The sequence below is a fragment of the Glandiceps talaboti genome, chromosome 2 (genome assembly GCF_964340395.1).
Source record: "Glandiceps talaboti chromosome 2, keGlaTala1.1, whole genome shotgun sequence".
NCBI classification, from domain to species: Eukaryota; Metazoa; Hemichordata; class Enteropneusta; family Spengelidae; genus Glandiceps; species Glandiceps talaboti.
The window spans coordinates 2,960,210-3,065,000 of NC_135550.1; the positions used below are offsets into that span (position 1 = coordinate 2,960,210).

General features: G+C 35.7%; 7 protein-coding genes across 7 annotated transcripts; 3 read left to right on the forward strand and 4 right to left on the reverse strand.

Annotated features, from left to right (window-relative positions):
* Positions 1-1,842: 1,842 nt before the first annotated feature.
* On the reverse strand, positions 1,843-34,011 carry LOC144453358 (transcriptional adapter 2-beta-like). The gene is made up of 17 exons (XM_078144631.1): positions 33,992-34,011; positions 33,800-33,897; positions 33,601-33,660; positions 33,123-33,152; positions 30,531-30,625; positions 29,562-29,653; positions 27,018-27,074; positions 22,668-22,771; positions 16,569-16,641; positions 15,167-15,292; positions 14,380-14,487; positions 7,917-7,988; positions 6,898-6,985; positions 5,462-5,493; positions 3,869-3,942; positions 3,159-3,221; positions 1,843-2,647 (listed from the first exon to the last, which is right to left on the reverse strand). Exons 1-17 carry the CDS (start codon positions 33,996-33,998, stop codon positions 2,525-2,527), a joined length of 1,302 nt encoding a protein of 433 aa, XP_078000757.1. The 5' UTR covers positions 33,999-34,011; the 3' UTR covers positions 1,843-2,524.
* Positions 34,012-40,103: 6,092 nt separating this feature from the next.
* LOC144453534 (uncharacterized) lies at positions 40,104-40,865 on the forward strand. Its single transcript, XM_078144848.1, has 2 exons — positions 40,104-40,515; positions 40,858-40,865. Exons 1-2 carry the CDS (start codon positions 40,104-40,106, stop codon positions 40,863-40,865), a joined length of 420 nt encoding a protein of 139 aa, XP_078000974.1.
* On the reverse strand, positions 40,197-46,091 carry LOC144453508 (uncharacterized). Its single transcript, XM_078144821.1, has 3 exons — positions 45,776-46,091; positions 44,456-45,218; positions 40,197-41,126 (listed from the first exon to the last, which is right to left on the reverse strand). The coding sequence occupies exons 2-3, from the start codon at positions 45,096-45,098 to the stop codon at positions 41,023-41,025; spliced, it is 747 nt and encodes a 248-aa protein (XP_078000947.1). The 5' UTR covers positions 45,099-45,218; positions 45,776-46,091; the 3' UTR covers positions 40,197-41,022.
* Positions 46,092-53,259: 7,168 nt separating this feature from the next.
* On the forward strand, positions 53,260-61,640 carry LOC144453624 (integral membrane protein GPR180-like). Its single transcript, XM_078144946.1, has 4 exons — positions 53,260-53,821; positions 54,812-55,361; positions 59,085-59,340; positions 60,987-61,640. The coding sequence occupies exons 1-4, from the start codon at positions 53,283-53,285 to the stop codon at positions 61,136-61,138; spliced, it is 1,497 nt and encodes a 498-aa protein (XP_078001072.1). The 5' UTR covers positions 53,260-53,282; the 3' UTR covers positions 61,139-61,640.
* A 3,416-nt stretch (positions 61,641-65,056) lies between these two features.
* On the reverse strand, positions 65,057-66,166 carry LOC144453537 (uncharacterized). Its single transcript, XM_078144851.1, has 2 exons — positions 65,581-66,166; positions 65,057-65,115 (listed from the first exon to the last, which is right to left on the reverse strand). Exons 1-2 carry the CDS (start codon positions 66,164-66,166, stop codon positions 65,057-65,059), a joined length of 645 nt encoding a protein of 214 aa, XP_078000977.1.
* Positions 66,167-69,072: 2,906 nt separating this feature from the next.
* LOC144453611 (uncharacterized) lies at positions 69,073-70,242 on the reverse strand. The gene is made up of 2 exons (XM_078144933.1): positions 70,081-70,242; positions 69,073-69,660 (listed from the first exon to the last, which is right to left on the reverse strand). The coding sequence occupies exons 1-2, from the start codon at positions 70,198-70,200 to the stop codon at positions 69,547-69,549; spliced, it is 234 nt and encodes a 77-aa protein (XP_078001059.1). The 5' UTR covers positions 70,201-70,242; the 3' UTR covers positions 69,073-69,546.
* A 372-nt stretch (positions 70,243-70,614) lies between these two features.
* On the forward strand, positions 70,615-73,359 carry LOC144453654 (D-aminoacyl-tRNA deacylase 2-like). The gene is made up of 3 exons (XM_078144982.1): positions 70,615-70,760; positions 72,305-72,374; positions 72,800-73,359. The coding sequence occupies exons 1-3, from the start codon at positions 70,650-70,652 to the stop codon at positions 73,123-73,125; spliced, it is 507 nt and encodes a 168-aa protein (XP_078001108.1). The 5' UTR covers positions 70,615-70,649; the 3' UTR covers positions 73,126-73,359.
* Positions 73,360-104,791: the final 31,432 nt, after the last annotated feature.

The window sequence follows — 104,791 nt, forward strand, 5'->3', positions numbered from 1 at the left end:
GGTTGAAATCAGTTGGTGCATGTCAGAGATATGAAGGTAAAAACACAAACAACAAATATGGCTGCCATTCAGCCATATTTGATTCAGTCGTATAACACAATGTTGTGCATATGTCTCACATAGAATGTTACCTTTACGCCAAGTTTGGTTTAAATCAGTTTGTGTATGCACATAAGCACAGATGGACAGACGGACGGCACCCAATATATATGTCCACTCTGGGCAGTGCACGTTAGGGACTAAAAAATTTTAATTTTTAAGTTAATCTTCAGAGTTGAATATTTTGATATATGCAAACATAACTGGTTTGTCAGATTCTGGTAGTAGTATTTCAGTCATATCAATTCCTTCTTCATAGATACATAAAATAAAGAATTGATACAAGAATTTTGCAAATAATCTATCCAATAATGAATGCTCTTGTCAATGTCAAACAATTCCATTCATTTGATTTATCAAAAAAAAAATCAATTTCATCGGATTCACACTTTTTCAGGAAGCAATTACATTTGTACATGCAATGCTGGATACTCTTCTATAAATAATTACAATGTGCAAGCTGTGACAATATCCTTGTTTTAACTTAGTACGAATTACAGCTACTTTTGAAGCACCATAACACACACACACACACACACACACACACACACACACACACACACACACACACACACACATACATACACACACACATACATACATACATACATACATACATACATACATACACACACATACACACACACACACACACACACATACACACACATACATACATACATACATACATACATACATACATACATACTTGTACTCCGGTGTGGGTGTTAAATGTTGACTGACAGTTACAAATGAGGCTATTGACCAATCAGGGAAAAGCATGAAGAGCGGTGTATCAGCTGAGTAGTAAATTTATCTAATATCTTTGTCGGGAGTGTATTTTCTGTGTATGAGATCCCATCCTGGGAAGAGTGATTAGATGCAGACAATCATAACAAAAACATGGCCCCTGACTGTGTGTGACCAGGAAGAACGATTAGACACAGACAATCATAACAACAACATGGCCCCCTGACTGCTACTGAACTGATCCGACTTGGTTCACTCACTGAATGTTATTTTTAGTAATAATAAATGTAAACATGACTTCAGAGGGTATTTAGAAGGTGAACAAAATAACAGTTTCTTGTCTGTGATAAAATTCCACGTACGTCGCAACTTGCAAGGGATACACAGTATCAATGGCAGGGAGAAAGCGACGGTTTGCTGTTATGACATCTAAGGACATAGATCAGTGGTACGAAATACACTGTCCATTGTGATGTAATTGCTATTTTTGGCAAAACGTATATTATATGTTATGATATACGTGTGTGACATTAAATGTTGACATCGGCGTGTATCAATTTCGTCAGCTTTAGGTGTCAGTCTTCTATATCGGAAATCAAAACCAAGACGATGAGTGTATGAAGTTCTTCCTGGAAATATATCACCACGAATGAAGTTCCCAGGGTACAAGATAAATGCCATCCGGGCAATACACGCCTCCTACGTCAGCATGTATTTACCCGGATGGCATTTATTACATACATACACACATACATACATACATACATACATACATACATACATACATACATACATACATACATACATACATACATACACATGCATACATACATACATACATACATACATACATACATACATACACACACACATACACACACATACATACATACATACATACATACATACATACATACATACATACATACATACATACATACATACATACATACATACACGCTCACTCTTGTAGGAAATAAATAATAGCAATGCATTCACATATACAAGGTACGTGTAGCAGATAACTGCCACTCTATGATACAAACAAATAAATGAAAACCCAGGTTATTGATCGGATTCATATCTATAGAAGATACACGTGTACACTTCAGTACCATGTGACAAAGTTTCTACTGTCACTTGCTATGGAATAATTCCACGTTAGAACTGACAATGTTATCTAAAACATGAAAAGTGTTCTGCAAGAAATTCAAAAATCTCAAGTACTGACTGCAGAGATTTCAAATCAATATAACAATGTTCTGGCAGTGTTTTAGTTAGTATCTGTACTCTTTTTTAAATAAAATTTATATATCATTTATTACTGTTCCCACTTGCAATCCAAATGAACCATAAAAATACATGTCTTTGTTATTGACATGATTTGACACACCTTCTTTGTCAATGTTTATAACAACTGGTATGATTAGATGTCTTGCACTAAGTACACCACTTTGGATCAATTGTCTCATCTCTCTTGCTTCTCTTCTTCCTTATATTACAGTATTCATTTTCCAAAATCCACTTTTAACTTTACATCATACACTCAAAATTGTTTTCTGTTCACCTTGTTGCAGCTCCAGGGACTTGAAGAGGGAGGGGTCATTCAATTGGCCACAAACCTGCCTTCTTTGAGTCAAGATAACTTCATGATTGTTCTCTGTAGAGAAGTTTTCTAGCTGGTTGAAATCCAACCACTGTTAGACAAGAAAGTGATAATCCTTTTCCTGTTTGCTTTATCCAGGTTACTTGGATATCTTGTTTTGGTTGGAATACCCTGTCTTCTGAGTAAGTGGTCCTGGAATAACAACATTTGGGGTAAACATCACAATGTGATTTATGCAACTCTCATATGATGCCTGTCTCTCTGACTCTGTTTGAGTGCATGCACATGTACATGTTTGTAAGTGTTTATGGCTGTCTGTTGATATGAATATGTAATGAACACCATACTGCAATTCATGCAGCTCTCACAGGGTGTGTCTCTCTGTCACATGTACATGTTTTGTATGTGTTTATGGTTGTTGGCCTCTGGACTATGTCCCAAGTACAATGTCAAGTACAATGTATTCATCTTGTCAAACTCATGGACTGTTTTGATGTCAGAGAGTACTCAAGTCCACAGCTGCGCAGTACAATGAAAAACAGGTACAGACCTTATATCATATGTTATTGTCCATCAGTCCCTTGGTTTTATGTATGTATGTGTAAAGAGAGGGAAATGAGAAATGAACATGTGACAGATAGAACACATAACTACTACCAAGTGAGCAGTTTTGATAAAGTGAGAGACAACAAACACAATATACCTTGATCACGATTGCCTTTATAGTAACATAGCGAGCTGGTTTCATACCCATAGATTTGCATAGCTGAAACACAAAGATAAATCAAACTTGTTACTGTATACTACACACCAGATAAGATAAATCTACCTTTGGTTCATATCTTGACATTACCTCTACATAATTATGTTCAATTCTGTGCAATCCTTCCTTCAAATATAAGTAAAAAATAATCACCACTAACTAGGTTTCTCTGTGTAGATGTATTCTTATTAGTATATAAATATCAATATGTGGAACAATATGTTACTTTTACACTTGTTTCAGCATAATGATGTATCTCAAGTTTTTTCATACTTGAATTTTCTAAGCTGGAGGAAAGAATTGCAACAGCACCCTCTAGTGTCAAATGTGTGTATTTGTAAACTTCTATTGTTTGTTGGAACACTGCAATGGGAGATCTAGGTAAAAATGGGCAATATATTGCCTTATTACATGCACAATAATAAAGAATGATTCTAAAACAATAAAACCTCAAAGTTTTGGTATAAATAATCGAAAGACAGCAATAACATTATCAACCATGCAAAATAAAGAAAGATTGGCCAATGTATGTAGAGTTCATTTGTTAGACATCTCATGACATCACATACACAGAGACTGTTTAACATTCTCTACAGAAAACATCAATATTCTACATATGTTGCATACAGATTAATTATTCCCATACTTACTTTTTTCTCTTTTTCTGATAAATAGTTAAAACCCTGTGTATATTTCATTTCTTGAAAGTCATTCACGTCACTGACTGTAAAACAAAGAGAAATTTTACAATCAATTGTCTAACTATATTCAGATTATATTGTAATAAGTTAGATTAATCAGGGTTCAATCTTACTCATGCAGTCATGTGTCCGACTTTAATTACTTGATGGTAAACTGTTGGCACTTGCCTAGTCTTTTAGTATGACCTTTAGAACCTGCAATCAGAAGCTGAAGCTGACAATACCTCTTGGACAACTCCTTGACAGTGCCTTTGTCATATGATCTGTGGTCGCTTATAAAGTTAGCAGAACTGCCCAATGGTCTAACAGATAAACTAACACTTGCCAACACAAGATAGATATTGATATGTGACACTAAGACATTACCAATCAGTCATATAATCTCCCGGTATTCCGAATGAGTGCTACGTCATCGAGGACGAATGATTCCCCTCATGTCGGCCATATCGGCTCGGAGGGATACAGAAATAGGGGAATCATGAGTCTGAGATGACGTAGAATGAGAAATACCGGGAGATTATTTATTTATTATATACATAGACCCACTATTTTTTTCTATTATGATGACAATTTTAAACTAAAATATTCCGAAACTTATGCTGAACGGGCATCAATTTTACGAAGTGATGAGGCTACAGCACTCAGCTGTTCATTGAGTTTTCAGAATGTAGACGCAGCCAGTGTGACAGCTGCCATCGCTACTACTACTAACGTATATATGTTGAGATCAGTAAAATTACACCACAGACTTTCAGGTAGGGAACATTTTGCCAACAACGGGACGTTTGTCAAGAGCAGTGATTAATTCTTTGACAAAATATAGACACTTTCTGAATTCATCGGAAAAAATCAGACATATCGAGAGACTGACTAACGAATGAATGCCTACACCGGTTTATGCATAGAACTCGGCTCAGAGTCATACACTAAAAAAATCAACACTGGCAAGTTATAATGTCGAAAACATTGTGAAATTTTCAAAAACCCATGGTCAAAAGTCGTTCAAAAGTTCTATCAATAGTTGACTTTAACGGACAACGATTTCACTGCATTGTGCAACAATCACAACTGGAAGTTTTTACGATGTCGATGTTAGTATGTCTACGTACGTTAGACGATAGGTGTGTCCAAAAGAGGTGTATTTGTTGATTGTTTACACTGATGATGATTATTGATGTTCAGCAATCCATGAATAGCAAGGATTTTCAAACAACAACATCGTAACTTTACAGGTTGATGATGTTTACAAATAATTCAAAGTAGTTCCGACCATATTAGTATACTGTGACGTCAAAATATAGTAATATGAAATGTATGGCTTTCATATTACTATACTTTGAGGTCACACCCTGGGAATATGAGGGATAATAAATATATAGTATTATATATCAAAGAAATTTACACCATCATGCAAATAACAAAATATGTTGTTTATCAGCATACTCTTAGAGTCAAATTCCTTAAATGGAAACACTGTCTACTTCTTTTTTTTCCCAAACATAAATAATTTATTTTTGTTATTACTTGACAAAAGCAACTCACCTTTTTCTTCTTTAACCTTTTCTTCCTTAACCCTAAAACAAAACAATCATACTCTGAGAAAAAAACCCAGCAAAATATGCTAAAGAAAATAGTACAGCTTTAGTTTTGCTTCAGAACACACAAATTAACTATCCTGTTGGAATATTGCAATGCCAAATCTTGGCTATTAACAGCCAAATGACAAAGCAGGTATTGATGAAGGACAGTCTTTCACAAGGTGACAAAATATAAGCTACAAGTGACAAAGCAGGTATTGATGAAGGACAGCCTTTCACAAGGTGACAAAATATAAGCTACAAATGACAAAGCAGGTATTGATGAAGGACAGTCTTTCACAAGGTGACAAAATATAAGCTACAAGTGACAAAGCAGGTATTGATGAAGGACAGCCTTTCACAAGGTGACAAAATATAAGCTACAAATGACAAAGTAGGTATTGATGAAGGACAGTCTTTCACAAGGTGACAAAATATAAGCTACAAGTGACAAAGCAGGTATTGATGAAGGACAGCCTTTCACAAGGTGACAAAATATAAGCTACAAATGACAAAGCAGGTATTGATGAAGGACAGTCTTTCACAAGGTGACAAAATATAAGCTACAAGTGACAAAGCAGGTATTGATGAAGGACAGTCTTTCACAAGGTGACAAAATATAAGCTACAAATGACAAAGCAGGTATTGATGAAGGACAGTCTTTCACAAGGTGACAAAATATAAGCTACAAGTGACAAAGTAGGTATTGATGAAGGACAGTCTTTCACAAGGTGACAAAATATAAGCTACAAGTGACAAAGTAGGTATTGATGAAGGACAGTCTTTCACAAGGTGACAAAATATAAGCTACAAATGACAAAGCAGGTATTGATGAAGGACAGTCTTTCACAAGGTGACAAAATATAAGCTACAAATGACAAAGCAGGTATTGATGAAGGACAGCCTTTCACAAGGTGACAAAATATAAGCTACAAATGACAAAGCAGGTATTAATGAAGGACAGTCTTTCACAAGGTGACAAAATATAAGCTACAAGTGACAAAGTAGGTATTGATGAAGGACAGTCTTTCACAAGGTGACAAAATATAAGCTACAAGTGACAAAGTAGGTATTGATGAAGGACAGTCTTTCACAAGGTGACAAAATATAAGCTACAAATGACAAAGCAGGTATTGATGAAGGACAGTCTTTCACAAGGTGACAAAATATAAGCTACAAATGACAAAGCAGGTATTGATGAAGGACAGCCTTTCACAAGGTGACAAAATATAAGCTACAAATGACAAAGCAGGTATTAATGAAGGACAGTCTTTCACAAGGTGACAAAATATAAGCTACAAATGACAAAGCAGGTATTGATGAAGGACAGCCTTTCACAAGGTGACAAAATATAAGCTACAAATGACAAAGCAGGTATTGATGAAGGAAGATATGACTGACCCTCTTTTACTGCCCGTCAATGCCATCTTCTTTTTGTTTTCTTTCCTCTTCTCTCTTTTATGTCTGGCAGACTCAAACTCTGGACATTCTAAGAGAATAATAGGTATAGTTTCAGTCATCTCCCTAGACTCTAGGTCAAGCATGTCACAAAATATGCGTAATTAATTTGGAACACTCACTTCTCCCATTAAAAGATAGCATTTATGTGCACGTCACATTTGATTTACAATTAAAGTTACTCTGAAAGTACAGCCAGAAATGTCTACACAGTACATCCTAATAAGTACATTTTCCTTTTTCTTTTGTAAATTCTTAGTTTAATTTAAGTTTGTGTATATCTACCACAGGCATCACGTCAGGGATGTCCTAAATCTCATGAAACGTGAGACTTACTAAAACTCTTGATAGTTTGTGATGTCACTAATGGATGGAAAATACATGTCAAACAGTTGCTCAAAATTTCAGGATGTCAAACTAATAACTAAAAGTGTTTTCAGAGTAAAATTGAACATAAAACTAATGATCGGACATAACATCACCACTTTATCCAAAGGTATGTTAGTCTGCTAATCCCTTTTGACGGTTCTTGGGGTACAAAAGACATTGAACACATACATTTATCCTGCACTTGCTGCTACAAGTTGTCAGCTCGTAGGTATGAAATAGGTTTAATTATTTTCAGTCATACCTTGTGTTATGACTAAAACAAACTAATGTCATTAAACAAAAGATAAAAGAAAATTTTTGAGTATACATTTTTGTGTAGTCTGCCATCGATAAAAAATTGTCATGTCAATCAATGATGTTGGGTGAGATCAGAAGCATCTCAGGAATGTGTCAAGTATCATGAGACATCAGTCAAGCATCAAGGTCCTATGCTGCTTCAAAGGCCTTGGGAGATCACTGAATAAATTAACTTGAGATGTAGACATTACAGACATATACACTGGAAAATAGACACACACACACACACATACACACACACGCACGCATGCACACGTGCGCAGTATTATACATACCTTCTAACTTTGTTATTCCATGCCGTCTATACCTCATCAATTCTTTAATTCTTACTCTCAGTTGTTTTTCTCCTGCAAAGATATCACATACTTTTAATTACAACAATTAAACAGAACTAGGTGGCTAGAAGTACTAGTACGATAAAACTACAGTTAAAGGTAACTTTTAACAGTCGTGGAAATAACAGCCACAATCTGACTTTTTTTTTAAATCAAAAAGGCTAATTACATTGCACACTGTTTATTTGTCTCTAATGATAAAGATTCAGACTGCATGAGTGGTGACACATAGACTTGGAAGGTTTTCTATACTAATACTGGTATAACTATCATCAGAAATGGAAGGTTTTCTATACTAATACTGGTATAACATGAGAAATGGAAGGTTTTCTATACTAATACTGGTATAACTATCATCAGAAATGGAAGGTTTTCTATACTAATACTGGTATAACATGAGAAATGGAAGGTTTTCTATACTAATACTTGTATAACTATCATGAGAAATGGAAGGTTTCCTATACTAATATTGGTATAACTATCATGAGAAATGGAAGGTTTCCTATACTAATATTGGTATAACTATCATGAGAAATGGAAGGTTTCCTATACTAATATTGGTATAACTATCATGAGAAATGGAAGGTTTTCTATACTAATACTGGTATAACTATCATGAGAAATGGAAGGTTTTCTATAGGAAATATATAGGAAACCTTCCATTTCTCATGATAGTTATACCAATATTAGTATAGGAAACCTTCCATTTCTCATGATAGTTATACCAGTATTAGTATAGAAAACCTTCCATTTCTCATGATAGTTATACCAGTATTAGTATAGAAAACCTTCCATTTCTCATGATAGTTATACAAGTATTAGTATAGGAAACCTTCCATTTCTCATGATAGTTATACCAATATTAGTATAGGAAACCTTCCATTTCTCATGATAGTTATACAAGTATTAGTATAGAAAACCTTCCATTTCTCATGATAGTTATACAAGTATTAGTATAGAAAACCTTCCATTTCTCATGATAGTTATACAAGTATTAGTATAGAAAACCTTCCATTTCTCATGATAGTTATACCAATATTAGTATAGGAAACCTTCCATTTCTCATGATAGTTATACAAGTATTAGTATAGAAAACCTTCCATTTCTCATGATAGTTATACCAGTATTAGTATAGAAAGCCTTCCATTTCTCATGATAGTTATACCAATATTAGTATAGGAAACCTTCCATTTCTCATGATAGTTATACCAATTTTAGTATAGGAAACCTTCCATTTCTCATGATAGTTATACCAATATTAGTATTGGAAGAAATTTCTCATGATAGTTATACAAGTATTAGTATAGAAAACCTTCCATTTCTCATGATAGTTATACAAGTATTAGTATAGAAAACCTTCCATTTCTCATGATAGTTATACCAATATTAGTATAGGAAACCTTCCATTTCTCATGATAGTTATACCAGTATTAGTATAGAAAACCTTCCATTTCTCATGATAGTTATACCAGTATTACTAGTATAGAAAACCTTCCATTTCTCATGATAGTTATACAAGTATTAGTATAGAAAACCTTCCATTTCTCATGATAGTTATACCAGTATTAGTATAGAAAACCTTCCATTTCTCATGATAGTTATACAAGTATTAGTATAGAAAACCTTCCATTTCTCATGATAGTTATACAAGTATTAGTATAGGAAACCTTCCATTTCTCATGATAGTTATACCAGTATTAGTATAGAAAACCTTCCATTTCTCATGATAGTTATACAAGTATTAGTATAGGAAACCTTCCATTTCTCATGATAGTTATACCAATATTAGTATAGGAAACCTTCCATTTCTCATGATAGTTATACAAGTATTAGTATAGAAAACCTTCCATTTCTCATGATAGTTATACCAATATTAGTATAGGAAACCTTCCATTTCTCATGATAGTTATACAAGTATTAGTATAGAAAACCTTCCATTTCTCATGATAGTTATACCAGTATTAGTATAGAAAGCCTTCCATTTCTCATGATAGTTATACCAATATTAGTATAGGAAACCTTCCATTTCTCATGATAGTTATACCAATATTAGTATAGAAAGCCTTCCATTTCTCATGATAGTTATACCAATTTTAGTATAGGAAACCTTCCATTTCTCATGATAGTTATACCAATATTAGTATTGGAAGAAATTTCTCATGATAGTTATACAAGTATTAGTATAGAAAACCTTCCATTTCTCATGATAGTTATACAAGTATTAGTATAGAAAACCTTCCATTTCTCATGATAGTTATACCAATATTAGTATAGGAAACCTTCCATTTCTCATGATAGTTATACCAGTATTAGTATAGAAAACCTTCCATTTCCCATGATAGTTATACCAGTATTAGTATAGAAAACCTTCCATTTCTCATGATAGTTATACCAGTATTAGTATAGAAAACCTTCCATTTCTCATGATAGTTATACCAGTATTAGTATAGAAAACCTTCCATTTCTCATGATAGTTATACCAGTATTACTAGTATAGAAAACCTTCCATTTCTCATGATAGTTATACAAGTATTAGTATAGAAAACCTTCCATTTCTCATGATAGTTATACCAGTATTAGTATAGAAAACCTTCCATTTCTCATGATAGTTATACAAGTATTAGTATAGAAAACCTTCCATTTCTCATGATAGTTATACAAGTATTAGTATAGGAAACCTTCCATTTCTCATGATAGTTATACCAGTATACTAGTATAGAAAACCTTCCATTTCTCATGATAGTTATACAAGTATTAGTATAGAAAACCTTCCATTTCTCATGATAGTTATACCAATATTAGTATAGGAAACCTTCCATTTCTCATGATAGTTATACAAGTATTAGTATAGAAAACCTTCCATTTCTCATGATAGTTATACAAGTATTAGTATAGGAAACCTTCCATTTCTCATGATAAGTTATACAAGTATTAGTATAGAAAACCTTCCATTTCTCATGATAGTTATACCAGTATTAGTATAGAAAACCTTCCATTTCTCATGATAGTTATACAAGTATTAGTATAGAAAACCTTCCATTTCTCATGATAGTTATACAAGTATTAGTATAGAAAACCTTCCATTTCTCATGATAGTTATACAAGTATTAGTATAGAAAACCTTCCATTTCTCATGATAGTTATACAAGTATTAGTATAGGAAACCTTCCATTTCTCATGATAATTATACAAGTATTAGTATAGAAAACCTTCCATTTCTCATGATAGTTATACCAGTATTAGTATAGAAAACCTTCCATTTCTCATGATAGTTATACAAGTATTAGTATAGAAAACCTTCCATTTCTCATGATAGTTATACAAGTATTAGTATAGGAAACCTTCCATTTCTCATGATAGTTATACCAGTATTAGTATAGGAAACCTTCCATTTCTCATGATAGTTATACAAGTATTAGTATAGAAAACCTTCCATTTCTCATGATAGTTATACAAGTATTAGTATAGGAAACCTTCCATTTCTCATGATAGTTATACCAGTATTAGTATAGGAAACCTTCCATTTCTCATGATAGTTATACAAGTATTAGTATAGAAAACCTTCCATTTCTCATGATAGTTATACCAGTATTAGTATAGGAAACCTTCCATTTCTCATGATAGTTATACAAGTATTAGTATAGGAAACCTTCCATTTCTCATGATAGTTATACAAGTATTAGTATAGAAAACCTTCCATTTCTCATGATAGTTATACCAGTATTAGTATAGAAAACCTTCCATTTCTCGTGATAGTTATACAAGTATTAGTATAGAAAACCTTCCATTTCTCATGATAGTTATACCAATATTAGTATAGGAAACCTTCCATTTCTCATGATAGTTATACAAGTATTAGTATAGAAAACCTTCCATTTCTCATGATAGTTATACCAGTATTAGTATAGAAAGCCTTCCATTTCTCATGATAGTTATACCAATATTAGTATAGGAAACCTTCCATTTCTCATGATAGTTATACCAATTTTAGTATAGGAAACCTTCCATTTCTCATGATAGTTATACCAATATTAGTATAGGAAACCTTCCATTTCTCATGATAGTTATACAAGTATTAGTATAGAAAACCTTCCATTTCTCATGATAGTTATACCAGTATTAGTATAGAAAACCTTCCATTTCTCATGATAGTTATACCAATATTAGTATAGGAAACCTTCCATTTCTCATGATAGTTATACAAGTATTAGTATAGAAAACCTTCCATTTCTCATGATAGTTATACCAGTATTAGTATAGAAAACCTTCCATTTCTCATGATAGTTATACCAATATTAGTATAGGAAACCTTCCATTTCTCATGATAGTTTCTATACTAATACTGGTATAACTATCATGAGAAATGGAAGGTTTTCTATACTAATACTGGTATAACTATCATGAGAAATGGAAGGTTTTCTATACTAATACTGGTATAACTATCATGAGAAATGGAAGGTTTTCTATACTAATACTTGTATAACTATCATGAGAAATGGAAGGTTTCCTATACTAATACTTGTATAACTATCATGAGAAATGGAAGGTTTCCTATACTAATACTGGTATAACTATCATGAGAAATGGAAGGTTTTCTATACTAATACTGGTATAACTATCATGAGAAATGGAAGGTTTTCTATACTAATACTGGTATAACTATCATGAGAAATGGAAGGTTTTCTATACTAATACTTGTATAACTATCATGAGAAATGGAAGGTTTCCTATACTAATACTTGTATAACTATCATGAGAAATGGAAGGTTTCCTATACTAATACTGGTATAACTATCATGAGAAATGGAAGGTTTTCTATACTAATACTTGTATAACTATCATGAGAAATGGAAGGTTTCCTATACTAATACTTGTATAACTATCATGAGAAATGGAAGGTTTTCTATACTAATACTTGTATAACTATCATGAGAAATGGAAGGTTTCCTATACTAATATTGGTATAACTATCATGAGAAATGGAAGGTTTCCTATACTAATACTTGTATAACTATCATGAGAAATGGAAGGTTTTCTATACTAATACTTGTATAACTATCATGAGAAATGGAAGGTTTTCTATACTAATACTGGTATAACTATCATGAGAAATGGAAGGTTTTCTATACTAATACTTGTATAACTATCATGAGAAATGGAAGGTTTTCTATACTAGTAATACTGGTATAACTATCATGAGAAATGGAAGGTTTTCTATACTAATACTGGTATAACTATCATGAGAAATGGAAGGTTTTCTATACTAATACTGGTATAACTATCATGAGAAATGGAAGGTTTTCTATACTAATACTGGTATAACTATCATGAGAAATGGAAGGTTTTCTATACTAATACTGGTATAACTATCATGAGAAATTTGTGTTTAAGGTACATGTACATGTCAAATTAGTGTCCTTCACATAGTAATTCCCCTGAGTTTGTTTTAAAACTATGGTAATCTACAGACATATTTCTCATTTCTCATAATATCCATTGCTGTGTTGCATGCATGCTTGACATTTTCAATTTCACCAATGGCAAGGTCAATGTGCATCAGATGCAACTGAGACATTTTGTTAAATACACCAACTTATATATTAGTCATCATATTGTACAATATTGAATCACCTGTGGGTTAACATATTTGTGTAGTTTGATATATGTAGTTTGATGTATTGCTGATGATCACATTCTGACTACATCTTCATGTACACATTGCTATAGCCATCCCCATTAAATTTCATCCCAATATGCTCACTACTTTTGAATTACAGATTTTTGACCAAGACACATTTAGTCCTAATTTGCATATCACTGATGCAATCACCATGTCATGAACAATTCTTAAAGTGTACATGCAAAGGGTGATACTTTTTTTTGTGACAATATGGAGTAATATGGACATGAGAAATTGTGTTAAAAATGAGCCACTCTAGGCTCAGCCACAGAGCACCTCAGAAAGTACTTCTCATTTGCATATGCATAGGACAGCTTTTGGAACATTGTGACGTCACTTGAGGAACACAATCGTCCTCGCCAGTTTATTTTCACATGCAAAGCCATTAGGGCTGAAACGAACATCTCTAAAGCAATCATTTTGATTTGAACAATTTCCCATCTACACGTCCTAGGTAATGTCCCCACCAAATACCAAGGCAATCAGTCTGGTGGTTTTTGACTTTAAGTCATTTACACACACACATACACACACACACACACACACACACACACACACACACACACACACACACACACACACACACACACACACACACACACACCCCACCCCACCCACACACACACACACACACACATTTCACCATGCCTACAGCACTACTGAAACTTAGTTCAGTTGTGCTAATAACCTAGATCAACCAAAACAAGGATATTGCATACTTACGCTGTAAATTTTCAAACAACTGATCTTGTTCACTGGACAATAAAAACTGGGCAAATGGGCCTACTTTTTCTTTAAATTCTTTTTCTTCTTTTAGATATTTCCGTTTAGCTGTAAACAAAGACAAAAATCACTCGCACAATGTACGTTATATTTCTGACAAACTGGAAATTGGTAGCTATGAAAATACTTGATCTCTACATTTTATGAAATAGTGATAACTGACATGTTTTTTGCTTTATAATTTGAATTTAAAGGGCCACTGCAATTCTATTTCTTTCTTTACACTAATATCTTCATACTGCCCCCTAATGAAAGGAATGTACGATTAAATGTTGATTTACTGCATGCGTCACATAGAAATGGGAGGGGGAAAATCTGTACCTCCCAGCCTGCTTCCTTCGACTTTTTTCGTGTTTCCGGAATATGCTGAGCACTCACGTATTAGCAAAGCCAAAGGTGTTGTTTACATTTGTAATATTACGTCATCCTTGAGGCCAACCTGGTCTTGGTGTACTTTCACATTACATTTTTATTAATAACTCAATTAATTCTATCCAAACTTTCATGTTTTACTGAGGCATATTTTTATTCTGATACCCTCTGGTAAATATGTACAGTAACATTTTTTTCTAAGATTGTGCCTCTTTGATTTGCAGTGATTTTATTGCTTTTAGAGATTACTTATAACTTTTGTACCTCTTTCTTGATGTCATTTAACATACAAGAGTTGCTTTGCCAACTACTGGATTACTAATCAGTCAGTCACTGTTACTGACCACACACTTACTTTGTACTTTCTTACTGCCTGTTGATGTTGCTGCCTGAATTAAGCCATACTCTCTGGCTATCTTTTTCCGCCTCTCCCTTTCCATTAATTTTCTACTAAACATATCTACATGGGACAGTTTAAGAGCTGTAAAGAAACCAAATCAATTTTACCATGTACATTTGTATAACCCTGACATTGCAATGTTGCTGTCACAGTAAGATATCTCACAAAACTAACAAGGCTGCAAAAAAGCATGGTAGCTGAAGGCCTGTCTATTTTACAATAGATACATCACATACAGTTTTACAATAGGTACATCACATACAGTTTTACAATAGGTACATCACATACAGTTTTACAATAGGTACATCACATACAGTTTTACAATAGGTACATCACATACAGTTTTACAATAGGTACATCACATACAGTTTTACAATAGGTACATCACATACAGTTTTACAATAGGTACATCACATACAGTTTTACAATAGGTACATCACACACAGTTTTACAATAGGTACATCACATACAGTTTTACAATAGGTACATCACATACAGTTTTACAATAGGTACATCACATACAGTTTTACAATTGGTACATCACATACAGTTTTATAATAGGTACATCACATACAGTTTTACAATAGGTACATCACACAGTTTTACAACCGGTATCTTCAACTCCCTATCACACACAGTTTTACAAGCGATATCTTTCATCTCCCAGTCACACACAGTTTTACAAGCGGTATCTTCATCCCCCAGACACTCACTCACACATACACACACACATACACCCACATACACCCACACCCACACACACACACACACACACACACCCACACACACACACACACACACACACACACACACACACACACACACACTTTAACACATCAACTGCCTATTCAGTAACTTTTGCCATTATTCACTGTTTAATAGTCTTTCTTGTACATGTATAATAATGTGTGATATCTCTCCTTTTTGTTTGTGACAAATAAACATTTTTTGAGATGGCAGAGGACTTTGATTGTGGTGAAGAATCCTGACTTGTTCAAAAATAACCTTTGGGGTCTCTACTATAATTCCTTCTCATTATGACACATGGTTTACCATACAGTCCTGGTGGGACACGACATTTCATCCATGCAAGTATTTAATTTAAAGCCAAGTTAACTTTTCTAAAAGAGGAACATTGGAAGGAGAGACCACAACACATTCAAGTACCAGGGTACTTTATACATTTCAACCTATTGTTAACACATGTGAGTACTACAATTATTAGAATATTAAAAACTATTTAAATTGTCATGTGAGTACTTCTATTATCAAAGTATGAAACATTGTCTAAATTGCCATGTGACTCTGCAAATATACCAAATAATGATGGGGAAAATATTAAATAAAAGAGACTGACCTGTATCTAAGTCTTCATCGTTTAAATCTACAGTTAAATTACTCACTAAAGTTTCAGCATCATTGTCATACTCCTGCAAATAAAATGAAGCATTTTATAATCATTGTATAATCATGAATGGGTATTTTTAGGCTTGGCAGAACTCCATCTGATTAAAATTCCATCTAGTGTTCAAGCTGCAATTTCTTTTTGGCTGTTACCTTTACTGTAGTTTGTTCTTTTGTGAGTGCTCACTACATACATCTGACACAATACCATAGGTTTTCTTGAACCCAATCTCATACTTATGAGTAGCCAATCAGAATCCGTCTTACAATATACAACTCAAAATTCAAAATTCAAAGAGAACCACCAAACAATAACGATAACATCATTGTTGTCTGCACTCTGTGCTCAAACTCTTTTCAAACAGAGCATTCTGAAGTTCTGTACCTGTATGTTTCGATGTGTTACGCCTTCTCATTAATTAAGTGAATTTGCTCAGCACCCGCATGTGGCTCAGGACAACCTATGGTATTGTGTCAGAGTGTTTAATGAGCACCCACAAAAGAACAAATAACACTAAACGTAATTGCCAAAAATAAATCACACTGTGTTACACTACATTGGATTTACTGTAATCAGATTGGGAACTTGAATTCAAGGTGATAAGGGTGCCCATACTTAATTGTGTTTCTCATCATAACACAACTGATGTTGGGTTGGGCTGTCAGTTAAAATTTGTCTCAAAAGTCTTTAATGCCCTAATGCACAGTAGAAGTAATACACAGAAGTAATGCCCTAATACACAGTAGAAGTAATACACAGAAGTAATGCCCTAATGCACAGTAGAAGTAATACACAGAAGTAATGCCCTAATACACAGTAGAAGTAATACCCTAATACACAGTAGAAGTAATCCCCTAATACACAGTAGAAGTAATCCCCTAATACACAGTAGAAGTAATCCCCTAATACACAGTAGAAGTAATCCCCTAATACACAGTAGAAGTAATCCCCTACTACACAGTAGAAGTAATCCCCTAATACACAGTAGAAGTAATCCCCTAATACACAGTAGAAGTAATCCCCTAATACACAGTAGAAGTAATATCCTAATACACAGTAGAAGTAATCCCCTAATACACAGTAGAAGTAATCCCCTAATACACAGTAGAAGTAATCCCCTAATACACAGTAGAAGTAATCCCCTAATACACAGTAGAAGTAATCCCCTAATACACAGTAGAAGTAATGCCCTAATACACAGTAGAAGTAATACCCTAATACACAGTAGAAGTAATACCCTAATACACAGTAGAAGTAATCCCCTAATACACAGTAGAAGTAATCCCCTAATACACAGTAGAAGTAATCCCCTAATACACAGTAGAAGTAATACCCTAATACACAGTAGAAGTAATCCCCTAATACACAGTAGAAGTAATACCCTAATACACAGTAGAAGTAATACCCTAATACACAGTAGAAGTAATACCCTAATACACAGTAGAAGTAATACCCTAATACACAGTAGAAGTAATACCCTAATACACAGTAGAAGTAATACCCTAATACACAGTAGAAGTAATACCCTAATACACAGTAGAAGTAATGCCATAATACACAGTAGAAGTAATACCATAATACACAGTAGAAGTAATACCCTAATACACAGTAGAAGTAATACCCTAATACACAGTAGAAGTAATCCCCTAATACACAGTAGAAGTAATCCCCTAATACACAGTAGAAGTAATCCCCTAATACACAGTAGAAGTAATACCCTAATACACAGTAGAAGTAATCCCCTAATACACAGTAGAAGTAATCCCCTAATACACAGTAGAAGTAATACCCTAATACACAGTAGAAGTAATCCCCTAATACACAATAGAAGTAATGCCCTAATACACAGTAGAAGTAATACCCTAATACACAGTAGAAGTAATACCCTAATACACAGTAGAAGTAATCCCCTAATACCCTAATACACAGTAGAAGTAATCCCCTAATACACAGTAGAAGTAATACCCTAATACACAGTAGAAGTAATCCCCTAATACACAGTAGAAGTAATCCCCTAATACACAGTAGAAGTAATCCCCTAATACACAGTAGAAGTAATCCCCTAATACACAGTAGAAGTAATCCCCTAATACACAGTAGAAGTAATGCCCTAATACACAGTAGAAGTAATACCCTAATACACAGTAGAAGTAATACACAGTAGAAGTAATACACAGTAGAAGTAATACACAGTAGAAGTAATACACAGTAGAAGTAATACACAGTAGAAGTAATACACAGTAGAAGTAATCCCCTAATACACAGTAGAAGTAATCCCCTAATACACAGTAGAAGTAATACCCTAATACACAATAGAAGTAATACCCTAATACACAATAGAAGTAATACCCTAATACACAGTAGAAGTAATACCCTAGTACACAGTAGAAGTAATACCCTAATACACAGTAGAAGTAATACCCTAATACACAGTAGAAGTAATACCCTAATACACAGTAGAAGTAATCCCCTAATACACAGTAGAAGTAATACCCTAATACACAATAGAAGTAATACCCTAATACACAGAAGTAATACCCTAATACACAGTAGAAGTAATACCCTAATACACAGTAGAAGTAATACAATAATACACAGTAGAAGTAATACCCTAATACACAGTAGAAGTAATACCCTAATACACAGTAGAAGTAATACCCTAATACACAGTAGAAGTAATCCCCTAATACACAGTAGAAGTAATCCCCTAATACACAGTAGAAGTAATACAATAATACACAGTAGAAGTAATACCCTAATACACAGTAGAAGTAATACCATAATACACAGTAGAAGTAATACCCTAATACACAGTAGAAGTAATACAATAATACACAGTAGAAGTAATACAATAATACACAGTAGAAGTAATCCCCTAATACACAGTAGAAGTAATCCCCTAATACACAGTAGAAGTAATGCCCTAATACACAGTAGAAGTAATACCCTAATACACAGAAGTAATACCCTAATACACAGTAGAAGTAATCCCCTAATACACAGTAGAAGTAATGCCCTAATACACAGTAGAAGTAATACCCTAATACACAGTAGAAGTAATACCCTAATACACAGTAGAAGTAATCCCCTAATACACAGTAGAAGTAATCCCCTAATACACAGTAGAAGTAATCCCCTAATACACAGTAGAAGTAATCCCCTAATACACAGTAGAAGTAATCCCCTAATACACAGTAGAAGTAATCCCCTAATACACAGTAGAAGTAATCCCCTAATACACAGTAGAAGTAATACCCTAATACACAGTAGAAGTAATCCCCTAATACACAGTAGAAGTAATCCCCTAATACACAGTAGAAGTAATCCCCTAATACACAGTAGAAGTAATCCCCTAATACACAGTAGAAGTAATACCCTAATACACAGTAGAAGTAATACCCTAATACACAGTAGAAGTAATACCCTAATACACAGTAGAAGTAATACCCTAATACACAGTAGAAGTAATACCCTAATACACAGTAGAAGTAATACCCTAATACACAGTAGAAGTAATCCCCTAATACACAGTAGAAGTAATGCCCTAATACACAGTAGAAGTAATCCCCTAATACACAGTAGAAGTAATCCCCTAATACACAGTAGAAGTAATCCCCTAATACACAGTAGAAGTAATCCCCTAATACACAGTAGAAGTAATCCCCTAATACACAGTAGAAGTAATACCCTAATACACAGAAGTAATACCCTAATACACAGTAGAAGTAATCCCCTAATACACAGTAGAAGTAATCCCCTAATACACAGTAGAAGTAATACCCTAATACACAGTAGAAGTAATACCCTAATACACAGTAGAAGTAATACCCTAATACACAGTAGAAGTAATCCCCTAATACACAGTAGAAGTAATCCCCTAATACACAGTAGAAGTAATACCCTAATACACAGTAGAAGTAATCCCCTAATACACAGTAGAAGTAATACACAGTAGAAGTAATACACAGTAGAAGTAATCCCCTAATACACAGTAGAAGTAATACACAGTAGAAGTAATACACAGTAGAAGTAATCCCCTAATACACAGTAGAAGTAATACACAGTAGAAGTAATACACAGTAGAAGTAATCCCCTAATACACAGTAGAAGTAATCCCCTAATACACAGTAGCAGTAATCCCCTAATACACAGTAGAAGTAATCCCCTAATACACAGTAGAAGTAATACACAGTAGAAGTAATACACAGTAGAAGTAATCCCCTAATACACAGTAGAAGTAATACACAGTAGAAGTAATACACAGTAGAAGTAATCCCCTAATACACAGTAGAAGTAATACACAGTAGAAGTAATACACAGTAGAAGTAATCCCCTAATACACAGTAGAAGTAATACCCTAATACACAGTAGAAGTAATCCCCTAATACACAGTAGAAGTAATCCCCTAATACACAGTAGAAGTAATCCCCTAATACACAGTAGAAGTAATACCCTAATACACAGTAGAAGTAATACCCTAATACACAGTAGAAGTAATCCCCTAATACACAGTAGAAGTAATACCCTAATACACAGTAGAAGTAATCCCCTAATACACAGTAGAAGTAATCCCCTAATACACAGTAGAAGTAATCCCCTAATACACAGTAGAAGTAATGCCTTAATACACAGTAGAAGTAATCCCCTAATACACAGTAGAAGTAATCCCCTAATACACAGTAGAAGTAATACAATAATACACAGTAGAAGTAATCCCCTAATACACAGTAGAAGTAATCCCCTAATACACAGTAGAAGTAATCCCCTAATACACAGTAGAAGTAATGCCCTAATACACAGTAGAAGTAATACCCTAATACACAGAAGTAATACCCTAATACACAGTAGAAGTAATCCCCTAATACACAGTAGAAGTAATACAATAATACACAGTAGAAGTAATACCCTAATACACAGTAGAAGTAATACCCTAATACACAGTAGAAGTAATCCCCTAATACACAGTAGAAGTAATACCCTAATACACAGTAGAAGTAATCCCCTAATACACAGTAGAAGTAATCCCCTAATACACAGTAGAAGTAATACCCTAATACACAGTAGAAGTAATCCCCTAATACACAATAGAAGTAATGCCCTAATACACAGTAGAAGTAATACCCTAATACACAGTAGAAGTAATACCCTAATACACAGTAGAAGTAATCCCCTAATACACAGTAGAAGTAATACCCTAATACACAGTAGAAGTAATCCCCTAATACACAGTAGAAGTAATCCCCTAATACACAGTAGAAGTAATCCCCTAATACACAGTAGAAGTAATCCCCTAATACACAGTAGAAGTAATCCCCTAATACACAGTAGAAGTAATGCCCTAATACACAGTAGAAGTAATACCCTAATACACAGTAGAAGTAATACACAGTAGAAGTAATACACAGTAGAAGTAATACACAGTAGAAGTAATACACAGTAGAAGTAATACACAGTAGAAGTAATACACAGTAGAAGTAATCCCCTAATACACAGTAGAAGTAATCCCCTAATACACAGTAGAAGTAATACACAGTAGAAGTATATACTACTGAACAATTGCTTTTATATGATATATAGGTTATGATGATATGTTGGACGAGTGCTAAAAATCAATGTGAGGCAACATATGCCGAGTCCTTATTTGTAACTAAATACATTGCAAAAGATTAATAAATGTGTAAAAGCTTTGTTATTGTACATACAATAACAAACATTTTACACATGTTTAGTGCACCGATACACATCAGTACAAGTACAGATTACAGTGTTTTCTCTCATATCAGGAAACCACAGTAACATAAAAGATGAAATTAGATAAAACTGGTATAGTTTCATATGCATTAACTATACCACGATTTTGTACCATGTACCATGATTGTGTAAAACTGACATAGTTCTTCATGTGCCATGATTTTGATTGGGAACACCAATTAGATGAGTGGGGAACTTATGTAGATTTTATCACTTGCCCTTTATAGCAAACACACTGGTGTAGAAGTCCCATGTAGCCCCATGAGATGCATTTGATGGGACTATAAAAAGTACACTTACCCTTTCAAAATCATCCCTATACGGCATATAACCAAGTTCTTGTTGTTCAGGTAAAGTCATTTCCACTGGTGTAAATGGAGTTGTTAGTGAAGGTGACAAAGGACCTAGAGAGAATATGAGTAAAGTGATACATTTTATTATGATTTGGATATTAACTTATATATCTAGTCTAGCCGTTTTTTATTTATTTTGCCATAATATGGGGATATCATATTTTAGCATTTATACCCACAGACACTGCCAATTAGTCAGAAAGTGTGAGTAAATATCGGTAAATGTTGGTTAATAAGACATGTAGAGTGTAGTTTTTGTTTACTGATGTCTGTTACAACCACTAGCAATGTATTTTTTCACAATGCTGTTGAGTTTTGTTCACCTAGTGACTACGCTCGCCATAGGCTACGTGCTATCCATGTCTCTTTATGACGTCATAAAATCCCGTGGTCTAGGTGGGACCGGAAATACCCGAAAACTCTCGAAGTAAATCCGAAGGGAAGTGACTGAAAAAGGGTCATTTTAAGGTGTTTGCAGACGCTTTTGAAAAGTTTTAAAACCAAAATGCATTTCACAAACATGTCGTCTAGCAAATTAGCGATAGTGAATGTGAGCATTTTGAATCACCTTTAAAAAGCGTTGTCTTTAATAGCTATGTCTTCGGAAGATGATACAATATTATGGAGTTTTACACATACGCATCAACATGGGGTATGTCACACTTCAATATAGTTCATATATGGTCAAAAAATCAAGGTAGTTTCTAAGAGCACCATAAGTGTAAACTTGAGTAACTACTGGTTATAAACTTATCATGTAGTATTCATATTACACACCAAATTTCTATGCAACGATATGTTTACAATTACTCAATGACTTCAATACCATGGGTTGGAAAGAAACAAATCTTGTGTGTGTTGTGCACATCATTATACCATGTGTTTTTCCTGAGTGGGATTTGTCTGACAACAATCTTTATGTATCTAAACTGTATCCCCTATAATGGAATGTCAGTGACACACAATACATACATTTACACTGCAATATACATTCTACATATCTTCAGACCTCACGTTATACAATTTTACTGTCCGATTTGAACTGTCTTATATTTTTGACAATTCTCTGAAATTCTATAACACAATATCACTTTCATGTATTTTTTGGAAACACCATTTGGGTTGATTCATTGCATTGCTTTGACTGGCTTTGACTGGGAAGCCACACCTGTCCTAGCTGGATGCTATAAAAATACCGCCAATGACGTTGTAGCACAACTGTATTAAAAATGTTTATCCATATGCTAGGCCATGCTAACAATAGGTGTTCATTTGCTGAATGACTATCCAGTTGACTATTCAACCATGTTGCTATCTTTGCGATATACGCGATCATTTGACTGTTGCTATGGGCGTGGTCATCTTGTTAGATATATTTGCAAGCATTTTTGTTTGTTTTTGTTCACTTGTGTATGAATTCCTGATATTATCTTTGCAATGTTTGTGATCATTTGGTTGTTGTTATGGGCATGGTCTTGTTGCTAGGCATATTTGCATACATTTTAAAATGTTTATTCATTTGTCTTTTGATTCTCATTATCTTTGCAATATATGTGATCATTGGCTGTTGCTAAGGGCGTGGTCTTGTTGCCAGGCACATTTGCATACATTTTTTTGAATGTTTATTCATTTATCGTTCAATTCCTGTTGTTATTGTTGCAAAACATGTGATTATTTGGCTGTTGCTATGGGCATGGTCTTATTGCTAGGCAACTCTACATACATTTTTGGAATGTTTACTCACTTGCCTACCACATGATGTTGTTATTTGACCAAAATATACTGCCATTTGGTTGTTGCTAAGGGCATGATCATGGTTGCTATGGCCCATTTTGTCAAAATGTTTTGAAGAAAATCTGCAGAATAACACTTTCAGAAACATCTCACCAAGTTTCAGACTCATCGACCAAGTACTTTTTGAGATATAAGTTTTTGACCAAAAATGAACATTTTTACTGCTTAATATTCTTTCATCCATACATCCCTAGATGCATCCAAATTAAATTTCAGCCAGGCTGCCCAATCTGCTTAGTGGTTTTGGAATTATAGATTTTTGACCAAAAAGACACATTTTTATCCCTAATTTGCATATCACTGATGGGACCATCATGTCATGAACAATTCTTAGTAAAACACCCTGAAGAATGTTTCACCCAAATTTCAGCCCAATCTACCCAGTAGTTTTTGAGTTTAAGTTTTTTGACCAAAAATCACATTTTTTTTACCCAAATCACAAACCGGTGGTAAGATCATTCGTATTTGAACAATTTCCCAACTAGACACCCAAGGTAATGGACCCACCAAATATTATGGCAATTGGTTTAGCTGTTTTTGACTTTAACCATTAAGTTGTTTACACACACACACACACACACACACACACACACACACACACACACACACACACACACACACACACACACACACACACACACACACACACACACACACACACACACACACACACACACACACACACACACACACACACACACACACACACACACACACACACACACACCACATCATGCCTATAGCACTACTGAACCTTATCTTTTCAGTTGTGCTGAACATATTCACAGTACATATAGATATTGGTGTTTCAGTAAGAAACTTGCTGTATTTTGATGAAAATACCACCATGCTTATCATATTTAGTGAACGTTAATCTTTATGGTCCAGATATGGGTGTTGCAGACTGAGATGTACAGCGGAAGGGGCCCAACTTTAGGAAGGCTCGTAAGATGTACTACCAAAATCCATATCTGGGCTACAGAAAGGTTTTATCATATACCATGTAGTGGCAAGGAAACATCATTTGACTCACATACATTGGCAGTGAAATATTACTTTACTCACAAAAAATGTAAAAATATTGACAACACTAAATCACTGAGCGAACAGCTATCGATGAGCTTGCCATATCTGGGCAAAGTCATTCGCGCAAACCAGAGTTATTATTTCTCCCACTACATTTCGAAACAAAACTCTAGCATCTTACCTCACGTATACGTAATACATATTCATAAGCAATGAAAGTCCGTCTCTCAAAGAATGCATTTCAGATAACAGTGGCCTCATGTTATAGCGAATTATTGCAACTGCCGCAAAGTTCACAGCAAAGCAGAAAAACTACAGGGTATTCACACATACAACTTTCCCAAAAAGAAGTCCTACAAACTATAATTGGGGAGTACAACAGAAATGATGGACATTCACACGGCGATTTTTTAACGTTGTAGTAAAAAAATCTGTGGTTAGCGACAATGATCAACTGAGTTCAACACAGCTAGCTAGCATGAACAGCCAACATTGTACAGATGCATGCACTGAGTCAATGTGAACGAGCGATTCAAAAGACCCGAGTAAAAGTTACTAGTCTCATTTAAATCTAGGATAACCAATATTTGACGGCGTTAAAGAGTATAAAGTAAAAACGGGGAAAGATTTGTCGGACATTTACATTACGGGCAGATAAACGGGTACTGTACAGAGTATTTATACTAGTCCGGGTGATGAATGCTGTCATCTAGACGTTCTTAACTCACTCGCCCGAACAAACTGTGCTAAAAGGCCGTACTTAAAGTTAGCATTCAGCACAGGTTTAGTTCCTTGTAAAATCAAGAGTTTGGTAAACAACACTTCAATAACTACAAGTTGTGAATGGAGTTAAAATTATCTCAAGTGAACTCGCTTGAATCAGCCAATCTTGGCTTGTTGTAAACATGGCCCTATTGAGATAATCCATGTTGTAACCTACTTCGGTACTTGCTACAAACTCACGATTGTATCAGACTCCTGGTCTGACGGTACAACAAATCCATGCTCTCACAAACCCTGCTTGACACGTTGAGGCAGGATTTATACATCATTATTTTATGTTCATACATGTATCAATCCAATCTTGTTTGTAGGATGGCAAAAATACAATTTCAGCAACAAGAACCAAACTTGGCCAAGTCAGTTTTCTGTTGACCTACTAGGCTTTTGCCAAGGCATTAGCAGTATATCACATGGTATGCAAGGGGCAATCTGATTGGTTGTAGTGTTTACATACAAAACAAATAAATTAGCTATGCCATAAATACGGATATAGTATATGAATGCATCCAAGTCCAGTGGGAGGCTCGTTAAGAATGTTGCTGTAAAACAGGCCATGGTTTGTGACAATGGGCAAAGTGGGTATATGATATACTGGGTATATGATATTAATATTTATCAAATATGATAACATGGCTGATATTTGATGAGTGTAAATGTAACAAAACAGAAACAGACAACTTGATTGATAGCTTACCATCAGCTGGTGTTGTATGGTCAATCACCTTAGTACAAAAGTTTGGTGGAAGAGACCCTGAAACAGAGAAAAGTCTAATAAGCATATGTTTCTACTTCACTCAATACTATAAAACTACTGTAACAGTAACAAGAAATATGGTCACAAATGCTAATATTCAAGCACTGCAATGCAAGCCTGAACCCAATCTGATTAAAATCTGATGTGGTGAAAGTGGCTAGATGTCTTTACCTCTATTTCCACTGTTTTGTGTCTTTTTGTTTTGTTTCGGGTGATTGCCGCCTTCCCAAATCTGACCCTGTGTAATAGAAAGTCTCTTTGAATCTCATGCTTTTGAGTGGCCAATCAGGATGAGTGTTACATTGGCAGCTGCACCCATTGGAGAAAATGAAGAAAAACCCCAAATGTACACATGGAGGATTGCGTTGATGGTGGCAGTGCCATCTCTCAAATGATTTTTAAAGAAGTATGCTGATTGGTTCATGCATAGACCCTCCACCCACAGGATACGCAACTGCGGTAAACATCAAAGGATCTCTAAATTTTTATTGTACGATGTTTGTTTGCATACATTAAGCTAAATAAGCATTTCCTGTCCGTTTCCGAGTTGTTTACACTCACTGTGACTCAGTGAGAGTTGCTAGCTATCTGACATGTTTTTAACTAAATTTTCCAACCATTTCGAAGTTTACAACTGGTTGAAGACCCCAACAAGATATATAGTATTTTAGGTAACTGCATACATAGTCTTGTCGTGTATTTTGTTGTTCTATGGCATGAAAAGAAGAATTGATTGCGTAAGCTGTCCATTATTTGCGATTGTTGCAGTACGCTTTGAGTACAGTGTTTCAATCGGTTGTTGGGTTTTTTTTTAAACACATGGCTATAAAGTATCTGTATCTGTATCTGTATGAATGCCGTTATCCGCTTGTTTAACTATCGAGTCCTTCCTTGTGTATACATAGCTGACAAAAATAAAAAATCGTCGTCAAAGACACCAGAAAATTCATGATCCTCACTGGAAGACGCCATGCCATGCCATGATGTGTTGTGGTTATCAACATAAATTAGCATAACCACGTATAATCTCTTCTCGTCTTTTGCGAGATTTTACATGCGATTTATGTAGCGTTGTGAGGTTTTTACATCCCGGACAGGAAGTCTGCATTACCGTTATACGTAATCGGATTAATCATAAATAATGTATGCAAACGCACATCGCTTGTTAATGCCGCAGTTGCATATCCTGTGGGTGGAGGGTCTATGGTTCATGAAACGTGTCAAGATCCTTGAGATTTACATAAACAAGATTTCTATTCCACAGGGTCAGATGTGGGAAGGTGGCGATCACTGCACCAGGAACAAAACAAACAACACAAAATGATGGAAATAGAGGTAAATAAAAACATCTAGCGGCTTTCACCTCATCAGATTTTAATCAGATTGAACCTAGCCTGTCTAACAACACTTTTGGATCTAGTGAGAGAGATTATACAGGAAAAGTTATATTTGTATTAGAGTCTCAGTTTGGTAAATGATATCCAAGGGTATCACATATATTTATAACTGTACACCCCAACAATATCTAGTCTACAGACAACTTATAGACACACAATTGTCAAACACTGTACACCCCAACAATATCTAGTCTACAGACAACTTATAGACACACAATTGTCAAACACTGTACACCCCAACAATATCTAGTCTACAGACAACTTATAGACACACAATTGTCAAACACTGTACATCCCAACAATATCTAGTCTACAGACAACTTATAGACACACAATTGTCAAACACTGTACACCCCAACAATATCTAGTCTACAGACAACTTATAGACACACATTTGTCAAACACTGTACACCCCAACAATATCTAGTCTACAGACAACTTATAGACACACATTTGTCAAACACTGTACACCCCAACAATATCTAGTCTACAGACAACTTATAGACACACATTTGTCAAACACTGTACACCCCAACAATATCTAGTCTACAGACAACTTATAGACACACATTTGTCAAACACTGTACACCCCAACAATATCTAGTCTACAGACAACTTATAAACACACAATTGTCAAACACTGTACATCCCAACAATAACTCGTCTACAGACAACTTATAGACACACAATTGTCAAACACTGTACATCCCAACAATATCTAGTCTACAGACAACTTATAGACACACATTTGTCAAACACTGTACACCCCAACAATATCTAGTCTACAGACAACTTATAGACACACAATTGTCAAACACTGTACATCCCAACAATAACTCGTCTACAGACAACTTATAGACACACATTTGTCAAACACTGTACACCCCAACAATATCTAGTCTACAGACAACTTATAGACACACAATTGTCAAACACTGTACATCCCAACAATATCTAGTCTACAGACAACTTATAGACACACAATTGTCAAACACTGTACACCCCAACAATATCTAGTCTATAGACAACTTATAGACACACAATTGTCAAACACTTTACATCCCAACAATAACTGCAGTCTACCTACCTCTTCCTATATTGCCTATAAGATACATGAGTTCATAATGTTCCATGACTTCTGCCGGTGTCTTTGTCTGAACATTGTCTGATATGTCTTCCCTGCAATGCAATCAATAGATATCAGTCACTAGCAGTGAAGAAATCAAATCCACCACCTGACTAAAGGACGACTCTTTCAACAAAATTACACTCTAATTCTAGACACATAATTCAATTTAATAAGTACAGACCAAAATCAACACAATCTACTTTGAATAGCATACTAAACATATTGATTTATGTCACTATTTTTTTTTTTATTAGTTTGGTTTTTGAGGATTTTTTTTATGTATTTTCTTGAAAATTCCTGGTGTACTTCTTTATATGGGCCTTGAGCCTGATCCAAATAATAAATAATAAATAAAATAAATAACTTTTCTATAAAAAAAAGAAAAGGAAACTTCCTGTTGTAACCACAGTACAATGAGGACTATGTTCTAAGAACAATTTTCCCCCACATAACAAGTATTATCTATAATAAAATAAAGACCACAAACATAACAAGTATTATCTATAATAAAATAAAGACCACAAACATAACAAGTATTATCTATAATAAAATAAAGACCACAAACATAACAAGTATTATCTATAATAAAATAAAGACCACAAACATAACAAGTATTATCTATAATAAAATAAAGACCACAAACATAACAAGTATTATCTATAATAAAATAAAGACCACAAACATAACAAGTATTATCTATAATAAAATAAAGACCACAAACATAACAAGTATTATCTATAATAAAATAAAGACCACAAACATAACAAGTATTATCTATAATAAAATAAAGACCACAAACATAACAAGTATTATCTATAATAAAATAAAGACCACAAACATAACAAGTATTATCTATAATAAAATAAAGACCACAAATATAGTTGCAGTAACCAGTTTATTATCAAGATATTAATGTGGAAAACTCACCAACTACCAAAGCCATATTGCTCTATACCGTCTAACATCAAAAGTTCTTCATTTGCCGTCCAGTCACCACAAAAAATTGAAAAGTTACCATTGTCCTAAGAAAGTCAAAACAGACATAACATTGAAAGTATGATAACAAAAGGAGAGGCAACAAGTTACATCTTGTTTTAGGAGCCAACTCATGTGTAGCTAATAACATCCCACACACTCATTGTTTGTAAACAAAGGGTGATATTGGTATCAAGCAAAACCAGTCAAAACCGCTAGCACATGTTTTAGACAGCATCCTACTTCTGGTGAGTCAGTTAAACTATGCAACACTTCCTCTCAGCCAACATTAACAATAAAAACAATTAGAATGATTTGGTATACACAAGAATAAAAAGTCATATCAACCAGTCAATGAAAGACTTTAAATTCCTGCTTGATATCGATAAAAAGAGTGAAATGTGAATTAGTGTATGAAATGACTTTTATCTATACCCTTAACGTCTCTACCAGCATAAGTGAAAAATCAAAAAATTAAATTTTCTATTATGGAAATCAAAAATTTAATTTTCTAATGAAAAACATTACAAGATGTTTATATTCAGTGTTTTTATTAAGGGTAGAAAATTGACAAATGGCCTTGATTACCATCAAGGATGAGATCCACCTCAAATTTTGATAAGCATGAACTCTTTATCCAGGCATTGTACTACATCCACCCATTTCCCCTTCACATCAGCCTGTACGGAACTACCCTTAGGCAAAACACTGATATGACTACATAGCAATTTTTTATATTGTTTAGTGTAAATTAGCAAGGAGTTTTATCAGACTTTGAAAAACTGGCAGTCTTTCTTAGGCAAAAGAAAATATAAATTAAGCACAAACACACATATAAATACATAATGGCAAAATAAGTCCAATTTTAGTCCCAATTCTTCAGCTCAATTGTTCTTCCAGGAATATTTTCATGGAGGTGGGAATAAGTTGGGTAGCCAAAAATAGCATTTTCATAAACTGACTTATTTATGGTTGGAACCTACTATTTGGACAAATCCCACACTGTGTGTGGTGGGGAGGGGGGTGTTTACCCCCCTAAGCTAAATAAAGCTGATACACTAGTGTTGTTGTTCTCTTTCATAAATAGTCTTTGTTAGTAAAATCACTCAATAACACTTCCAGGCTTGTTATCAGAGATGCAAATTAATCATAAGGTATGGTGATATCAAACCAACTATGCTACAACCTCAATAACTGTCTCCTTGGAATCAGTGAATAAACAGCTGAGCAGACATAACCCATGGGTCAGACAATTTTCCACACAGAATCATATTTTAATTTGACCACATCTGGTTCAACAGAACTTGAAGCTATATATAAATTTGTTTTGAGGCCCAACATATATTCCAAATGAAATTTCAGTACTGGAATATAGGAGTGTCACCAAGAATTTGTTTATATTAACGATATTTTGAGCTCATACAAAAATAGCCATCATATCTGCATTAACTATATACTATTACTACATGTAACTACCAACATAGGGTAAATAAATTTATACCTTTTGCCTTTTAAGTTATAGCTTGGATCTCAATATTTCTAAATATTTCTCAATCCCACTAATAATACATAGCACCTTACAGCACAGTGGTTTGTTTCTTAGTTTGTTTCCAGCTCAAGTACTATCAATGTTTCTAGTAACGTGCAACACTGCCCTCAATGAAATATGAGAGCCAATCAAACATAATTCATGAATTCAGCTGCCACATTTACCAATGTCATAGCTTATCTAAAATACAATCACCATGGCAACAACATGGAAATAATCCCACTTAAAAGGAAGTCATTTGATAATTTGTTGGTTGCCTTTACAATGCAAATACATGTAATTTGAAAGCTCAAATATGTGTAATTGAAGGTGCATTCCCTAAACAAGACATATTTGCCCTCTAGCCAAAGTCGAGAGATGTTAGTAAATTTGTATCTATTGTGAGCTATGTGCTTGCAGCTTAGTCAGCATGAAAAATTGTTGTACCACAGTAATAACCATCACAGCCTCATCACTCATTAGTAATTTAAATATATAACTGTCTGTTTTTCCACTATGATTTAATTTATCATGGACTCTGTAATCGAAATTCAAGTCTTAATTTCATAGACAGAGGTCAAATATGTTGTAGGCTTTCAAGTTGTAATTAGATCCCACTGCTAGTATTTCAACTGTATCTCTACAATGTGCCAATTAGTACATAGTAGCAGAAAATACAAACATAGCAGTATATATATATATGTACATGTATGTGATACAATGTACATTCTTTTTATAGCTGTTTGAAATTTTATAACATTGGTATTTTTAGTAACTCAATTAGTAACTCAAATTTCTGACCTCTACATCATAAATGTGTACAAACTTGTCATTTTTTTTTCGTGTTATTCACATATTTTCATTACTAACTAGGTTGCCAGACTTCTCAACAATGTATTTGAGCAATGAAGCCCTACCACTAGATATGAACACCTCCCACCACAACAATGCTTTGCAGCTGATTAACATGCACAACATAAGCAATATAACCAGATGGTTCAATAAGTAGAACGTACCATTTTTGTTTTGGGGAAGGAGACAACGTCCTGCAAGTAAAATAATGCTTGTCTATAATGCTTTTTCTTTTTCAGAAAAAAAGTCCATGCATTTTGAGGATGTAGTAACAGTAATTATTATTCAAAAGGTCACATGTACAGCAATTCCTATTGTGTGTTTTTTTATCATTGTTGACATAGAATATTACATTATATAGTTATGTTTGCATTTAATAAAACACATTTCTTGTAAAACCTTGAAACTGCATAGAAAACATTAATAACACGACAACATATTACAAACTTAGGGATACCATGTGTAACATTCAAACGCTCTTACAAATCGCAATCCTCGACGAATAATAATAAATATGTGTATATTTTAACACCACGTTACATTTTTATGAATTCCATCCCTATTTCAAAATGGTAGCAACTCAACACCACACGGCCTTATCGCCGGCTGCAAATTCGTGGAGTATTTTACAATTTCACTTACTATTAATTGATATCGGTGGCCTTTTCTGTGCTTTCCTATTTCAGCACCACCAGAAAAACACTGGAAAATAAAATGAAAATTTTCGAATGATTTCACAGTAAATTTTAGAGATAAATTTCGTTGCAAACATTGGAATAAAAAGTGTTGAATTTGAGTTTGCATACATAATGAGGTGACGTAGAATGGAGGTCATACTTGCCTGTAAACAAAGGTCGAAGTCGTTGCATTCAGCGCATTTCACCCGTATTCCGCGAATATCTTCTTGGCAATAATTACAATAATATTTAATGTTATTGTCTAAAATAAAGAATATTGTGAAGAGGTCAGATCGTAAAAGACATGATACTTTAAACACAAAATTACCGAGAAATTTCAGAAAGTCTCCACTCACCCGCCATTTTGGTGGCCTTCCCTGTGTGCAACGAAGGCCTATGACGTCACAAGAACCATAATGCACCGCTGTAAAAGCATTTCTCGCCTATCTACATATGAAAGTGCAGACACTCTAGATTCATCTCATGCATAGATACCACGTCCCTGCGCAAAGCTAGTCATAATTATCTTTATCATGACCCTAGATACGGCGTAGTTCGTTTTCATTGGCTGTCAAATGTCAAAACCAGCCTTCGAATGATTCATTTTCCAGTCAATATTGAAAGCCACGTCTCATCTCAAGCCACAATCTAAGCTGCGTCGCTGTTTTCTCCATAAAACACACTTCCTTTGATTTTCTTATTATTTCATACAGACTGAATAAGTGATTTACAGTTTCATTCGTTTAATTTTGTCTATTTTTTTTACAATAATAATGAAATATGCCTTTTAGAGTGGAATAGACAGTGTAATGATTTCGTGCGCAAAACGTAACCATAACACGCAAAAAAGTGACTGTAGAATAATTATAAAACAAAACAGATGTGCAATTATATTAAATTGATTTTGAAGTTACATTCATTTATTAATTAATCAAAATCGCTTTAAATCAAACATGTCTAGACTGTGAGATAGGTCATGTTGTTCAGCTCTATCAGACTTGATGTCTAGATTTAAGACGAATTTCCGACCACAGAGGACTACAATAAAGTAGAAATAACGAATAAGCTTGAGTTTATAATGGGATTTCAACGGCCTACTAGACAATACGTAAAATATAAACCTTTGGTGTCGTTTATACACCAGTAATGCTGTAGTAGACTAAATTTGGATTTTCACTGTTCATGAACTTGACAAAAAGTATGCACAGTACTCCTCGTTATGATATATTTTGAATTCCGATTCAGTTTGTCAGCAATTTGCAAAATGTCCGACTCTCAAAGCGGCTAACTACGCGACCAATATATTAGGCCTACAACCTAGGCTGCGTTTTTTCCCATACTTAACCACAACTAAAATGTTGTTATTCAATTGCTACGCTCATCTCCCAGACATTTTCTTCTATTTCATCACATGTAGTTATTGGCCTAACCTGTTATTAAACTGCAACTATCTTTCTAGTGACTAGCGGCAACGACGTACATGTCAAGTCTGTCTGACATTTTGAATGGATTTATCAGCGAAATATCCGTACATGTTGAGTATGATAATTAAATAGCTATAGGCGGGAACATGAAGAGGAAGCAGTGTAGTGAATATAGTTACGTGTCGCCATCATTCTCCAATAACACATCACAAGCCGCTATTTCAAAAATTTGTATAAACAAATATAAATCATTCATTTTGCTTAATATTCGTTCTTTTCATTTATTTGGTAAACTGTTATGTACGTACAAAAAATCACCAAGGATAACACAAGAAAGCGATGCCAGACACATTGTTTGTAATGTGGTCCTAAGATATGACTTGCAGAACTTTAACAAAATTGCAGAAAAGTGACATTATATTGAACATGCATAAAGGCGCAATCATTGTCTGTAGTCGCCAGATAAACTTAGTCAAAATGACTTCCCAGTTTCGAGTTGCTAATTACTAATGCAAACGTGTCATCATCACCCCCCCCCCCCAACCACCACTCCCCATCCACATCAGAACAATAAGAACAGCATGAGGTAGTCAAAGTAAAACGATTCGAGACAGGCACCTTGATCAAATCCAGTACTATTATCATGTAGTATGGATATCTATCTTTAATTTCAAGAGACAAAAAGCGGGTCAATGACCTGTGACAATAATATCGCTTTCGGTCTGAAACTCTGGAGATGAAATACAGTACATGTACGATGTTGTGTTGCCATAAGGGAGCCATCAGTAATTAGAATGGGGGATAAATAAGGGGTCACTTTTTCCAATCGGTTATCGAGGGAGGGCCATATTTTAGAAAATGGGATTAGAGTATAGTTACATTTTTTTTAAATGACTAACTGTATTGTCTAACTTAGCATTATTTTTTTATTTGGGTATCTATGCATAGTTGTATGCAAGCTCCATGCCATATAGCCAGTAGGTGCACACTTAGTGAGCCCTCAAAAATCAATATTATTTTGATTTTTGGCACTGTACTTTGCATTGTTACTAGCTATGTATATGTGGTGCTCAAAACATGTTTCATTTTTACTATAGTACACTAGTCTTGTAACCATGGTAATGATCAGTCCAATGTTGCCTTAAATTATGGCTTAGGGTTAGGGTTAGGTATCATAATGTCAGACCATATCATCAAATCAGTGCTGACAACCATATGGCATATAGTGAACAGTGTCTTCACATAAATGTAATGCGGTGGTAGTTGGGAAATAACCAATGGCTTTAACACTTTCAACGTGGTGGCAGCAGTGGGATTAATTCCTTTAAACCACTGATTTTGGGACTAGCGTCCTTTTCCATGTCTGACAACATTTAATCCATATTTTTTGAAACCGGGGAAGGGTCATATTTTAGAGAAAGGAAATTGAGGGAGGGTCACTTTTTAGCACGACAGAATCAGAGGAGGGTCAAATTTTACGCAACAGCCCGGGCCTGATTTCCCCCGGCCCTCCCCTTGTAATTACCGAAGGCTTGCAATTGACTATCAAAAATAAGGTTCAGAATCCACTTGATATGGTACATAAAATATTCTGTAGAAAGGAATTTATTATAATTGTAGAATTATACAACTACAAAATTTTGCGCAAAAAAACCTAATCGGTGACAATAAAATTACAGGTCAGAACATACAAGTTCCTAGCTGAAAAGTTTTCGAACTTTTTATGTGACAAAGTAGCTAAGTTCAGAAAGCGTTTAGATTCTATGTCTAGGGTACCACCTTTTATTGATTGTGGCAATTTGTGCACATTCTTTTACAGAATCCCACGTTACTAAGTCGATGTTATCGATGAATTCAAAATCCTGCAACCTTGATCCACTTCCAACTTCACTGTTGAAAATGCCGTGTCTTCCATATACACATCATCTCGTACTACTGACAATGTGACATAGTCAACGAGTCTTTCAGATCTGGTATTTTTCCACAGTGTCTCAAACATGCAATAGTTAAACCTTTGCTGAAAAAGACTGGATTAGATCCAGATTCATTGAAAAATGATGTCATTCATGAGTAAAGTCATTGAGAAGATTGTATTTCAACAATTGGATAACCATTGTCGAGCTCTCAGTTCTATTGCAAATTTCAATCAGCCTATCGGAAATCCCATAGCACAGAAACAGCTTTGTAAAGTGCAGAATGACGTCATGCTTTCGATAGATAAACATTCAGAAGCAATTTTCGCTCTTTTGGATTTGAGTGCTGCGTTTGATACCATGTTTATCATACCATTCTATTGGAAAGGCTGGAGACTGGTTTTGGCATCAAAGGACTAGCACTGAAATGATTTGCTTCGTACTTGAAAGGAAGGACTCAAGAGTGTTATGATAGATGGAGTTTCATCAGAACCACGTGAACTTTTATATGGAGTTCCACAAGGCAGAGTTTTGGGCCAATACTGTTCACATTGTATTGCGCTCCCCTTGAGGACATCATGGAAAAACACTCGCTCAGTTTCAGAGAAGTATATCTAACCTGTAAAAGAGCCGAATACTCTAAATTACAAATCGAGGCCTGTGTAGATGAGATTCGTGAATGGATGGTCTCAAATAAACTAGTCCTGAATGACAGTAAAACAGAACTGATTCATTTGCATTCAAATTTCAGACCTCACAAACCTTTATTGGAACTCCGCGTTGGGTTGGATCAAATTGTACCATCTACCGTTGTGAGGAATCTTGGGTTTTATTTTGACAGTGTTGTTTTTATCACAAGGTAAAGTTTCACAAGTCTGCAAGTCAGCTTCGTTTGTTTTAAATCGCATTGGTCGCATCCGTAATGTTTTAGATCGCACAACTACTGAAAGACTGGTTCACACTTTCTTAACATCACGTCTTGACTATTGAGTCTGTATAGCAATCTCCATTACTATCTGCTTACAGCGCCGGTATACAGAACTCCGCCGCCCGTTTGGTCACTCGCACTCGCACTCGGAAACACGAACACATAAATGCCTGTCGTCCGAGATTTACACTGGCTCCCTGTCGTCCACCGAACTGAGTTTAAGGTTCTTATGTTCACATATAAATGTATTCATGGTCAAGCCCCAACTTATTTGTCGGATTTTCTCAAAGTCGTCAGGCCAGAAAGATTAACACGTTCTGCAGTCGCGACGAAACTTTCTGAACCGCGCTATGTCCAGGAGCATTATGGCAAACGCGCTTTTTCAGTCTCTGCTCCCAGGCTGCGGAACTCTCTGGATTCGTCTATTCGCAATGCACCTTCTAATAATATAATAATAACGACTTTTATTTAAAAAAGAAAAAGGGTGACCTTGTTAGGTCCAACCTAATCTTCCCAGGGGCCCTGAAGCAAATGTACACAATACGACAACAAAAACAAAACAATAAACACACATAAAAAATATTCTGTGTCTTCTTTCAAAGCACAAATTAAAACACACCTCTTTCGAAAAGCATATTTCTCCAGCATGGCTCAATGAAAGTATTTTATTCATGGTTGACACAATGTGTCAGTTTTATTAAATCGTTTTATAGTTTATTTTTAAGGGCATTGAGATTTTTATACAATTATGTAATGCGCTATATAAGAAATAAATATTAGTAGTAGTATTATTATTACATATTTGTAACTGTCAAATCTAACGTTGCCTCACTTCGTTGTTACCAACCACTTCTTACAGGGAATCACACTCGCTTGGCAAACTTAGAGGTATCAATGCACATTGACCAACAGGATGCTTGTAGATAGATTTATTTCACAGCTTAACGGCAAGTACAAGGCAGATAAGATCAAGATCTTTATGGAGGTATGATTCTGAAGGACTTCCTACCTCCATGGAGAGAACCAGTTCTCACCATATATTCATCCCTTACATTCTACCTTCCAAATTGCCCTCTCGGCTCTCCATTCTAGTACTATTAAAATGTAACATATATAGCACAGAAACTGGGCGTTTCTACATAATTATACAAAATATATTACAATTCTTATCCTAAGATTGCTGATTGGATTAAAATCTATCTCTCTGACGTGGACTTATTAATATTAATGAATTCTTTTATCAAGTTGCTTCAATACCCTTCTTTTGTCTTTAGCCCTGTATCAGCTCTTGAAATTGCAAAAAATTAATTATGCTACCAAGCGCCCTCTTTTCCACTGTACTACATCAAGCTGTCTGAGGACATATGGTTGACCTTCGCCTTTCCTATTGTATTGTAACAAGCTGTCTCAAGACATATTCTTTTATACTAGTGTCACAGCTGTTTGAGGTCAACCGGACATTTCTATATTTCTCAACTCAGTTACTATCAAATTATTATGTATGTAACACAATATATGGACTAGACTGCTAATATATTTACAGAAAGACCAGTACTCGATTTTTTTTTTACTTATACTATATATATATATATATATATATATATATATATATATATATATATATATATATATATATATATATATATAATAAGTTAACGGAGATGATAGACATCCACATTCAACTGTACAAATGTTTTCCAAATGGATGTGAATAGCTTCTACTAACTGCAATAAATCATCAATAACTACGAAATAGTAACAAGTGTTCACGCTCTTGACGTTTAGTCACAATGTGTGTATATGCGTGTGTGCGCACACGTACGTACGTGTGTGTGTATGTGTGTGTATATATATATATGTGTGTGTGTGTGTGTGTGTGTGTGTGTGCGCGCATGTGAGACTTTGAAAAAAAACATCAGAGTTAAACTGTTGAGTGATTATTGGAAAAATCGAAGTACTATTATAGTAATCCTATCTGAGATCACTCAACCACTCTTGTGGTGTGAGTCCTATATTGAAAGACGTAATTTCTATAAATTGGGCTTCAAATACAAATTAAAGTACTATATTTTAGATTTGATTTTGATTATCGATTACGCAGTCTGTAAGCTGTAATACCGAACATAATCCGTACATAGGAAGCAACAACAGGTGACAACTTTACATGTATATGGGCCATAACAACACAAGCTTCCAGTACACCATGGACAGTGGAAACACACAGACTGCACTTGAGACAACTTTATTAGAAAAGGACCTTGGTGTCTTCGTTGATACAGAACTGAAATTTTCTCCTCATGTACAGAAACAAGCAAATAAGGCAAATCAGATACTCGGTTTAATTAGAAGATCATTCACATATCTAGACAAAGAATCACTGAAAAGACTCTTCATTGCCCTTGTGCGTCCGCATTTAGAGTACGCCAATGTTGTGTGGTCACCACGTTTTGTTAAAGACTGCAATTTAATTGAAAATGTGTTACGGAGAGCAACAAAATTAATTGGAGGAATGAGAGACCTGAGCTACAGTGAACGTTTGACACGCTTAGATATTCCCAGTATGTCGTACAGAATGATGCGGGGCGATATGATAGAAGTATGGAAGTATCTTCATGGTAAATACTCTGCGAACCAGCATTTTTTCCAATGCGAAACACATAGTGCCACGAGAGGCCACCCACTGAAAGTTCGGAAGTCTTTGTGTCAGAAGTCAACTCGCGCCAACTTTTTTCCAAACCGGATCATCAATGCATGGAATAAACTGCCAACAAAAATTGTTACAGCGAATACTATCAACTCTTTCAAAAACACTCTAGACAGTCACTGGGCTGAATACAAATACATCATTAACATAAACTTGGATAGTGTTTGATTTATATACATGTTACTATTCGTGGAACTTTGGACTATGGACTGTTGAACATTTGATTTTTTTTTTACCTTTGATCGGCTCATAGGCTTTTAGCCTTTAAAGCTGTACATAATATGATATGATATGATATGTAGAGGTATGCACTTTCATGCATGAGGGTAAGTAAAGTTTATAATTGTGTTAATTGTTGAACACTGTTTCTATATGTTCATGGTACATCTTTGGCTGTACCACGTGATAACCAAATCGTCTAATATTCGTCCGTCCTCAGACTAGTTTCATCATCACCATCATAGCTAACGTATCCACCCTCGTCTTCCGTACTATCTCCTGAGTTTCGCTCTGAACCAATTTCTGTCACATAAAGAGATTGAAAGATTACGTAATACCCGATATCCTGCTTCAAATGCCGAAACTGAATTTTTCATGCCTCTAATCAAATCATGTGCGTGAGAATATTCACGACAGCTGTTTCACACTGAAGTTTATAACATTTTTACTCATGAATATTCAGTGTTCAACCATTGAATAATGTATTTATACTGTTTCCCATGATGCAATAGCCCTTAGCAAATATACCCTATAAATGCACAAGATCACTGAACTTGATGTTTCTCCGAGGCTGAAATCGAAAATAATTGTAGGTGATATAAAATCAAGAAATGACTCCGGAACTCATGTTTTATGAAAATGTATCTATTTCCTAGAGTGGCATTCCCCTTTAAGCAATCGTTTTATCATAGCCTATACTCTAACAAAGTATAGGCCCACTTGCTATCACTTTTCAAGTTTTAATCTCCTTTACATCGTTCATTTACAACCCATAACACAAAGTAAAGCGTTTTCTGTATGTACCACAATCATTTATATAGCATCCATATCAAGTGTAAAAGTGTACTGTTTCATTTGCTAATTGACCTCATTGTCATGCATTTCTCTAACTAGGTGGAGGCTTGGCGACATGTATAAACAGCGTCATGTCTGAACCCAAACACGGGAATTAACTTGATGACAATGCTGACCTTAACCTAAAGATTTGATAGTGGTGGAGATCCGAACCCGTTTCTCAACGTGGCCAATTGGTACTGGCTAGCCCCTTGCCTGCTAAGCGAGTTTACCCAATGTAAAGCTAGCGGGTTCCTCGTATAAATACTTATTTACCCAGAGAAGAACTTCTTCACGATTCTACTGATGTGGGAGTCAAGCGAGTGCCGACAGAGAAATTATTTAAGATGTCAAGGGAAAAGAACTTTCCCAGTCTAGGAATAAGACCGACGACGATACCACGTCCAATAGAGGATTTGTAACCATGAAAGTCTTCAAAATACCAAGTTTGAAACCATGACAAGCAAACAACATGCCGAGCTGTAGACGACTGACGATGAAGTTGCAATTCCGAAATTCAACAGATAGCGAATCAAGAACCATGAGAAGAGAAGAGAAGTATCAAATCAAACAACAGAGCTTGAACTATTTTATACGAAACTGAACTATTACGTGAACTCTGAACTATTAAACTATAGAGTGTTTAATTTGTCGCATTATACTATTTTGTCCATCCAATTACTTTAACTCTTTGAAAAAGATTTTGAGTAAAGTTTCAGTGTTGCAGCCAGAGGGGGTTTTCGGGTCATTTGACACATTTTTTAGACCTGACCCACAATTTTGGAAGTGACGGGTCATAGATGACCCACACTAAAATTGTATGCAAATATGTTTAGCAACATGACCACGCCTATAGCAACTGCATAATCATTCAACAAATATCTACCATGGATCAGCATGTGCATGGGTAAATATTTTTAAATACTGTACAGATATGCTACAACGCCATTGACGCTTTTTTAGATAAATATTAATGTCCCAAAAAAATTTATGATGACCCAGAAAAATGAAAGTCTCGGGACATTATGTCCCACTCTTCCAAAGACTGGCTGCAACACTGAAGTTTTCGACAAAACATTCCTATATGAATTTAGCTTTTCATGTTCGACAACTTTATGCGGAGGTCTCGTGGTCACTTAAAAAAATTAGGTGGGATACTGTTGCAGTTCGACAGAGAAAGCCGATTTCACTGGTTTATTGTTATGCCTGACGAGAATTCCTATCGACTAATATTCTACTTCTAGCCATCAAGCGCTTTCTTCCGGAGGGTTGGGAACGGGGTTGGGAGATATTTTAATTTCATGATGTGCCTGATCACATCGATATTGTGGGTTGGGAGGCATTGGTTTAGTGGTAATCGTTTTCTGGCCTCGAATTTCACCAATATTGTAAATTGAAGTTGCTCCTCTGTAATGTGTCCTATGATGTGAAATTTTCTTGACTACGCATACAACCACATATTATTGTCGACGATGATACGTACATTTCTGACAGAAATGATCACAATCATGTTTTGCATATGCCAGAATTGTATCTATGTTTTACTTTTAATTCTCAAAAAGAGAGGAGAGTGCCGTATTTTCATTTTTATTTTCTTTAATACGGCTTGGGACAACCACAGGCCTGTGGGTTATACTTCCATGCACAGACATGGGACAAGCCTTGGAGGAAAAAAAACAATGTCATTAATTTGTAATTACCGTGTTTGGGTTCAGACATGACCCTGTGTGTACATGTCGCCAAATACCTAGTTAGAGAAATGAATATGGCTCACATGGGTGTCAAGACAATAGGTACACTAATACTAGTACTGTATGTCTGGAGATGTCATTTTAAAGTTTAGTGTCCTTTGTTTCATCTCCATGACGATTACAACTATGCATGACCTATTTTCGTATGCGTGACTAATTGTAATTTAATTATTGTAACCATAGCGTCGTAGAGATTGAGCACTTGGCTTTTGACCGTCGAGCTCTGGTCGAGCTGTGAGCATCTGAGTCGACTTCTAGCTCTGGCCTTGGAGGGAGGCCGTTTTAGGCCGAACTCATCAGGGCTTTGATAAATAAAGTCTATAGTTCCAGTTTATACCACATATATCGTCTCGTATGCAGTTTATCATTCCACTACAAGTCTTGTGGATGATTTGAAAGATTTGATCATCACAAGACATACGATATTAGTGTACATATTGTCTTGACAACCATGTGAGCCATATTCATTTCTCTAACTAAGTGTTTGGTGACATGTATAAGCAGGGTCACGTCTGAACCCAAACACAGTAATTACAAATTCATGACAACATTATAAATTCCACAAGCTAGGCTTCTAAATACACCAATTGAAACAGTATACTTTTACACTTGATATGAATGCTATAAACGAGTGTGGCATATAGAGAAAGTGCTTTACTTTAGTATTACTAGTTGTAATATTAGAAATAGTAATTGTACTGTTTTAGCCGTCGTATCGTTGTTACTGAAGACATCTCAAACAAGATATTTGGGGGTTTTGCCGACGTTTTTACCACTTAGTGCCAGTGCATAACATCAGTATAGGGCTGTTGATTTTTGTAAGAGAAAGGGGATCAGCAAACATTAATTTAGAGGTTTCTACGACAACAATGGCACACTTATTACCAGTACATAATGCATGTACTCATCGACAACCTGCTCGTCCGATATAGTGTAAAATTTCTTTAAATATCTTCTCTTTCCTTTGTTTAATGAGTTACTTTTGTTGTGAAAATTGTATGCAATCCTCATAATAAAGTCCCATATGTTCAATTTCCACACCCTTACCGATATGCTGCCGGTATATCTTTCTTTTATTGACAATTTTGGCGGCGTCTCTGATCTCTTTAAGTGATACGTCATTCATCAGAACTCGTTCAGGATTATGGGCTCCATATGTAGGGTTTAGAATCATATTTAACTTGTCTTTATTTCGTTGTCGCAGAGGTACTACAGTTGGGCCATCAACATAAGATATTGCGGACGATTCGCTTCCCTTTCTTTTACCGTTCGATGTCCGTATGTACACTAAGTCTTCGTTATCTCCCTCCTCTCCGTCCGGAAGTCCTAATTCTCTTCTTGGGGCCCGATCAACACCAACCGTGTCTTTCCCACCCCACATAACGTAATGTTTCACATATCGTTCGTATTGTTCCTCACTATATCTGTTCCGTATCTTCTCAATTTGTTTCTTCTGCCTTTCAATCGACTCTTTGTGTAATTTTTCTTTTTTCTTCATTTCTTTCCCCTGTTCTTTCGATTTCTTTATTTGGAGCTCTTCTAGTTTAGTTAGCACCTTTTCATGCCTTGTTTTTCTATCCCTGCTGTTCATGTAAATAGACTGTAGCGAGTTCACCTGTTTGATCTCTTTATCGTTCATGATAATCTGTCGACGTTTAACCTTGCCTCCTCTCGTTGCACTTCGATCCATGTTGAATATGCAAGAAACTGTTTCAATTGATATCACCGATAAAAACCGTTAGACCACTCTGTTATACTGTGTAATTGTATATTCTCTCTTCTGCCATGGACACGACTTGTTCATAATGACCTTTAATAGATAAGAACATATTGAATGCGGGTCAGTTGCCAAGCGGAGATTCTGCAACTCTTTCATTCTTGTATAGCATACCAAAACACACTATAAGAAAGAACGACTATTAAATGGCGAGAGACTTGTTCGGCTAGTGTACCGAAGAACACATGACATTTGCCGTATTGTGGAATCTACGTGATCCGATCGTTTTGAACATTATCAGAGGTCATGTCAGGACAGTTTCCATGTATGTTAACTTATAGCCATCTAGAATGCTATCAATTTAACAAAGTCTATTAAGGCACTATCGAGTGTATATATGACCGTACAATAAAACTGAATTGAGCTGAACTTTTGGCACGACCTGTTGCAGAACAACTCATGCAAATACTCCAATTCACATGAGTGAATACTCAATTTATCACAATATGGTAGTAAGTTGAGACAAAAACTCCAAACATATCGAATCCTCGTGGATTGGAAGTTACATCCGGTGGTAAGTTACCACTGGTAACCATGACCCACTTGTACAGACTTTAGAAACTATCTCACAAAACAAACAAAGCACTTACCAAAAGGTGAGTCGTGGTACTTTGGAGAAGTTTGTTGAATTTGTAAAGTAGTTAGATTATTCTTGAAACCTAGGATTCCTCCGTATCCAAGAATTCCCCAATAAGTGTCTGCTTTCAAAATGAACCAATTCTATAAAGACTTGGTCCTATAATTATTGCTGGGAAGTGAACAGACAATAAACATTGACATCGTCGGGTTACCTTGATTACTTAGATGACCCCTCAGTCATGCGTATTGTCAGACGAGAATGTATGAATGGAAATAACGGCTCTTTATACCATTCATCAGTGTACCACAATCGTCACTCTTTTTGTGTTAACAGTAAACGGGTGTGTGTTTTTATCACCTTGGTAACGGTATATTATGGTTCCTACTTACAGGTAGTTGGACCAGTTTGTTTGTGTGGTATGTGTGATCGTTGAAGTACGTGCAGACCACTGATAATAATAAGACTAAGTAGCCACGTGACCAGTACCAAACCTTTTAACTCTACTTGAGGCGAACCCGAGTGACGTTTTCGTGTTTAAGCACACAGAACACAATAAATCATATATCTTACAATAAAGAGAATTTTATTTTCTTTATTCTCCGATTAATAAAGACTGGTTGATAAGGCTAATTCCCTGACAACGACTAAACATAGACTAATAGGTGAAGCCATAACTACCGGCCATTACTGCACGATCTGGTCGGTTCGGAGTAGTCATGTCTACAGAGAAATCTCTTAACAAGTTACACATGGAACAGTGTCCCCGTTTTTGTCGTATTACTCAAAGCCTCAGACCACTGTAGAGTCAAACCGTATAAGTATTCTGATAATAAAACCATATACATCAAACGGACAGTATATCAAGGTGAAGAGAAATGCAAAACCCTTTCCTCCCCTAATAAAATAGTCCCTCCTCCTTTAACGACGTATTCCTTTCATAAAATGTCCTGATTGTATTTTTCAAGGGCTACGGCCCTATTACACTCGACAACAGTGAACGAACATGTAAAATAACCATAGGCACTGAGTATCCAATGTCTATGGTATAACACACTGGTGGAGTATCCAACGTCTATGGTATAATACACTAGTGGAGTATCCAACGTCTATGCTATAATACACTGGTGGAGTATCCAACGTCTATGCTATAACACACTAGTGGAGTATCCAACGTCTATGCTATAATACACTAGTGGAGTATCAAACGTCTATGCTATAATACACTAGTGGAGTATCCAACGTCTATGCTATAACACACTGGTGGAGTATCAAGTGTCTATGCTATAATACACTAGTGGAGTATCAAACGTCTATGGTATAATACACTAGTGGAGTATCAAACGTCTATGCTATAATACACTAGTGGAGTATCCAACGTCTATGCTATAACACACTAGTGGAGAATCAAGTGTCTATGGCATAATACACTAGTGGAGTATCCAACGTCTATGCTATAATACACTAGTGGAGTATCCAACGTCTATGCTATAATACACTAGTGGAGTATCCAACGTCTATGCTATAATACACTAGTGGAGTATAGTGTCTATGCTATAATACACTAGTGGAGTTTCCAATGTCTATGGTACAATACACTAATTCTTGGTATAATACTGGGACTCAGACTGATACGAGTTTTGTAAAATGTATGTGGACAATAGTTGTTTGGCAGATGTAGAGCTAGAGAAAAAGTTCGTTGTAAACGAGGCCCTATGTAAACCTAGTCTAGAATGATGATAGATCGTCTGCGTTGTTTCTCGATTTTTCCGATATAAAACACTTTCATGAATTTGATAGTCAATTTTAGAACAAACTTTATAAAGTATTTGTATAAGATAGAGAGAGATATATTATGTTCATCTCAGCTTTGGATCTGTGCGTTGTTGTCCTCGTCATTGTGATCATTTAGCATTGTCTCTGTATCTTGTTCTACGGGTTGCCCGGTTTTTGTGTTTCCATTCAGAGTCAACGTGTCTGTAAGATATAATCGCAAGGGTCGCATTCACGAACAAAGTCAAACTGATTTAAAAACATCGTTGCTTACAAAGCAAATCTAAATACATCACCATCTTACTAGTGTTAACTGACGAAGAACAACATTTATCGTCATGGTTACAGACAGAGGAGAACGATGAGAAAGGCAAACACATATGAGTGAGCAAGTCAGAGTTGGCATTCTACAACTACATCCTGTATATAAAGACATTTGGCTTCGTAATTTTGTTGCGTCTCAGTCCTTCATAAAGTTCACTATAAGATCAATAAAACCAATTACATGTACATTAAATATTTCTTTCTAATCGAAGAATTGTTTTAGGAATCGATATATTAAATAGAAAATGTCACGATACTCTCAATATTCGAAGATTTCCAGTAGCCAAGTTAAACGTACCTAGATTGTCGGAGATCAGTCTCTTGGCTGAGTTGACAACTACGGTTTTACGCCGATATTTTCCTTTTTCTTTTCCCGTAACTGTAACAGAAATGAGGGAATATTATAAAGTTGCAACGAATAAGCACACACACATGTGTACATACACGTACACACACACACACATCCACACACACACACACACACACACACACACACACACACACACTTTTGTATGAATACCAATCCTCCTTGACAGACGTGGACTTGAAAACAAAAACTTGCGTTACCTTTTTTCTTGTTCTTTTCCGATGCTTTTAACACCTGTTTGATTGTCCTAGTTCCCGGCATCATCACCTTTGTAACTAATGTAGTTCCAACTTTTGGATACAGAATATAATTGTATAGCTGTTCATTCTTCTCTCGGCAACCAACGTGTTTTTCAGAAGTCCGTTTTGACGAGAGTTCTTTATTGAGTTCATGGTGTTTGTGATCTTTCTTTGTCACGTTTTCTGGTAAACCGTACTTTCCTGAGTCTAATTTACCAGACTCAATCCCCTTCCACGTAACGTATTGTCTTTTGAATCGCTCTTGTTGTTCTTTGTTAAATCTGCCTCTAATTCTCACCAATTCTTCCCGTTGCTTAGTAACAGCTTCTTGGTAAGCGATATTGTTTGCAATTGCCTTGGCGTCTTCCTTTTCAAGTTCTTTGATTCGGAGAGTTTCCAACTTCTTCAAGAAGTGTTCATGCCTCTGTTTGGAGTACGATTTGTTGCAATAAACACCATTCAGAAATCGAACCCTGGGGATGTCTACCTGGTTTAATAGGTTGACCTTTGACCTTTTTATGTGACCAGTCGCAGTGCATGACGTCAAGGCTCTTGAACTGGGATTTGAGTGAATGCCAAGTTTACTCGGCTCTGACTTTCTACCACTTTCATTATGACAATTCATGTCCTCTCCTGCTTCAAATGTTCTGTTTTCCCTTTTGAAAATAAAAAATACCGTCAATGGCGATGTAGCACAACTGTAGTTGGCTGTTGCTATGGGCGTGGTCCTGTTGCTAGGCATATTTACAAGCAACATATATTCACTTACATACCCATCCATGTTTTTATCTTTGTAATATGCACATCATTTCACTTTTGCTAAGGGCGTGGTCATAGTTGCTGTTTTGAACAATAACTGCAGAATAATACTTCCAGAAACATCCCCATCGAGTTTAAACCCCATTCACCATGCAGTTTCAAAATATAAGTTTTTGACCAAAATTGAGAAATTTAGACCAAATTTGCATATCACTGATGAACCATCATGTTGTGAACAATTCTTAATCTGAACACCACTAAGAATGTTCCCATCAAATTTCAAATCAATCTACTCTTTTGGAGTTATCGATTTTTTACCACAGGGCACATTTTTAGCCATAATTTGCATATCACTGATGGGATCATAATGTCATGAACAATTCGTAATCTAAGTACCCCTAAGAATGTTCCCACCAAATTTCAGACCGATCTGCCCAGTAGTTTATCAGTTTAAGTGTTTTGACCAAAAATCAATCACAGACCGGTGGTAAGATCATTTTGATTTGAACAATTTCCCAACTTGACACCCAAAGTAATACACCCACCAAATATCATGAGTCATGGCAATCAGTCCAGTGGTTTTTGATTTTAACTTATCCACACACACACACACACACACACACACACACACACACACACACACACACACACACACACACACACACACACACACACACACACACACACACACACACACGGATGGACGGACGGACAGACAGACAGACAGACAGACAGACAGACAGACAGACAGACAGACAGACAGACAGACAGACAGACGTGTGCCCTGAGCGTGGCCCTGACAATACTCACTACGTGACATTTCATTACATGCTCCGAGAATAAAGGAAAACAGTCGGAATCTATTCCACCGGACAGCGACGCAATCTTATGCATGGCTGGTTTGAAACCTGCACTAGCTGCAACAGGCATATTTTTTGTCATCAGATAACCAAAGAATATAAATTGGTGAATTACTTATAAAATACACTGTAAGTTTATTTAGATCTTGAGCGAAAGCTCGCTTTTGAATCATGTTTAAAGTGTACTAACTGTAACAGGAATATCATTTTTCGATGAGAACCCACAATATACTCACTGAAATTACTAAAATAACATGTTGATCAGGGATCAATGTTATCCGCAAGCTGTAATCCGTAAACGTTTATGGAGATTGCATATGAATAATCCCGAATGTGCAATAACATCGAGTAACCTAATGGAATAATGCAGAATCTTAGACGAGAGATGACCTACAAGCGTCAAGGTAAATAATGCTGTGATGTACAATCTCTCGGTAGAATAAAGCAAAGGTACACACTTACTTGACTTGAAAGGGGCTACTGGTTCTGACAATAGAGGTCGCCCTTGCGCTAGCCCAGCAACTAGCCCAGTTTTTGGTCGTTGCTCGGCGTTCTAAATCTTGCTTCACGGAAGGCATTCCATATATTTCTATGAGGAACATTTACACGGAAAACGCTATTACCATGACTCCTATTGGATGCATCAGTAATTCAATTTTAAAAGTAGCAAAGTTCATCTTTATGGCATGCTCTAATTACAACATTTTGCCTTGCCATAAAGTTTCAATTGAACGATAGGCAAGCCACCATATTATATCGATATCTGTGTGTGTGAGTCTTCGAAGACACAATAGTTTTTTGGGGGTGGGGTGGGAAGAAAGAACTTTGAAAAATCTGCTTTTCTCACACTCAAATGTTTAAAGTTGGACCAGAACACTAAACTGCACCTGTCTAGTATAGTTCACGTTGTACTCCTTATCAAGTTGTTTGCGCCGCGCTCAGACAAAAGATCTCTTACATGCATGTAAATACAATGAGGTACGACTTTTACAGCAATGTAGCAACATGTTATTTTCTTTCCCGCGATAGTTGTTTGTTACACGAAGTAGAGACATAAATTATGTTTACTACCGAGTTGAAAGACAATGTACTGGCAGTGGTTTTCTTTTATGTACTTACCACCTGGTTTTAACGAAGGTAACATTGCTTGTCAGGTGTGGTGTATACGGATATGGTCTTCTTATTTACCTGGAGTAGAACAAATCCATTAGTCCACTTCAAATCTCTATCGTTCTAGTACTATATAAAGTAATACATAGGCTACAATGACATTTTCTAGTTGAGTAGTCTTAACCAGACATTTGATTTCTACTTAGCAACATAAATCAACTGTTAGCATGGTTAGTGTCAATTGTCTAGTAGACTTTACTAAGTGTTTTTCATCACTTAATACTACCGATGTCTATAGTTGTGTTGGGCATTACTTTCGAAACGACAGGATCTGACCATAGACGTTGAGGAGAGAATGTCTATGATCTAACGACAAGATGTGACCATAGACGTTGAGGAGAGAATGTCTATGATCTAACGACAAGATGTGACCATAGACGTTGAGGAGAGAACGTCTATGATCAATAACAAAGTCAACAGCGTTGTTTGTTTTATCGGATTTCTCCCTCAAAAAACTATACCGAAACCCTTTATGCTAACTGTATATCGAATAATCGTCTCTAAGTAGAATGTCAACACAATTGTTTACAGCTTTCTGGCTATCGTTGATGCTGAACAACTCTATACAAATACATACCTTACTGTTGTAGTGGGAGATACAAGCAGATACGATGCCAAAGGCCAACTTCACTTAATTTAACAAAACCAACTTTGAGCGGCGATAAAAAAGTGATCCGATCATCAATTGTTATAACGTTCAAATTATCGTTGATATAGATCGCAGTTACAACATGTACCTTGTGAGAAGAAACACTCTAGGCATTTTATGGACTCAGTCCAAGTTAGTAATTCTCTGTTGGTAAGTTTTACGTAATGTTGTTTTTACTTTGAATGGTAATGCTCTCCGTCTACAAAAGTTTTTGTTGTTGTTTGGAGCATGCGCAAAGACTCTGGGTCATTTTATGGACACGGTTTTAGTTTTTATACTATTTATAGTAGACTCGCAATATATTATGGCATTATATAGTACGGAGAAATTATACAGTGTCGAGGTGTGTACTGCTCGTCTACCGTAGATTCAGAACTCAACTATGATAGTAGATGTCTATTTCGCTTTTGAGAAATGACAATCTATATTAAAATTAATATGATCATACAGACAACGGGTCTGAAAAGTATCGCAGCTATCAGGATCTCGGCAGCTTGGTAAATTTTGTAGGTTTAGATACCGATAACAGTACCCGACCGTGACAAATTCAATATCGGCATTCTCATCTCAGTCTACCCGGTCTTTGTTGTTATTCTAAAACAACTGGAACGGTCAAATCAAATAACGTGAAGATATTGACAACAATATGGCCTATATGAAAGTAATGAAGACGTACATCATTGGTTACTGCAGTGGTTTTTCGCCCTAATTTTTCGTAAATCTCAACAGACAAAAGAGAACTGAAAAAGAAAAAATTACAAATAATGTAAAAATAGATTTAAAAACTATTGGGGAAAATGAATCAAAGCTACGATGTTCCAACTCTGACTCCAGGATAAAAAAAATCACAAATTGGTATTTTCACGTTTCCTTGTATTGGTACTGTCATTATACATGTATTTTTACTCCAAGATGTTTCTGAGTGCGTCACGGTTGAACGCATTACCTGTAATCATAGAATATTACACACGTAAAAATGAATACGAACTAGTAGTTCACACTTTAATCATAGATATTGGAGTTTCCTCTCCATTGTTTATGCTTTAAATAAACCAAGGAGGTTTAAGAGCATACAATAATGGACAAGTATGACTAGACTGCTGTCGACAGTCGCTCGCGCCTTTTTTTCCCTACGTTTTATCTAAACTCCGATCCGGCGCAACACTTAGTCTAATCGCAAACTGATATCGAGGGCCGAAGCCCGAGCCTTCGGCCCTCGATCAGTTTGCGATTAGACTAGTGTTGCGCCGGATCGGAGTTTAGATAAAACGTAGGGAAAAAAGGCGCGAGCGACTGTCGACAGTCTAATGACTTGCTCGAGAGAAGATCATTCAATCGCAAAGTAGATTGGGAAATATCTGTCACATGATGAAAACAAAATGGCAGTGGTCACAATGGCAACACTACTTCCGGGTTCCCTAAAAGGGAAATACGGTCTATGCGTCGTAATAATTTACTTTCACATCGCAGTATTACTATTACTCGGCCCTAGTGTAATGGGAATGCATGTGACAGGCAAATGGGAAACGAAACAATTCAATACATTCCTAGCGCAGTTCGGATTTCAGGCAGTCGAACAACACAATGTTGAAAGGTCGTCTGGATACATATATGGAAATATTACAACAACAGAGGGGACCAACTGTCCACGGATGAAACTTGTAGCTTTAGACGAAGGACTATGGACTAACTACAGTAAATATTCAACAGATAGGCCAAGTGGTAGCACATGTACTGCTATGTTTAAAAACATTACAAACGTAGCCTATGATAGGAAATGTACAGTCAACGGAACTACAGATATTATGCGAAGCATACCCTGTCAAAGTGATCAACTTTGTTTTGATGAGAACGAACGTAGGAATAACGTAGTACCAGGATACCAGTTCACTATACAAGTCAATCTATCGAACCCTAGGTAGGACATGACATATTGATTTTATTGTTCTGATGTATTATAACGTTATTGATAGAATGTATTTATTTATTTATTTGTCATGTAATTGTATTTATTTGTTTCTTGCAAATGTCTGTAACCAATTTCTATATTATTATCTATGCATTGTTTTCGGATATATATGTTTTTCTGTATCTCTCACACAGCTAGATCAAGGATGGATTGTCTGTCTGCCTGTCAATCCATCTAGCTAACTGTCTGCATGTCAATCTATCTAGCTAACTGTCTATCTATCTATCTATCTATCTAGCTAACGGTCTATCTAGATCTACCTACCACCTACCTACCTCTATCTATCTATCTATCTATCTATCTATCTATCTATCTATCTATCTATCTATCTATCTATCTATCTATCTATCTATCTATCTATCTATCTATCTATCTATCTATCTATCTATCTATTGATCTATCTATCTATCTATCTATCTAGCTAGCTAGCTAGCTAACGGTCTATCTAGATCTACCTACCATCTACCTACCTCTATCTATCTATCTATCTATCTATCTATTGATCTATCTATCTATCTATCACTACCTTATACCTATACTCATATTACACACCCACCCTATGTCTATCTACCCCACATATCCCTATATATCTTGCTGTCTGTAATAGTATCTATGTAATGGTATCTTTGACAACAGGTGTCTGATTAACTGTAAAGGTATTCTGGTGATTGCATCACCCACATAACACTATCATTGTTTCATATCATTTCCAGGGGGGGGGGAGTATATGTTATCTATAATCACCATGATGGAATCGAAATAACTCATTTTGCAAACTGATATTGTCATTTATGAAACTTTTCAAAAAATTAAGGTATACATTATATAATAAAATGTAAGCATCCCATATATGCAATTAAAGCACAGGCAGAATATTGTGTAAATTGATGAAGATGTAACCATGGTAACCACTTTAATTTGTTTGATAATTCATTCCAGTTTTTGGTATATAAATATGGTATCTTGCTATCAGAACTGGACTTCTGAAGATCCGGAGCAGTGTTCATGGCATCATCATGAACAGAATATTAATATTATATATGACATATGGTTAGTGAATGGAAATCCATTACAACCTCACAACATCTTCTACTTCCAGTTTTCCTATCCAATACAAGGCATAGTAGCAGTTTATCTAATGTATGCTGTATTCTACTTACCACTGACAATATGTCATACTATGGCACACTCCAAATACATGCATCCTATCATCAAGTTCTTCACTGTGTGTTTGTATATTGAATATGTCAGTATTTTACTGATATTTATTCATTTAATCATCTACTCACAAGATGGCAGTGGTCTTCCTATCGTCTTTGAAATTGGCATTGCTATGGAAATGCTTTCTCAGTGCCTGTTTATATTTTTGCTGTTACTGTTGGCAAAAGGATGGACAATAACGACAACAAGAATTACACAGAAGAAATCACTAGTTGTTATATGGGTCATTTACTGTGTCTTGTATGCAGTGTTATTCATTTGGGAAATGGTGAGTGACATCATCAAAGTTCCTTTAATTCAACTTTGTCTCCATTCATACATATTCAGTTTGCTCGGTCTTGGCTGTGGTAATGTAGAATTCACCTCAAGAATAATCTCTTTAAACTGTTGCTGTTACTAGATTTTCCAAGAAAACTCAAACTTCTTCTCCGTTAAAATCAATAAAAAACTTAATAAAATACAAATGTTTCAAATAGAGGCCAAAATATTATCAAACTTTCTGTCATTTTAGAATCCAATATGGCCACCAAATACAGTGTTAACTCTATAGGAAAATAAAATATTGTCGATTTCCTTGAAAACAAGATGGTGAACACCCAGCTTTCTTTTATTATTTCAAAAGGATCAGGAACAAGCTTCCTTACGGCAAAGTCTGGAGAAAATTGATGAACTTTGATTTTCAGGGAAATTCAAATTTGCCCCAAGGCGCATTCTGCCAAAAAGGTATTAACCCAGCTGTGACTTGGCAAAATGTCTAGATGGCCAGATACACTTCCTTCCTCCTATCTTTGAAGAAACTTTTTATCCATATCACATGGTCCAAACACTATATTATTATCCATATCACATGGTCCAAACACTATATTATTATCCATATCACATGGTCCAAACACTATATTATTATCCATATCACATGGTCCAAACACTATATTATTATCCATATCACATGGTCCAAACACTATATTATTATCCATATCACATGGTCCAAACACTATATTATTATCCATATCACATGGTCCAAACACTATATTATTATCCATATCACATGGTCCAAACACTATATTATTATCCTTATTATATACATAGACCCTCATATTCCCAGGGTGTGACGTCAAAGTATAGTAATATGAAATCCATACATTTCATATTACTATACTTTGACGTCACACTATAGTAATATGGTCGGAACTACTTTGAATTATTTGTAAACATCAAACTGTACAGTTACGATGTTGTTGTTTGAAAATATAGTTTCCTTCATGGATTGCCGAACATCGACCATCATCATCATCATCATCATCATCAGTGTAAACAGTGAACAATTACACCTCTTTTGTACACATCTATCGCCTTTCGTACAGCCACTAACGTACGTAGACATGCTAACATCAACATCGTAAAAACTTCCAGTTGTGATAGTTGCACTGCAGTGAAATCGTTGTCCGTTAAATTCAAATATTGATAGATCTTTTGAACGACTTTTGACAATGTGTTTTTGAAAATTTCTCAATGTTTTCGACATTTTAACTTGCCAGTGTTGATGTTTTTAGCGTACGACTCTGAGCCGAGTTCTATACATAACCGTTTTAGGCACCCGTTTGTTAGCCAGTCTCTCGATATGTCTCATTTTTTCCGATGAAAGTGTCTATATTTTGTCAAAGAATTAATCACTGCTCTTGACAATGTCCCGTCGTGGGCAAAATGTTCCCTACCTTAAAGTCTGTGGTGTAATTTTACTGATCTCAACATATACATTAGTAGTAGTAGTAGTAGTGACGGCAGCTGTCACAATAGCGACTACATTCTGAAATCTGAATGAACATAACAGCTGAGCGCTGTAGCCCCATCACTTCATAAAATTAATGCACGTTCAGTGTAAGTTTGAGAATATTTTAGTTGAAAATTGTCATTATAATAGAAAAAAATAGTGGGTCTATGTATATAATAAATAATCTCCCGGTATTTCTCACTCGTACGACGTCATCTCGGACTCATGATTCCCCTAATGTCTGTATCCCTCCAAGCCGATACGGCCAACATTAGGGAATCATTCATCCTCGATGATGTCATACTCGTTCGAAATACCAGGAGATTATATATAAATTAAATATCACATGGTCCAAACACTATATTATTATATTACCAGATTTAAACTGAATGCCTTCCGTAAGGGCAAAGTTTTGAGATTGTCGTTCCTACAGACAATTGTTGGAATACAACAGAACAAATGCAATAAGTTATTTTTTCTCATTGATTGCTATTTGCCCATTGCTGTTAGTGATCTCCTGGCCAACCACAACATGTAATGTGAAGTTTTACAGACCCCCCACCCCCACCCCCTTCCCACGTCAATATTTTTTTAATGTTTGTCCAGCCAATTCAGTCTGCAGATAAAAGGGAAAACACAAAAGTAACTCTCCCTACATTAATTGCCACCAGTGAAGACAACTGCAGAACTAATCATGAACAAGCCTATGACATCTGCCCCACATACACACTTGCTGTAAAGTACTAAATAAAAAGAACAGTAACTGCAATGAACAGTAGATTGAGTAACATTTGTTGAGCATGCAATACCCCTAATACAAAACCTTCCTTGTAAGAATGAAAATTCATCTATGTTGGTAATCTAATGTATGTTCATTAAGCTTTTACTTCAAACACAAACTTGAAATTTGGGATAAAGCTTAATTGATGTAAATACATTATGTTATTTACCACACCATCATCTTGTACAGACTCTAGTCCTTTCACTACAGCCACCATGCTACCCCCAGTGAGATAAATATTGTTATTTACCACACCATCATCTTGTACAGACTCTAGTCCTTTCACTACAGCCACCATACTACCCCAGTGAGATAAATATTGTTATTTACCACACCATCATCTTGTATAGACTCTAGTCCTTTCACTACAGCCACCATGCTACCCCCAGTGAGATAAATATTGTTATTTACCACACCATCATCTTGTACAGACTCTAGTCCTTTCACTACAGCCACCATGCTACCCCCAGTGAGATAAATATTGTTATTTACCACACCATCATCTTGTATAGACTCTAGTCCTTTCACTACAGCCACCATGCTACCCCCAGTGAGATAAATATTGTTATTTACCACACCATCATCTTGTACAGACTCTAGTCCTTTCACTACAGCCACCATGCTACCCCCAGTGAGATAAATATTGTTATTTACCACACCATCATCTTGTACAGACTCTAGTCCTTTCACTACAGCCACCATGCTACCCCCAGTGAGATAAATATTGTTATTTACCACACCATCATCTTGTACAGACTCTAGTCCTTTCACTACAGCCACCATGCTACCCCCAGTGAGATAAATATTGTTATTTACCACACCATCATCTTGTACAGACTCTAGTCCTTTCACTACAGCCACCATGCTACCCCCAGTGAGATAAATATTGTTATTTACCACACCATCATCTTGTACAGACTCTAGTCCTTTCACTACAGCCACCATGCTACCCCCAGTGAGATAAATATTGTTATTTACCACACCATCATCTTGTACAGACTCTAGTCCTTTCACTACAGCCACCATGCTACCCCCAGTGAGATAAATATTGTTATTTACCACACCATCACCTTGTATAGACTCTAGTCCTTTCACTACAGCCACCATGCTACCCCCCGGTGAGATAAATATTGTTATTTACCACACCATCATCTTGTACAGACTCTAGTCCTTTCACTACAGCCACCATGCTACCCCCCGGTGAGATAAATATTGTTATTTACCACACCATCATCTTGTACAGACTCTAGTCCTTTCACTACAGCCACCATGCTACCCCCAGTGAGATAAATATTGTTATTTACCACACCATCACCTTGTATAGACTCTAGTCCTTTCACTACAGCCACCATGATGCTCAGACAGCTACCCCTAGTGAGATCAATGTTTATTTAATGTGTCAATAGTTCTATTAATACTGGTAATGTTTTTGTGTTGTATAGGTAGGAGTTGACCAAACATCCAATCTAAATGAATACCAGACATGGCCGGGTGCTTTGATCTTGACACTGAGATGTATTATATTGATATGGTTTCTAATGGAGTTACGCACCACTTACAGGCAAGAATACCTGGATGAAAAACTCAGCTTTTATCGATGGTTTGGTGTCGGGTATACAATATGGTTTGTATATCTCCCAATCACTGTTAGTATCATATCTGCAGTATCACCATTATGGAGACAAAAATCTGTGTCAGGTGAGAAAAATGTATCCTAAAATATTGGCAATTGTTTTGGTTTAGATTGAAAGTTGGTAGTGGTGTTTTGCTAAGGTGTAGTAACTTTGAAGGTGAATGTGGTAGCATTTATGTCATTTTCTGTAAGTCATACCATAAGTGTTGGTTGTGGACTCTGATACCTAAGGTACACTTGACCTATTAATTATCCCTGACAAACACACTGGGATAGGTACTGAACTGGACATCATTATAGTCCATAATATGTCAGAAAGAAATCAGTTCAGTGTAGTTATTGTTTGTCGGTATTCATGGTTTTGTCTGCTGTAAATGTTTATACCCCATCTCATGATGTATAATGTAGATCACTCATGGATAGCATTCTCTGTGTAATAATTAATCCTAAGTACAAGTTGGTCCTCTTTCTCCCTAGAGGGTATTTGTTTGTACACAACTAAGTACTAATTGGTTATCTTTCTCCCTAGAGGGTATTTGTTTGTACACAACTAAGTACTAATTGGTTATCTTTCTCCCTAGGTGGTATTTGTTTGTACACAACTAAGTACTAATTGGTTATCTTTCTTCCTAGAGGGTATTTGTTTGTACACAACTAAGTACTAATTGGTTATCTTTCTCCCTAGGTGGTATTTGTTTGTACACAACTAAGTACTAATTGGTTATCTTTCTCCCTAGGTGGTATTTGTTTGTACACAACTAAGTACTAATTGGTTATCTTTCTCCCTAGGTGGTATTTGTTTGTACACAACTAAGTACTAATTGGTTATCTTTCTCCCTAGGTGGTATTTGTTTGTACACAACTAAGTACTAATTGGTTATCTTTCTCCCTAGGTGGTATTTGTTTGTACACAACTAAGTACTAATTGGTTATCTTTCTCCCTAGGTGGTATTTGTTTGTACACAACTAAGTACTAATTGGTTATCTTTCTTCCTAGAGGGTATTTGTTTGTACACAACTAAGTACAAATTGGTTATCTTTCTTCCTAGAGGGTATTTGTTTGTACACAACTAAGTATCTTTCTCCCTAGAGAGTATTTGTTTGTACACCAATAAGTACAAATTGGAAGAGAGGATTAAACGTAAATGAAGATCTGTTACAACTTCAGACATCAGACCATAGACACACGGAATCTGTTACAAGTGGGGAAAGTAAACAACTGGATAGGATTAATAACAATTGGCACAGCATGTTGAAAATACAGAGAGACTTGTATTACATTCCATCATTTAATAAGAACTGTTTTATGGCCACTTTACATAATAGTTCACATTCACAAACTTCCAGTTCCCCTGACACTTCAAGTACACATAAAGAGGCCATAAAACTGTTCTTATCAAATCATGGTGTGTAATACAAGTCTGCTGTTCTAACATGCTGGGCCAAGTGTTATTAATCCATTTGTTTACTTTTCCTGTTTGTAACAGGCTCTGTTTGTCCATGGTCTAATGTCGGCAGTTGTATCTACTTGGCAATGATGTGAGTTCAGTATCACTAACTTCATACCAAGAACTTTATTCAAATCAAATCAAATTGAAAATAAATGATAATATCAATATTTACCAAAGTTTTTAGCAAAGAGATAAGTTCATGAAATCCTTGTTTCATAACCAATGATTCTCAACTGTGTTTCATTTTGTTTTATTTTCAGCAATGACTCTGACAGCTGACTTCCTATCTTACCTGGTAATGACGTTGTTATTCTGGCCATCAAGAAGCTCAAGTTACTTTAAACTTGGAACATCGGGAAATGAAAATAAAGCTTTGTTAGAAAAGTATAGTCACCTGATAGAATCTATATGATATGAAAGTTTTGGTGGAATGTAACAGTACTGCTCTTCTCACAGAATCTATATGTAATGATTGCTGTATATAATAATATGCTTTATTCATAGTACCATGGCCACCGGCCTAACATACAGAAATCAGTGTATACAAAAAACTGCTACTGTAGAGATTTGTTGTGACAATCAGCATTGGTACATACAAATCCACATAATAATAGCAAATACAACCAAAATTAGTCCAACATACTTTGGCGTAAACGGAAAGCAAAAAATACAAACTTTGCTAAATTATTCTGAGTATGAACATGATTTGTTCTCATCAAAGAATAAAATTTAAATTGCGAAGGAGGCTGAAAGAAATATTGTGGAATATACAATTCTCTCAATTGTTGATATACAGGGCATATTATACAAAAATGAAATTCATCTTCAATGAAATTACCAATATTACAAAAAATATGTAATCTTCTATTTCTAGATACACCATCTCTCCTTCCCTTTTCTATCGCTAAATTGTGATTAGAAGCTCTAATTGCTGTATAATGCTACATTCTCTTCAAAGATTTGGTGGAATCTATCTGAAAGGTTTCTAGAAGTACCAAGTCACCACACTTGAAAATGTTGGATTTTCTTTAAGTTTGATCTAGTTTTATGTGAAATTTTTCTTCCAGCTGATATTTACATTTATAGCATAAAAACAATCATTATTCACTTCATTTTGATTTTGTTTGTTTTACAGATTTCATGAACTAGTCTATCATATTTAAATCAAATCAAATAATACAGTACTTTATTGCTTTCTTTACAAAATAATTCATAAATACTAAAGGAAAAAAGTGACATTTTACAAAGCAAGTGAATATTACATATACATATACAGTATGTTATTTAATTTGCATATCATCCCAAGACGCTTTTCATTCAAAGACCAGTACTATAATGGAAAAGAACTTTGTAAAAACAAAGATATTTCATAATTTTATTTTTCTGTGTGTATAATGTGTACTGGCAGGGGTGTTTGCTAGTATACACTAAGGTACATTTTTACTTAGTAATGAATCATGGTCTGAACTTTTTTTTACAATTCTTCCTGATGACCACTTCAAAAGTTGAAGTGTCCAGTCTCATCTGTGGACAATGGTAAATGCAGATGTGAATGCAGGATGATGAACATTTCATTTGGCAAAGTATGTGCCTCAGAAATAAAAATCCTACACTTTTTGTTTTACTTTGTTCAAGAAAACTTAAACCTATTTTCAGTTAATTTTTAGTTCAGTAGTGCTATAGGCATGGCAAAGTGTGTGTTGTCTGTGTGTGTGTGTGTGTCTGTCTGTCTGACTGTCTGTCTGTCTGTCTGTCTGTCTGTCTGTGTGTGTGTGTGTGTGTGTGTCTGTGTGTAAACGACTTAAAGTCAAATGCCACTGGACCAAAATACATGATATTTGGTGGGTGTATTACCTTGGGTGTCTAGTTGGGAAGTTGTTTTAAATCAAAATTATCTTACCATCGGTATGATTTGGTCAAAAAACTTAAACTCTCAATTACTGGGCAGATTGGCCTGAAATTTGGTGGGAAAATTCTTGGGGGTGTTTAGTTTAGGAATTGTTCATGACAAGATAATCCCATCAGTGATATGCAAATTAAGACTAAATATGTGTTTTTTGATCAAAAGTCTGTAATTCCAAATGTTGATTTGGCTGAAATTACACAGGGATGTTTCTAGGGATGTACAGATCAAATGATATTAATTACATGATGACCCCATTAGCAATATGCAAATTAGGGCTAAAAAACATTATTTTTTGTGAAATGTCTGTCAGAACACTTTGGCCATAGGAGTATACAGAAATAATTGTTTTATTGATCTCATTAAACCATTAAAATTGTTATGGGGTACTTAACATAATGTAACAAGTGTGTGTGAATGGCACTGGAATTCATCTCTCTGAAAGGTTGCTTGGAAACATTGTCAAATGATAGGTTTTTTTTTACAATTATAACATTTTTAACAATTATAAATGCCTGTCTGTCTGTCTGTCTGTCTGTCTGTCTGTCTGTCTGTCTGTCTTGTAGATGATGCAAGTGAGTTTGGTATTGAGCTTTACCTCTCAAACTACAAGGGATGAAATTTGGTTATGATTCTGAAAGTGTTACTGTTAGTCTGCAAATTGTGAGTGTGTCATACTTATGTAATTGGCCCTGGCAACCATGACCATGCCCTTAGCAACAGTCAAATGATAGGGTTTTTTTACAATTATAACAGTGATGGGTAGGCAGTTGAATAAACATTATTTTAGATTATGTAAATGCCCTTAGCAACAAGACCACGCCCATGGCAACAGGTAGACAATGGCATATAATGCCAAAATAACACTGATGAGGGGGAAGGTAAATGAATGATTATTGCAAAATTGTATGTAGATATGCCTAGCAACAAGACCATGCCCTTAGTAACACCAAATGATGGTGTATGTTGCAGATATAACACCATGGATGGGAAGGCATGAGAATAAATCTTCAAAGAATGTATGCAAATATGTCTAGTGACAAAACCACATAGTCATTTACAGAAAATTAGAGTGTACTGACAACAGTTGTGCTACAATGCCTTTGGTGCTTTAAATCAGGGGTTGTGTATAAAGTTTGGAAATAGAGGTCAAAATGAGGTCAAAATTGTCTTTCCCCATTGTCCAATCTTCATGTATTATACTTCAATGGAAAGCTTACTTTCCGTACTGCAACCTTACAAAAAATATATATTTGAAGACAAAAACACATTGAGAAAAGCACTGTCAAATGAGACGATGATTGCTTGATGATCAAGTGACAAAAAACAAAGGAATTTTCAGCACACGGCAAGTATATTTTGATTGCTCATATCTGATGAATGTTTAAATCTAATAAGCTGGAAATCAACAGATTTATAGAGCTGTCCATTATAGAGATGTTTAGTATATCTTCTTTATTACCTACTTATTAAATTTACATGTTTTGAGGTAGGTAAAAGGAGACCAGAAAAATAGCTACTTGCTAATCAAGTATGTCTCCTTAGACACTGTAAATAACATTTATAAATAAATACATGACAAAGTATAAAGAGGACAGTGAAAAAAACCTAAATATCTATGAAAATATATACATTATACATCAACATGAGTTGCAGTATATTCATATCAGGTGAAGAAAACCTTTTAGTGAGTTGCGAAAAACATTCCTTGATGATTTGGACCTAACATCAAGAGGTAAGTTATCCCAGTGTAGAGCTCCTGTGTATGACATTGCAAATTTACCTATTTCAGTGTTTATCCTTGGGATTGAAATATTGCCCTTAATTTTGTAGCGTGTATTATAATAGTGAGTGGGAAATGAACAATATTGTGTGAAATGATGTGGCAAGTTACCGTTGAGCAAGTCGTACATAAAAGCGCAAATTTGAAGTTTATGTTGGTTAAATATATTTAGAATGTGTAAGTGATTGAATAGTTGATTGGAGCCTACTGTACGATCACTGGAAGTTGTAGCTCTGGCTGCCATTTTTTGAGAAGTGAGGATACAGGTCAGATGTGATCGGTATGTAGAGCCCCAGACCTCAAGGCCATAAGTTATATGTGGTTGTATGAAAGTTTTGTAAATTAATAAGAGAATATTTTGTGGTATAAACTGACTCAGTTGAAAGATAATGCCAACTCTTTTCCTCACAATAGAGTTCACTTTGTATGCATGTTTGGACCAGTTAAGATTTTTGTCTAAGATGACACCAACAAAACAAGTTTCATCAACTTCATCAATTTCCTTGTTGTTGATGTGTAGACTTCCACAAAGAGCAACTTTTCTTTTGTTTGTTCGAAAAACAATGTAATTTGTTTTGAGATGGGTTTGTTTGCATTACACCATGTTACAACTTTACTAAAGTGTACATCAACCATGTTTAAATTTATATTGGGACTGTTACTATCAAAAGTATGAAAGAGATTGGTATCGTCTGCAAACAACCTAAAATTGAAAAAAGAAGAACAGAAAATGTCATTGATAAAAATTAGGAAAATAGTAGGTCCCAAAACAGACCCTTGAGGTACTCCACATTTAATATCAAGGCTTGATGACTTATTGCCATCAGCAGAGACAAATTGGGATCTATTATGCAAATAATCAGTAAACCAGTGTAATGGAAGTCCTCTAATACCATAGTGTGCCATTTTAGACAAAAGAATTTGATGGTTAATAGTGTCGAAGGCGTTGGAGAAGTCTAGAAATATGCCAAGTGTAACTTTGCCTGCATCTATTTGATGTAAAATGTGGTCTACGAGATTGATAAGAGAGAGTTTTGTGCTGTAGTTTTTCCTAAATGCGTACTGGTGTTCATAAAGAATATTTTGATTTTCCAAAAAACTAGTTAGTTGAGTGTTGACAATATGACTTTACTTAAAAGGGGCAGAATTGAGATAGGTCTATAATTACCTGGGTCATCAGTAGCACCTTTCTTATAAATAGGGGATACTTTGGCTAATTTGAATACTTTGGGAAAGACACCAGACATAAATGGTAAGTTAAAAATGTAAGCCAGTGGTTTAGCTATAACAGATGCTCCGTCAATAAGTAATCTAGCTGGACAGTCATCATGACCACTAGTCTTTTTAGCATTTAGGTTAGTGATAAATACTTTCACTTCATGTTCCGTTGTGGGGCTCATGAAAAATGAATTTTTAGAGGGCTCTGGTAAATACTCGCTGAAACTTTGGTTTGTGGAACCAATTTTACTAGCTAGATCTAGTCCTATGTTTACAAAATACCTATTGAAAGCTGTTACAATATCATTAGCTGTTGTGAGTCCATTAAGACTATCAGGTAGAGTGTTTTTGGCATTTGTACCCCGACCTCCAAGGACTTTGTTAATAGTCTTCCATAGTATGTTTGTGTTACTGTTGTTTTCTGTAAAAGTATTAGCATAATATAATTGTTTTGCTTTCCTAATAACAGAGACCAAAACATTTCTGTAATGTTTGTATTTAGAGGCAGTATTTCTATTAAAATTCGAGTTGATCATCTTGGAATAAAGTTTGTGCTTAGTCTTTATGGATTTCTTGATTGCGTTCTTTATGTTCTAACAAAGTCCAAGATATGTCTCTAGAGCTATGAACATAGGCAGAAATGTACCCATGGTAGAACCTTCCTCAAGCGAAGTTCACGACTTCATATTATCTCATTAATATTGGTGGGAACATTCTTAGGGATGTATAGATTAAGAATTGTTCCGGACATGATGATCCCATCAGTGATATGCAAATTAGCTATAAATATGTCTTTTTGGTCAAAAATCTTTAATTCCAAAACTACAGAACAGATTGGGCTGAAATTTAATGGGGATGGATCTATGGGTGTATAGCTGAAGAAATATCAAGCATATAATGATCTCATCAGTGATCTGCAAATTAGGTGTAAAAATGTGAATTTTGGTCAAAAACTTTTATCTCAAAAAGTACTTGGTCAGTGAGACTGAAACTAATATGAAATGGAAGCTCTTTAAACCGTCTCCCATGTATTTCATGTATTTCATGCAACCTTAGAATGTAAAAATGTATTAAATGTAAAATAGTCAAGTACTGGCCATAGCTCATATTTATAGCTAAAAATCATTTAATATTTAGTGCATAACTCAAAACTGTAATATACAAAAACTCCATTCAAGTGTCTTCCTCCATATTATCTGGTGCAAGCTATCTTTAGAGATATTGACCTTTGACCTTGACCTTCAGGTCAATTATCATAATCAAGCCAATTCCTCCCAATCACAGACACATTGTAGTATTTACATACTGCCAATTTCTTTTAAATAATGTTTACAAGTAATAATAATATTGAAGAAAATAACTATACCCAAGCATTATTTTTGGTGTTCACTTTTACTGAATGGCAGTCATATTTGTAATTAAAAATCATTATTTACTGCATAACTCAAAAACTGTGATATATAGAGACTCCATTCTACACCCATATTATCTTGAAGTTTGGAGACCTTGACCTTTGACGTTGAGGGTCAATTATCAAAAATTAAGCCAATTCCTGTCTATCACAGACATATTGTAGTACATGTATTTACATATTGCCAATTTCTTTTAAATCATGTTTACAAGTAATATGAAGAAAAGAACTGTACACATGCATTATTTTTTATGCTCACATAATGTTTTATGAATGCCATTTATTTGTTGCCACCAATTTCTTTTAAATCTCCATTCACTCACATAGAAGTAAAGTATTTAGGAGGGGGGAAACTATGTCTTCTATGAAGACTTGTTTATTTATAAAACATATTTATCATGGCTTCCTGTGAGAAAAATCAATGTGAACCAACATATGTCAAGTTCTTGTTTGTACGTCAATAAATTGCAAAAGATTAATAAAATGTGTAAAATGTTTGTTGTTGTATGTACCAGAACAAATGTTTTGAACATTTTTTTTAGTTTTTGCAATGTACTGAGTTACAAAAGTCATGGTCATTGTTGTTTCACATTAATTTCTTAAGAAGGAAGCCATGAAAAAATTGTTTTATAAATTAAAATAGATATCCAATCCTCATCCATAATATTATGGACTCTTAAAATGAGTAGGTGTATTGACTTGTATTGTTTTTTATGATTTGCACAGTACTGTATTTGAAGTATGGGCTCTATGAATCATAGATCAAGTTGGTGGAGGGTCTATGTATGAATGGGATTAACATCATAGATCCTCCAACAAGGTGGTGGAGGGTCTGTGTATGAATGGGATTAACATCATAGATCCTCCAACAAGTTGGTGGAGGGTCTATGTATGAATGGGATTAACATCATAGATCCTCCAACAAGGTGGTGGAGGGTCTGTGTATGAATGGGATTAACATCATAGATCCTCCAACAAGTTGGTGGAGGGTCTATGTATGAATGGGATTAACATCATAGATCCTCCAACAAGGTGGTGGAGCGTCTGTGTATGAATGGGATTAACATCATAGATCCTCCAACAAGGTGGTGGACGGTCTGTGTATGAATGGGATTAACATCATAGATCCTCCAACAAGGTGGTGGAGGGTCTATGTATGAATGGGATTAACATCATAGATCCTCCAACAAGGTGGTGGAGGGTCTATGTATGAATGGGATTAACATCATTGATCCTCCAACAAGGTGGTGGAGCGTCTATGTATGAATGGGATTAACATCATTGATCCTCCAACAAGGTGGTGGCGCGTCTGTGTATGAATGGGATTAACATCATAGATCCTCCAACAAGTTGGTGGAGGGTCTATGTATGAATGGGATTAACACCATAGATCCTCCAACAAGGTGGTGGAGGGTCCGTGTATGAACGGGATTAACACCTGTTCAGAGAGAGTACTTCAGATATGTATTTAACAGGAACTATTCTTTATTGCTAATAACTTATCACAGACAGAACTTGTCTCCCTGAAAACAGACAGTAATGGCTCGTTTGTTACACTGGCAAGTCTTGGATAGACATCGCAATAACTGTCCAGTTGTTACGCTGGCAAGTCTTGGATAGACATCGCAATAACTGTCCATCATAGGAGTGTTTTTTCAGAGGCTGTAAATTTTGTTGTTCCTTTGGACTGTGTAACACCTTAATAAAGGGACAGATTTTCATTTCACCACTTGTATCTCACATTGAATTAAAGTGTGATGACTTCAGGAGTGACCACACACGCTTCCATTAGTCAGCACCCCTAGTGCTCAACTTCTGATTTCTGAAACCTTATACAGATGGCCCATTATTTTCTTCTTCGTCTACATGTAAATGTATAAACTAGCTATTGACAGGATATACTGAAATGCATCTACTGTATTTGTATGAAATTCATATTTCAAAAGACTAGCCAGTGTATTTCTTCATTTCTTTAATACATCTTCTTTTTATATTGCAAATTTACATACACATTGATCAAAACCACCAACTGACATGTAACATCTGTTTAACATAATCTGGTCTCATACTTGTATACATATAACTTGTAAATCTACAGTTTGTGACACATTTTCCTCATGATATAGACTCCTGGTACCTGGGTATATGCTTATAGTATGATGTAATCAAAATAAGGAAACTGACCATGTAAGTAACAATGTCTCCACACATTTATTTTCAAATTATGTCTTAACAGAACTGTACATTTGACAAGGGCTATTCTTCTGTGGCTTGATAGTTCATAATCATGTAAACGATTGTTTTACAGTGTTTGCATTGCACTCTTCTCTGTTTGATGTAATCTTTTTGCTAGACTCCATCATTTAGCCCTCCTATGTGTCGGTCAATATGTATCATCTTTGTGCTGAGTTTCCTCCAGACCACTGCTGATGCCATCAAAAGGATGTTGAAAAAATAAATTCCTACTTTGTTTTCAATGGGTGTGGATATGTCCATCAGCAAATATCACGACTTTTTGCTTTGTGTCTCTGCTTGTTGGTGTTGCTTCTGGATACATTGACGAAATTCAGTCACTTCCTTTTGACATTTCCTCCAGTCTCTCGTCTCTGACATACATTCCTAGAGAATCATATCAAGAAGGGAACATTATCAATGTGACCAATATTTCTCCTCATTACCACAAAGTCGACTAAAATGAGTAAATCAGAACTTCACATTACTGATTTTATTAGCACAACTGAACTATAAGTGCTTATGGCATGATGTGGTGTCTGTCTGTGTGTGTCTACCCGATCAGGCTAAAAACGTATACATGTACTACGAAGGTCAATTCAAGCTAAATAACGATGGTAAGATAGCAATGCACGATTAGCCGACATCTACATCGGATTTTAATCAGACTGTATAGACCCGTGCACCGTCTGCAAGCAGGACTACGTCTACTCTTTCGATAGTATTAGTAGCGGCATGTGCACGCGATCGCGATACTACTCAGCCGATTTCCTGACGAACGACGTGGAGGTATACGCAGAAATTTACCTGCACTGCATAATGATACTCGATGCAACCAGTCCTTTTGAGCATGGTCTCGACTGGATCTTCTTCGTCATCGTCTTCATCGGGCACTTTCTTGGTCCTATTCCAGTCGTGTGCTGCCATTCTCAGGTTGTTATCCAAGGTGTACGTTGTGAGGTCAAAGCGCTCCTACTGTTGGAGATATGAGGGGGACATCATACAGTAGATGTCTAAGGAAGGGACGACTTACTCTATATGCAAGCAGGACTAGTGTCTACCATAATTTATTCTGACGATTATCATTCATCTTGACCTTCAGATAAAAGCATACCGTAAACTGACGCCCAAACTAATCTCGTGATATATATATATATATATGTATTTGGGCCTATATTTCACCCCTACTAACGTGAGCAACCCATATCGAAAAAATGGACTCACCCAGGACTAAGGTCATATGGTCATAATTGGTTCATCCACCACGTTGTACTTCCGGGTTTCCTTGTACAGATGGTCCCAAATTCCGTTCTACCTTGTTCTCATTTTTGATCCAGACAAAATATCATTGGCCAAGTTGCATTAGATGACCAGAAATGGCTGCAGACACAGGTGCAAATGCAAAGATAATTATTCAGCAATGTTTATCAGCTCGTTTGCAAGTGAAACCACCAGCAGACGACGGTACTCCAGCTGAATTTGCTGAGGTGAGGTTCGTATGGAACTACTACAGACTATTTGAAGCTTGTTCGATTAATACTGCTGTACCTTCAACTATAAGAATACATACCTCTAAATATCCATATATATATATATATATATATATATATATATATATATATATATATATATATATATATATATATATATATATATATATATATATATATACACACAAAATACACAAGTTATGGTACGGAGCCGTTACTCAGAGTTTCACGCTTGAATGCGATCTTCGGACGACTAAATTTTAACGGAAATTCAAGTGATGGAATACGAACTCGCAGAAGAACTGGTACCCGGATGTGATGCGCGTTGAGGTTTGACATTGTGGAATGAAAGAATGTATTTGTTTTCATGGCGGCACTTCGAAATCAGTTCTGATCGTTTATTAAGGAGTCCCAATTTATTTGCACTGATGATGAACATCTTCTCTGTAAGACACAGGTTGCACCTTTTTGTTGCATTAGAGTAGGCGGCTGCATGGGCAATGATAGCCCTATATAATATAGCCCAATGATAGCCGCCTACTCTAATGCAACAAAAAGGTGCAACCTGTGTCTTACAGAGAAGATGTTCATCATCAGTGCAAATAAATTGGGACTCCTTAATAAACGATCAGAACTGATTTCGAAGTGCCGCCATGAAAACAAATACATTCTTTCATTCCACCATGTCAAACCTCAACGCGCATCACATCCGGGTACCAGTTCTTCTGCGAGTTCATATTCCATCACTTGAATTTCCGTTAAAATTTAGTCGTCCGAAGATCGCATTCAAGCGTGAAACTCTGAGTAACAGCTCCGTACCATAACTTGTGTATTTTGTGTAATACAGCTCTACTTCTCAGTATTGAGCGCTTTTCCTTCAGTTTATGACTTACCTCTTACACTGAATTAGTATATATATATATATATATATATATATATATATATATATATATATATATATATATATATATATATATATATATATATATATATATATATATATATATATATATATATATATATATATATATATATATATATATATATATATATATATATATATATATATATATATATATATATATATATTGTATTCACGACACTATTTTCAGGAAAATCTTATCACCAACATGTGCCAAGTTGAGCATTGGTAAATATTGTTGTTTCCCCAATTTATAACTTAATTTGCTTGGGCTTTGTTTCTGTATCTGATTTACCAGTCACATTTCTTCTATATATGTATGTAGCCAACTTTAACTTTACTGACAGTGCTGTGCCTAACATACTTGATGAGCTCCTCATCCAAAAGGAATGAAATAAATAAATAAATAGAATAAATAAATAGATAAATAAATAAACAAATATTTACCCAAACATTGCCATACTATTCCTATATAGGTTTGACATCATGGAGTTGAGTGTGTTAAACCTTCCACCATTCCTTTTAAGAAACTGATAAACAAAGACATAGTTATTGCTATAGATGCATTTTTGGCATATTCCACTCATTTCTCAGCTATTTGCCTTCAATTAATCGTCAGGTTAACAGAGGAATCATCATCTATTTGTGTTTCCTGAAAGGTGCATCAGAAGATATATTAGAGAAAATGGGCAAGTATACTTCATTACACCATGCCATGCCACACCACACCACTACACTACACTACACTTCTCTTCTAGGATACTAGCCTATCCTTGTCAGCTTTTTACTATAAAAATAGGATATTCTGTAGACCCAAAGGGTGAAAGCGCCACATTGGGTACAGAATTTCACTTGTATTTATTGTGTTTCAATATATTTCACTCATGCTTGTATCCCAACATTACACACTGACTACAAAGTTTTGTGACAAGTCTGTCTTGATCAATCTTTTAACAAATAACCAAAGTTTTTTCCAAAAAGAAACATCTTGTACAGAATATTCTTGTTTTAACGATGTGCTTGGAATATTTACATGCTCAATAAAGAAAGTATGAAACTCAGGTCATCAACAATTACTGACGTTGCTAATCACTTCATTTGTTATATTTTTCAGTGAAGTCTGTTGTTAATGTGAAGTTAAGTGAGTCCGAAAGTGGAAAAACAGTCTCCATTTTAGAGCTACCTGGTGATGTGCTTATTGTTCCTCAAGCTACACTTGGTGGCAAACTAAAAGGCAAAGTGATGCAGTATCATTCTAACATTCACAAATCTCCCGGCATGGAACTTTATACAAGTTTTGTCCAACAAATACAACAGACAGTGGAGAATAATGGAAAATCTAAGGAATGTAGTTGTCAAGTAAAATGGGGAACATATGGAAACAGACAGGTTCTGAGTATGGTAACTAATGGGCCTTTCACACATAGTATGGATTTTTAGTTCTTTTATTATTATTATATAATAATATCTTTATTCAGAGTAAAACTTAGACTGTCGACAGTTGTTCGTGCCTTTTTGCTACATTTTGTCCAAAACTAAAGTCGTCGCCTTGCTCCAATCCAGAGCAATACTATAACTGTGTACTGATCAGCGAGTGCCAGAGGCACAAGCACTGTCGACAGTTGTTTTGCCTTTTTTGCTACGTTTTATCTAAAACTAAAGTCGTCGCCTCACTCTGATCCGGAGCAATACTAGTATAACCGTGTACTGATCGGCAAATGCCAGAGGCATGAGCGTGCCTTCGGCAATTGCAGTTCCCATCAGTACGCATTGGTATGTCAGTGCTAGGAGCAAGGCGACGACTTTGTTTTAGATGAAACATAGCGGAAAAGGCACGAACGACTGTCAACAGTCTAGGTAAAACTCATTAAGCATTACAAACAACGCAGAGCGTTGCAGGGTGGGCTTCTTTCCATTCAGGCCCTCATACATCAAATCAACAATCACGCAAAAGACAACTTACAAATACTAAAACACATTAGGACATAAAATACACACATTGTGACATTGTAGCTCCAGATAAATAAAATAACTGCTAGGCAGAAGAAATGTCTCTGTAATTGTCTTTGAAGTGTTTAAAAGTTTTAGCCTGCTTTACATGTTCAGGTAACGAATTCCATAGATTTCCTCCCTTGTGAGTGAATTTGCGGAGAGCATAGTTATTGTGAGCTGGTTTGATATATACACTGCTAGCTTTACTAAAGCGTGTATTATAATCAACAGAAGCTAGAATGAGAATTGGTTCAATTGAAAATTTTGAGGTGGAGTGTATTGGATAAATTGGACATGGTTGTGCTGGCCTGCTTTCAAACATCTACCCTTTTCTGAGATATTTTTTCAGCCAAAGAGGGACCCATGATGAAGACATACATAAAATGCAGACCCATGGAGAAGGATTTTTCATCCATTTAGGGCTAGTATACAGGCTAGTATAGCCAGGAACATGACAAGTTTGATGCGTGATGTGGTAGATACAATTTGTATGAAACTCTTTGTACTTACAGTGTAAATTATTTGATCAAGTATAGCCTTGGGTCAAACTCTTATCACAGTGGTAAGAGGCAAGTGGTTTTAAGTGCTGACCCACCAACAATAGTATCTTGGTAGTTCAATAAATATTCTATTTGGTAGACAGTCACAGTTGTCATGATTTGCTATTGAACCAACCATGGCAATGACTAGTTTGCCAATTTGATGGAGGGACAGGTCACCTCCAAAAATATACAATCTGCTGTACATAACATCAAAGGAAATAAAAATGACAAATTAAGAACAAAACTGGGACACCTTGCATAACACTAAATCTTATAAGTGTTATTGTGAACTTAATTCACATTGGAGAGTATAATTAGCTTAAGGGTAATATCAAAGTAAGTGCAAATCTTATATAATTCCCTTTTACATACACCAAATTTGATTGACGTTTTAACCGCAAAATCAGTAAGTAAAGTATGTGTGTCAACAAACGGGAGTTTGGTTGTACAAAGTTACTACAGTGCAACGATATGTGTACATTTGCAAATAACCACAGATCATGTCCAAGTCTGTGGAGATAGTCAGATGAGAGCTTGGGAGAAAGAGAGCGATTATTGTAATGGTGATATGATATGACCGTTTATAATATTCGTTTGACGTTTCTTTAGACTGAACATTTGCTGTGGTATCGTAATAGATCATTGGCAATTTATCTCATAAAAGCTAGTCTGTACATCTGTATGTCGTGACACATCGCGTCAACCCTTTCGTAGATAGAGTAGGCCGGTGAGGGCGGTATACATGATGTATTTGACAATCTACCCAAAGTAAACCGACATACAATATATCTGTGTAAATGAATCAACTATGCACATTTGATTTTGTGTATTGTTTGGTTGGTAAGATTACCAAGGGGTTATGTACATTTTGTGTATTGTTTGGTTGGTAAGATTACCAAGGGGTTATGTACATTTTGTTCAGAGTAGATAATAAAGTTGCCTCTCAGGTTCACTTCCAATCTGATTAAAAATCTGATGTGGTGAATACGGCTCGATTTCTTTATTTACCTCCGTTTCTTTAGTTTATTTTCATTTGTTTTCCATTTTGTTGTTCCGGGAGTGATGGCCACCTTCTCACTCCCAGAACCAAAAAAAATCGAATACAAACGACAATAAATTAACGAAACAAAGGTAAATAAGAAATCGAGCCGTATTCACCACATTAGATTTTAATCAGCTGAGTTCACGCCATTATGTTTTCATTGCAGTGGAGGGCGCACTTGACAGACAGAACCCGTCTCACAAACATCATCTATTAATATAGAAGAAATATAACGATCAATCACACAGTTATCAACCAAATAATGTGACATTTTAATAATGTAAAATTGTCATCTGTGTAAAAAGTAAAATTATTTCTGAGTAAAACATGCATAAATCAAAATTTCTTGTCTACAACATCCAAAGCCAACGTGTAAAAGAAATGTCGCAACACAACAATTACAAGATACATGTAGGAGACGAGGACCTGTCTTACACGTGTAGGAGACGAGGAACAAGCTTAATCAACTTGTTCAGGAATCACCAAGTAAAGTTTTTAATATATGTACAATCCAAGTATGAGTCTATGCTTCAATATTCTCTTTCTCAGGCTCCGTGTCAGTTCACTGTATGTAATGACGCATCCCTTGACCAACATCTTCATCACCACAACAATGCGGCCACAATAACACCAAATACAACGGACAATACTTTAGCTGTTCCATGACTTTCTCCGTTCACCCCCACTCCATTCTCTTAGTACACCTCATTCTGTCCATCTCCCATCCCATGCTCCCCATCTCCAGTTCCTCCATCTTTATACTCCCCATTTTCCTTCTCGCCCTCCCTGTTTTCTTCATCTCGATCTACAAGTTCTTGTATAACTCTTCCAACATTGCCATCACCATTGGTTTCTTCACTCTGGACTGTTGGTGATGCATTTATCTAGAATGCAATAACCAATATGCCGTAGTACAGATTATTTGTCTTTTTTCATTGATTTTTCAACAGATTTCGTGTACCCAACTTATACATCACAAAATAGTATCATTTTTGTAAACAGTTTGTTTCTATAGTGTTATCTGATTGCGTCATTGTTGTCATGTGATAGTCCTGGGACACAAGCTCTTATCACTACCAGTAATTTCCTGGTCGTCTGACATAATCATTTTTTTTCAATATTTCTCTATGTACTTATCGATTCACTACTTTCCTGTCCCTGACTTTGTTGTACGCCTGACAGTGTTTTCCTGGGTAACCAACTCCAAGGTTGTTTCTTACTGTTCAATGACACAGTTGAGAGCAGTACATATTCGAGCAAAACGTTGTAAACAATGTAGCCTTAACCTCAATTGAACAATGTGCAAATTTACGGAGTAAAATGTTGGCTTGGCTGTAAAAAACATTTCATTTGGCGTTTGATTGCACTATCATCATGCATAGTCCGTCAAAGTATAACCCAAGTAAGAATGTTCATGAACAATACTAAGTGGTTTATTTCCAACACGAACTGAAGGTAAACATTCAATTCTAATTGCATAAAATACATACTTTTCAACTTCTGAGGGTGGAAGATAATGTCGTGGTCAATACCATACATTTCACAAATAGATACAAGAGAGCGTAGACCTGCAATTGATGGACAGATAACGGCTAAGTCGTCGGCATACATAAGGTGGTTTATCATTCGACCACCAATATTGCAGCCTTCATAAAGTGACTTCAGAGGACTACTAAGATCATCTATATAAACGTTAAACACATAAGGGAAAGAATGCTACCTTGCCGAACACCATTCCTAACAGAAAACAGTGACGACCTAGCCCCACCCCATTGCGTAAAGAAACGTTGCGTGCGAATAAGATACGAAAAACCACAGACAAGTCTGTGGAACAATATACTTAGGAATATACCCCTGTCAATGAGTTTCTTAAAAAGTGTCCTGTGGTTAACTTGGTCGAAAGCTGTTGTTGCACCATACACCCTACACGTGTAGGGTCTATGTTACACCTAAGAAGCAAACATAAACATGACTATGATAAATATATATTAAACAGCAAGTAAATGCAGAGATCGGTAGAATGACCCTGTTTGAAACCAAACTGAAAACCTTCAGTCATGAGATTTGCCTTGAACAGCGATTGGATATTATAGATTCCAGAATCTGTTAAGTTGTAGAGATAGCAATAGGTCTATAATTGTCTTTGCTAGTCAGATCATCCATTTTGTCTTTACATGTACATAACAAGTGGTACGATTATGGTCGTCATGAAGTCATTAGGCAGATAACCATGCGGCAACACATGAAAGATGCAAAATTCAAAACTATAGCTATTATACATGATGTACCACTTAATTGGAAAATTAGTTATATGAAACTATATGAAATTTGAAGCTTGCATAGTTAAATAACTCACTTGATCAATTAAAACGCTGGAATCCCTCAAATATGTTTGATATTCTGCAAGTAGCTGAGACCTGGATTTGTGAAAACACAAGCTCCGATTCTTTAACTATCGATGGATTTAATCTTATCTTAGACATGACCGAAGCTATTCCTCACATAGCGGTCTTGCAATTTATCATCGTAATGATCTCGTCGTTAATACACACTTATGTTTCCATGAAAACGAGTGCCTGAATCAAAAAAGCTACGTGAAATATCCACAACTTAACCCAACACATCGATGACGCTACTCGTGTCACTGCCAACACAAGATCATTGATCGATCTCATCATAACACCTACGTCACTATTACCAATCATATCATCAGTTATACACACCTGATCTACACAATTCTACGACTACAATGACGCTGCATTAAAAACATAGACACCACTGAATTCTTAAATGACCTCCAACGTGTACCTTGGCAGAACATTGATCACTGCAGTGAAGTCAACGAAGCATTATATAGCGTCATCGATGTGTTGGGTTATAATAGCGTCATCGATGTGTTGGGTTATATAGCGTCATCGATGTGTTGGGTTAAGTTGTGGATATTTCACGTAGCTTTTTTAATTCAGTTTTAGACTACACAATGATCTTAATAACGTTTCTGAGTGGTCCAAACTCTGGCACCTCAAACTTAATTTGAAGAAATGCAATGTGTTTACTTTCAGTAGGAAGAAGACTATCACCTCTCATAAATATACGATTAGCGGCAATCAAAGATCTTGGCGTTGTCCTTTCAACTAATTTAAGCTGGGAGCTACACATTCAGGACATCGTCAAAAAGGCTTACAAGCTAGTTGATTTGATAAAGCGTACCTGCAAGCATTTCCATGACAGTTCTTGTGTCATTAATTTATATAAATCGCTTGTACGGAGTCAACTAGAGTATTGTCCACAAGTTTGGTTACCCCATCAGAAGTATTTAATCACTAAAATTGAAAGGGTCCAGCATAAATTCCTCAACTACCTGTATTTTGGAAAATCGTTCCCTGGTAAAGGAGTAAACCTCGATTACAGTAATCTTTGTCTGTATTTTAATATTCAAAATCTTCAATCTCGTAGGAAATTGCTGGAAGCAGTCTTTTTATATAAATGCTTAAATGGCTCTTTTAACTCAATGTATATTGTTGCCAATGTTCCGTTTCATGTGCCATCCAGGAATCTCCGTTCCCACTACACATTTGAAATGGCACGTTTTAATTCTACTCAAAGGGAAAACTTGTTTTTATCTATGACCTTCAATTTTATCAACACCTTGCAAAACACTGACATATTTTTAATTCATTTTATTTCTATTTTTACTAGTTTTGTAAATATTGTATATATTTTAGTCTTTCCAATTTCAGAGTGTCTGTAAATGGGGTAATCCAGTAGACATCTCTAAATAAATAAAATAAATGAATATACTTGGACTTCCCTGCAAAGTTTTGACTCTCACGCTCTAATAACAAAAGTACACATTCATCCTAAAGCCAATCCCTGGATAACTACATCAATCAAGAACAAAATGCGTTTTCGCGACTGGGTTCGTAAAATGCATCACCGGGCGCACTCGTCTTCACATTTACTGATGTGAATATACAAATTTCGTAACCTTGTAAAGAAGGAGATTGAGTGTGCCAAATGCCGTTATTACGAAAAACTCATATCTGAAAACATTAACAATAGTCACAAGTCTGGAAGAAGGTGAACGAACTTTTAAAACCATCAGATAAGATTCTTCCTGTACACGACAATCCCATCCCTCTCGCAAATTACGTTTAACAACAACTACTTTGCTAATGTTGGTGTGCACGTTCAGGATGAATTTCAACTGGCTGACCCCTTGATGGATCACACACCAACACCTGGCATTCAATTCCAACTTTCAACTCAGTCGGAATGATCCTCACTGCCATCAACTAAATCATTTTCTACAAATGACATTGAATCACGCTTGATTAAACTTTCAATGCCAGTGATTGTTCCGTAACTAACTCGCATACTCAACATGTCCATTACACAAGGCATCATACCCACACAGTGGAAAAAAGGCTACAACTGAAAGACATCTGTAAGTACCGTTACCTCAATTTCACCTCAATTTGGGACTCAAAGAAGGGGGTCATAATTTTTACAAAGTAAATAAAGGGGTCACCTTATTAACAACAACTAAATGAAATCATGAACCACCCTGCTGTACTTAAAATAAGCCATAAATAACCGTCATTAAAATATAACGTAAACTCTCTCTTGAAACACCCTATGTATATGATATGGAGTCACATCACTGCACTATGGCCACCTTTAAGCAACAGTTTTGTTAAAAATGACTTCTCGCTATTGCACACCATGAGTTGCATTGTGTCATTTTGTGGTATAAAAACTTGAAATACCTTGAAATTTATTGGACGGACTGACATCTAAAATTTATGCCTCCATTGACCTGAATGTTGAATTGCACACAAAACATAACCAATCTAGGGTGAGATACACTTTGAAATAATATGACAAACACTGTGACTGAAAGTACCTGACCTAACATGTGTCTAGATATTGGATATTCAATGTTCATGTAATATAGTTTAAGTCTAGTTCCTATACATTTTTGTACGTATGCGTTACGATCACTGCGATCATATCCGTTAGAAGTCCCAAATTGATTTAAGAGTGAGATCAATAGTACAATGTACGTAGAAAAGTAAATTCTTTTAGTGTGGGGTGAAGGTGAGGGGAGCGTCTCATCCTACATGTATGAAGAAGATTTGACTTTTAGTGTGGGGTGGAGGTGAGGGGAGCGTCTCATCCTACATGTATGAAGAAGATTTGACTTTTAGTGTGGGTGGAGGTGAGGGGAGCGTCTCATCCTACATGTATGAAGAAGATTTGACTTTTAGTGTGGGGTGGAGGTGAGGGGAGCGTCTCATCCTACATGTATGAAGAAGATTTGACTTTTAGTGTGGGGTGGAGGTGAGGGGAGCGTCTCATCCTACATGTACGAAGAAGATTTGACTTTTAGTGTGGGGTGGAGGTGAGGGGAGCGTCTCATCCTACATGTACGAAGAAGATTTGACTTTTAGTGTGGGGTGGAGGTGAGGGGAGCGTCTCATCCTACATGTACGAAGAAGATTTGACTTTTAGTGTGGGGTGGAGGTGAGGGGAGCGTCTCATCCTACATGTACGAAGAAGATTTGACTTTTAGTGTGGGGTGGAGGTGAGGGGAGCGTCTCATCCTACATGTACGAAGAAGATTTGACTTTTAGTGTGGGGTGGAGGTGAGGGGAGCGTCTCATCCTACATGTATGAAGAAGATTTGACTTTTAGTGTGGGGTGGAGGTGAGGGGAGCGTCTCATCCTACATGTATGAAGAAGATTTGACTTTTAGTGTGGGGTGGAGGTGAGGGGAGCGTCTCATCCTACATGTATGAAGAAGATTTGACTTTTAGTGTGGGGTGGAGGTGAGGGGAGCGTCTCATCCTACATGTATGAAGAAGATTTGACTTTTAGTGTGGGGTGGAGGTGAGGGGAGCGTCTCATCCTACATGTATGAAGAAGATTTGACTTTTATATTGAAATCTGTTTTGTACTCCAATACAAAACATTTATTTTCCATAAATGTCAAATTGAAAAATGGAAGAATTTTTGTTATACATGTAGTAAATGCATGGCACATACGTTAGTGCCAATAAAAGAGCTATTTTTTCCCTCACTACATACTGGCTTTGTATTCATAGCACTACATAGTACTACATACTGATTTGAAATTGATTGTGCTGTGTGCAATAATTTTAAATTGTTACCAATTTAGTTAGAAGGGGTGGGGGAAGGGGGTCTGAGGCCTTACTAAAAGATTTTAGTTTTTTAAACTATTGATCCCCTAATGTGTTGATTTATCATACCTGTAAAAACTACTGAACTGTTACTTGGTATAGCTATAGTATGAACTACATGTCTTCTTGTCAAAAATAACCTTTCTGTTTTTGTGTTTCACTTATTGTCTGATACCTGTGGCCATCACAAAATGTTACGCTGTACAAAACAAAACAGCGTAACATTTTATTAGTTAATGCGAACGACCCTTCTAAGTTTTGGAAAAATATCAAAGAAATTAGAGGTGCTAGAAAAAGTTGTTCTCCCACCGACAAGATTAGCTCAAATGTATGGTTAAATTATTTTAAAGAATTACTGAACACTTCGCCACTGACTGTAGATTGTTCTTTTGATAGGAAAATTACAGAAGATCTTCTTAAGCATGACAATTTGTGTGAGTTATGTAACCTTAACTTACCATTGGATGTCAATAGAGAAATCACATTAACGGAAGTCAGCAAGTGTATTAATGATCTACAAAACTGCAAGTCACCAGGACCCGATGGACTTGTAAATGAAATGTTCAAAAACAGTAATGATATTCTCCACCAATGTTTATGTGATCTGTTTAATGTAATTCTTAAAATAGGTACATTTCCTAGTAGTTGGGGGAAAGGAATAATTTATCCACTTCATAAAAAAGGTCCTTTGACCGAAGTTAATAATTTTCGTGGGATTTCTCTGTTATCGTCCATGAGTAAGATTTTCACTAAAATTATTAATAAGCGTTTAGTGAGTTGGGCGGACGAAGCATTCATAATCAATGAAGCACAGGCTGGCTTTAGAAAGGGATACAGCACAATGGACAATATTTTCACACTACAATCTTTAGTTCAAAAATATTTAACTCAGAAAAAGGGTCGTATGTATTGTATTTTTATCGACAGGTACCTGTGGCACAGATTAATATCTTATAACTTACATGGAAACATTTTGAAAGTTCTTAGATCTATGTACGACAATATTGAATCTTGTGTTCTTTGTAATGGTGGATTAACAGATTATTTTAATTGTAAGGTTGGCACCAGGCAAGGGTGTATGTTGAGCCCTCTTCTTTTCAGTTTATTTATAAATGAGCTTACTGCTTATATGAACAAGAGTAACAATGGAGGAATTTTTGTAAATAATGATTTCAATAATCTAGGCATCATTATGTATGCTGATGACGTTGCTGATGTTGCAGACTTGCCTATACATTTACAAAGGAAATTGAATCAACTTGAATTGTTCTGTGATCATTGGGGTATGTCAGTAAATTTAGACAAGTCTAAAATTATGGTTTTCAGGAATGGGGGTATTCTTAAAAAGTATGAGAAATGGTTTTATAGGGGATCGCCGGTAAATGTTGTCAAACACTATAATTATCTTGGAATACTCTTTTCTTCAAGGCTTTCTTGGTCACCTGCCAAGGAGAACCTGTCTTCTAAAGGAAATAAGGCTATTTATCAAATTCAAGTTGTTATCAAAAAACTAGGCGGTCTTCCCCTAATCCAGGCCTTTAAGCTTTTTGACACGTGTGTTGTACCAGTGATCTGCTATGGCGCTGAAATTTGGGGATATGAATATACCCCGATCATTGAACGTGTACAATTCAAATTTTGTAGATTTCTTATGGGTGTGAACTCATCTGTAAACTCAGAAGTACTTCTGGGTGAGTGTGGTAGATTTCCACTTTCTAGTGTGTATATGAAGCGATGTATCTCTTACTGGCTGAAACTTGTACAAATGAACAATACTCGTTACCCAAGAGCGTGTTACGAAATGTTAAAACATCTAGACTCTGCTGGTAGGACCACATGGGCAACAAAGATAAGAGAATTATTATTTAGATACGGTTTCGGGGTTGTTTGGTTTGAACATCAGGTGGGGGACCCAAAAACCTTTTTAAATTTGTTTTGTAAAAGACTACAAGATTGTTACAGACAAGATTGGTCAGCCTCACTTAATGACTCTCGACGCATGCGCAGTTATGTAAATTTTAAGTCAATGCTTGAACCTGAACTGTACCTCTCATGCGTTAAAATCATAAAATTTAAATTTGATCTTGCTAAGCTCCGTTGTTCTAGTCACAATTTAGCAATTGAAGTGGGACGCCATTGTAATCCACCAATTCCTGTTGAACTTAGAGTGTGTCTATATTGTAAAAGACAAGGTTTTACAGTTGTTGAGGATGAATGTCATTTTATATTGTTTTGCCCCTTATATAACGACCATAGAGTAGATTTTATTCCTCAAAGATTTAGAGTTCATCCCACGAAAGAAAAATGTTTTTCCTTACTGGCATGCAAGAATGAAGTAGTCCAATACAAACTATCAGTTTTTGTTCATAAAGCTTTCAACACTCGTACTACTTTTGTACAGCAAACATAGATGTATATGTTCTCCCCTGCCATATTTTTACCTTTAAGTATTTTTCCGTTAATTATTAGTAGAATGATATTCAGTTCTTTGTTCTTTTTCTTCTCTATTGTTATGTAAAATGTTTTGTGCGATGGGCCGAGGCCTTAGCATTTGAAATAAACTACTACTATAGTATGAACTACATGTCTTCTTGTCAAAAATAACCTTTCTGTTTTTGTGTTTCACTTATTGTCTGATACCTGTGGCCATCACCAAGTTTAATACATATTACTAGGTTACATGTGAAACCCTCTTTTTGTCCAATGATATTGTTTTACACCATCAACTACCAAGAATGAAATATATTCCAAGGTGAACACAATATTATTCATGATTCTCGGAGAATATATTATGTGAAGGACTGATAAACAAAGTTACAGAACGCGGACTTGTTTGATGATGATCTAGTAAAGGGCTACTTACTATAGCTAGGACTTGTCTACTATAGTACAGACACAGTGCAAAGTTATAAGGAAAATTAGATTTTACATCTCCCCGAAATGTGTTAAATCAATCCATCATTGAGTGACGTCATGTATACTATTAGTAAAATCATGTCAGCAGATCATAATATTACATTTGCTTGGTATTAAAAAGTATTTATTTTCAATGCTATCATGTCAGCAGATCATAATATTACATTTGCTTGGTATTAAACTGAATTAGTTCTGAAACAGCTGTAGTACAGAAAACCTTTTTATGACATTTTTTTAATTTCTATTTTGAAATCAATGACATTTGTTACATTTCATTATTATTCAAAACCTGTCCAAAAACATTTTCGTTAAAATTGGCAGTTTGGTCAATGAAACGAAGGGAGTGGATTGGAGTTTTGAGTCAGTGACATCATTAAACTGAACAATTATGAACAGGACAAGCTAAAGCCTTGAAGAGTGCAAACTGGCCAATGTGTGTACACAATTGCATGCATTGACAGTTATTGACATGGGGTTACGAGTATGTTAACTCCATTTCTAATATTATACTGGATAATTAGCTGAATTAATCTATGGTACTAATAGTTCACTCAATCTAAGAGATATCCTAGAACTTTTGGTTACTAAACCATGAATATTTTGTATGTCCGTGAACAGACAATCATACTTCTCATAGGGTTCCTGTCTATTAAAAGAGCTTTAATACATATGAAGCAATGGGTTTTGGTTAGCAATTTACCAGATACATGTAAATGTAACATGTAAAATTAACTATGCAGTGTGCGGTATTATGCTTTGAGAATAAAGTGTCTTTTGCAAGAACAAGTAGAATGTTTCTTGTCAACAGATGGGGCGGGGGGTCAGTGTGTTTTTTATTTGTCAGAGGGGGTTGGTTTGTTTTGTGGGCGAATTGCAGGGAGGGTCACAATTTTAAGTACGACATGAACAAAAAGTCACCGGGCGTAAAAACTAATCGCTCCCTTTTTGCACACCTTATCAAAAGTCACGGAACGTCTCGTCTGCAAGCAACTTAGCTCCTTTTTCGAAAGAAATAATATTCTTCGCCAACCTTCTCTGGTTTTCGACCGAAACATTCTCTACGCCAACCCTGTTGCAAAATTTAACCGACGACATTCTTGAAAACGTGTATGCAGAGAAAATTTGCCTCCTACTGTAATGCTGGATTTATCTATGACATTTGACTCCGTGAATCATGATATTCTTCTTCACAAACGTTAACGCTATAGCATCCATCCCATTACCATATCATGGTATAAAGATTATCTGTCTGATCACACTCAATGTCTTAAACTTGGCTCTCACACTTCAAATCACATTCCTGTTAAAACTGGCGTTCCCCAAGGCAGCGTCTGTGATGCACTTCTATTCACCCTCTATATCAACGACATTCCACTTTCACTCCAATCTAATACACCAATGTACGGCTATGCTGACGATATCAACATCCTAAAAGCAGCTACTATCTCCAACGTTGATGCCTGACACGATGAATTGATCAATGAAATCAACAATCTTACAACGTGATCAAACCCAACATCTCTACATATCGCACTCGTCAACAACTGCAGAAAATATCTGATCATATTAAAACCATGTCTACTCGCAATCATGTTATTCATGCAACCACCAGTGTGACATGTTTGGGTCTCAGACTTGACCCTGAATGGTCAAACCATATAGCCTACCTTCCCATAGCCTGCGCATATCGGCGAATTACCTTGGCGATCGAGCTAGACGTTGTATCCCTAATATAATCCGCATAATCGGCATATCATCACAGCTGTATAGTTTTCTCACTCCTGGACTACTGTGACACTGTTTATTCAAACTGTATTATTAGTTTCGCCGTCTGCATCCAAAGTGGGCTAAAGAAGTCTGAACATGTCACTACTGCCAGAATTGCACTTGATTGAACCATCCAAGAAAGCCAACTACAACTTCAATAAACTTGTCAAAATGTGTTATTAAGAAAGTACCATTATACCTTTCTGAACTTATAACAACCAATCATACAGTTTTTAGTCCCCGCGGACGAAGTCCGGAACGGGGACTTATGGATTGGGTTCCGTCTGTCCGTGCGTCCGTCCGTCCGTCCGTCCGTCCGCAGCTGTTTCTTGGAGATGCCTGGACCGATTTTTTTCAAACTTGGTACAGGAGCAACATACTATGGCATACATATGCACGTCAATTTGTTTTATGATACGATCCAATATGGCCGCCTAGCAACCATTTTGTTTGCGAATTTTCCCTGTCTAGAGCCATAACTCAGACATGCTTTAACAGATCTCATTCAAAGTTGGTATTAGGACAGTGTTCTATGACATACATGTGCATATTCATTGTTGTCATGATACGATCCAATATGGCCGCCTAGCAGCCATTTTGTTTGTGAATTTTCATGTCCAAAGCCATAACTCAGACATGCTTGAACAGATCTCATTCAAAGTTGGTATTAGGACAGTGTTCTATGACATACATGTGCATATCCATTTTCATTGTGATACGATCCAATATGTCTGCCTGGTAGCCATTTTGTTTGTGAATTTTCATGTCCAAAGCCATAACTCAGACATGCTTGAACAGATCTCATTCAAAGTTGGTATTAGGACAGTGTTCTATGACATACATGTGTACATCCATTTTCGTTGTGATACGATCCAATATGGCTGCCTGGCAGCCATTTTGTTTGCGAATTTTCATGTCCAAAGCCATAACTCAGACATGCTTGAACTGATTTACTCTACATATCTCATTTACCCTATATATTGGACTTACTCTACATATTGGAATTATCCAAGATATAGAATATTACTCTATTACTCTACATATCCGATTTACTCTACATATATACTTTTACCCTATATATATGATTTACCCTACCTATCTGATTCATCCAACATATAGAATATTACTCTATTTATCTGAATTACCCTACTTATCTGATTTACACTACATATCTTATTTACCTTACATATATGATTTACCCTATATATAGGTTTTACCGTACATATCTCATTTACCCTACATATTGGATTTACTCTACATATTGGATTCATCCAACATATAGAATGTTACTCTATATATCTGATTTACCCTATATATAGTATTTACCGTACATATTTGATTTACTCTACATATAGGATTTACTCTACATATCTGATTTACCTGGTATATCTGATTTACCCTATATATAGTATTTACCATACATATTTGATTTACTCTACATATAGGATTTACCCTACATATCTGATTTACCCTGTATATCTAATATACTCTACATATCAGATTTACCCTAAGGCTGTTTTCACAAAAACTTGTTGGGGGGGGGGGGGGGGGGGGTCGGGAGATTTTTTTGTAAAACCCTAATTTTTTTTCAAGTACCCCTGCCATATTCCAAAAATTTTCAAGTACCCCCCTGCCAAAGCCCCAAATATTTCAAGTACCCCCCCCCCCCCTGAATAAATTTTCAAGTACCCCTCACCCGAATAAATTTTTTGGGGAATACTCTTCCTGTGCGTTAACATTCCATACCAAGTACAAAACTGTACATAATACACTTAATACCAACTTTGTCCATTACATATATAATCAATTTGTATATTGTGTGTATATATATACACAAACACCAGTTAAAACAAAATGTTATGTTAACCAGTGCATTGCCTTTCCAAAAAAACAGCATATACTTGTAAATGAATTACACTTTGAATAACTCTTGTAAAATGATCAGCAGACCAACTGAGTCTTTGTTTTCTGTTCAATATTGTATTAGTACATTATACTAGTAGTGTTACAGTTGAATGACATTTTAGTTGTATTTGCAAATATTGTGATACACATGTTATCTAAAGAGAGTTTTATACTGTATTGTTCCAGTTCAGTTTCCTAAATGTGTGCTAAAAGAAATCAAATTGGTCTAAATAACACTGAAAAAACTCTTAATAAAATGCATTAATTGCCATGTATCCCATTCTTGTTTGATGTAAATTAGTTCAATATAATGTCAAAAGAAAATAAATGTATGACTCAAAAATGCCAGCCACATTTCATCTAACAGAATAGGAATCAAGTGATATATATTAGTGGTAATGATAATTAAGATGGCCCTATTATCATAGTAATTGTATATCTTAATGAACCTGGTAATACATTTACCTTGTAAGAGCCTGATTATTGGACTGGTTTTGACGTTAGATTACAAAGGTGAATGCAGGATTTTAAACAAAGTCTCAGAATGTGTTTATTTAAATTGTTGATTTCCAAGTGGTAGCTCTCCGTCCAGATCTTGTGTATATAAACATGGCATTGTCATCATCATCATCATCAGACCCAATTTCTCCTTTAACTTCATCAGAGTTGGAACTAGCTGTATCATCATTCTCACTGTCACTGTCATCAGATGACAAATCACTCTCACTTTCTTTCTTTAGATTGATACAGCCTCAACTTTGTCTATTTTGTGCATTCCTGCCACAGCTGGAATTTCATAGTTGGAAAGGTACTTATCAAGTTCTTTCACTTTCAATTTGGAAATGTCACCGTTTCTGACAAGCGCATCCCAGTCATATTCATCAAATTCAGATATGTTTTACAGAGATATGTTTTAAGCATTCCAAAAATATTCCACAGTTTGTGCAAACACTACTTTATGAAAATGTTTATTAAGACTATATTGGAGTATTTGCTCATATTGTTTCAGTTCACTACCTCATTCCTGCCATATACCTTTAGGGTAACTTTATATTGAGAGTTATGTCAAAGTTCATTTATTTATCTTTATATTTACAAGTAATAGTATATTCATGCAAAGTTGAAAAGTATGTGCAAAAAACTTGTTTTACTTTTTCTCTGTTAACTCAGCTTGTGAGATATTGTCTTCTGTTTCACATGTAATAGACATTGCCAATATGCTAATTTTAGTTTAGAGTGTGTTATTAAAAGTTTATGTTGAAAATTATAGTCATATCTATAGGAATAAAAAATACCTTGCACAGAAGTTTTTGATACTTGTCAAGTATGTTTTAGTGCAGGTGCATCTTTTACATTTTGATGGCAGGCTGAGATGAACCTTTTCCAACTCTTTTTTTTTAACTTCCAAGAGCTGCAAATGTAAAATGTTGTCTGTCATATTTGTCTGTCATTTAATACTAGTAAGAATTTACATGAAAAAGTTACATATCATTGTGATAACCACAAACCAAAACACAGTCATGTCATAAAGAATATTTTCAGTACAGTGTGAAGGTAATTTCACACATTAAATGAACCAAATTTCAGTAGATAGTAGTGTACATGAAAGACACTGGTATTTTCAGACAAAAAACAATCTGTACCTCTCAATTCGCCCATTTCAATTTATCATTACATTAACAGTTTATTAAAAGAAAATTAAAATTTGACTGTTTTTGTTTTTCATTTAACTAACTAACTTGTGAGCAACTGTTGTTTGTAGCTGTTGTTGTTGTTGTTGTTGTTGTTGTTGTTGTTGTTGTTGTTAAAAAAGGAAGACCAACATTTTAAAAGCTTATTTTCCCATGTTTGAAAAGTCATGATGTCAATTTATTTTCAGGTACCCCCACCCCCCCTGCAACCCATAACATTTTCTCAGGTACCCCCCACACACACACACACACTATCCATTCAAGTCCCCCCCCTAAAATCTCCCGGAACCCCCCCCCCCCCTCCATCCCCCAACAAGTTTTTGTGAAAGCAGCCTAAATAGGGGATTTTCCCTACATCTACATATCTGATTTACTCTACATATCTGATTTATCCTACATATAGGATTTACCCTACATATAGGATTTACCCTACATATAGGATTTACCCTATATTAACCTACATATATGATTTACCCTACATAACTGAATCCTACATATAGGATTTACTCTACATATCTCATTTACCCTACATATTGGATTTACTCAACATATTGGATTCATCCAACATATAGAATATTACCCTACATATCTAATTTACCCTACACATCTGATTTACCCTACATATAGGATTTACTCTACATATCTAATTTACTCTACATATTTGATTTACCCTATATATCGGATTTACCCTACACATCTGATTTACCCTATATATAGGATTTACTCTACATATCTGATTTACTCTACGTATAGGATATACACTTACATATCCGATTTACCCTTTATATAGGATTTACTCTACATATAGGATTTACCCTACATATCCGATTTACCCTACATATCTGATTTACCCTACATATCCGATTTACCCTTTATATAGGATTTACTCTACATATGTGATTTACTCTACATATCCGATTTACCCTATATATATAGGATTTTCATTTATATAGGATTTACCCTAAATACCTGATTTACTCTTCACATCTGATTACCCTACATATTGGATTTACTCTACATATCTGTATACCCTACAGATCTGACTTACTCCACATATCTGATTTACCATACATATAGAATTTCCCCTAATTTTATGATTTTCCCTACATATAGGATTTTCCCTACATATAGGATTTACTCTTCATATCTGATTTACCCTCCATATCTAATTTACCCTACATATTGGATTTACTCTACACATTAGATTTATCCAACATATAGAATATTACTCTTCATATATGATTTACACTACAAATAGGACTTAGCCTTCATACCTTATTTACTCTACATATCCGATTTACCCTATATATATATATTATATATATATATATATATATATATATATATATATAATATATATATATATATATATATATATATATATATATATATATATATATATATATATATATATATATATATATATATATATATATATATATATATATATATATAACTCGGTGAGTATCAATCTGCTATAAGACAGTGCTCTATACCGCAGTGGCAGAGCGTAATAGTTTTGGTAGTACTGGAACTCTTTCTTGGGTGTAACTCAAGAAAGAGTTCCAGTACTACCAAAACTATATATATATATATATATATATATATATATATATATATGGTAAATCGGATATGTAGAGTAAATAAAGTATGAAGGCTAAATGATTTACCCTACATATGGCATTTACTCTACATATAGGAGAAACCCTACATATCTGATTTACTCTGCATATAGGATTTACTCTACGTATAGGATTTACCCAGCATATATGATTTACCCTATATATCTAATTTACTCTACATATCTCATTTACTCTACAGATCTGATTTACCCTACTTATAGGATTTACTCTATGTAACGGATTTACCCAACATTTAGGATTTACTCTATGTATCTGAATTACGCTATATATAGGTTTTATCCTATATATCTGATTTATCCTAGATATAGGATTTACCATACATATCTGATATACCCTAGATATCTGATTTACCCTAAACATCTTATTTACCCTACATATATGATTTACTTTTCATATAGATTTTTCATGAGAAGGTGGACAATAAAAATATTGTTGAAAATAATATAATTGAACCTAGCATTGGCAAAAAAAAAAATCAATGGGAAGTTATAATCATTATCATTTGAGTCACAAAGAACACAAGTATCGACTCAGTCACTTTGTCGTCTTCCTGTTTTAATTTTAATACATACTGGCGCGAAGAGCATCTAAAATGTGCCAACATTCTTCTATGACTAATAATAATGATAATAACTGATGTTACGTAGAGCTTGAGTATTGGCACTGATGTATTTGAAGTAGTTTATTTTGTACTCTGAATTCCACGACGTCCACCTGGATACGCTATTATTATAATGACTCGAGAGACGTTAGATCTTTTGATTGGTCGAGAGAGTATATTAATATTGGGACAATGATAAACAAATTAGAGAGAACAACGTATTATGTTCGTGTAGAAGGTGGGAGTCAGACTTCGGCAGACAACGGCGCGGTGGTGCAAGGTCGCAGTGACGCTTGGTCGACGTGGAATGGTGCGTCGGTGTTCAGCTTTCCACGTGTATACATGCTCTTCGTCGGAACTCAATGTGCGTTGTTCACCTGTATAAAATGTCCACATCCACCTTTGAAGTAAGTGTGAGATAACTACTCCCTACTGGCAACGAGAAGTTTCCATGTTGGATGTATAGCTATCAAAGGTAAAGGCTTTTGTGTGAAAAACAGTGCATATTGAGAATAGCGAACTTTAACATTCGTAAGGGAGTGTCCAGATCTTACTTCCAGTGGGGCCCAGGAGGATTTCCCCTTTTCCTTGTGTATTTTTTATGCCCCCCCCCCACAATGAGCATAAATTACCAAAACAGTGAAAATTAAAAAAGAGAAAAATCAGACATAGTATCCACTTACATAGTAGGAACATCAGAATTTAGATTTAGAAAACTGGCTGGAAAAATTAATGAAATTAAAATTAATATCATGGACATGAATGAAACAGATAGTGACTGAGACTGAAAGTGATACTTCTGTAATGCATGATCTAGGCAGTGATGGAGACAATTGTGATACTGATAGCTCAAAAAATTCATGTACTGATGATAACACTGATAGTGATTGTGATGAAACACATCCTCACGGACAAGTTACTTTGAGAAGTGCCAGAATTAATATTGCAGTTGATTTATGTTGAATTAAATAATCATGATTTTTTTCCCATTACCCCCCTAGAAAATTGTGAATTTTTTGTTTAGCCCCCCCTCCCCCCCCCCCCAATTCTTACTGAGAAAAATTGATGCTCCCCCTCCCGAAAATCCCCCGGGCCCCCTGGAAGTAAAATCTGGGCGCTCCCTAAAGACGTATCGGACAATTTCTGTACACGTCATTTCGTCATTCCGACATAAACCATCTGTTCATCCGCCGTTGAAGACCGGCGTAGAGACCAAAGAACACTAGTATAAGATAGATTATTTTGAACTGTATTATTTATAACATAATTGCGTTGTATGTGATAATTTGGTGCTGATAAATACTTTATCATACATTGTAGTATACATTTTTAGTGGTCTGAGTACACACATGTATCATGAAAAGTTGAGAACAACACGCCTACGCCGTATGTAATACAAAGGTCGACGTCAACATGTGCGCTCGTACCTGAACTGACCCTTAGGAAATACGCATTCACTTTTCCTCACATTACGATTTTGTTCCTAAAGCTATTTTGCTCACGCTCACAGTATAGTGTACCATGCCATCTAATTTCAATTCTGGCCAGTTTCACAATAATGAATGTTATTGATGCGCCAAACTTCAGTTGTTGTAGATTAACTACTTTTACCCGTTGCACATGGGTCGTGTTCTACGTACTACATCATACAAGCGGTCATAACCTTAACGTGACGGGGTGTACACATGTGTGTACGCGGCTGAAGTCGCGGTTGTTGGAAAAAAAACCCAGACGCCGAAACGCGTCGTGATGGATGTCAAAGGTCACGCCTGTCACGAGCACGACGTCCTTGTTACCTGCGCCTGTCAGCAGACTCGGCCAAAAAAAAGTTGAAAAAAATAAAAAAAATAAAAAACTTTTATAAAAAATACATTTTGACTTTTAATTATATATAATCCTTAAAAATTCTGGTTTGACGAAAAATAAAACAATATTCTCAAATAAATGAAAACTTGTTTCAATTGATATAATATGAACATGGAATAAAAGTACATAAACGGTTAAATTAGTTTATCAGTACGAAAAATATATAAGAAATACTACAGCTAAAATAAAATTATAATTCTGGCCTGAACGGCTTACCATATGGGATATCCCAAAACTCGTTCTTTGTAGAAGTTTATTTACATGATAAAAGAATGAAATTTACCCTTGTATTCAGATTGTACCAAATTGATGTCTGTGGTACTTCTACTTTCAGTTTCACGGTGATAGTTCGCAGCATTGTATCGATCATCTTGTATAGCTTGGCTTTTAACACAACATGCAAGCATACGTATGTTCTGTGTACGTCTGTAACGATGTGACATCAAGACCCCTTCTGTTTCAAATTGGTGTAGACAGTAGATGTCTCTCTTGCATGATTATATAAATGTGGGCTGTAAATGAAGGAAGTGACGTAATTTCTGACAAAGCTTGCCGTTTTTTCATTTTTTTTCAACTTTTTATTTTTTAACTTTTTTTTCAACTTTTTACAACGATCATTTTGCTTTGAACAATTTCCCTTCTAGACACCAAAAATATATTACAGAGATTAAGATGTCTTCATACAAAAGCGATTAAGATGACGACATAACCTTTGACACGTACGCGTCGCACAATTGTAAGTTGTAAAAACATGTGTATATGTTCTTCTGTTCGCTGGCGACTTCCCAGGCCGGGCGCGAGTTATAGGGCAATGCACGAAGGGGGACCGATTGTCTGCCATGGCAGACGAATACTCCTACCACGAGAACTTGTACAAGTAGCTGCAGTAAGCCATTACAATAAATTGTAGTCTTAATTTTTTGTTCTGAGCATTCTATCATTCCGGGGATGTACTTCAAACTCACGCAAGATTCCTCGGAATGACAAACACTGAATAACGCCACCTTTGGAATTTGTGACTATTTTTTGCATCTAAGGAAAACATACACTCACTAATTCTTGATGCTGCAAAATTCATTATTGTTGATACAGATTTGTGATTACTCTATTGTTGATGTTTGTCAGTACTTATTTATTTATTTATTTATTTATTTATTTATTTGTTTGTTTGTTTGTTTGTTTGTTTGTTTGTTTGTTTGTTTGTTTGTTTGTTTGTTTGTTTGTTTTCATAAACAAAACTAACTAGGCCTGAGTTCGTAATAATTTACTGCAACTCTTTGCAGGATTTTGATATCAAGCATTTCCTTTCCAATACTGCATAAACATGTGCCTTTTGAGTCAAACTTCTTACTCTTACTCCCGGCGTTGCATACATAGATGTTGTCATCATCATCATCATCTGTTGCAAGCCCCTGTGAGACTTTCAACATCGTTTTTAGGGTATCTTTTGTATTCTCTGCAGATTTTATGAGCTTCAGAGTAGGTTGTTGTTACGATGCGTGTCGACAACACAGTTAACAGACTAAAATAGCCCTTAACTCCACTAAGGGCATAGTACATTCTAAACGGTATCTACACAAGACCCACTTGTACTACACTGGTGTTTTTACATTTTAATTCAAAGGCCACAGGTCCAAAATACAAGTCACTATATGAACAAAAACATAATACGATTAAAAAAATGTACAGTTCCAATTCATTTGTTTCAGCTCTTACAGTGGTAGAGCGTGTTTGTGAAAGATTGCAAGAGTTTGTAAATCAAGCTACCTATACCTGGTTAGACTCTGGTTAGACTGTAAGATACGTCGTGAGGTTCCGCCCTCACCGGCCTCCTCTCACCCGGGTTGGCGGATGTGTGGGGGCGCCCGTCACGGCGTACCTTACGGACTACTACCTGGTCAGATTATATCAGCCCAGTGAATTTTTCATAAGAAGGTGGACAATAAAAATATTGTTGAAAATAATATACTTGAACCTAGCATTGGCAAAAAAAAAAATTCAATAGGAAGTTATAATCATTATCAAATTCATTTTGAGTCACAAAGAACATAAGTATCGACTCAGTCACTTTGTCGTTTTCCTGTTTTAATTTTAATCCATACTGGCGTGAAGAGCATCTAAAATGTGCCAACATTCTTCAATGACTAATAATAATGATAATAACTGATGTTACGTAGAGCTTGAGTATTGGCACTGATGTATTTAAAGTAGTTTATTTTGTACTCTGAATTCATTAACATACAACTGTGTAGACGTCCACCTGGATGCGCTATTACTATAATGACTCGAGAGACGTTAGATCTTTTGATTGGTCGAGAGAGTATATTAATGTTGGGGCAATGATAAACTAATTAGAGAGATCAACGTCTCATGTTAGTGTAGAAGGTGGGAGTCGGACTTCGTCGGAACTCAGTGTGCGTTGTTCACCTGTATACAGTGTCCACATCCACCTTTGAAATAAGTGTGAGATGACTACGACCTACTGGCAAAGGTGGCTTTTGTGTGAAAACAGTGCAATTTGAGAATAGCGAACTTTAACATTCGTAAGGGAGTGTCCAGATCTTACTTCCAGGGGTCCCCGGAGGATTTCCCCTTTTCCTTGTGTATTTTTTTCATGCCCCCATCCTACAAAAGCTTGGGAAAAATTGATGCCCCCCCCCCTGCAAGTTCTTGATTTTTTTCCATGCCTCCCCGTAGACTTACACACACATACACGTACACAAAACACACTATACATACACAGTGTATATGTATGTATGTATGTATGTATGTATGTATGTATGTATGTATGTATGTATGCAGTTGTTGGATCGAAAAACAGATAGTATCACACGTAAATTAACAGTTTTGAGAACTGGTATAATGTTTGAGCGATCACCTTTGAAGGTAATAAGAATGTGTATTTGACGCCGAAACACGTCGTATTGGATGTCAAAGGTCACACCTGTCACGAGCACGACGTGCTCGGGACCGGTGTCTGTCAGCAGAGTCGGCCAAAAAAAAAGTTGGAAAAATAAAAAAATAAAATACTTGCCATATCCCAGGCAGATGATTGTAAAATGTATTATTCCGTAGAGTTTATATCCGATTTAGATAAAGATTCACCTGTGCATTTTCGAACATCACACTAGTAACCACGATAACGGTGAGTAAGGCGAGTCGTGCTTCCCGTAGTAGAGAGTGCACGTGAGTACATAATGACATGTCCGATAGTACATGTAGTTGTCATCCACGGCAATCGACGAGGTGTGTGTCATGTGTATTTACATCCTACGCCTTCCTTGTTTGTTTGACGTATTAAATATCATTCGATGAATACATAGAATTTGTTTTAATATCGTATTAAGATTTCTTTATTTTTGACGCGATGCACGGGGCCGGCATGAATACTAGTCTAGTAGATATGTGACTAAAAGCTATATAGTTACCATTTGCAGTAGGGATTCATCCAGTATATCATGCTCATTGTATGAACTTGTCAGACATTCAATGGGATTGGACCGAAAACATTCACGAAAAGCGAATAATTCTTTTCGTATTATCAATCTTATTTTATTTACAAATGTCAAATAATTTTTTAATATACTTTACTTCATTCTTACTAACATTGGCAAGGACCGACACGGAACAATTATCAAAAGTATGTCAAAGTTCAAGTGCTGTAAACACATAGGTATGAGCGTACGAATACAGTGCGATGAAATAAAATTGCCAACAAACCTAAATAGTAATTACCGTCGATAAAAAGAAACGTCTTTATAACAAATATGCGGATGCGGAAAAAAACTTACATTTTGTGAGCTTTTTTTCACGTGTCACTCGGTCAAAGGAAGCCTATCTAGTACGGGGCTAAGTACGAGGAGTTGGGAGAAAATCATACACGATGACGATCGCGCCGCTGTTGTGAATCATTATGTATACGTGAAAATATAGGCAAAGCATTTCGATAAACCCACACGTTTTTCTTCTGAAAGTAAATTTCAAGCAATATACACGATCAAATTATTGGACCTCAGACACGCGTACGACACACTTGCATTTGTCTAGTGTTGTCTGAGACTGGACAAGCTATGAGTACAGTCTGCGAGAATCTAGATCTTGCGTGGATTTGTATGAGTTGTCCTTGAAGTGTACTGAATCATATCTTGGTATTTCAAACAACCACGAGGGATTATGTGCCAACAAGATGGAAAATCGCAAACTTCCTATAGATACATGTTCGTTATACCACATTGTAGGTAAAGTCGTCCTATTTCATTTTATTTGTTGGGCTCTGACATTCCATTTTATTACTAAGGTATGTAATTCAAACGGGGGCGACTCATCCCGACTTTTGCGGTCAGAGCGCTTTCACAAATCATGCGCCGTTTTCCGACTAATTGCATTTCGCGAGAAGCAATTGATTAAAATATGGTGTGCACCCACAGGTGTGTCATGTAAGGATGTTGTTAACACCACTTGTAAATTCCCGCCGAGTAAAATTCTGACGTTGATTGGCTGTCATGCAATATTACGTGTAATACTTGCTCGTTAATACTGACCTCACATAGAGACAATAGTTTCCCGCCAAAATGTAAAATCACAGGTGATGGGTTCATTTTTGCTCTTTATTTTGATTGGTTCTCAATACCTTTTCAAATACTTGTAAATCCGTCTTACTACAGCTCAAAAAGTTCAAAATGGCTGCACATCTATCTATAATGTCTGTCTGTGAATTGCTGAGGCTCGATGGAAGATGCGACTTGTAAAGAAAGAGGAAGCCCAAAGTTGTGCCTACCTGTTTGGTTGGGATAACTGACATCATGCTAGGATAGATTTTATTTGCTTCGTTTTTGACATCATGCTATTTTATTCTCTTGTACGGGATTGTATTGGGTTGGGTTATGTGGGCAATGGACAACAGTTTGGCTAATTCCATTGTCTAGGAGAAGCAACAATTACACGCTCGATTAGTTGAAAAAAGTTGGAAAATTTGGGACAAAAATAACATGACTTCATAGTTACGTGAACGAAATTAATGAAAGCGTTCTATTTTGCCACTACCAGTTCAAAAAGAAGCTAAAATAAATTGAATGGCCGGCACTTTCTATCTTGCACTTCGCACATTTAGTCACCAATAACTTTAATTAATTCACTAATATTTAAATTTCTCCTCATTAATGCATGTCAAATTGTCTTTTTGAAATGGTATTGTATCATAGATCTCAGTCTCTCATTATATATGTTCGCGATGAAAAAGAATTCAGCAAAGGAAAATTAAAAACCAACCAGGTGGGCACAATAATGGAGCTGGACAAGAAGACCAGAGACAGTTGGATGTGATTATCAATTTCAAGGCAGACGTAAGTAATAATTGTCTTATAAAGTGATTTTACCAGTGTTATTGGAACATTAGAAGTTAGAGACTTTCAAGTCTGTGGTATGTAACAGAATAAGATATTACAATATCAATGAATGCTATATATTGAAAAAGTATTTTTTTTTTTTTAAAAAAACTATTGTTTGATGAATTCACTTTCAGATGGAACATCCCCAAGATAGATGGATGTGATTTTCAATCTCAAGGCAGAAGTGAGTCAATAATTGTCTTATATATAATATAGTTTTTGTATTTTTTGAAATGGTATTGGTGTCTTAGGTCGCTCTCATTATAGCTGCATTTTTTGTGTGATTTTGAGGGCTTTTTCGTCTGTTTTCGTGCATTTTTTTCGTTTCGACGTTTAACCCAAATCAAACGCTATAATTCTTCTAACGCAAACGCAAATCGACAGAACCGATTCATATCTGAATCTGTAGCGGTTTTGCTATATCACTTTTACTACGCTACAACCGCTACAGACCCCCTATTTAACGCTCCCCTCAAAAATCTGTTTCGGATCAGTGAGCACATTTTGTTGTTGTTTGATATGTCATCCCTAACCTTTAACCCAGCTAGTACTATAATCATAAAAATGGAGGAGTGCAATAATGTGGAAGGTAGTGAGGTAACTACTTGTTTAATATTATAATAAGTCATACATGGAAGTTCAAAGTTGAGGTTTGTGTAATTTAAATATATCAAGAATTTGAAGCCCACTAAAGAAATGGTTGGAATGTGCAGAGATACAACTAAAAGAATAGCCTGGACTGCCATTTTTTGAGACTTGTGATTCAGCGTGTTCATTTTAAGCTGGCCACCGACCAGTTTGCCCGGCTTTTCAGTCAATTGGGTCGGCTATTCAGCAGCTAAAAATTTACAAATTACATGCAAAATTGGATTTGTACTTTGATAATTTCAAATTGCTAAGAAAAGCCCTAAAAATGAACTCTCTATTTCCGTTAGTAACGAAATATAGATGATCTAATCGATCGTACTCAAATGTTATCGTACTCGGAATATCGGTTTTTGCTTTGCCGAGTTGACGTTCGGGTGGGGAGATCTACTCAATCGAGCACAAATGTCAATCGAACATTACCGAACGTGAGAAATGGAACGGAGCTCGGCGGCATTGGCTTCCGATTGTTTCCGAAACTTACCTAAAATTCGAAGATCGGCATTCAAAATGACGTCGTCTAAGAAACATAAAGTACATCTCGTAAATACCCTCGGAAATTTTGGTTTTCCAAAGTGTGGTCGAACTAAGTTTGGTAGGTTGAGTTGCAACACTGTTCAGAGCGTAGGAATTTTCATTTAATTGTATAATTTGAATAACAAATCGCACAAATGACAGGATTTCTGATCGTGATCATGATATATGACATTGACAGATAATGTACTTTGACAGATCGTAACATATTGGCTGTTCAACTAAGTTCTAGTTCAGTGTCACACGAAGGCGATCATTTGAGCACATGTGATTTAAGTGACGTCTCTGATGCTTATTTTCGTAATTAATCCTGTCAGAGTTTACAAATAGATGACAAACGTGTTTTGGAATGTTGATGATGCTGATAAAATATAGTCCATTTTCTCTAAACTTATTTACATACTACATGTACAAAGGCGTATATGTACGTGAGCTTTGAATTTTAATTTACATTATTTTAATGGTTTAACTGATTATGTAGTTATAACCATTTCTGTGAGTAAATCTTTTGATGACAACTTCGATAAATTTATGGATCAACAGATCTTGAATGTGAAAATCTTTAACTGTTTTTGGCAACGTCTCATTTTTCTTGTAAAGTTCATACATTGAAAATAATGTTAAGTTTTAAAGTAATAATAATAAGGTTACCTTTTTGAAATCTCGTTTTGAAGCAACTATGTATCACTACTATATAAAATGGAGTGAGCAGTTCTATTGTCTAAAGTTTGAAAGTGTGTACTTTTATTTTTGAAATTCTAAACCAACATTGTTTAACTAAATGCAGACAACAATGAATGGTTATACACTACTCGTTTTAAAAATCCATAGCTATTTCCAAAATAATTGAGATGTACAACAGTGTAGATAGAACATATGTTCACGTTTGGGAGAATGATCAGTGAAATTTCCCTGTAGGGTGATTAAAGGTACGTATCATCCTCTTTCAGAACATATTTGTAGATAAAGAAGAGACCAATAATCTGAGACTAGTACATGTACAGTACAAGTAGTTAGTCAGTTACCAGTCAGTCACTTCCATCAAAACAATAAAAAACCGCTTCACAATAATATCATTTAAAAATACAACGATAAAAGTAAGACCAGCTCGAATACAGTAATACAATGACGAGAAATGTTGTAGTACAACTGAAGCAGTCAGTCAGTCAGTCAGTCACCCACCTGTAAGTCAGCCATTAAGCTGTACGTGTACATTACAAGGAGTCAGTCAGTCACCAGTCAGTCATTTATTAAGTCAGGCAGTCAGAAATGTTGCAGTACAACTGAAGAAGTCAGTCAGCCACCAAGTAGTACATGTACATTACAAAGAGTCTTTCAGTCACTAGTCAGTCAGTCACTCACTCACTCAGTCAGTCAGTCAGTCACTCAGTCAGTCAGTCAGTCAGAAATGTTGTAGTACAACTGAAGCAGTCAGTCAGTCAGTCAGTCACCTGTCAGTAAGCCATCAAGTAGTACGTGTACATCAAGTAGTATATGTACAATACAAGGAGTCTTGTCATTCACTAGTCAGTCAGTCAGTCAGTCAGTCAGTCAGTCAGTCAGTCAGTCAGTCACAAATGTTGTAGTACAACTGAAGCAGTCAGTCAGTCAGTCAGTCAGTCAGTCAGTCACCTGTCAGTCACCCAGCCGTCAAGTAGTACATGTAAATTACAAGGAGTCTGTCAGTCACTAGTCAGTCAGTCAGAAATGTTGTAGTACAACTGAAGCAGTCAGTCAGTCAGTCACCTGTCAGTCAGCCATTAAGCTGTACGTGTACATTACAAGGAGTCAGTCAGTCCCCAGTCAGTCATTTATTAAGTCAGGCAGTCAGAAATGTTGCAGTACAACTGAAGAAGTCAGTCAGCCACCAAGTAGTACATGTACATTACAAAGAGTCTGTCAGTCCCTAGTCGATCAGTCAGAAATGTTGTAGTACAACTGAAGCAGTCAGTCAGCCAGTCAGTTAGGGGTAGACCATTCGATATCCTGGGGGGGGGGGGGCTTGGAAGATTGGTGGAGAGTCATTTTTTTTTTCCCACCTGCTTGCCTGAGAATTATTTTTTTTCTCCTTCGCCTATGGTGGAAACTTTTTTTTTCTTTGTTTCTTTGAGATATCCGGATTTTTTTTATGTCAACGTTGAACACCTACATTTGTTGCCACAATTTTCTGTTTGGTTTTCACACAGGGTAAGTAATACAGAGAGTAAAAAGATGCTGTTCTATCACACACAGATTTTATTCAGAAAACTACATATTTCATACATGTTTGATTTTCAATTAAATAAACATCATTGACAGTTTTTATGCCATGGTATGATGAAAATACAAATCGGAAACTTGATTGGTGAGCTCAGACATTTAGATAGACCGGTCAGTTTCTCCAGTTTGGGGGGATGGGGGGTGTCAGTGTTATTTTCCATTGGGCCAACAAAAAGTCACTGACCCCGTGAAAAAAGTTTCATAGCATCTGACAGTAAGCTGTAGAGGGAAGAGCTTTGAGACTGGGATATGTCTACCTCTTGTGTGAGTGTGTGTGAATAAGGGGGGGGGGTTGTAGGGGGTCTCCACCTAGAAGCCCTGGAGGTTTTTACTTCTAAAGGCAATGTTTAGGCTATTCATAGACACTTTCAGACAATAATTTGCAAGCTTCACGAGACAGCTCTAACATGTAAAAAGCAACTACATAAGGTTGAAACATTTTTGAAATAAAGTTTCATAGCATCTTGACAGTAAGAGGTGGAGGAAAGAACTTTGATTTGAAACTGGAACATGTCTACCTCTTATGGGGGAGGGGGGTTCTAGGGGGTGTCCTCCTAGAAGCTCTGGATGATTTTTACTCTTAAAGCCAATTTTCAAGCTATTAACAGACACTTTCAGACAATAATTTGCAAGCTTTACAAGACAGCTCTAACAATTGTAAAAAGCAACTACACATGGTTGAAACATTTTTGAAATAAAGTTTCATAGCATCTTGGCAGTAAGAGGTGGAGAGAAGAACTTTGTTTTGAGGCTTGGACATGTCTACCTCTTATAGGGGGGGGGGTCCTAGGGGGTCTCCCCTAGAAGCTTTTCAAGTTTTTTTTTACCAATTTTGGTGAATCTTGTTGGTTTAACGAATGAGTGGCCTCTGGGGTGATGGAGTCCAAGGGGTCTCCCCCTGCCAGATCTGTAGTTTTTTGTTTCTATTTAGGCAATTTTTAGGTTATTCATAGCCTCTGAGATATATATTGCCAAGCATCGAAAAGCTAAAGTAAATATAACCTTTTTAAATAGGTTGTCCATGTTATAAAAGTGGGCCTGTAACATTGGTATAGGGGCATTGATATTGCATGTATAGTAAAGTTACTGATGTGTTAGAGCACTTTAGGAGGTCATACCTAGTGTACAATAGAAACTTAAATTTGAGTTGTGGTGTTGATACATGTAGTGTCTGAAATAAGAAGTATATCATCCCTTCTGACAAATTCATACTGAAGAGACTAGAACAATTTAGATTAAGTTCTTTTATAAACTATCCAATAGTAATAGTAATAGTAATAGTATGAAGATTACCATTACAAAACAGTCAAGTTCACTTTTGCCCCAAAGTGCAAGATAAGTGAAGCACTGATTGTGAAACAGCCAAAAAATTACATGGCATGTTCTGTAACTAGTGTGGTAGCTAGGTAATACATGTATTATATGTATAATTTTATGTATAGTTATGTTTGAACCCTTACATGAAGTAATATTTAAACCATTTATGAAAGAAACAGAGACAAGAACAAAATTTAATATATATATGTACCACAGGCTAACGAAACTGACTGGTCCCTGACATGTGTTTGAAACTGTTTGTCATGATTTGACAAGTGTCCTGGTTGGAGAGGTACGAGCAGGTTGAACAGTATACTCGAACCTGTGCATCATTTCCCTGTCAAGATATTTTTATTTCTAGCAGCAGTGGTCCATCTTTTTTTTCCATCACCCACTCATATCCGGATTTTTTTTTTCAAGCAAATCCACTTGGCATCTTTTTCTTTTTCCCGAAATCTTCCAAGCCCCCCCCCCAGGATATCAAATGGTCCACCGTTACCTGTCAGTCAGCCATTAAGCTGTACGTGTACATTACAAGGAGTCAGTCAGTCACCAGTCAGTCATTCATTCATTCATTCATTCAGTCAGTCAGTCAGTCAGTCAGAAATGTTGCAGTACAATTGAAGAAGTCAGTCAGCCACCAAGTAGTACATGTACATTACAAGGCATCTGTCAGTCACTAGTCAGTCAGTCAGAAATGTTGTAATACAACTGAAGCAGTCAGTCAGTCAGTCAGTCACCTGTCAGTCAGCAATCAAGTAGTACATGTACATTTCAAGGAATCTGTCATTCACTA

Excerpts from the sequence above, each read along its gene's own strand:
- LOC144453358 (XM_078144631.1), bottom strand. Across the intron at positions 14,488-15,166 it reads AGGCAGTAAGAAAGTACAAA|CTAAACGGAAATATCTAAAA; the intron begins GTAAGTGTGTGG and ends CTTTGTTTACAG. Across the intron at positions 3,222-3,868 it reads TATCAGAAAAAGAGAAAAAA|CTATGCAAATCTATGGGTAT; the intron begins GTAAGTATGGGA and ends TTTGTGTTTCAG.
- LOC144453534 (XM_078144848.1), top strand. The coding sequence starts at position 40,104 with ATGGACAGTGGAAACACACAGACTGCACTTGAGACAACTTTATTAGAA.
- LOC144453508 (XM_078144821.1), bottom strand. The coding sequence starts at position 45,098 with ATGGATCGAAGTGCAACGAGAGGAGGCAAGGTTAAACGTCGACAGATT. Across the intron at positions 41,127-44,455 it reads GATATACCGGCAGCATATCG|AAATTGGTTCAGAGCGAAAC; the intron begins GTAAGGGTGTGG and ends TTTATGTGACAG.
- LOC144453624 (XM_078144946.1), top strand. The coding sequence starts at position 53,283 with ATGGCAGTGGTCACAATGGCAACACTACTTCCGGGTTCCCTAAAAGGG. Across the intron at positions 53,822-54,811 it reads GTCAATCTATCGAACCCTAG|TTTTTGGTATATAAATATGG; the intron begins GTAGGACATGAC and ends AATTCATTCCAG. Across the intron at positions 55,362-59,084 it reads TGTTATTCATTTGGGAAATG|GTAGGAGTTGACCAAACATC; the intron begins GTGAGTGACATC and ends TGTGTTGTATAG.
- LOC144453537 (XM_078144851.1), bottom strand. The coding sequence starts at position 66,166 with ATGATCAACTCGAATTTTAATAGAAATACTGCCTCTAAATACAAACAT. Across the intron at positions 65,116-65,580 it reads AGGTGCTACTGATGACCCAG|GTTGTTTGCAGACGATACCA; the intron begins GTAATTATAGAC and ends TTTCAATTTTAG.
- LOC144453611 (XM_078144933.1), bottom strand. The coding sequence starts at position 70,200 with ATGGCAGCACACGACTGGAATAGGACCAAGAAAGTGCCCGATGAAGAC. Across the intron at positions 69,661-70,080 it reads AGTATCATTATGCAGTGCAG|GAATGTATGTCAGAGACGAG; the intron begins GTAAATTTCTGC and ends ATGATTCTCTAG.
- LOC144453654 (XM_078144982.1), top strand. The coding sequence starts at position 70,650 with ATGGCTGCAGACACAGGTGCAAATGCAAAGATAATTATTCAGCAATGT. Across the intron at positions 70,761-72,304 it reads CTCCAGCTGAATTTGCTGAG|GTTAACAGAGGAATCATCAT; the intron begins GTGAGGTTCGTA and ends ATTAATCGTCAG. Across the intron at positions 72,375-72,799 it reads AGATATATTAGAGAAAATGG|TGAAGTCTGTTGTTAATGTG; the intron begins GCAAGTATACTT and ends TATATTTTTCAG.